Source organism: Engystomops pustulosus, chromosome 2, assembly GCF_040894005.1.
Source record: "Engystomops pustulosus chromosome 2, aEngPut4.maternal, whole genome shotgun sequence".
Lineage (NCBI taxonomy): Eukaryota > Metazoa > Chordata > Amphibia > Anura > Leptodactylidae > Engystomops > Engystomops pustulosus.
This window is the reverse complement of record NC_092412.1, coordinates 198139614-198274996: the sequence shown is the minus strand read 5'-3', so window position 1 is coordinate 198274996 and position 135383 is coordinate 198139614. Positions and strand designations below refer to the sequence as shown.

General features: G+C 42.9%; 1 long non-coding RNA gene across 1 annotated transcript; it reads right to left on the bottom strand.

Annotated features, from left to right (window-relative positions):
• Positions 1-17195: 17195 nt before the first annotated feature.
• On the bottom strand, positions 17196-92586 carry LOC140116706 (uncharacterized). The gene is made up of 4 exons (XR_011852924.1): positions 92501-92586; positions 77621-77790; positions 33468-33581; positions 17196-17275 (listed from the first exon to the last, which is right to left on the bottom strand). It is a non-coding gene; the product is annotated as an uncharacterized lncRNA (long non-coding RNA).
• Between the last annotated feature and the right edge of the window lie 42797 nt (positions 92587-135383).

Here is a 135383-nt window from a genome sequence, read left to right as displayed (position 1 = left end):
AAGCAACTTGATAGGACAATCATAAAGGGCGATAAGGAGGTAGCTAATCTGCTTTTTTCTTGCTAGAGACGTCATTGAATTGTTGGTACTGACATCTTGTCTTTTTGAATAGAAATCTCAGAAACTTGCATTTATTTTTGGAAAATAAATTTATATGACAGTCCTCAGAGGGAAAGGGAACAGACCTTGATTCCTAGTTGATAGGAGCATTATGAATAGCAAACCAGAATTCCTAGGATAACTGGAAACTTGGGAGAAGAAATTAAATGAAAAGTACCGTATATACTCAAGTATAAGCTGACTGGAGTATAAGCCAAGGTACCTATTTTTGCCACAAAAACTGTGAAAACTTATTGACTCGAGTATAAGCCTAGGCTTTAGCAGCCTCCCCTTATGAATAAAATGTCCTGTAGAGCCCTGCTTTAAAAAATGATTGTCCAGCAGTGCCACTTTAAAAAAAATTATTGTCCAGCAGTGCCCCCTTTTATGATAAAAGAATAAACTTAGTACTTACCTCCAGCACTTATCACCGGCGTCCTCTTCTCCCCTCATCTTCTGTCTTCCCAGCAGTGCGGACAGAGGCACCTCTATGCTCTCTGCCCACATGCAAGCACTACGAAACGGCGTGTCTGATGACATTACGCCACATATGCGTGCATGCAGGTAGAGAGCATGGATGTGCCATCACCCACTCTGCCGGGAGGCAGCAGCTGTGTAGAGGAGATGCGTCAGGTGAGAAAAGGACGCCGGAGGTGAGTACTAATTTTTTTTATATACCAGAGTATAAACCGAGTGGGCCTTTTACAGCACAAAAATTATGCTGAAAAACTCGACTTATACTCACGTATATTTGGTAATTGTTTCATGATGATCAGGTTCAATACATTTTCCAAGTTCAATTGTCTTTTGAGTTACAGGCCCAGATCCATCAACTGTTTCCATTTCAATTGGAATGGATTTAGTCCTACTTGCAATGTTATTGTCAAGTGCAAACTGTAAGTCCTTAAAATTACCTCCTGCACCAGAATCTAACATAGCAAAAAATTGTTATGCACGGCTTCCAATAGTGATTTTTATAGGAATGACAAAATAAGATGAATTAACTTTGTCTTGAGTTACAGATGAGGTGGTCAGTGAAACAGAATCTGGTAGTATAGAAAGTTCAACATTGTTTACTGACTTGACACTTATGCAGACGACAGTCCTTTGGATCTTATTAGGACAGTTGATGGCATAATGTCACGATTCCCCACAATAAAGACACAGATTTTCAGTACAGCGCCTTTCTTTCTCCACTGCAGTCAGAGATTTACGGATTACATCAATCTGCATAGGTTCAGGTGCTCCAGAAAGAAGAAATAAACGAAGTGGCACTCACCAGTCCAAGTGAACATGCTTCCTTTATTCATGTAAGGTATATATAGGGAGGCACGCAGAGCTGCAAAGCCTATGAACCATTTTGCAGCTTTCTCAAGGCAGTGACAATGCACCGGATATAAGGTGGAACGTCTGTCATGTTCAATGAGGCGGAGACAGCCGACCCCGTAGTGATGAACCTCCTGTGCTCCGTAAAACAGGTAAACATATTTCTTATGGTTTTACTGATGTAATGTCTTTGACAAGGATAAAACACCACATATACAATAAAACTAGACCTACAGGTTATAATAGTATTCACCGACTGGGTAACTTCACCAAAACTAATACACTTAGCCTTGCTATTAAAATTGCAATAGCGGCATGACCCGCATCTGTAATTGCCCTTAGGGACTCCACTCTGAAGCCAGGTACCACGGGGAGATGAATATCTACTAAGGACCAATTTGTCCCATAGGGTCGTATATCTTCTAACTGGTATTATAGGTCTATTGGCAGTAAGTTCTGTTAATTGGGGTCCTGCTTTAGGATGTGCCAGTGTTTATTAATAGCTGTCCTAATTGCCATTTCACAGGGACCATAATCAAAGGAGAAAACTAAATGTTTTTCTTTCCTTTCTCTATTCTGGCATCGCCCCTTCCTGGTTCCAAGGAGATCCTCTCGTGGGACTTTCATTGCTTCATCCAGAGCTTTATTACGAAAGGGTAAAGGGTAGCCTCAGTCCCTGAGTCTAGATTTTAATTCCTCTGCTTGTATCCCAAACTGAGTTTCCTCACTGTTAAATCTCCTGACTCGTAAAAACTGACTAAATGGTAAACCCTCCTTTGTATGGTGTGGGTGATACCTGGCATTATGCAGGAGGGAGTTGATAGCCGTGGGTTTTCTAAAGGCCAAGGTACTTAATCTGCCATTCATTTCTTCCACCTTAACATCCAAGAACTCAAGTTCCCTCCTTTCAAATACTGCAATAGACTGCATATTAATCTGGTTCAACTGGTTCAGATACACCAAAAATTCCAAGAAAGTTTGCTCAGAACCTTCCCAAACTCTAAATATGTTGTCCACATACCTGTGGAATGCCTTCACCTGTGCGGTATATGGGTTGTCCGGGGAAAATATATACCGGTCCTCAAAGCAGGCCAGGAAGATGTTAGCAAGGTTACCAGTCTTCTGGACAAACCATTTACCATCGAAGGTGACGGCATTGTTAGACAAGACTAGACGAGGTCCCTCACACACAAAATCAATATATGTATTTTCTTGACCAGCATTAGTTAAGACATTGCAAACAGAATTTGCCTTTGTATCTCGATTATTTCTTTAAGGTGATGCTTTACCATGGTTTGCAACTTAGAAAATTGTTCCTGATAAGTAGCACCAAAGTCTTGTAGCTCAGCCACCTGTTGCCTCAAAGTGGTCACAACAGACTTGCCATTATTGGTAAGATTATTCTGCAACAATCTGGGTCTGGTTTTGGGGTCTAAGTGTTGCAACTTACTTGGATAATTGCAGGCAGGTAGCGTAGTCAGGAGCAAGCTGGATGTCGTAGCACAGAACATCAGTGTCACTGTTGGGAGGCAGGTAGGTATCGTAGTCAGGAGGAAGCTGGTGGTTGTAGCACAGTAGAAGTCAATAGCAGTAGAATAGGAGACAAGCTAGATTACAGGCTGGAAGCACAATAATCTTTCAATTAAGGATAAGCAAGGCTGGGTTTAAAAAAATAAAATAAAATTCACTCAAGGAAGGGGTGGAGCAAAACCAGGGAAACAGGAACTGGAAGATCAAGAACTAGGATCCAGAGAGCTCCATAGCTCAGGTGGTAGAGCTACAGCCTGGAACAGCGGAATCCGCTCGTTTAAGTCCTGACGCCTTGAAACTGTTACGGATTGCAATCAAAGGGTTGCAATCACAGATGTTACCGCTGGGTGTCACAATACTGCCGACCTGTGACACAATGCTAAGCTGTGTAAAATAATAAATACTGAGGTTGATAGTTTAGAATTACAGAGGGATTTGTGGAAGCTTGAGGAGTGGGCAGAGAAATGGTTGATGAGGTTTAATGTAGATAAATGTAAATTTATGCACTTGGGCCGTGTAAGCAAAAAGTATAATTATGTTCTAAACAGTCATTTACTTGGTAAAACTGGAGCTGAGAAGGACTTGGGGGTATTGGTGGATGGTAAACTTAATTTTAGTGACCAGTGCCAGGCGGCTGCTGCTTAAGCAAATAAAATGATGGGATGTATCAAGAGAGGTAAAGATTCTCATGATAAAGACATAAGGGCAGATTTTTCAAGTGTCTGAAAGTCAGAATATTTCCAGTTGCCCATGGCAACCAATCACAGTTCAGCTTTCATTTAACCAGAGCTCATGAATATTTTAAAGGGGAGCTGTGATTGGTTGCCATGGGCAACTGGAAATATTCTGACTTGCAGACACTTGATAAATCTGCCCCATAGTTTTGCCCTTATACAAATCCCTGGTCAGACACACATGGAATATTGTGTATAGTCTTGTGTACCAGTGTACAAAAAGGATATAGTAGAGCTGGAACGGGTGCAAAGAAGAGCAACCAACAATATTAGGGGAATGGGGGGATTAGAATACACTGACAGATTACAAAATTTGGGATTATTCAGTTTAGAAAAAAGCGACTGAGGGGAGACCTCATTACAATGTACAAATACCTGAATGGGCAGTACAAGGATCTCTCCATAGATCTTTTTATACCTAGGCCTGTGACCAGGACTAGGGGGCATCCTCTACGCCTAGAGGAGAGGCGATTCTACCATCAACAAAGACAAAGGTTCTTTACTGTAAGAGCAGTGAGAATATGGAACTCTCTGCCGCAGGAGGTTGTTATGGCGGACTCTATGTAAATATTCAAGAGAGGCCTGGATACCTTTCTGGAGAGAAAAAATATCATGGGTTATGTTGATAAAACATTTATTTAATTCTTAAAGGTTGGACTTGATGGACTTGCGTCTTTTTCCGGCCTTATATACTATGATACTATGACATACAGATATGTCAGATGGCAGTATGGGGTAAAATAAGGTTTCAGGTACACATGGTTCCAGACAGACACAGGATTCCGGTCAGGTTCAGGGCTTACGCAGGGTGCAAGACCAGTTCAGGGTACACAGGCTTTGAAACTTGGTTTCAGGCTGCTTTTACTTTACTGCTTTACTGCTTTTTCATTAAAGCATTTTTGAAAACTCTTACAGTTGACCATTGCAGCCTGGGACTAAAGTTCAGTAAGTTACCAGCATCTAGAGAGCTTCACCATCAGTCTTAGTAGGTAGAGAGGTCAGTTTGTAACTAGGGGTGATTTGCAAGTCATATATTCTAAAGGCTGGGAATGTCTGTTCTGGTTTGGCTTTCATCCCACATCATGTCATTAGGTTTCCTGAAAGTCATGGTTGATGGTAAGGGGCTGCCTTATAAGGTAGCAAAAAAGATGTGGTTTTCCTTGTCCCACCCTAAGAAAACGGTTTGAATATTTTCCACCATCTACAAAAATCACAAAGTGGGGCACATTTACTTACCAGGTCCTGCGCATTTCCCGATCTGGAGTGTCCGAGGAGAATGAACTCTGCCGCGATTCACTTACATTGTGCGCCCAATATCCTGCATGTGTCGCTCCCTGCTCAGGTTCTGCAGGAGTTCACAATCTTTTTCCTGGTGCATGTAAGTGCATGGCTTGCGACTCTGTCCGACTCAATCGGATCGCTCCTTGATTTCTGTTGCATGAAAGCCAGCTCTAATGCACCAAAATCCGATCACGTGCAACACAATAATATTAATAATTTTAAATCTTTATTTATATAGCGCACACAGATTACACAGCGGTGCACAAAGCATGACAAATTGGTCCCTATCCCCATGGGGCTCACAATCTAATCAACCTACCAGTATGTGTTGGAGTGTGGGAGGAAACTGGAGTACCCGGAGGAAACCCACGCAAACACAAAGAGAACATACAAACTCTTTGCAGATGTTGACAACAATGTTAACAATCCCTTTCTAAATCCCTGTCCCAGCAGCGCGATACCCGAAAAGGTCGGAAAACCTGATAGAAATGCGGCCACGGGACCCTTAGTAAATAAGACCCAATTTGTTTGGTACTTCTATGGCTTGGAATTAAGCGATTTCCTAAAAACGTCCCTTGATAGATTTTCCAGCTATTTAAGGCAAGCCTATATAGTGAGGAATAGTATGTTTGTTAGACATTGAAAGGGATTTCCATCCCATTATAAATTAATTTGAACGTTAAGAAATGCAAAATCATTGATTGCCAGAACAGTGGACCATGTTCCCTTGTTTCCCCTCTAGAACACAGTTTGGTACAAATGAAGTTTATAGAGAATAAATGCTTCTGGCTTTAGATTAGCCATTCAAAAAAAGTTTTATGGCCACTCTAATTTTTATTTGTATGCTTACATGGCAATCAACAATCAGCAAGCAGGGTCCACTGAAATTTTGGATGATTTTGAAATATTCTCGAATCATTCAGCATGGGCAGTCGCAATAACATGATAATTACATCTGCATAATAAATTAAACTCAACATTGCAACAGAATGCTTGTGCAATGTAATTATACCAAGCTATCTGTCACCGGGAAAATACCAGCATAATGTATTGTTTTACCTCAGCTATTTGTATTTTTGTTTAATCTCAGGAACCTATGCTTTTGTTTTGCTCAAACTTGTAATGAGTGCAAAATATAACTGTCATAAGGAGTGATGATTTACTTACTTGTAATTTCTACCTTGCTCTTTAGTCATTTCTGTAAAAAAAAGAGGGAATCTCTTTTATGTTCTTCTTAAAGAGTAACTGTAATTTCAGATGTTATTTAATATTGTTTAGGGGGAGTGTTTTTTTAATGTACTTCATTAAGAAATTCTGCTTAGTTTGTAAATAAATAGGCTGCAAAGTGCCCCTTAGTTACAATGTTACATCTATGTTGCAATCTGTTTACCAGACTGAAGATGGGTCTCTCCCTCCTCTTCTGTTTGTTATACAGCTTTCTACCCTCTATGGCTGTAGTGTACTATGAACAGAATTTTCAAAGAACAACCTAAAAGTGAAGGGGTTAATCCTCCCTTCTCAGAGTTGTTTAACCAAACACAGAGAGATTTGGCTGGAATATGGAGCTCTATCTTGTAATCAGACACTGGAAATCTCAAATTCTCAAAATGGATATCTGTTTTTATTTGTAACTCTTAGTAACATACAAAAATAAATAAAACTAAAAATATATTGGGAACACTGGTATACCAAATAATAGATATTTTTACACAATAAAGACAGCATAAAATATGTTAAATATATAAATATGTTAAAAAATCTCAAAGCAATTGGCAACCACTGCCTTGCCTCAACACCATATGGCAGTGATGGCGAACCTTTTAGCGGCCGAGTGCCCAAACTGTAACCCAAAACCCCCCTTATTTATTGTGAGGTGTCAACCAAAAATGAAAGCAGTAACTTATTGCTCCCTGTTCAACAACATTTTATCATATTGGCCTCATGAGGTCAGCAACACAGTAGAAAGATGGAAAATTTTCATCATTTTAGCTTCTTTCCAGTGTCACTCTGTACAGAGAAAATCATGGGGCCAGCAGGAGGTCCTCCAAAGATAATTCGGCCCAGTCTACTCATTCTCCCTCTTCCTACAGTCCCAAGTAGCGAAGTAAGTATCAAAATATGACTGAAAGCAGCATCTTTTAAGTTGCTTGGAACTACAGGAAGATTCTTTGAGTTCTGTCTGCTGTGCTGGGGTGATGGCCTGGGTGCCCACAGAAAGGGCTCTGCACCCGTGCCATAGGTTCGACACCACTGCCATATGGGAAACATAGACATAACTAGATTCAGGAATAGATGTAAACCCAGACCGGTAGATTATATTGCCCCTTGCAATTGAAATATACAACTTTGGAGTATTAAAACCACAGATGTAAGGCCCAAAATTATTTACTACTGTAAAGTCGATAGTGGCCGAAAATGATACTTTTTGTGTATGGAAATTGTAGTACTACTTACAAAGTCCCATAGATACTTACAAAGTCCCGTGGCTGTCTTGTATAGAGAGCCACAAGCAGCCCATCTCACTGCTCGTTCTGCCTCGGCCGCACTGAATCTTAGGAGTCAGCTGTTTCCGGCGTCCCAGTCAGCTGTTCTCCTATAGGGAGGTAACATGCTATGGCATTGCAGAGTCTGCAGCAATTCTTCTCCGGTTAATGCGGAATAAAGATTTTATAATCCACCAGTGAAAAGATGCAATCGTGAAAAATGTGAATAGAATTTGCAGGGGGCAGAAAAGATAGCTATACGTGTTTTGGGGGTACTACTTCCTTCCTCTGTATAGGCTACTGAGGAAGGAGCTAATAGCTCTGAAACACATATAGCTATCTTTTATGCCCCCTGCAAATTCTATTCACATTTTTTTAAGGTTGGAAATGGTACAATTATGTACTGTATATCTTCTGTTAATATAAATGTTGATTTATCTGCAGGAATAAGTGAAATGTCATGAAAAAGCAGTGCTAAGGCAATTCTGCTGCAAATTCTGCATTGTGGGTATGGGATTGTCTTAAATCCCACACACTACAATGCTACTGTATTTTTGGCAGCAGATTTAAAGCACAGACATCCTGTCCTGCAAATATCTATATAATGGGACACTTTTACTAATGGCCATGCGCCAGTTTTCTGTCGGACTTTGCACATTTTTTCTAGAGCAAACAGCTTGCACAGGTATTTAAGAAGTGCCTGCACCACATTTGTGTTGCATGCAACCCTTTTGTGAGGCAGCTGCACTAGGCATCATGCAACATACATTAGGGGGTGTTCCGATGCTCAGTCGAACTTTGTGCCAAATTTAACATGCAAAGTCTGATAGAATTGTGTCGCAAGCCCTATGTTAGAGGTCCACCAAAAGGCAGTTGGTGCACTCTTTCGGGGCAGTGCAGGGTGCACCAGATTCATGAAAAACATGGACCAGAAATCCTGACTCTAGCGCACTACACAGGCAAACTGCATTTAGTGCAGTTTGCACTGTTCTTAGTAAAAGTGCCCCAATGTGCTCAGAAACCCTTCAGGGACTTAAATGTTTTGGAAGGCTGGATTTAGCTTTTAGAATGTAGAATTTTAAAATGGCAATAAATATTTTTTATACTGTTTTGTAAAAATTGTCTTAGAAATGTTGTGTAAATGCTTGAGTATAAGCTGAGGTTTTCAGCACAAAAAATGTTCTGAAAAACCCTTACTTGGCTTATACTTGAGTCTATAATAAAAAAAACTAAATGTGTACTCACCTTCCAACACAGGTCCTCTTCTATGCATCGATGCTCCTTGTCCCTGCGTAGTTCTTCGCTTGCTTCATGACATCAGCTGCTGGCTGCCATTCTAGTGTGTGCTCCGCCAATGGCACACACTACGATGTCACAGAGCGGCGGATGTCATTCATGGTAAGTGCAATGGACCGTTCGGGGACACAGAGCACATACCGGACATTGATGGAAAGAAGAGGACCTGCCACCTGCCGGTGGCACCTGCAACCGAAGGTGAGTGCACATACTGGGGAGGTGGGGGGGGCAGGAGCTATATACTGCGCGGCAGGGGCTACAGCCTTTATACTGCAGGACATGGGCTGTAGGCTATAATCTTGAAAGGGCAGGGGCTGCTGACTATATACTGGGGGCAGAGGCTGCCAGAAAATTAAATATTTTGGTGACGCAGACTTGACCATCTAATACAGTGATAGCGAACCTTTTAGGGACCGAGTGCCGAAACTACAAGCAAAAGCCACATATTTTTCACAAAGGGCCAAATGCCAATTTAAAGTAACAGGTTTCAAACGTATTGGCGCCCTGAGGACACCAATACAGGAGAAAGTAGGAGAAATTTATATTATTATTGTAGTTTCCCTCTAAAGTCCCCTTGACAGGATGAATCACAGGTCCAGAGAAGGGGCTACAATGATAATCAAGCTCTGTCCATACCTCCTTGATAAAGGTCTTGGGTCCTGAATGGAGACCTTTGTGCTGGGTGATGGCCTGGGTGCCCATTGAGAGGGCTCCGAGTGCCACCTCTGGCACCCCTGCCATAGGTTCGCCACCACTGATCTAATAGGAGGTGCAAAGTACGAATCTCCAGTCTTATACTGCACTAGATTACTGCTATAGCATCAGACATGATGATTAATCTGGAGCAGCAGAAAACTGTATGTAAAAATGTGCACATTAACACTTTTCCTCCCTTGTGTCAGGGGGAATCCTATGAGAAGTGGAATTACCATATCTAAACAGGTGATGTGATTTCCCCAATGATGATGGTTCCTGCTCTGCTATATCTGACATCTACATAAATTGATTCCCTTTATGAGTGCAGGAACCCATAATGTACAACAGCAACTGCATCAGAAATCCCTAAAACAGGATAATGATATAGTACAGAAAATGATAGGACCCTGGTACTGGACCAATGTAATCTTTCCACAGTATCAAAGTTCCAAGACAAGTCTACTTCTCCCAGGGGCCCATTCACAATGCTAATGAAAGGGTGCTCAGCACAATGCATTTTATTACAGTATTTAGTTAGTGCCCTATTCTCCCATATTAAATTATTTCTTCCAAAAGATATTCAACTATTAAAATTAATTAAGGGGTTACCTGTATGTAGTCTTAATGGTTGTTTTCAAGTATCCAAGAAAACACCATGTTCTGGGGCAGGTGTAAGCAGAAATAGTTCCTGGTCCCAGTGAATAATAATAATTGATTCCCTAACACTGCCTGAGTTTTTTTGTTAAATCTATTTAAATGCTTTTACATGTTTAAGAGGCTTCATTTGGGTCAACTTACCATAAAGCCAAGTTTGGTAGAGTGCTGACGTGGTGGTTGTCTTTCTGGGAATTTTTTACAGATACTCACATAATCTTTAGAGCTCAGCCAGAGTGACCTTTGGCTTCTTGGTCAATTTTCTTACTTAGGCCATTCTCCATGATATTCTTAGTTTGGTGGAATGGCTAGCTCTAGAAAGATTACAGGTTTTTCCAAACTTTTCATTTTAAGGGCTATGTAGGTCATGGTGGTCTTGGGAACTATCAGTGTAGCAGGAATATTTAGGTGCCCTTCTTCACAATCCAGTCAAAATTCTCAGCTGTGTAAGTCCTTCAAAATACGTTCCAATCAGCTTCATTTACCACAACCAGACTCAAATCAAGGTGTAAATACATCTCAGAGACAGTCAAGAACATTGGTAGTGCAACAAAGGTTTTAGTTTAAAAAAAAATACATTTGCAAACATTTCTAAACTTCTAATTTTATATTCTATTTATGTGGAATTGGAAAAAAAGGTTTTATTTTAGAACATGGTTGTATCATGTGAAAAATGAAAATAGTCTGCAGGATACATTGTATAAGCATTCTAAAATCCACTAGTTTTTGGAGATCAATGGTAGCAAATCTGAAAATGAATTAAAAAAAGGCTACCATTTGTAATTCAGCTTTAAGTGCTGTGCACCACTTATAGCTGAGAAATAAAGGAATCTGATAGGTGTCTAATGACTCTAATACTCTCTAATAGTTTCTGAAGTAAGGAGTCCATTAGCCCAAATCTTGCAATAGATAACACTGTCCATCCTCCCTTCAATACGGCAAGATCTTCCTGTACTCTTGCAGGAAGGCACCCCGAAAATATGACGTTTCCATCTTCCTCTATACAAGTTAAGTGGAGTTCATATCAAAAGGTTTTATTTTGATCTCATCTGACCAAATGACCTTCTCCTCCTGTGTATCATCAAGATCCTCATTGGTGAACTTCAAACAGGTCTAGACATGTGCTAGTGTGAGCAGGGGAACCCTTGATTTTTAATTCATGATGGCATACAGTAATTAAGTAAGTAACACCCATAATGGACATTTCAGGTACCTGGTGATGCCTTTCGGACTACGTAATGCACCAGTCTTTCAAGAATTCGTCAATTACATCTTTAGAGGTCTGCTGTATACGTGTGTGTCGTAGTTTACCTAGACAACATTTTGGTGTTTTCTCCGGACCTTGAGTCTCACCTGTCCCACGTACAGCAAGTTCTTGGTCACCTTCGGGCCCATCATCTCTACGCCAAGCTGGAGAAATGTCAGTTTTACCAATAGGGCCTTCCTTTCCTCGGCTATATAATCTCCGACAAATCTCTCAAGATGGATCCAGTCAAACTGTCTGCATTTCTGCAGTGTCCACATCCAGAAGGCCAGTATGCCATCCAGAGATTCCTGGGTTTTGCAAATTATTACCGGCAGTTTATCCCGCATTTCTTCCCATCGTGGTGCTCACCAAGAAGGGCGCCACTAGGCCTGACACGGAGAAGCCCTTTAATCTAGAGCTGGATGCATCTTCTGTAGGTGCTCGGGTGGTGCTCACCCACATAGGGCCTAAGGGCCGAACTCTCACATGCGGTTTCTTTTCCAAAACTTTTTCTCCCAAAGAGAAAAATTACTCTATAGGAGATAGGGCCATCAAACTTGCCCTGGAAGAGTGGCAGAATAAGTGCCAGTTATTTGTCCTCACTTTTTCTCTGGTAGCCTGGTCTATAGAGTATAAATAAGCCCCGGCCTGGCTCCTGCTATAACACAGGGCTAGATACCACTAAAAGCTCTTCTCTTTCTTTTGGGACAGGAGAAGGTCACATGACTTTCTATTGCCAGTTAACCCCTTAAGGACTAAGCCTATTTTGACCTTATGGACACAGCCAGATTTTTCTAATCTGACATGTAATTGTAATAACGTTGGAACACTTTAATATACCAAGTTGATGTTGAGACAAATTGAACTTTGTTATTTGAAATATGTGAGTGATATATTTTGAATTTATTTATGAAAAAAGTTGTATAAATTTGCACTTTTTTTTAAACCTTTGTACTCTTAAAATTTTTGAACAATAGTTATAACACAAAAATGACTTAATAAATAACACTCACCATATGCCTGCTTTGTGTTGGCAACATTTTTTAAACATTTTCTTTTGTATCTGTAGGCTGGTAGAATGCTTTTAAATTTAGTAGATATTTTTAAGAAAATTTCCAAATTCATTTTATTAAGGGCAATTTCATTTCTCAAGTGATTTTAATGGACCTAAACAAGAAGAATTTATGAATTTAAGAAACTACACCCCTTAAATTATTCAAAAGGAGCTTTATTAACCCTTTAGGTTTTCTTCAAAGTTAAAATATAGAGGAGAGCACAGAAGGGAGAGGTATACAGCTGGGCAGTGAAGAGGTTAATTGAATGTGATGTGCAGGTGATTTATGGTGTGGAGGGTCACTGTAGGCATCTGATCTCCTTCCTCTGTGAAGGAAAATGAGGAGATTGGATACTGATAAAGTGAGCTCAGCCAGGGAATGCCTGCTTTCTTCTGTGATTTGTCTGTCTGTACTAAATGACCAGTTACAGCAATTGCTTGAGGGGGGGGGGGACTTCTATTCCCGTGACATGTTGCTTAGAACCTTGGCTCTCAGAAGCTACAGGATCGATCCTGTTACCCTGCGTTTTTGGTAGAGTGACAGACAGAAGTCATGACGTCCCACAATGTCAAGGTTGCTTTATGCACTGCTGCCCATAACGTTGGGGAATGTCATAGTGGCTTGAGTGGTTAACTGGCTGCTAGCTAAAAGGATCCTAACTAAATAGTAAGACCTGTGCAGGGGGAGCAGAGAGCAGCCAGCAGGAACTTTTGCTGGGTGATAGATCAGGTCACATGCTGCCTCCTAAATCATCCAGGCTGCCATTCTGCCGCCTCTGATATCCGCCGCCTGAAACAAGATTTTCACCCTGCCTCATGGCAGATGCGGCCCTGAATACACTATACCTTTAACTTTTGCTATATGAAATTATACTGGAAGACATACAGTCAATTCTCCTTTCCCCCACAGAACTTTCAATTTCACAAAAAATGTTATTTAAAAGTCCAAAAGAAATTTTAACTATAAATCTACTTATTTACTTTCCAAATGTTCATTTCTGCACCATGATCTGTAGGTATAGGCTTGTTCTTGGCCAGAGGGTGTTCTGTTGGCTGTGGCAACATCGCAACATTATACACATCAGAAACCAGTGGATTGTTTTCCGAAGATTGTGGAATGCTGCTACCTTTGCAGGTACGCTAAACCTGCTTTTATCAGCCATTTTGCTTGTCTGCTTGTGTCTAACCTCATGCAAGCTGTAATGTAGTTGTGTACCCACAGTCTCTCTTTGTTCTCCCCACATTCATTCAGAAACATTTAGAAGCTCCACGGGTAGTAAGTACTAGTTTAGACTAATACTGCAAAATAAATTGATTATGGTTAACAGATATAGGGAGAAGTGAGATCTGTAAAGTTTTGAAGTTTTCATGTAATTTCATGACCATCCTAAGGGAAGATAAAACATGTGAAATAAAGATTGAATTTAATAGTTTATTTGATTTATAAATTTGGAACACAAAATGCAACATAGTCTTAAGAATTCTCAGAAATAGAGTTAGTGTAACACCATCAGCATCATCCGCAGTCCATGGTGTGCAACTAAGGAGGCGCTGATTTTTTTCTTTGCCTTCCTTGTATTCTGTAGTTTGAACATGGGTTTTACTTGCTGTGCTGTTTTTAACTGTTTTTAACACCTTACCTGTTTCTTTCCTGTAGCTTAGCTTTGGTCCAGTGGTAGGTAACCTATAGTGATTGACAAGCTTCACACTCTTGACCTGCTGTCTGCTTCTCCTAGATCTGGTCCAATCACTTTTTAGGCCAAAGCTTTGAGATCACATAGTAGTTTTGCCAAGCTCAGAAGGTAGGTGTTGTTACCTTCCTATTGCAGTGAGATCCCCAGTCCAGGACCCTTAAACTTATATTATTATATGGGGCCAGAATCGTTTTATACTGGGGGGGGGGGGGGGGCTGTATATATTATATTGGGCCACAATCATTTTATACTGGAGGAAGGGGGGCTGTATATATTATATGGGGGCAGAGTCGTTTTATACTGGGGTGGGGGGTGGGGGGTTGTATATATCATATGGTGGCAGATTCTTTTTTTCTTGGGGGGGGGCTCTGTAAATATTTATATGGGTCCAGATTCCAGCTGGGAGGCTGTATATGGGATACAGTATATCACTAAGCTGGGGGCTGTGTATTGGATACAGTTAGTTACTAAGCTGGGAGGCTGTATATGGGATACATTATATTACTAAGCTGGGGGCTGTGTTTGGGATACAGTATATTGCTAAGCTGGGGGGCTGTGTATGGGATACAGTATATTACTAAGCTGGGAGCGCTGTATATAGAATGCAGTATATTACTAAGCTGGGAGGGCTGTATATAGGATGCAGTATATTACTAAGCTGGGAGGGCTGTATATAGGATGCAGTATATTACTGAGCTGGGAGGGCTGTATATAGGATACAGTATATTACTAAGCTGGAGGGGCTGTATACGGGATACAGTATATTACTAAGCTGGAGGGGCTGTATATGGGATACAGTATATTACTAAGTTGGAAGGGATCTGTATATGGCAGCTGTATATAATTTAATGAGGGAGTGAATAATGAGGCATTTAAATATATGAGAGCAGGGATATATAAAAAATAAATCCATTTTTTGTAATGGTCCAGACAACTGGAAGGTACTTGGGAGTACCAGGGAGGAAAGTCTCTATGGGAAGAGTCCAGTGGAAGAAGTCTGTGGACCAGTGGACCCTCTGGACCACCGCGGAAGGTGGTATGAGGCCTGTGGTGGCAGCTCAGGTACAGTAAATGCAGGAAATAGTCCAAGCCTTGGTTGACAGCAGGAACACGGAGGTACACTGGTAATGCTGGCACGGACTGGAGGCACCGCTGGACTGGAAACCTGGAAGACACGGAGGTGTCTGGAAACGCTGGAAGACAGGACACACCAGGAGCGTATGGGAACGCTGGAGACACACAGGAACACAGAGGCATCTGGGAACGCTGGAGACAGGAACACAGGAAAGCATCTGGGAAGTCTAATGGCTTTCTCTTCCACAGAAATGGCTTAGGGAAGCCTGGTATGGAACCCATAGGAGATCCTAGGAGAAGATCCAGCGCGGAAGGAAAAAAGGCTGAGCCGGATAAGCCAGCACCAATCAGGAGGATGCGGGCCCTTTAAATCCTGAGAAGTCAGCGTGCACGCGCCCAAGCAGCGGGAGCTCGCGGCCTGGAAGGCAGGAGCCGTGTGGCCTTCACGCTGGGACCTGAAGCACAGCCAGGATCCAGAAGAGGTAAGTCTGGGCAGGGGGACGGGGACTGGCACACAGCGGAGCACGGGTGTACCCACGACCCATGACATTATTGTATATATTCATTAGGGGATGCTTTATATTTACATTGGTCAAAGGAGCACTGTATATAAAATCAGAAAAGGAAAAAGCAAAAGGTGGAACGGCACCGTGTAGAAAATAGGAGGGTGCAGGTCTTCGTCGGGGTCCGACAAACCCCGTTAGTCGTAGCAGTAAACGCACATACTTTATGCTTTGTATATCTTATATATTCTGTTCACTTGTATGTAGGTTTGCCAAAACAATATTGTAACTACGGTGCACTAAAATCTTTTGTACTTTTGTATATTTTGTATTTATACAACTGATGTCACAGATGCCGGTGATTACCTCACCTGACTATTTAAGTCAGCTGATCGCTGACTCACTATGCTTGATAATGTCTTCATAGAGCAAGACGAAACGTTGCATCCTTATCCATGGTGGAATAAAAAATTTCTTCACTTTATCCATACGGAGTGCTGCTTCACTTGTTGTTTACCGTATATAAAATCATATGTAACATAATAACAAGGTGGGATATATTAGTTATAGGATACAACTGATTACTTTGCATGATGTAAACCAAATATATTGATAGGTGTGATGTGCATGCTATAATTCCAGTAAAATATATATATATATATATATATATATATATATATATATATATATATATATGTTTTATATAAGTGGAGAGTGTGGTCAGTTGTGCTGTGAGGAGTATATATTATTTAGAAGCACAGTGTTGTTGTCCAAAAGACTTTATAATGTAAGTAACTGTGGGATTTTTAGGGACACTGGGTGGAGATGCTGCACAAAGCTGAAGACATCTGGCCGTAAATTCAGCATTGATACGTCATGGATTGGAGAACCCGGAACAAAGTCATCCTGATGGAAGAGATTGTCATCTTTAAGGTACTAGATGCCACTAATGACTCTCAGAACCTGTAGTCAGTCACAGAGTGTCAGTGAGCCTGTCTGCGGGGATGTTACTTGTTTGAAAAGTTTTCAGTATTGGAACAGGGGGGGGGGGCAGCAATTTAATATTCACCTCAGGCAGCAAATATGCTAGAATCGGCCCTGGTTAGGCCTCATCCACCCCTATCATGGGCCAGCAGTGTCCTTCTTGTAGAGGAGCTGGATGAGCTCTGCTGCACTGGTAGCTGATTTGGTGCAAGTTTCTGGGTATCAGGGATATTCCTCTGGACACAAAGAAGGACCTCTAACCTGTCTCCTGAGAGATGGTAAAAAAAGCTTGAGATCACACTCTCTTGGGATAGCTGAAAGATAAGAAAAATGAACCAGACTTAATTGGTCCTCTCTCCTAACAGGACAGCAGAGAAAGACCTGTCTTAAGTGAACAGAGAAAGACCCAAAATTATAGATAGGACTTAAATTTTGGGCCCTTTGTCAGTGGATACATTGTGGGGGAAACGGACCAACTGGCAACTGTGCAATTCTGCAGATATAAAAATATGTAAGTAAAATGAACTGTTACTAAATACCTTCATAATTTTACAATACTGAGCCTCCCTCTGCTTTAATCCGTTTGTAAAATTTAACCTTTCTGGCCTGATATTTGCTCCACTGAAACGAAACAAAACATGAATTATTTATTTATTGTAGGAAGCCAATTAATTATGTATTTATTGTAGCAAATAGTGTCTTCTCCCTTGTCTTATAAATGATGATTCACTGAAAGTTCTTAATTTTTTTTAATTACTAATACATTTTAGCTATAACCCTAATCAAAAAGGACCCCGGAGGTCATTATAATTATACTACAACATGTATTATTTATGTAAATTCTAGTTATCCTCTGGAGCTAGATTTGATGACCAGCATTTTTGACATTTGTCACTGTAAATGCTTATCTAAATCTTGTAAGAGCCAACAGTGCTGAGGCAGTAGCAAAATAGCCTTTGATCAGTAAGTAACCCCAAGATGTATATACGGTAGGAAGTGCCACCTTTGTACCCCTTACATATTCAAAATATATAAGTACTAATAAACCACTTATAACTTTCTTTTTTGAAGTGCACCATTATTATGCATTTCACAAGATAAATAACATTAACTACAAAAGACTGAAGAACATGCAAACTGATATATTCTACTAACTGTAGCTCCTGGCGTTGCCTATGTATTTATCTATATTTATTTATCTTTATTTCTATATGTCTCTCTCTCTGTCGCTCTTGCCCTCTGTTTCTGTCTCTCTGTGTGTGTCTTTCTATTCACATTACCTCACACATAAGCTGTCTTATACTCATTGTCTATGATAGCCAATCAAAGCTCATAGCTCATATTAACCCCTTAGTGACCACTCATACAGGTTTCTCAGTTGGTCACTAGGGTTCTCCGTTGGCCTAACCTAAGTTCTGCACAGGTCACCTATGCAGGGAAGAGCAGTGACCTAGCTCACTTATGACAGCCGGGAGCCTGCTCTAACAGTCCAGATCGGAATGACATCACTGATCTTTGTACCTGGTGAGGGAGGCACTCTCGCCCTCCTGGACCCCACAATGGCATTGCAGTTTGTTGTCTTCTTGCATGGACAGCCGGGGACCTAATGAAGGTCCCCGGGTCTGTCCTCAGCATGTGGCTGCTCGTACCAGCCCCTGCCTGGATCGATCAGTCTACCTGTCAGCCTATGCATACTGCCGCCATTGCCGTCGATGGGGGTGCTGCAAATTTGTGCCCGCATATACATCCCCCAGACAGCTGTGTGAATGCACCCTTACATGAAGTACAACATGTAATGAAAAAAACAATCTCAAAAACAGCTGGGTAAGTTCAAGTGTTCAAAAGATCGGATAAAGTGACATAGGTCAGTTTTGAAAAATAGGGCTTGGTGATAATGGTACGAATGAGCTTGGTCACTAAGGGGGTTAATGATCTGAAACTCAGTTGTGATTGGTTGCTAACTGCCACATCATGCAGCAGGCAATGGCTCCTGTATATGGTGGGTAATAAGTGTATTTTGTAAAGTGTGGGGTGAAAATTTTGACTCAAAACCTGGTTTATGACATTCCCTAAGTAACAGAGAGCGGCTGTGCAAAATGTGGTCGCCAGGCCCTGCTCTGCTTCTGTACGCACCTCAATAAAAAGATTTCTTCGCACCGAATTGGTGAGTGCCGCTGTATTCTATATTTGCAAAATGTGGTGACTGTAAACGCGACGGTGCAGATTCCTTTGGCTTACACTCAGCTTTATATATTGGATAGTAGAATGAATCCATTCCACAAACAGCGATTTACATGTTTATAGTATTTTGCTATAGTAACAGTAGGTAGAATACCTTTCATTGACTTTTACAGATTTAACATAACAGCAATTTATAATCAATAGAAAGGAAATTAGATGAAAGCTATACTTTTGGTATCCAATTCTGACTTAACTGCTTGAATAGCTAGGACAGATTTAGTTCACTCATGATCTAAGCTAACTTCACGCCCGCTTGTTAGTGTTGTGTTGCCTGCAGCTACAATGTGCAGTGTCCTGTAATTCTTTATTCGGCATGAGAGCTGCAAATAAATCCTCCTTAATTTACATGTTTCATGTGTCGAAAGAGAGATTGAATGAGCTTTAAGCTACCCCTGAATCAAATTGTGGTTTCCTGCTGAGCTTTATTAACAAGCATAGCAAGTGTTCAGTATTTCAAAATATTTTATTTTTATGTCAACTTATTTATTATTCCATTTAAATAAGTCATTGGTGTGCTAATTTCCATTGATCAGGAACTTGGCACCAAGTTGTGTATGTGTTTACTCACAATCCTTAAGATATCCCTTGTGGACTAAAATCCAACATTAAAGAGCTTTTGAAAGCTCATCAATGGCAATTTAAAACGTCTAGGTGCCTAAGGAAATGTTTGGCATACTCATGCCATATGCCTTATTTTGTATAATCACTAATAACACATGTAATATTTCCTTTAGATGACTTGTCATCTACTATAAATGAAAACACTAATGAATAGAACTATCCTTATCAACTACCCTGTTTCCCCTAAAATAAGACATCCCCCGAAAATAAGACCTAGTGCAATTTTGTTTAGGCTTAGAAATATAAGGCCTCCCCTGAAAATAAGACCTAGCGGCAGTCATTGCAGCAGCTCCCCCCACGCCATACATTTAGTATTAGGAAATGTTTTAGATGCTGTAGAAGGTTGTGACATGGGGAAGGATTCATGGAAGTAAATCACTGACTGTTGTACTGCAAATGTGATACCGGCAGCTACCAGGATAAGAAGGGTCATTTATGGAAAGTGGTTTTACTAAACATCAGAGATTGGGGCCAATGATCCTAATAGAAATGGAGTCACAAGAAATACAGCAGCAAACTCGGAATTCAACGATAAATGTAAACTTATGTTCATGGAAAAATAAGACGACCCCTGAAAATAAGACCTAGTGCCTCTTTAGGAGCAAAAATTAATATAAGACACTGTCTTATTTTCAGGGAAACAGGGTATTTACTTTCTTCATACGTGGAAATGTAGAATTGTAAGTTTGACACAATGATGATCATTTAACTGTATGATTTATCATCAAGTACAGCTTCCTATAGGTGATCTAAATCTCTCTAACTGACCATACCAACCAAACCTACTGTACATTTTGAAGATGTATGAATATTATAGCCCCTAGAGAACTCACTTCTTACAAGCTTCTTGGGTCCTGCTTTCACTCTGATGTTTCAGGACCCTTGGAAACATGTGTATTGAGAGCAGGAACAGATGTATGAGGATTTCATAGGTGAAGGTCCTTCTTAGTATAAAATTTGTGGGCGGTTTGGGTGGCGATGGGCTACCACCCAAACTGCCTATATTATAAAACAGTTGAAAAACATCAGGATTCTAGAAAAAATTTGCAAAATATCATATGATTACATACATTAGTGTTGCAGTGTATTAGTGTGAACAAATGAAAATATCACTTTTTCAAGGCCCATAGAAGGACTAAAGAAAGTGAAAAAATAAACATTCAAAATAAGTTATAAAATGAATTAAGAATTCACAAAAGCCTCCTAACGTATATAATTGCATATATCTTTTAAAAAATTGAAAATATGTTAAAAAAAACACTTTTAGGTGTTTCCACTTTAATAACAAACCACAGAAATGAATAATTGACTTAATTTGTGAACACCATAAAAATCTTGAAAGTTATCATTTTGGTCAATCTTGACACACAAAAAAATAAAAAGAGATGAAAAAGTTATAAACCGTATATACTGAAGTATAAGCTGCGGCCCCGAGTTTGCCCAGCACATAAAAATAATAAACTTACAACACTGCTGCATCATAGTGTGCGCCGGCCGGCAGAGCGCATGGATGCGCCTCTGCCCACCGTTACAGCAAAGAGGAGACAGAAGAAGAGCCATGGGGACGGGAGCATCGGGGAGCAGCGCCAAGCATCGGGGGCTACCGAAGGTAAGTATGCAAGTTTATATTTTTATTGACTCATGTATAAGGGGAGGAGAAATTTTTTCAGCACATTTTTCGGTAAAAAAATAATATTTTAAAACTCTCACATGTCAAAGCAAAAAACAAGTTATTTTTCTTGAATAATAGAAAAGGGAATAGTGATCTTGTCATGGGTTGAGGCACTGAGCAGTTTGGATTATTGTGGTTCATATATACACAGACTGGATGAAGAGCTCCTTCCAAAAGATTCTTTCAAGGCAAGTTTAATAGCGAGAAGATCACGATCTCCAATGGCAGCGGAAACCATTTAAAGACCACAAGTGAGCGTTCGGCCTTTGGGCCCTTTCTGGGTGAGAACAGCTCCACACCTACAGAGGAAATGTCCACTTCAAGTTGGGATGGTTTCTCAGTGTCAGGTCGTGTAAAGATATGGGCAGAAGCAAAGGCAGACTTAAGCTTTGAAAATGCTTTTTTAGCGGGAGGCCAAAGTTTAGGATCAGCGTTCTGTTAGTTGGCAGACATAGGAGACAGCAGAGGTGATCTTTGGAAAACAGGAGCTAGGTGGGAAAAACGTTGGACTATGGGTTGTAGTAGTTTAACCCGCTGCTCTCCCTTGCGTTCAGAGAAGCGGATGTCTATCCAAGTGGCCAAGGAGATTAGATGGCAGGTCCTGTGTAAATAGGGCCTCTTTGATCTGATTAGACAGTGCCTTTTTAAAGGTGGCGGCCAAGGCTGCTTCATTCCAGGAAAGTTCAGAAGCCATTGTACAGAATTGAACCACTTAGTCACCCTCAGAGGAGTCCCGTGGCACAAGTTCAGATGGGCAGTCTCAGCAGAAGACAACCGGGCTTGTTCCTCAAAGATGATCCGTAGTTCAGCGAGGAAAGTGGAGATGTCTGCTGTAACTGGATCTCCCCTGGCCCAGAGGGGAGTGGCTCGTGCCAGGGCTTTCCCAGAGAGAAGACTGATCATGAAAGCCACAGTCGACAGTTCAGTTAAGAATTGTGTAGGCATTAATTCAACATACAAGGAGCACTGGGTAATAAAGCCTCTGCACAACTTTGCATCCCCATTATATTTGGAAGGCATAGAGAGCCTGAGCCTAGGTTCTGTGGAAGGTAGACAAACAGGGCTAGCTGGTGGAACAGCAGGAACTTTACGTGGCTGCTGGGAGGTCAATAGCTACTGTAAAATGGCGGTGGCTTGTTCGAGCTGCTGACCTTGTATGGAAATCCGCTAGGACTGCCGGTCCATGATGGTGGTGAGCGGTTCAAGTAGCGGAACTTTGGCGGGATCCATGGCCGGATCTTACTGTCAGGATCTGAGGTAGTGGATCCTCTGTACTACCGCAAGCGATGGAGAAAGCCGACACCTGGGAGCGGAATCTATGTGGCACCTCAGCAAAGTGGGATGAACTTGCTGCGGCAGAGTACCACCAGGTCCCTCCAAGTGTGAGACTTTGCCCGTGGTGGTGGCCAAGGAGTGGTACAAAGTCGTGAGGCAGAATCATCATCGGGGACAAGAGATCAAGACAGGCAGCATGGGATCAATGCCAGGGACAGGACAGGCAGCACGGAGTCAAAGTCAGGAACGGAAGTGGGGTCACAACGGGAAATCAGCAGACAGGCACTAGGCAACAAAACAAGCTTTTTCTGAGGCACAAAGATCTGGCAGGGAATGCTGGGAGAGGCCAGCTTTTATTCAATTCCTGGAAATGGCCAGCACCAATCAGCAGTGCGCTGGCCCTTTAAATTTTTTTGCACCGGCGGGCTGTGAGTAGTGGAGCAGGAGCTTGGAGAGGTAAGACAGCAGAGCGGGGCGCTGGGGGTCGCAGAGAGGCATGGGTGAGTGGACTTTTATCAGGGCTTCCATGCTCCAAAACTGACATAAATACAGGCGCAAAACTGAAATAACAAGTGCTAGTGATGTGCAAGCAATTGCAATTATTTCCCCCATGACATCATCTTCATATCAAGGGAGCATGGAAGGGTGTGATAGAGAGCACAGCCAGCAGGGGCACAGGCAGGACGTTCCTGTCCCGCATTTATGCACGAGTGAAAGTTTGCCTGCTGTGCATGTTTTCATGCCAGGTAGGACCTGGCATAGAAATATATGCTTTGCAGCCTCCTAGCCAACTACATCAGGAGGCCTAAACCTTCTGATGTTTCCGGCGGTGTTTGATAAATCCCCCACATAGAGCCCAAATAAACACTGTTATCTGCTGCTCTAGTAAATCAAATACATCAATAGAACCTTTTATTGCCTCAAGAAATTCATTTTAGTATAGCCCCCTGATTACAAAAAAAGTACAATAGAATGCCTTTATGATTAGTACCTTACAGTTAAAAAACTGTAGGACATACAGTTATCCTATAAGAGGTAATATTGAGAAATCCTACAAAGAGGTCTATGAGAAGTGCAACATCCCCCACCGGGGCCTAGCCCTTGAGGTGAGGCCTGGTGACCGTCGGGGCCCGCGGTACCGGAGTGGCTGGCGGTTGCGGCCTAAGCACGCTATTGTCACGGTGCTTGGTACGGGGAACCGGAGGGCTGTCCTACAGCCTGGTAGGTCTCCAGCAGGGTGGTGTTGGCAAGAAAAGATGAGGGAGAGGCTGCTATAGCGGATCTCCCTGGGGCAACCCCTTAATGTCCCGAGTGTGAGTCTCTGGGTGATGGACAGGGTGCCGGTGATGAAGGCAGCCGTATTAGCAGGGACCAGACGGAGACAGAAGTTGAAGAAAACAACTTACAGTTCGTTTATTGCAACCGGCAGGAACTGCAGAAAACGTGCCTTTAACAGGTAGGTAGGGTGCCGAGATGTGAGTTGGAGGGAGCCGCAGGAGATAGTTCACCAGCCTGGATGTAGAGAGCAGGCTGGGAGGCAGCTGTGTCCTGGTAGGAAGCTTCAGCTTGTCCTGTAGGGCTTCAGGTATCACCTTCAAAGGTAAGATGATACCCCTTTTCCTCACTACACTAACTCTAGTCTGATGCTCCACTCTTCAGAGGCAGGGGCTAGGCTCTTCCTGCTCTGGTATGGGCTAGACAGAGATTACTCACTCACTCTAGGATTCTCCTACACTTGAATCTCTCTGCAAAGATCTCTGAAAGACCTCTGAGACTTCTCTCCAGAACATTCCTGGCCAGAGGTTTTATTACCTCCCTTTGGTCAGGTGGTGGCTGCTCCTCCAATCACATCTCAGCTCACAAAGCACAGGATGTAACACAGACATTGGTTGACATAATTACATCACAAATTAACATCTGCCTTGCCAGGCAGGATTAACCACTGTAATTTCCCCTTGATCCTATAAGGACCATGTAGTGTAATGTGGTGTTACCTACAGGTGGGACGTATTCGCAAGCACTACCTCGCCATTGCATCGGCGAGGGTGTTGCATACCCCGGGGGCAATTGAAAGAGCCGCCCTCGGCTCGACTACAGATGGTTTGGGGCACAGAGGGGGCTAAGGGCACTTCTAGGAAGTGCAGGCTATGTGAGGTGTAGGGACAAACCGCCCATGGTCCTGGAGACAGGCACCTGGGTGGGTGTCGGACTAAGACAAAAACATATAGCTGTATGACAGTTGGTCGCTGACGCCATTAAACCGAACTGTACAGTAGGAAAGGTGTGGTGTCATGTCCTGTAATCCACTCCTTGCACCAAGGCCTGTATATTTGTTTTATCAACATTTCTTCCCTGGCGGCAATTATATAAGGTGTCTATCTGCATTGCGTTAGCATATGCGACACAAGTACCTCCTGACTGGTATCCTTACCCATGTATGAGTGGCATCCAGGTGCTAGCTCTGTAACACCCCCGGTCCCCGTAGGACCCGCAGTTTACGGACTACCCCCATGTGCAAACCTCGGTTTGAGGGATCAGGTAGCGGTCAGTGTTTTACAATAAAGACGGTCCGACACAGCCACACTACAACCTGAAAAGCCTATGAAAGGGTTAATGCAGACTACTGGCATATCTTCTGACAGTGTGCAAACAGGTTAAAATCACATTGGCTTAGGAGCCCAATGGGTACACATCTTGAACGTTACAAACGTTACAGAAGTAGATAGGCTACTCAGAGTAGCGCAATAGCAAATGTCTCTTTCCTGCAAAGAAAAGGCATGGGAGTGCAAACATAATGTCCGTACCTAAAAAGGAAGGCATTAAGTGCAAAATACTAATAAATAAAGTGGCAACTTTTCCTGGTAGTATCTGGCAAAAGTCTCACAGAAGGTCTCTAATGACAAAGTCCATCTTCTGGGTACAGCCCTTGATGTGGGAAAAAGTGCACTGAGAAGCAAAGGGTCTCCTCTATTTGGAGAGGGACAGAGTCCTTTGTAGGAATCTCTGCTGTGGCAGAGGAAGGGTGCTATCATAGCACAGGCCAATAATCAGTTCAAGGTATGTCTCTTGACTGAGATAAATAAGGGTGAGAGTCTCAGGAAAGTCTCTGGCTCTTTGGGGTAAGGACAGAAATATACAATATGTATACAGTACAGTACCTGAAGTGGGCTACAGCCCTTCAGGGGTTACTCCGCATCTTCTTCGGTGGTAAGTACTTTGGTGTCAGAAAAACGTACCTGCCTCCTACTTCTGCGTGTCACCAGCTGGTACTCCTGCAGGTACGCAGGAGCTTTACCTTTTGTCTCCCTTTGAGACCTTCGAAGTTCCGGCCTGGAGAAGATAACAATCTCCTCATCGTCGTCCTCTGATTCAGGCGCTGGAGTCGGAGTCTCAGCTGGCTCTGATGTTTCAGGGGTTGCAGACACTGGAGCCGGATCATCCTCCACAGGCAGCAGTATTGGAGACTGCGGTGGGGATGATGGTCTCTCCGAGGTACCTCTTACTGGAGTGGAAACAAAACAGAATTGAGGCACAGTCACAAGTTCCAAGAAACTGGGGGTAGGCGAACACAAGGAGGTCTGTAAGTCGGGGGTCGAGGTGAGAGGTGTAGACATAGGGGCAAAAGGACGAAGACATCTCTTCAGCCGGTTCCTATGTACCCGGAGTGGTGGACGGTCTCCTCTTGAAATCTCGTAGACTTCAGGGGAGAGACTGTCCCTAACTAGGTATGGCTCACGCTCCCAACGCCCATCTAGCTTACTGGTAGGATGGTTGTTGCGCAGCCACACTCGATCTCCTGGGGAAAAAGGCTCAGCACAGGCATTACGATCGAAGTCCCTTTTTTGTTTCTCTCGGGCCTCTTCCAACCGCAGATCCACAACTTCTCTGGCATCCGCCAGGCGCCTCTGGTGTTCGTGAACCCAGTCAGTCTGGGGGAGTAAAGACTGGGAATCAGGGGACTCCATGTCCCAGGTCATATCCGCAGGGAGATGTCCGTGTCTCCCGAACATCAGATAGTACGGGGTGTACCCTGTGGAGCAATGATTGGTATTGTTGTACAGGTACACCAATTCGGGCAATAGTTTTGGCCAGTCAGCCCTTTTTGCAGGGGTCAGAGTCCTCAGCATATTGATTAGAGTCTGATTCATCTTTTCACACAGCCCGTTGCCTTGGGGATGATAAGCTGTGGTCCTCAGCTTCTTGCAGCCATATAGAGTACACAGCTCCTGGAAGACTTGGGACTCAAATGCTGTTCCTTGGTCTGTAAGGATCTGGTCCAGACAGCCATAGGGGAGGATGAAGCTCTTCCACAGGGCCGCTGCGGTAGTCCTTGCAGACAGATCTCTGACAGGTACTGCAACCACAAATTTGGTATAGTGGTCGATGATAGTAAGAGCATAACTGTGACCGGATCTGCTGGGCTCCAACTTCACGTGGTCCAATGCCAGGATCTCCAAGGGCCGTTGGCTCACAATGGGACGTAGAGGGGCCCTTTGATTGTGTCGCTCTCCTCGAGCGATGGCGCAGGCTGGACATTCTCGACACCAGGCTTCAATGTCGGACTTCATGTTGACCCAGAAGAACCGCCTTCGGAGGGTGGCTTCAGTCTTCTGAGCGCCAAAGTGTCCGGACTGGTCATGGTACATTTCCAGTACTATCTTGGCGTCCCTCCTGGGAATCACAATCTGGTATAGCCGGTCATAAGTGATAGGGTCCAGAGTTCTTCTCTTTAGCAGACCCTGGTGCATGCTCAGAGTCTTCCTCTGGCGCCACAATTGAGACAGTTCTCCATCAGCTCTTCTGCGCCGGATTCTTTCAGGCACTCGCCCACTAGAGAGATAGTCCATTACTTCTCCTATGGAACGGCTATCAGCCTGAAGACTCATCCAGAGGTCCTTTTCCGCAGGGGGCTCTGACTCTTCTTGAGGAGTAGCTGGCGCTGCCTCTGTCGGTAGGGAGTAAACTCTCTGGGCATCTTGACGCACAAACCGGGCATAGAACGCTGGCATCTCCACATCTTCCCACTGAGCATCCGTGGAGGGTCCCTCCCACTGGTCAGGGAGACGGGATAGAGCGTCGGCGTTGTCATTGGTCTTACCAGCCCGGTACTTGATGGTAAAGCTGAAATTGGCAAGTCTGGAGGCCCACCGTTGTTCCAGTGCTCCAAGACGTGCGGTGTTCAGATGCGCCAACGGATTATTGTCTGTGAAGACAGTGAAAGATGATGCAGCTAGGTAGTCCTTGAACTTTTCGGTCACAGCCCAGACTAACGCCAGAAACTCCAACTTGAAGGAACTATAGTTCTGGTCGTTTTGCTCCGGTTCTCGGAGGGAACGGCTGGCGTAGGCTATGACCCTTTCAGTTCCGTTTTGGAGCTGGGATAATACCGCCCCTAGACCTTGCTTGCTGGCATCAGTGTATAGGGTGAAAGGCAGACTATAGTCTGGATATCCCAACACCGGGGGCTCAGTCAACCGTTGCTTGAGCATCTGGAAGGCAGCTTCTCGTTCGGCCGTCCACTCAATGGCTACTCGGGAACGTTGGCTCTCTTTTGGCAGGCCCCTTAGAAGCTCTTGCAGGGGAGCCGCCAGCTGGGCAAACTTCGGGATGAAACGCCTGTAATAACTGGCAAATCCCAGGAAGCTTTTGATGTCCCGTACGGTTGATGGGGTAGGCCAGTCGTAGACAGCTGCAATCTTCTCTGGATCTGGCTCAATTCCATGAGCGCTCACCACATGTCCCAGGTACTTGACACTAGGTTGTAGCAGGTGGCACTTGGATGGCTTGACCTTCAACCCATGTTGGGTCAGGATTTGGAAGACTTCCGCCAGATGGTGGAGGTGGTCTTCATAAGTCTTGGAGTAGATGATGATGTCGTCCAAATATAGCAGGACGGTCTCGAAGTTGCGATGACCCAAACATCTCTCCATCAGCCGTTGAAATGTGCCTGGGGCGTTGCATAGCCCGAACGGCATGTTGTTGAACTCGAACAGGCCCATTGGGGTGGTGAAAGCCGTCTTCTCTCTGTCTTCCGGCGCCATGGCCACTTGCCAGTAGCCACTGGTCAGGTCCAGGGTAGAGAAGTAGGCAGCTGACCCTAGGGCTGCGAGGGATTCCTCGATTCGAGGCAGAGGATAGGCGTCCTTGTGGGTGATATTGTTGATCTTCCTATAGTCAACACAGAATCGAAGGGTTCCATCCTTCTTCTTCACAAGGACCAGCGGGGCAGCCCATGGGCTGCGACTCTCCCGGATAATGTTGGCTGTCTTCATCTCTTGTACCAGCTTCTTCACCTCTTGGTAGCGAGCTGGAGTTATGGGCCGGTATCGTTCCTTGATAGGAGGATGAGAGCCAGTAGGGATGGTGTGTTGGATCAGAGTAGTCTGCCCAAAATCCAGTGGGTGTTTGCTGAAGGCCTGGTGGTGCTTCATAACGACATCCAGGACACCTTGTACTTGGTCTGCAGGAGTAAAATCGTTGTCTCCAATATTGAGCTCAAGCCACCAGGATTGCTCGGCAGGCTCACCTTCAGCACTTTGTTTCACTTCCAACTGTTGGGAGGCAGACAGAGCGGTTTCCACCAAGTCTTCAGGATGGACACTGAAGAGAGTGGCTACGGCTTGGTACTTTCTCAGATCCACTGGGGAGTCTCCCACATTTAGTAATCGAATGGGTACTTGTCCTCGGGATACAGTGACTAGGCTCCTGGCGGCTAGAATGGGCAGGTCTTCATCAGCTGGTAGAGGTTCTACTATCGCCTGGTAGTCTTGACCTTGGACGCCCATGCAGGCTCGACACCATACTAAAGTCTCAGTCCCAGGTTGAAGGCGGACAGGTTGGGGATCCTTGATCCGGGCTCTGCAGATTTCACCATTAGGGCCAGCAAACTTCTGTTGCGCCGCTAGAACCTCCATAGTCTCCTGAATTACCTTCCGGGAACCGTTGGGCACGGTTGGCAGGGAGTCGTGGAGAGCCTTCAGCACTTCAGGGTAGCAGTTGCGGAGGACATTGGTACCCAGTACCAGGGAGAAGTTACCGTTTTCGGGCACACGTGTCACCACTACGCCCTGTCTGGTTAACTCAGTGTCTCCAATGGTTAGCGTGGGCTCCCAGTAGCCGCGGATGGGTACGGGTTTTCCGTTCGTAGCAATAATGTTCAAGTAAGCCTTGGGAGGCTGGATTAAGGATGCTTTTCCTCGGCATTTCTCGAAGGCAGCACTCCGGAGGGTGGTCACTTGAGAGCCGGTATCAATTAAGGCCGGTAGGGTAACTCCATTGATGGTTACATGAACCATGGGGCGAGTCCCCACGAACCTGGGCATCCAGTTAGCATCTCGGGGACTTACAAGTTCTTCCCTTGGAGGTCGTCCCTTAGCTCCAAGGGTTTGTCGTTTAACTGACGACAATCATTCTCTTCATGCCCATATTTATGGCAGTAGCTGCACCGCTGACGGGGTTTCTTCTGACTCCAGGTGCTTAACGACTTTGCTTCTTTTGGGCGCTGTTTAGTCGGAGATTCACGAGGAGTAGCTGACCGTACCGGGTTCTCTGGAGGTTTCCTCCTCATAGCGGAGACAGTCACTTCCAACTGGGTCAACCGATCAAGGATTTTATGCAGGGTGGCCGCCAGATTAGAGACCTGTCCTGCTAAGTCAGCAACTTCCGTAGCCGCAGGAGTAGGTGATGTCGACTGCGTTGGATAGCAAGCTAGAGCAGATTCCTCCATTTCCACGGATTCAGGCTCTTTCTGCGGTCCAGTAGGCGGTCGGTCCCCTAATATGTCAATGGCAATTTCCTTAAACTCAAGGAAGGAGGCCTGGGCATGTTGAGAAGAGATGATCTTTAGTTGACACCTTTGATTTCTATCAACAAGTCCATTAATAAATTGTTCCCTTAAGGTTTGATCAGAGGTTTCAGCGTCTTTGGGCTCAAGGCAAGTGATGGCCTTCCATGTTTCCTGTAGGGAGAGGGCAAAGTCTCGGAGGGACTCTTGGGGCTTCTGTCTTTTCCCGAAGAATTTCTGCTTCAACTCGGAGACAGTACACTTGTCAAAGGTGTTGCGTAGCCTATCAAGAATCCGGACCACGTTCTGACACTGTTCTCGGGGCCAAGACTTGACTTCCCGGAGAGCGGGTCCTTTCAACTGCCCGATGAGGATGCCCACTTTCTGTTCCTCTGTGAATGGGAGCAAGGCGAAGGTGGCTAACAACTTGTCCCTGAATTCAGGGAGAGTATGTGATTCTCCCTTGTAGTAGGGTAACCAGGGGGCCCCCAGATAGTAGGGCATAGTCAGAGACATCATGGTGGGAGTCCCAGGAACACTAGCTGTAGCAGGGCTGAAGGGACTCTCTGGAGGACTTAACATGCTCCGGTACCCTGAGGAGGGACCAGGGGACGGGACTTGCTCCAGTCCCGTATCTTCGTCCTGGGTGGACATGACTGGCCTAGCTGAGGGAAGCCTGTAGGGTTACACAATGTCCGTTGCTAGGGGCGATGGCTAGAATGGGACGTGGGCACCTTAAGACACAGTCACTATTCCCTGGGAGGTGAGCCAATAACCTAGCGTCGGAAACAATCTCTACCCCCCTTTAACTTCCCTAGCGGTACTCACTCAGGATCAGCCGCGGTGACAGGACAGCTCCGGTGCACGAAGGTCTCCGTTCCCGATGTCCGGCAGGCAGCAGGGCTCGGTGATGCTCAGCGGTGTTCTCCAGTCGCAGGACACGTGCGCCGGAACTCCGGATGAGGCGCACACTGCTGGCAGGCTTCAGGCGCGGCCTGCGCCGAAATCCAAGATGGCCGATTAACCCTCTTCGTTGCCGGCCGCACTCGCTCCAGCTCTTCCTCCACGGTAGTTCGCGCCACTCGCGCAGGGGGCGGAGCCTAGTGACGCCTCTGGAGTTCCCGCCAGTGAGGATTTGGCGGGCTGGAAATACTTGCTGCGCCACACGCCTCTGAGGTAAATGCTTCAGGCGCGGCAGCGCCGGATGTAGCAGAGCTGGTACAGTTCTTGCAGGAATTAACCTCTTGAGTGCTGGAGCGGCGCTCGACAGCACGTGGCAGCAGTATAACAGTTCAATGTGAAACACACAAATACTTGGGCCTAAACCCGGATGGCAGCAGGGTTAGGCAGCACAGTCTTTTTCTTAATAAAGTACAGTCTTTAGTGCCAGGATAAGGCACAGAAGTATATATCCTGTGATTCGTGACGCCACTTGCAACATCCCCCACCGGGGCCTAGCCCTTGAGGTGAGGCCTGGTGACCGTCGGGGCCCGCGGTACCGGAGTGGCTGGTGGTTGCGGCCTAAGCACGCTATTGTCACGGTGCTTGGTACGGGGAACCGGAGGGCTGTCCTACAGCCTGGTAGGTCTCCAGCAGGGTGGTGTTGGCAAGAAAAGATGAGGGAGAGGCTGCTATAGCGGATCTCCCTGGGGCAACCCCTTAATGTCCCGAGTGTGAGTCTCTGGGTGATGGACAGGGTGCCGGTGATGAAGGCAGCCGTATTAGCAGGGACCAGACGGAGACAGAATTTGAAGAAAACAACTTACAGTTCGTTTATTGCAACCGGCAGGAACTGCAGAAAACGTGCCTTTAACAGGTAGGTAGGGTGCCGAGATGTGAGTTGGAGGGAGCCGCAGGAGATAGTTCACCAGCCTGGATGTAGAGAGCAGGCTGGGAGGCAGCTGTGTCCTGGTAGGAAGCTTCAGCTTGTCCTGTAGGGCTTCAGGTATCACCTTCAAAGGTAAGATGATACCCCTTTTCCTCACTACACTAACTCTAGTCTGATGCTCCACTCTTCAGAGGCAGGGGCTAGGCTCTTCCTGCTCTGGTATGGGCTAGACAGAGATTACTCACTCACTCTAGGATTCTCCTACACTTGAATCTCTCTGCAAAGATCTCTGAAAGACCTCTGAGACTTCTCTCCAGAACATTCCTGGCCAGAGGTTTTATTACCTCCCTTTGGTCAGGTGGTGGCTGCTCCTCCAATCACATCTCAGCTCACAAAGCACAGGATGTAACACAGACATTGGTTGACATAATTACATCACAAATTAACATCTGCCTTGCCAGGCAGGATTAACCACTGTAATTTCCCCTTGATCCTATAAGGACCATGTAGTGTAATGTGGTGTTACCTACAGGTGGGACGTATTCGCAAGCACTACCTCGCCATTGCATCGGCGAGGGTGTTGCAGAAGCAACGGTATTGAGCACAGTAAACAGACAAATGCTGTAAGTAATGCAAACATTCACAAATCATATATATGATCATATAATCATATATTACACACAGATATACACTCTACAAGACAGAGGAGCAGACAGATTATAAATAAATCAAGAAAATTAGGTCAGAAGCTGACAAGCATGGGACTTTCAAAGCAATAGTTATTGCTGGTTCAGTCACAGCAGATCAAGCTCCTTACTCTCAATCACTGACCTCCTGGCATCACTCTCTCAGTAGTTATCCAGTAAAGAGATCACAGTCTTTTTGGCAAAAACACACTTTCCACTGTTCCAAAATAAACAACAAAACAAACAAAAACAAAGAACAGATCTGAAAGCTCAGGCCTCCCCTAGCTTTCCCCTCAGCCATGTGAAAAGCTTACTGTTTCAGTACATTCTTAAAAACATATTGGTAACAGTATGGTGCTTTCGATTTAAAATCTAACTACACTCCAAACTAGATATGTCCGTTTTGCAAACAGATGAAATTTACTTCCACCTACTATATACTTACAGCATTCTAGTAAAAAAAAATTTATATACACTTGTGAAAGGGCAGTTTAAATTTCTTAACCCCCCGCAATATGCAGCAATACTATATCATGCTTCTGGTGCCGGCTCCGGCTCCATAATATGCTATAGCCAACAACCGTCTCTAACACCCGCGATCGGAGATTTCTCCGATTGCGGGTGTTAACCCCTGACACGCCGTGGTCGCGCCTACCGCGGCGTGTCAGGGGCATTTAACTGGAAACGGACCCCTCCGCGGCGCTTACCGGGGGAGTTCATGGCTCCGATCGCAGCCCCAGGACTGCCAGATCCTCTTCCGGGGAGCCGGGTCCTGTCTTCTGGTAGGACCCGGCTGTCACATAATACAGTGTAATACATACCTGTAAAAGTAAAGAAAAAAAGTTAAAACACTAATTAAACACACTTTTTAATAAAAAGAATTAATTAAATAAAGTTAAAGTCCCCTAAACACAAACATTCCCTATACACATCTAATAAAGTAAAAAAAACCTGAAAATCACCAAAAGCCACCACATATTTGGTATCGCCGCATCCGTAACAATCTGTACAATAAGTCAGAAACATTATTGGACCCGTACGGTGAACGTTATAAACACAAAACCAGAAAAAAACGCCAAAAATGTAAATTTTTCATAAAATCCCTTCACAAAAATGTTCCAAAAAGTGATCAAAATTCCAAAGTGCACCAAAATGGTACCACTGAAAAGGACAACTCAACACGTAAAAAAAAAAAGCCCTAAACCAGCTCTGTCAACCAAAAAATATTAAAGTTATATCTCCGAAAAGATGGCGATGCAAAAACAAATGAGATTTTCTTTATATTCGTTTTTTTTGTAAAGATATATAAAAAACTATATAAATGAGATATTACCGTAATTGTAGTGATCTATAGAATGAAGATATTATAGTATTTTTAGTGTATGATGTACAAGATGCAAAAAAACACCCCAAAATTGACAATTTTCTTTTCCTCTATACATTAAAGAGTTAATAAAATCTCATCAAAAAGCTACAGACCCACTAAAATGAAGGATTTGTAAAGTGCATCTCATGTCGCAAAAAATAAGCCCTTATATGTCCAAATTGCCAAAAAAATAAAGATTGTATAGCCATTAAAAAGTGACAATGAATAATCTGCTCTGAATGGCGCAGCTCCCCCCTCGATGCCCTGGCGTGTGCCCATACAGCAGGTTACCACCACATATGGGGTATTGTTATAAGTGGGAGGGATTGGGTATCAAATTTTGTGGAGCGTTTTGGTATTTTATCCACTGAGAATTTCTACATTTTATGAAAAACACATTCATTTAGTAAAAAAAAATTTAATTTTGAAATTGCATCCAATTTTGTTTTAACCCCTGTAAAACAATTAAAGGGTTAACAAACTTCATAAAAGTTGTTTTACGTACGTTGAGGGGTGTACTTTCTATAATGGGGTAATTTATGGGGTTTTACTTTTATTTAGGCCTCTCAAAGTGACTTGAAACCTGAGCAGGTCCCTCAATAGCAGGATTTTGCTTTTTTTATGAAAATGTGAAAAATTGCACCTGACATTCAAAAATGCCCCATAACATCTTACAAAAATAATAGTATGTATAAAAAACCATGGAGGCATAAAGAAGACATTCGGTGAATGTTAGTTATTACGTTTTTTTGGTGTTATGACTCATGTGTGGAAAAAGTAGAACATTTTGAATTTTGAAAATTGAGAATTTTTCCAAATTTTCACCGAATATCTGATTTTCTCATAAATTTTTTAACTAACATGAAGTACAATGTGTCACAAGAAAACAATTTCAAAATCACTTGGATATGTTAAAGCGTTCCAATGTTATAACCACTTATAGTGACACAGGCAGATTTGAAAAAGTGGGCAGTGTCAGGAATGTGAAAAGTGGCTTCAGCGTTAAGGGGTTAAACTATAAAGTAAGCAATAAATTGTTTAAACAATAAATTGTTTTGCATGGCCCCTTCACCCAGCACAACAATAACCAACGATAACCTACAATTCTTCATGAATTGTAGAAAATAATGGCATAAAAAGACCTGTGGACTCTTGTGCGAACTTTGGGTTGGGGCCCATATAACAAACCTCTTGCTGTCACCCCTGTCCCGCACATACAAACAATTCTCAATAAATTAAAATAACAGCAAAAAGTTATTTTTTTTCAGTAATTCAGTTCAAAAAGTAAAACAAGTGAACTTTCTTAAGTGTTTATTGAATCCTTTCCCGATATTTGTCATCATAATAAGTCACGGTCGGCAGTGACTTGCCATATCATGATGTACTACTACTTCCCGCTTCTGGCACCTTCAACCAAATGGAGCCGGTGCCAGAAGCTGCGGGTGTGTGTTTGCGGGTGTTAACCCCTTACACGCCACAGTCACGTATGACTGCGACATATAAGAGGCTTCTACACTAGATCTAAACTCTCTTTCTCCTATGGGGCGTACTGGGGGAGAGGGGTCCATGGCTCCGATGGCAGCAGTTGTATTTTTAATAAAAAATTATGAAAAAGTGAAAGTCCCCTAAACACCAACATTCCTTATACACATTTAATAAGGTACAAAAAACACAAAATCACCCCCCACCCCAGATTTTTGGTATTGCTGCGCCTGCAACAACCTGTTGTGCTGTAAAAATGAAACCTGAAAAACTTTGAAAAATGTACATTTTTCATAAAATCCCTTGACAAAAATTTTCCAAAAAGTGATCAAAAAAAGTTATGTTCACCAAAGTGGTAGCATTGAAAAGGACAATGCATTAAAAAATAAGCCTTAAACAAGCTCTGTTAACCAAAAAGTTATGCCTCCAAAAAGATGGCGATACGAAAATAAATTAGATTTTCTTTACACTAGTTTTGTTTCAGTAAAATTTTAAAATATATTAAAAAACTATACAACTGAGGTATCACTGCCAAAAATTGCCAAAAAAACTCTATAGAATAAAGATAATATATTATCTTTATGATATGGCCTCCAAAAAATACAAAAAGAATGGATACCAAAATGGAAACATTTTTCTTTTCCTCCATACATTCAAGAGTTAATAAAATCTCATCAATAAGCTAATGACCCACTAAAATGAAGGATTTGTAAAGTACATCTCATGTCGCAAAAAATAAGCCCTTATATGTCCAAATTGCCAAAAAAATGAAAGATTGTATAGCCATTAAAAAGTGACGATGCATAATCTGTTCTGAATGGCGCAGCTCCCCCCTCAATGCCCTGGCGTGTGCCCACAGAGCAGGTTACCACCACATATGTGATATTGGAATACTTGGAAGAGGTTGGGTATCAAATTTTGTGGACCGTTTTGGTATTTTATCCACTGAGAATGTGTAAATGTTTTGAAAAATACCTACATTTAGCTGAAAAATATTTTTTACTATTATTTAGGCCTCACAAAGTGATTTGAAATCTAAGCAGGTCCCTCAAAAGCATGATTTTGCGTTTATGAAAATGTGAAAAATCACACCTAAAGTTCAAAGCTCCATAACATGAGAGAATGCATAAAAAACCATGTCCACATAAAGTAGACATTCAGTAAGTGTTATTTATCAAGTTTTTGCTGGAATTACTATGTAAAATATTTTGACTTTCGAAACTTTTTCCAAATTTTCACCAAATATTTTTTTTTCATAAATAAATGCGAAACATGTCAGATTTGAAAAAATGGGGTGTGTCAGGAAGGTGAAAAGTGGCTTTGGCGGTAAGGGGTTAAGTTAATTTTAATTATTATGGCTTTTAGCCAAGGAATATCCAAAAGTCATTGGGGGAGGTTCATCACAAATTTTTTTTTTGTAAAAAGGTAGTTAAGAAATTGCAAATAGGTTTGCGTTTTTGGAGTAATAAAAAATTGCAAGGGCCTTTTCCTGCCACTCAGAAATAGTGGATTAAACATACAACCACTCCTAGTGCAACACTGTGCAAAGCAGATTTATGATTTTTTAAAATAATTCCAAGTCGCAAGGTCAGTCCTCTCCTGGCGTATGCGCGGTTTGCGATTATTTTACTGTACTATTATTTAACCCCTTAATGACGTTTCCTGAAAAGGCTTTAAATGGAAACCTACCATTTGATTTGATGCAGTATGAAGCAAACATACCTTGAAAATGTTGATTTTGTTAATCCCTGAACTGAGGGTTTTTGATGAAAAAACTATTATAAAATTCAGGACCTTGGGAAAGCTGGGTCAGGCTGGCTGCCCACATAAACAAATTACACATGAGGCTTGTCATTAACCTGAGCTGGATCACTCATACACAGCAGCTGGGGGATGGTGCAGCAATTGTTTATTCTGCCTTCAGGCACACCCAGTGATTATAGCCAGGGCTGCCACTAGGAATTTTGGGTCCCCTGACTGGAAGATTTTTAGTGGACCGTTGTCCATTCCCACATTGATACATAACATTATACTCAATTTTTTTTTACCAAAACATTTTTGAGCCATGACAAGCTAGACCCTACTCTACTGCATGTGCCCACCCAGCATATAGATAGCCCCTGCATGTGCCACTCAGTATATAGATAGTCCCTGCACATGCCCACTTAGTATATAGATAACCCCTGCACGTGCCCACTCAGTTTATAGATAGCCCCTGGACGTGCCCACTCACTATATAGATAGCCCCTGCAAGTGCCCACTCAGTATATAGATAGCCCTTGCATGTGCCCACTTAGTATACAGATAGCCCCTGTACATGCCCACTCAGTATACGGATAGTCCCTGCATGTGTCCTCTCAGTATATACATAGTCCTTGCACTTGCCCTCTCTTTATGTACATAGTCCCTGCACGTGCCCACTCAGTATATACATAGCCCCTGCACATGCCCACTCAGTATATGCATAGCCCCTAGACGTGCCCACTCAGTATGTAGACAGCACCTGCTCGTGCCCACAATCAGCCCCCAAAGTTCACAGAAGATGCTCTCCTTTAATGAAATGTTCACAGAAGATGCCCCCTTTAATGAAATGTCAACCCTAGATGCCCCCCTTTAATGAAATGTCCTGCCAGATGCCCCCTTAAATGAAATGTCCTGCCAGATGCCCTCTTTATACTGACCTTTCGGCTTCTTCTTCCTGGCCCCGTGGTTCCATGTTCTCCTCGCAGCACCATCTTCTCCTCGCAGCTTTGACTTCTGCTCTTCCAGCCTGGGCGCATCACTAAGACGCGGCTGTGCCTGGGCCGGAAGAGCAGAAGATGGAGCCCTGGGGCCGGGAAAAAGAAGGTGAGTACAGATTTTTTATTTTTTTCTCTCATATAGGGCACAGGCATGGGGGGTTTAGTGGGTACTGTGAGCCTCTCGGCCCCACTTTTGATAGGAAAATGGGCGGGCCGTTGAACACAGTCCCACTAGACCTCCCATTATGGCGGCTCTGATTACATCATCCTCTCGTGCAGTGAATAAATAATGTGCTAGGAGAAGCACTGAATCAGCCATAGAAGCGAGACAGCTTCATTATCATAATTTTATAATTGTTTTATCAGCAAAATTCAAGATTAACCAAGATATGATTTTGCATCAGTGTAGACATGTAAGGGGGTTTCTGAACTGGATTGGACTACTTCCCCAGCGTCACTTATCAGGGGGTTCCGATCCTCTGCTGACAGCCCCAGGGTCTGGCCAGTGCCCCGGGGCTGCGCAATCTTCCCTGGGCACTGCCCTTGCCTCCTAGCAGGTCCTGGCTGTGATTTACTGAGCATGTGCAGAAGTATTACATAGCATAGTGCAATACTGCATTGCAATCTGTATTGCATTGCTATATATGAGCCAACCCATCAATTAAAAAAAAGGTTTAAAAACAATAAACAAAGTTTTTTAAAATAATATTAAATGATGAAATAAAGTGAAAGTCCCTAAAACATCTCTATTCCCTATGCAAATCTGATAAAGTGCAAAAAAAACACACACAAAAAAAACCAGACATTTTTTGTATCACAATGTCCGTAACAATCTGTATAATAAATCATAATCATAATTGAACCGCACTGAAAACTGATAGCTTGTTAAAAATGGACATGTTTTCATGTCAAAAATGTTCTCAAAAGTGATCAACAAAAGTTACGAGCACCAAAATGTTACCACAGTAAAGAACAACTTGTCACGGTAAAAATAATCCCACAATCAGCTCCGTCAACCAAAAAATACTAAAGTTATGTCCCTGCAATAATGGAGATACTAAAACAAATACAAATTTTTTTTATTCTAGTTTTTCTTCTGTAAAATTGGACAAATATAAATAAAAACTATATAAATGAGGTATCACCGTAATCGTAGTGATCCATAAAATAAAGATAATGAGCCACATTAACTTACCCAGTACTGTTGCGATCCCCACTGTGCGTTGCCTGACGATCATAGACTCCAGTGTGATTCACGTATATCGTGCGCCCGATATACTGCATGTGTCGCTTCCTTGCTTAGGTCCGCCGGAGTTCACCTTCTTCCTCCTGGTGCTTGTAAGTGCTCAGTCAGAATCCGTCGGATTGTCTGACGGCCCGCCCCCCGATCTCTGTCCCATGAAAGCCGGCACCGATGCGCCAAAATCCGATCGTGTGCGTCACAATCCCCTTTTAATCCCACTTTAAGGAGCTTTTTTTAAAAGTGCATCTGTTAAGGGATTAAAAAATGAATCCCTTCTATATGTGCACCGTAATTGAATGGTGCAGTGGGAAGTGAATTGCCAATATGGTTCAGACACAGTGATCGGGTCAAGATGGCGGCAGTTCTTAATGGCCATCGATCTTGCCCCGTGGACCAGAGGAGTTTTGTTGCTCCGTCACTCAGTTCATGATTGCTGATATTGGCTGATCAGTTAATAGCAGCAATTATACTTATACAGTAATACCCATTTGTAGACACGTTGACAGCCATCCATTTTGCCTCGCGGTCCAGGGGGATTTTGCTGCCCCCCACCCAGTCCATGTTCGCTGCTATTGGCTGGTCGGGGCAATAAACCCAGCAGCATGCTAACCAGGGAACTGTGGGATAGACATGCTACATCCTATATTCCCCCATTAAAACTTCCTCACAAGTCTATAAGACATGGGAGATTGCAGATGCTTTTACGGCTTTCTTTACAGACCTCCACACTCACACCTGAGAAGATAACTGATAGCCCGATAATCATCAAGTTCATCCTGTCGGGTAAGAGTCCGGGCTATTATGGTTTCACAGCACCTTTTCTTCAAAATTTTGGTAGAAAAACTTTCCACAAAATTTCTTCCCTTTTTTCTGCATAGATCCACAGTTCCATTCTAGTTACCACCCTGTATCATTGATCAATATTGCTGCATACATTTATGCTAAGCAAGTTGCCAATCGACTGACTTGCCTCTTGTGTTCCCTTGTCCACCGGACCAGATAGACTTCATTACATCTTGTGACCTTTTACCTTGATCCATCACACCTGCCAAGGGAAGCTCCCATTCCTTCTTTTCTCCCTCAATGTCTAAAAGGCATTAAACCTAGTGGTCTGGGGATTTCTCTAGGCGACCCTCAGACAATTGGGGATTGGTACCAACATACTGTCCCGCATCCTAGCACTATATAGCAGCCCAACTGCCCAAATACATGTAAATAGCTCCTTCCCCATAGGCACTGGCACATGCCAAGGATGCCCCCTCTCCCCACTCCTCTACACCCTAGGGATTTAATTAAATTTAAATACAAGACTTTTGCTGGAGTCCTGCTATACATCTCCAACCCACTTAGCTCTTTGCATGTGTTCATAGAGAATTTGCAGACATTCGGTTATTTCTACAATTAAGAGGTGAATGTTAGCAAAATTTTAACTATTTTGTAGCTACCCTGTCTCTTAAAAACTCAGAGGAAACCTACTCGCTAAATTTGACCCCCTTTCTTAGCTCTGAAAAATGACCTCAACATGTTGTCATGTAAATGTAAATTTCCCAATCCCAATTATCCTTCCAAAGACTCTTAAACCAGATATCTTCACTTATTAATTTATGTCTTTGTATGGTCAGCTGCACCCCCAAGAGTACTATTTAGAACTACTATGATTAGGAGAAAAGACCAGGGAGGTATGGGCCTAACAGACTTCAATAGCTATCAATAACTCTAACTTCACTCCAGTTTCATCCAGATAGTTTCTCCGTCCCCTAAGGATCTCTTTCCCATGCTGCAACTTCAAAATGGGAATACACCCAGCTTTCCCATTTGTACTTAACATGGCAAGGGCACAAGCTTTCTCTTAGGCATATAGCATGAAGATATGGTGGGGAATGCTGGGAGAAGCTGGCTTTTATCAAAATCAGGGAAATGGCTAGCACCAATCAGTGCACTGGTCCTTTAAATTTACGAGGGCTGGCGCAAGCTGGGAAGCCGGGAAAGGAGCAGGAGCGTGGAGAAGTGAGTGATGCTGGGTGGAGCGGGCGCAATGGAGTGGGGCACGGGTGCACCTGCGACCCGGGATGTTTGTCACAGGACCACATGTGACATTATCTGTGTATTTAAGCCCTTTTGTGGTGATTTTAATCTAATGCGTCATTCTACACTCACCGGCCACTTTATTAGGTACACCTGTCCAACTGCTCGTTAACACTTAATTTCTAATCAGCCAATCACATGGCGGCAACTCAGTGCATTTAGGCATGTAGACATGGTCAAGACAATCTCCTGCAGTTCAAACCGAGCATCAGTATGGGGAAGAAAGGTGATTTGAGTGCCTTTGAAAGTGGCATGGTTGTTGGTGCCAGAAGGGCTGGTCTGAGTATTTCAGAAACTGCTGATCTACTGGGATTTTCACGCACAACCATCTCTAGGGTTTACAGAGAATGGTCTGAAAAATAAAAAACATCCAGTAAGCGGCAGTTCTGTGGGCGGAAATGCCTTGTTGATGCCATAGGTCAGAGGAGAATAAGCAGACTGGTTCGAGCTGATAGAAAGGCAACAGTGACTCAAATCACCACCCGTTACAACCAAGGTAGGCTGAACGCACAGTACGTCGAACTTTGAGGCAGATGGGCTATAGCAGCAGAAGACCACACCGGGTGCCACTCCTTTCAGCTAAGAACAGGAAACTGAGGCTACAATTTGCACAAGCTCATCGAAATTGGACAGTAGAAGATTGGAAAAACATTGCCAGGTCTGATGAGTCTCGATTTCTGCTGCGATATTCGGATGGTAGGTTCAGAATTTGGCGTCAACAACATGAAAGCATGGATCCATCCTGCCTTGTATCAACGGTTTAGGCTGGTGGTGGTGTCATGGTGTGGGGAATATTTTCTTGGCACTCTTTGGGCCCCTTGGTACCAATTGAGCATCGTTGCAACGCCACAGCCTACCTGAGTATTGTTGCTGACCATGTCCATCCCTTTATGACCTCAATGTACCCAACATCTGATGGCTACTTTCAGCAGGATAATGCGCCATGTCATAAAGCTGGAATCATCTCAGACTGGTTTCTTGAACATGACAATGAGTTCACTGTACTAAAATGGCCTCCACAGCCACCAGATCTCAATCCAATAGAGCATCTTTGGGATGTGGTGGAACGGGAGATTCGCATCATGGATGTGCAGCCGACAAATCTGCGGCAACTGTGTGATGCCATCATGTCAATATGGACCAAAACGTCTGAGGAATGCTTCCAGCACCTTGTTGAATCTATGCCACGAAGAATTGAGGCAGTTCTGAAGGCAAAAGGGGGTCCAACCCGTTACTAGCATGGTGTACCTAATAAAGTGTCCGGTGAGTGTATATTATTATACAAATACTAAATGCAATCAGCAGTAAAGCCTTTGTTTTGGCATTTTGAACTGCATAACACTTTTCTTTAGTTTTTCTTTCTTGAATAAAACATTAAATAAAGGTTTTACAATTCAAACCATATCAAACATAATCCAGCCCCAAAGCCAAGTCTATATCCCGTACCTGCAAGACAATGATAGGATGAACCACATAATTACAGGCTATGGCAGAGAATTACAAATAGTATTATTCAGTATACATAGCCAGAAATATGTCCATAATGCATTACTGCATTACTTCAGGCACAATTTTACATTCAACTCATTTTTCCTATTAGCATTATTATATATTATTGATTATGCAATTATAAGGCCTGTTCTAGCTGCTAACTGTTCACAATTATCTATCCTTTGATGTGGTGTATAATCAGGTAGAATATAAATAATGTAAAATGATATATGAACCACAACAAATGCAGAACTATCTGAAATTATTTATCCCAATGAATGCCTTTTTTCAGTTTTTAAAGTAATGAATACCCTTACAGTTTGCCGGAAAACGTTGTACATTGGGGGTACTGCCTTTGTTAAATTGAGCCTGAACATTGATATCTGTTATTGGCAGCCTAGGCTACAGTATGGTCTCATGTTTTAGGTCAAAGTTCTGCTCACACAAGATAGTCAAAAGTTGGGAAACCCCACTGATCTATCTTCTGGCGGTTTATCCTACTGTGTTATTCAACATACTGTAGGGGATAAGGTCACAATTCACCAACACACTAGTACATTCACTGTCCACACTGTGGGCGATTTGGGTACAACTGACCTCAGACAGTTTTATTTATCAGTAAAACAAAATAAACAAAATAGCAAAAATAAAGCCTATGAGTCTCCACCACTAACTATACATAGAGGTACCATACCTCACCAGGTGCTGGCCTACTGCCAGGAACCCCAAAACTCACAGTATCAGTTCACTGCCGCAGCTCCACAGGCCTTTGGCATGGCCTGTCTCTTCAACAGGGTGGAGCCATTGTGGGAAGTCTGCACCAGATACTTATGATATATACAATATCTCTTATTGCAGCCTAGACTACAGTATGTTCTCATCATGTTTTAGGTTGAAGTTCTGCTCACACAAGATATGGCCAAAGTATGTAAAGCCACTGATCTCTCTTCTGTTCTCTTTGTTTATCCTCCATGAGAAACAGGGATCTCATGAATGCTGAAGCCGATAACTCACCATAGCGGCCATATAGTCAAGAATAGTGACTTCAATGTACCTGTACATCATGGGCTGCGACGGATGTATGAAGAGGGCTCACAGGACATTTTGCAGCAAATGTTAACCATTTGAATACCACCGGCAAAGACATCCTGGAGAGGATCTTCGCTCCCCATGTAGTCATCGTGTGGTGACTTCACGCATTGTCATTTATGAAGATCTGTTGCAATCCACCATATATACAGATTGCAGTTCGTGGTAGGAATGATCAGACCCCCTAGGGAACTGATCATAAATACACAAAACAGGTGCAAATACAGAAAACAAAGATAAAAAAAGTACAAAAAAATATGATAAACCCTAAGAATCAGAATCACCCCCCTTTCCCTAGAACTGATATGAAAATAAACAAATGAAATCATATAAAGTTAGGTATCATTTCATCCATAAAATCCCAGTCTATCAAAATATAAAAAAGGGTTATTTTCAATGGTGAAACCAGTAATGCAAATACTGGATATTAGCACCCAAATGTCCAAAACGCCATTTTTTGCCACTTTGCAACACATAAAACTTGGCATTAAAATTGATCTTAGGGAACACAGTTCCCAAATGGTATTTTTCATCATTTTACTGCATTAAGAATTTTCTTCCAGCTTCCTAGTACACAGCATGAAATATTTAATACTGTCACTGAGAAGTATAATTTGTTACGCAAACAAAAAGCCCTCCTAAAGCTTTGTATATGGAAAAGTAAAAAGCTTAAGAGGTGAATGGACTTTTGTCTGATTGGGGCAAAATGTGTAAACCTCGCCATGCAAACAGTTCTGTTTAAAATGCTTGTTACTTTAGCTATAATAACCTCATTAATAATATGATTCACTTTTAGTATATTATGTGAAATAAACATAGGATAACACAATCGGTTAAAATGATTTCGAAGATTTATATGTAAGACTTTCATAAACAACATTTTTACAGCTAATGTGAGCAACATGCATTGTGGCTGGGACAATTATGTATTACTTCAGTCATGTTCACTGACTCTCATTGCTCGTAAATTACTGTAAGCATGTTGAAAAAATAACTGTATTAAGTACATGACACAGTTTCTTGTGTGAAACAGGCCCTTTGATAATGGCTTTCAATGATATACAGCTTTAAGAACACATGATGATATGCTTTTTACAATAAATAACTTTTAGATTTGCTGATAAAGTTAACTTATTGTTATACTCACAGCATAACTGTGTTTTGCCAGTCAACATTTTACTTTTAATGTCCATGGCTCCAGGCTCCATCACATCATATTTGTATAAAACAGATACATGGAGTCTATTGCTAATTACAAAGAGTTGAGGCTTTTGATCCTAGTAAATGTAAGACTATCATATATCTCCTGAGTGTGTAATGATACCACATTAGGATTACTTCTACATATACTGTATATTGTATGTATATATGTACATATTTTAGTGCATAATTGGGTAGGTCATAAATATTAGCATCTTCATCGATATATTGTGAAGAAGTGAAGAATTTGGTTCTGGACTTGAATTTGACGCCAAACACAAGCCCTGTTGAAGTCAAAGGGAACCCAAATTTTAACGTGAAAATTGCTGTAAAATGAGGGTAATAAGGGGTATAGGGCTGAAAATGGTGGTAATAACAGGGCAGCTGCCCTGACAAAAATGGTCCTTAAATGCTACTAAAAAAGTACCTGTCAGGTGATTTGGGACACTAAACTATCCACAGGTGTACGGGTGATTTAGTGTCCCAAATCACCCTTTAGCTTGTCCCTTTATAAAAAAAATTAAACTTACCCAGAAATGGGTCTGATGAGGCACTGATCTCTAGTCCTCCCCGCATCCGTGCAGTACTTCAATGACGCCAGAGCAGTATACCCCAGCTTATTAATTTTAATAGTTTAATCATTTCAATTTTGAACCAAGCAAATCTGGAATTTATAATACTTTACATTTTGGAATCCAACAAATGAGGAATTTTCGATCATTTTAATTTTGAATGCAGCAAATGTGGAATTTTTAAATTTTTAATACTTAAAAATTTGGATCCAGCAAATGCAAATGCATTATTTGTCTTAATTGGACTCTCTAACCACTCAAGCAAAGCCAAGTCATGAGGGATCCATTCCTGGTTCATCTAAATGTAACTGTAGATTTCCATGTTGGGTTTGGATAGGAGATTTGTTGGTGATGACACCACCGGCAGTGCTGAACATTCCTCTTCAGTGCAGGTAGGCAATCAGCAGCATGGTTTGAATGCCAAAAACTTGAACACATACCACTCACTTTATTCAGCAGCTCCGGCATGTCTGTGTAATTTGTGATGAACTTTCGCACCACCAAGTTGAGCACATGGACAAGGCAAGGGATGTGTGTCCACCTGGCTAGGTCAAACACTGCTACAAGGTTTCAGCCATTGTTGCACACCACCTTGCTGGGCTGCAGCTACAGTGGTAGCAACCACTCAACTGTCTGCTTCTGGATCTCAGTCCACAGCTCATGGCTGATATGTAGTCTTTCACACACACAAATGGGTTTCAGCATGACCTGCTGTCATTTTCCCATTGCTGAATGATGTCCAAACAATCGTAGTAGATTGAGATCCAAAGCACTTCTTCCCTCCATTTCAGCTGCCACCACATTAACCCTGTGGGCAGTTAAGAAGATGTAATGTCCCAGCCCAGTTTTTTTCTTCATGTGTCAGTTGTGAGGTGCATCTTGGGACTAATGGTAATGTGCAACGCACACCTGATATTGTCCTCAACTTGTATGTGCACGGAGGGGATGACCTACTGAGAAAGGTGGTGATGGCTGGAAATAACACACTGTGGAACAGTCACCGCCATACGATCTTTAAAGGAAACCTACCATTTAGAATGGAAGGGGTAAGCTGTAAGTACCGAGCACCAGCTCAGGGTGAGCTGGTGCCGGTACTTACTTTCGTTAGTGTTATAAACCGTGGTATCGCGGTTTTAACACTTGTTAAACTTTAGAGCAGAAGAGGCTTCGGCGCTGCGTGCGCACGATCGTGCGCGCGCCTGCATAGGAAATAGCGGAGATGTTGCGCGCGCACAAGCCCCTTCTGCTCTAAAGTTTCAAAAGTGTTAAAACCTTGATACCGCGGTTTATAACACTATCGAAAGTAAGTACCGGCACCAGCTCACCCTGAACTGGTGCTCGGTACTTACAGCTTACCCCTGCCATTCTAAATGGTAGGTTTCCTTTAAAGCTGTCCATCTGCACCAACCTGAATGGGAGAAATTCAACAGTCAGCAGTTTGGTAATGCTTTTTTTCAGGACCAAAGTTTGTGTGTGACATGGCCCAAACTTCTTCCTTCTGTCCATTATTTGGGGAAAAGCAAGCTTTACAGATGGTGTGGAAAGGCTTGGTGATGGTAACACATCCTCCCTTTCTGGGGAAACAGGTTGCCTTATCACATGGGAGCCGTGGCACAGACTGAGCCAACTGAAGCAGCCAATAGAGCCTCAGATGTTTGCAGGCTTTTTTTTTGTGTCTCAGCCACTGTAGCTGAGGTTTGCTCTGCAAGTGCCTAGTCATACACAAGTTGTGCTTAGATTATTTAGACCTGGCCCTGCTTGATAGGTGGCAAAACATGCAAATCACAGGTGTTTTGTCTTCTGCAGTGTAGAAAAAATGTCTCACCATGGAGACCTTGTGGGCTAGTTTTGTGGGTGGGCTGGGCAGTAGCAGGCAAAGTCATGAGTAAAGGCTGACTTCTGAACCTTGCCATCCTCTTATATTTTATGCTGGCTGACCAGGACTTCGCCCAAAGTATCACTGCCTTCCACCCATATCATGATATAGGATCTCATCATCAGCCCCAGCATCTTCTACCACTCGTTGCTGCCCTCTTTCTCTGTCTGCACATTGCAGAAAGCAACAACAGTTGCCAGTTGGGTTTTATCATCATAGATCTCTTCTGATGGTCCAACATGCACACCCTTATCCACCAACATAAGTTCTTGGGAATCTTTCAACTCAATGCCTGGGGTAGGGGCAGGTGGATGGGTCACAGAATCGCAGTTGGGCAAAGATAATGTGTGGCAAAGATATTTCCATGGAAGTTGTCATGTCATGTAATTGACCATTGCCTTAACTTTGTGTAGCCTATTGGGGTGGGGCCTACCAGTATATGGCACACACCCTGGTGCCTGTTAGTGTAATTGTAATTGGGGGAAGCTTTTACTACTTACAGGCTCTGGTCTAACATATGGAGGCTGGAATTCCAACGGGTGGAAACATTGCACATCAGCCTATGTTGGGGGAGGCCATTCTGATGCTGCAACTTGAGGAGGGTGTGCTTGGCTTTGAATGGCTGAAGTGCATGCACAGTTTCCTGGCCATTTTAAGAATCTTGCAGATGGGTGGAAGACTTCGGGAACCTGTTGACAACCAGATTGAACACGTGCGCCATGCAGGGCGCATGGACTATTCCTCCTCGTTGCAGCACGGACACTATGTTCCTCCCATTGTCTGTCCCCATGGTTCCGATTTGCAGTTATTGTGGAGAAAGCCACAGATTGATTTCTTCTTTCATGACACGGTGCAGTTCCTCCCCCGTGTGACTTTGTTTACCCAGGCAAACCAGGTGTAGAACTGCATGAAATAGGCGCAGGAGCAGCAGTTTGACAACGAGGAGGAGAAAGCAGCATCTCCTGTTAAGTTGTTGGTGTGGCTGGGCAGGAAGCACATTCACCCAGTGGGCCATAAAGGACATGTACTGGCCCTGACCGTAGTTACAGCTTCACACGTCTGCGCTGCCATCACCTTGGAAGAAACCGATACGCTCAAGTACTGGCCCACCTTCTCGTCTACATAATTGTAAAGGGCTGGTACTGTCTTTTTGGAAAAGATATTTTGGCTTGGAACTCTCCACCTCGGTTCAGCATAAGCCATTAGTTCTCTGAAGGGTGCAGAGTCCACGACTTGGAAAGGGAGGGACTGCAGTACCAACAACTTGGACCGGCAGATAATGTCAAAGACAAACAGCTCCTTTCAGCAGAGGTACTGGAGCCTTGATTGGCTGGAATGGCATGTGCGCCACTAGGCGCTGCTGCTGGCAGCAGGATGGACCCCAAAACCTGAGCCATGTTTTTCCCAGGCCATTGGATGGTGACACAGAATGTGTTGACGAAGGGCCGAGGTGACAACGTTAGATGCCTGCCCCACCTCTTCAACTACATAGATTTGACACGTTTTTCTTGCTATCAACTTTAACAACATAAATTATTGAAATTTGCGGTATACAGATACCCCAAAACAGACACTCTGGAATGGGAGCAAAAATCACTCTATAAACTATGTGGATTTGATATGTATTTCTTGCTATCAACTTTAGCAACAAAAAACTATTGAAATTTTTGGTATACACATGCCCCAAAATGGACACCCTGGAATTGGAGCAAAAATCACTCCGGAAACTATGTGGATTTTACAAAGAGTTCTTGCTAGTAACTTCAGCAACAAAAAATAACTACTATTTAGGGTATACAGATACCCCAAAACGGACACCCTGGAATTAGAGCAAAACTCACTCCAGCCACTAAGTGGATTTGACATGTATTTCTTGCTATCAACTTTAGCAACAAAAAACTATTGACATTTGCGGTATACAGATCCCCCAAAACAGACACCCTGGGATTGGAGGAAAAATCACTCCAGAAACTGTGGATTTTACACAGAGTTCTTGCTAGTAACTTCAGCAACAAAAAACAACTGCAATTTGGGGTATACAGATCCCCCAAGGGTGTTCCTTTTTTTCTTCCCAGAGTTCTCTGCCTCGTGTAACACGTTGTGCTTGCGCCCATTTTGCTAATAAAGGGGAAAAAAAAAATCCCTTTGTTCCCACTAATCACCGTAAACTTCAGATTCATGACAATTCAAAGTTTTCCTGAAATTCGGAACGAATTCCACTTCGTTCGAATCAATTGGCCCATCTCTAAGTACATTATAAAATATCTTTAATTTGACAGAAAAATCATGTTTTTAGGTACTATAAAAGAAAATATAAGGGCTTCTGCAGTGACAATACCCCTGCAACCACTCTAATTTAAAAAGTAGACAGAAAGAGGCAAATTTGGCTGACATTTGGGGTTTTTTAAAAGTAAACAGGTGTGATTTTTACATAAAAAAGGGAATTCTAGAAAAGGAATTTTATACCCTACCTGAGGGGGCTAGTAGTTTAGTGGGGTAAAATCCTTTTAAATACCATGGAACAGGTTTTTTGTAATTTTCTACACATATTTATGTAATTGCGGTATCAAAATGTCCAAACAGTATCTGCCAATCTATAAAACTCTCAACTGACCAGTGTAAGCATTTAATGCATGCACTAAACATAAGTAATAATCTATCTATGAATATTTGTCATTGTCAATGGAAGAACTATCAGAATTCTCAACTAAAACAAAGATTTTAGATGTCAAACTCTTCTGTTTAGTGAAAAAAAAATGAATGTATAGCCAGCATGTCTTTTCCCAAATCTGTAAATTGTAAATTGCTATTAGTTTTAAGTATATTCTTAGTGCATCAGCAACATCTCCAGCTGTTACTGTTAAATTAGATACATTCATTTTGTATATTGTACTTATCAGCTCATTCAATATATATGATGTTCAATTTATGTTATACTAATAAATGGATTGGGGTTTCGGTTCCTTTTTACTCAGTTCTTAGAGGCTCACTTAAATCTATCCAGCCCCATAGTCTGTACTATTTATTATAACCACCCACTCCAGTCCTTCATACATCACAGGAGTAACATACAACCCTCGCAGATACTTATAAAAAAACTTTACTAATAACATACATGTAACTCCATAAAATACAAAATACATATTGAGCAACTACACAGAGAGGCCCATTTTCCAGCCCCCCCCCCAAACCCCCAGTAATGTATATGTATATACAATATATTCTAACACTACAGAAGCTCCTGTATATATCCTGAAGCAGGAGTCACACCCAGTACCTGACCACAGGGCCGGTTCTTGACAAAGTGGGGCCCTGGGCAAAACTAAATGTGGGGCCCCAAAATAAAACTATTTTATGACCAGTCACAGCCAGTAAGAGGCTCCCTTTAGTATGATAAAACAAACTGTAATATGGGAGAATTTTATATGAGATAGATAATAGGGATATTGATGGGGAGCACGGTGGTTCAGTGCTTAGCACTACAGCCTTGCAGTGCTGGTCAACATCTGCAAAGAGTTTGTATGTTCTCTCCGCGTTTGTGTGGGTTTCCTCCAGGTCCTCAGGTTTCCTCCCACACTCCAAAACATGCTGGTAGGTTGAATAGATTGTGAGCACCATGGGGACAGGGACTGATTTGGCGGAATCTGTGTGCGCTATACAAATTATTAATTAGAATTGTTATGATAGAAGATTAATATGAAAGATGATAGAGATTTCTAGAATATAAAGTAGATTATATATACAGCACATCGATATGCAAGATAAATTGACTAATAAATAGAAAAAAACAAAATATATAAATGGTCAGAATATAGGAGATATATAACTAGAAGGATAGACAGGAGATAGATAATAAGCATCTTGGTATTGATCCTTTCACTGCCAGCATTTCTGGATATTTTGTCACCTTATTAGCCAGAGCAATTTCTACAATTTTGACGTTAAAAAATAAAATCGAAATTACAGCAAAAAGAATTAAAGTAAACCGCAACAAACCACATATTTTCTGAAAGCAGACACTTGCCCCATTTTCAAAATTGCATTAAAGAGTTTATAGACATAGGCGCCTTCATGCAATCATGATTCAAACTGAAACATTTTGATGGCAAAAAATGTGATGAACAGAAAATATTTACCTTCACTTCTCCTAAATGTAATAGATGGACATGTGTAGAGTTCACAAATGTCCCATATTGATATGTTCACATAAATAAATCCACATCATATCTCTAAAACTGTAATAACTAGATATCTGCTTTTCAGCTACAAATTTTAAGACAGTCACAACGTGCAAAATATAGCAATAAAACAGAATAAACAGTAAAGGCGCCATAAAACCTATATAATTTTTAAAGCAGACAACTAGGCGGTGCATTTGGCAATTAACATTCAAAATTTCCTCTAAAATATGTACAAATCCAGATACTTATATAAAGAAAATATACTTTCCTTAAACAGTAAGATGTGAGGAGATCATACAGACCCCATATGCTCTCTTACACAATGGTAACCCAAATAAAAAACTATATATCCATAAACCAAGCTAATGAGATAGTTAAAGTCACTTTTAGATGTGCGTCAATGTATTAGCCGCACAATAACAGAACCCTCCGTGCTTCATAAGAATCTGAGTGAAAACGTCATAACATAGGTGTAAATAATGGAGGATGGTGTGAAATAAAAACATTATTCCAGAGCATGTGTGTGTTTTTGGTGTTACATATAGCTTTATGGACATGTTATGGGTTGCAGTGTTAATATATAAAAGCAACATTAGGCAAAGCGGATCGAATGTTCATTGTATCAGTCAATTTTCGCAAAAAAAAAAAAACTATCACGAAATAAAAGGCAATAAGAAAGTGTATGCTTAGATAATTCTGCATAGTGAAGGGTTAAAAAACATGAACATTAGTTGATATTATTTATGCCTTCTCAAAATGTAGTAACATATAAAGTGAATATTTCCATTATCTATGAGGTGCAGCAGCTCCTGTGTGCAGCAAATTCTCCCTGTAGCCTGATGGTTAAGAATCTGGAGGAGGGACTCAATTCAGGGGGCTGTATCTCTGGCTCTGTGACGCATAGAACCTCACTTCTTTTTTCCTATGAAAGAAGAGAATCTCCTCTTATATATGAATCTAAATGTGTGTTTTTTTTTCTCTTGCTTTACGTAGAATAATGTCCCGATCTCTATAATGCAATATGCGGATAAGGACTGGACGTGGGGAGTTCCCCAGTGGCAGTGGTCTTGATGGGACTCTGTGAGCCCTCTCCACCGCAAACAGTGGTGTTAAGGTTTCGCGCCCAAATGTGGACAGCAGCCATTGCTCTAAATACTCATTGGGGTTGCGGCCTTCCACCTTCTCAGGGACCCTTATTAGCCGAACATTGTTCCTCCTCAGCCTGTTCTCCATGTCGTCCTGCTTTGCTAGGACCGCCGCTAAGGTGGATTGCATGCGGGATGCGTCACGTCTTACAGACGGTAGCTGATCCTCTACTTCTCCCACTCTGCCTTCTAAGGCCCCCACTCTTTCTGACACTTGTTGCACATCATGTCTGATAATGGTGAGGTCTTCTTTCACTCCTCCTACCAGCATTGTGAGGGAGGCTATAGCATTATTGCAGCTATGCACTGCATTGAGCACTTCCTGTAGTGTGGGTTCTGTCTCTTTAGTAGCCTGTGTAATGGCTGCAGCGACTGGGATATCATTTACACGTGGTCCTCTATGTGGTTTAGGTGTATCTGGGGCCTTGGACCTAGTAGCGGGCGCCATGTTTGCTGCTGGGGATGGCAGTGTTGGCCAGTCATTGCTTTCAGCCTCACCTCCGTCTTCTGTAGGCATCCGTGCCGTCGGCCCGTTAGATCCCATCTGCCCATGGGCGAACCGCTGCAGGCGGTGAAGTTGCTCTTGGAGGACATTCTGGTACCATTCTTTATTCATGGATGTGTTTTTAGGCAAGAATGTGAGAGAGCTGATTCCCTTGGCTGAGAAGCAACCCCACACATGAATGGTTGCAGGATGCTTTATAGTTGGCATGAGACAAGACTGGTGGTATCGCTCACCTTGTCTTCTCCAAATAAGCTGTTTTCCAGATGTTCCAAACAATTGGAAAGGGGATTCATCAGAGAAAATGAATTTACCCCAGTCCTCAGCAGTCCACTCCCTGTACCTTTTGTAGAATATCAGTCTGTCCCTGATGTTTTTTTCTGGAGAGAAGTGGCTGTCCTCCTTGACACCAGGCCTTGCTCCGCCTCACAGTGCGTGCAGATGCACTCACACCTGCCTGCTGTCATTCCTGAGCAAGCTCTGCACTGCTGGTAGCCCGATCCAAAAGCTGAAACACTTTTAAGAGACGGTCCTGGCGCTTGCTGGTCCTTCTTGGGCACCATGGAGCCTTTTTGGCAACAATGGAACCTCTCTGCTTGAATTCCTTGATGATGCGATAGATTGTTGACTGAGGTGCAATCTTTCTAGCTGCGATACTCTTCCCTGTTAGGCCAGTTTTGTGCAGTGCAATTATGATTGCACGAGTTTCTTTAGAGATAACCATGGATAACAGAAGAGAAACAATGATGCCAAGCACAAGCCTCCTTTTAAAGTGTCCAGTGGTGTGATTCTTACTTAATCATGACAGATTGATCTCCAGCCCTGTCCTCATCAACACCCAAACCTGTGTTACTGGAGCAATTACTGAAACAATGTTAGTTGCTCCTTTTAAGGCAGGCCTGCAATGAAGTTGAAATGTGTTTTTGGGGAAAAAGTTCATTTTCTAGGCAAATATTGACTTTGCAATTAATTGCTGTTAAGCTGATCGCTCTTTATAACATCTGGAGTATATAAAACCTGATGCAGTAGACTTTGTAAAAATTAACATTTGTATCATTCTCAAAACTTTTGGCCATGACTGTATATATCTACACCTGCACATACAGGGCACAGATCCACATGTGAATGGGATATGGCTACAGGCTGTACATGTAGTTACAATAATATATGCACACTCACTGCAGACACTTAGTTATGCATATTTGGTAAAACACATAACACATGGAATATCTATAGGTACAAGTATAAAGTCTATATTATAATCAAACTTATAAAGTCATATCCATACACAGAAAGCACACACAATACAACCTAGTTCCTTGGGGCAAATGTTTCCCCAGGAGGGTCAGGAAGAAGAGAGAAAGGTTTCTGGTTTCACCAGCCTAAATATCCCCGTGGGCAGCCCTTGTCCACCACCATTTCTCCCCCCTAAGACCACTCAGTACAAACCCCATTGTGTGCAGTGAGAGAATCTCACCTGGTTCATGATGGCTTCTTTCTGCTGAAGGCCTTTGTTAAACTAATGACCAAATGGTCTCTGTACACACTGACATCTCACTACAGAATATCAGTGATTCCTGTTAGTGTATACTATATCCATTTATCCTGTTTGTAATATATTATCATAGAGCAGAGTGTCCAGTTAGGTACAATGGCCCACATTTACTAAGGACCTTGCAACAGTTTTCAGTCAGACTTTGTCAGATCTTTCTGGCTTTAGAGGCAGCTGTTTGACATTGCATGCAGTTCTTTAATCTATAATTTACTAGTGGTCCAAAAAAAACTTAAAGGGGTATTCCCATCTGGGCATACACATTTAATTTATTTCATTTGCCATATGTAAACATTCAATTGGATGTTATTAAAAAAATGTTTCTGTGTGAAGATAATTTCTCATAATTGTTGCCATGTTGACCCTTAGAAACTAGATGGCTTCCTCATATACGAACACCTCACATTTTGGCAGCAGTGGCCACACATGCGCTATTGAGTCCTGCCTGACCATAAGGATTCAGCGTTTATTACTATAGGACAACTGTGTGACATGCAGTAACTCCTCAGACATTTACAAGGTTATTTTGGTTGAATAACTGCCACTGCTAAGCGGAGTGTGGTTTGAAAAATTTGACTCAAAACCGGGTCTATGGGGGCATTATTTTTGTCGCTAGTCATTCTTTTTTGGCGCCTGATTTTAGTAGTTTTGCACTGTGATGTTATATTGTGGCGCACGGGCCTATTTGGTGCATCTTAAAAAGAACAAATGAGCATCAGGAATATCAAAGCGCATCCTTAAAGGGGTTTAAAAGTTGATAAACCTGTTTTTTGCTAGTCTATTTATGCACCACAAACTGTGCCAGTAAAAGCTCCTGGAAACTAGAAATGCCGGAAAAGGGTTGGGATTGAAGAGCAAACTAAGCAAATGAAAAAAATCAAAGGTGTTAGTGTCGACAAATCATAAATAAGGTGCACATGTTGCTGCACAAAAAAACCCTACGGACTTAAAGAAAAAGATGTGAAGACAACAATACCCCCATATGACTTTCCCCAGGTCACAGGTCTACACAAAATGTTGTGATTGTAAATGCAGTGATGTGGATTCCTTTAGCCAATATATATACATATATACACACATAGGGAACATTCATACACCCCTGTCCCATTGGCTAAATCAAGGAGCTTAAGCCTCTTGATGTATCTGTCAGGTAGCTGCTCCAGTAGGCAGGCCCAACTTGGCATAGTTTTGTGGAAAAACCTGCAGAAATGCCACATGCCTGTCCATTCTGCCTATGGTTATACCCCTCCACTGTAGGAGATAGATGGCCCATACTTTAAGATTTTCCTTGTTTTGATATAGTCTGTGATTATAAAATATCTCTCAGGCAAAGAACAATGGACAGTAGTGGGGACTTTCTTATTTTAGAGGTGTAGGCTAACCACTCTCACAGCTGGGTGGCTCTGGAATACCTACTACCGTGGGCCAGACCCAGGACCTTGGATCCGTTTTCATTTTGTCAATGGGATTATGATTCTGGTCCCTACTGATAAGACTGGCCTTCCAGTGTCTTTTGATACCAAACATGTCCCACTTACTTTGCTCGCATTGAGAGTTCTTTGTATCTCCTCTTCTAAGGCCGCCAGGACCCACTGCCCTCATCCCAGATATTTGGGTTTATGTAAAAAAGTGGGGAATTCTGACATGTTTGAGGCATTAATGAACAAAATGCCTCCTCCCCCTTGCTGTATTTTCTATATTTTCATCACAGTGACCACCTTCTGAAGAATTTACTGCAAGGTAAGAAGACAGCTCCCCTTGTTTTTTCAATGTGTATTTTTTATTCTGTTTATGAATGATTCACTATACTTGTGCCACATCTGTGTCAGCATCCTCCTCTTTCCATGCTAGTAGGTTTAGGAGTCATTGAGGGACATGTATCATAGTTTTGTCTCTCTGTGGTGAATTTTTGAGACATATGGCAGCTCTTTTTTGCGCCTTATGTATGATCATGTCTTTTTACTTGTGATACATGTTCAGTTTTGCCTATCCTGGCAGGCGCATATTTTGGCTTCTTTTTGAGACTTTTTATTGCAAATTTCTCAAATCCAAGTGGACACAAGTCATGTAAGGAGGTTCTGTGCTGGCGTGGACACTGCTGTTAATTTGGGATTTGAGGCTGTGTCCTGCATTTTTAAGCGCTCTAGTCACACCCCAGGGAAATGATGACATATGAGGTTGCGGTTTTGATCGCGTTTTGAAACACATTACAACAGCTAAGGAGAGGTGATTTGCCTAATTACATTACTGTTAACATTTTCATTTACAAAACGTATAGCAAACGCAATGTTAACAGTAATTTAATTAGGAATATCACCTCTCCTCTGCTGTTGTATTGTGTTCCAAAATTTGTTCCAAGATTTGCGCCTGAAAAGTCGCAAAAATAAGCAAAAAAAGTGATACAAGTGAAAAGTTGCATGAAACATCTGGAAAACAAAGACACCTAAGGCACACTGCACAAGGTGCAGACAAAAACGTACTTGAAAAACAGAGCAAAAAGTCGCAAAAAAATTTCTTAAACGACAAATGTCGCAAAAATGAGATAATTTGACTAGCAGAAATAATGATACATGTGCCCCATTGAGTTTTACTCCTATTGTCTCATTCAGCAGTCTGAACTGGGCTCTACTGGCTCACTGACCTGGTATCTGCCATACCCTTCACTCAACCTTCCTATAAGGTTGATGCCACACATTGGGGCACATTTACTTACCCAGTCCATTCGCGATCCAGCGGCGGGTTCTCCGACGCTGATTCGTCTCTTCCGGCGATTCGCTAAGGTAGTGCAGGTAAGTGCGTGTCTAGCGACACATTTATTTTTTAAAAATACGGCGGTTTTTCCAAATCCGTCGGGTTTTCCGACGGCCACACCCCCGGTTTCCGCCGTGTGCATGCCGGCTCTGATGCGCCACAATCCGATCGCGCGCACCAAAAATACGGGGCAATTCAGGGAAAAACGGTAATATTCGGGAAACACGTTGGAAAAAACGCGATTCGGGTCCATAGTAAAAGACCCCCCATTGTGTTTTTGGACCATTTTAAGGCATGCCTTTTCAGTCCATTTAAATGTGTTTTTGAATGTTTACCATGTGTTTGGCGGGTTTTAAACTGTTTCACAGCTGCCTACACACCTAGAAATGAAGATAAACAAGTTCAAAGCAGCCAAACGCATGGTAAATATTCTAAAACTATGTTTTTAAAACTCATGCTTTTTTTAAATAGACTGAGAATGCATGCTTTAAAAAGGTCCAAAAATGTGATGTGGGGCATCACCCTAAGCATTCAGCATAGGCTTAACTCTTTGCTGATCAAAATTTTGTCAAGCTTTGTTCACATATGCTCTCTGCATCTATTTGCTAACCTTCTGGTATCTGATACGTGGCCTGCGATTTTGTCGACCTGGTTTATCCACAACGCTGTCACTCGCGGTTTACAAGGAAGCTCGAAACCGTGTAGCGAGAGCAGCAAAAGCTAGGAAAAAAGAAAAGGGAAAACTGTCCCTTACTCTAAGCATTAGCTAGTCCCTGTCTGCGGATTACGGTCAGCTTCCATGGACTAGCACCGGACCTGACAACTTCTCTCTCTCTGAACACGAAGACCTATCGCGAAAGTAGGGAAAATGACTAAAGACTAAAAGATACTAGGTTTGGGCAACCTAGCAAAAAGATTGCTGCAAGTAAAACTTGTAGAACTAGCAATCTCAGCATGCACACAAACACACAACCGAGACTGAACACAAGAAGCAGGGCAATAGGGAGGACAGGAATAAAGGGTAACAACAAGAGCAGGTCCACAATGCACTTACAATTCCATAAACACAGCCAAGGGAAACGGATAAGAAAGTGGTGAGTGCATGCAAGAAAACAGACAAACTTCAGAATCTCTCACCACAGACAAAGTAACAAGCTACTTAGGAAGTATAGATGTTTCAACAGAATAGAGCCAGGGATAATCTGCAAATACAACAATACCTAGCAAAGACTGACTGACAAAATCAGCCTTAAATGGAGCCATTCCAAATAGGATAATACAAATTAACAAAGCAGGGACCTAAAAACCCCAGTAGGTAATGCAGAAACATTTTTCTTTGACCATGATTAAGATCGTTTTAATGAATGTCAAATGTCTCAACACTGCTTTTAAAAGATGATTCTTGCAGAGAGAGACCTGTGCCAGGCTGAAGTGGATGCAGTACTCCCTCAGCAAACACACTTTAATGCTATGGGGTCTTTTCACTTCCCTAAACACAGCTACCCAAAATCATGTGGCAGGTGAAAAAGGCAGGCGTTGCTATTTTCATCTCCTGTCACTCCCCCTTTCAAGTTACTCATTCTGAAGCTGAACCTCATGGTTGCTTTGTTTAGGCGGCCTTTTTTGGGTTTGCAAGTAGATTTTTGTTCAGTCTATGCCCCTAACTCTCGTTAGATCCCTTTCCTCTCTTCTGTCCTATCTAATTAGTCCACAAATCATGATGAACTGCTCTTTATAGGAGGGGATTGCATATCCTCTCATTTCTCCATTCTCTAGTGAGACTCTGAAGACTGTCCTCATAGACTACTTTAAAGAGAACTCATCTTCTGTGCCTTCAGACACTATACTGTGGGAGGCACATAAGGCACCTGCTCCAGGGCCCCTGGTGTCCTGCACTGCGTTCCATCAGATTTCGTGGTATACAGGGGCAAGGAAGGTCTGATCTGACAGCTTCCGGCAGCCTGGCATGTCCACCCATTACCATGTCTCAGTGCCTGATACAGCTTTATACTCTTAGACTACTAACCTAGGCCGTATAGTTCCCTCGTCCTTTCTATTCACATTAGGCTCTTCCTTTATTCCCAGTCTTACAGACTTTGAGCGCATAAGTCTAATGCACTTGTCCTCCAGGGGCCTTATATCCAATATCTATAACCTTCTTATCACAAAGGCTAACCCAGAAAATGAAAACATACACATATGGTGAATTGGAAAAGCTGGATATGGAGGACTACCCCCCAATGGAACATTATATGGGATAAAGCCCTCAAAGGCTCACACTCAGCTCTCTATAAGATTTTGATGAATTGGTATCACACTCTCTATAAGGGACGTCAATATAAGATATTGATAAATTGGTATAAATTAAATCCATCCATTCCTGATATGTGTTGGAGGTGTGATGCTCCAAGGGGTTTCCTTTACCATAGTTTCTGGGAATGTGGTAGCACCCAGCCTTTTTGGTATAATGTGTGCTCCCTGCTGGAACTAGTGCTAGACACATCTATAGAGAAAAATTCAGAGGTTGCTTTTCTGGGTCTACCATTGATAAGATTAGAAAAAGTACGGTCTAGATTATTTCTCCACTGTGTGCAGCCAAGACTCTGATTTCCTTGTCTTGGAAGCACACAGCCCCTCCATCCCTCTTAGATCTTTACTCCGGCATTCCCCATATGGGGACCATAGAATATATAATGACTTTTTTGCATGAATGAAGCAACCAGTTCTTAAAGTGTGGTCCCCCTAGGATGCTATTGGTGATGGCCTACCTTACGCTTGACTTACTGCACCTCTCTTCCCCCTGATCCATGGGTTGGTTTGACCAAGTCCTCGCTCTAAAATCATCTGGATCAAAATTGTGAACATTTCTGTATTACTGTTGTCATCAACGTGTTTTAATGGTACTTTTGATTATACTACGTTACTATGACATGCTTTTGTTTGCTACTAATGGTGTTTACAGTCATCTTAGGTCCTGTGTGACCTGTTTATACTGAAATGTACTTTGTACTTTATGTGGTCTTTTTGCTACTGTTTTTATTATAGAAAATGTTTTCAATAAAAAACAAGTTGAAAAAAAACTAGCAGAAATGCATACACATTTTTACAAATAAAAACAATATATAATGTATCCACTTTCTACTATTGCGCTGCCTATTCATATCCTTATTATTTAGACCAGTTTCAATTATGAAATTATTGGGTAATGCATCTAGCACGCTCCCATACTGCTAGTAATATGCAGGGATCCTGATAGGGGAGCACTCTCGCAGCATGATCATAGGGTTGTTAAAAGCAATAAAATGGTCCACACTGCAATCCTTCTGTGAAACTGTAAATCCTTCGTTTCTTTGTCACAGTGAAAGCCATAAAAGCAGCATGAATCAGGAGCAGTCCACAAACACATCTGACACGTTTCTTATCCTTCCGGATCGTTAGTCATAGATCATAGATTATCATAGTTTGTCCTATTTACTGGATATTAAAATGTCAAAACTAACCAACCAAAAACAAAACCGTATATGGCTATGAAAAAGACAAAGAGACAAAAGGTGTTAGGACATCTTGGCCCAAAACAGATTGATTGCTAAGTTGATAAAATGGTAAAACAGTTGATCAGCTCAGTCTGACCCATAGCCTTAATGGGAGAATAAAATGTTAACTAGCCTTTTTGGGAAAAAATTTTCACACCGTGTAATGGGAGAACACAGACAAGGACAGTGAGCCCAAAGACAGAGTCACAAAACCTGTCTGCTTATTGAGCCCACCCTAACTCGTAGCCAATAATTAGACGCCGTTCCCTTCCTAGGTGCACACACGAAACAGAACAAACAAACAGAAAACACAAAAAAAGAGTGAAAACACAAAAGCAAACTCATCAAATTAAATAGTCAGCAAAAACAAAGCCGATGTCAAAAACCAGTAGTAGCAAGAATAGCAGAATTGAGTGACAGAGAGCTGGGCAGACTAATTGTTTGACAGCAAGGAAAGATGGTGCATAGAGGGCTTGAATCAAAGTTCTCCAGGTGAGAGTGAAGCTTGGGTCCCATCCATGTGTGTTTCCTGGGAAAAGCATAAGTTAGGTAATCAGCCCCCTGTGTCCTGTATTTTTTTTAATGCAAATCACCAGGAGCTGGTTAACGTCACATGCGTTTTACTGGAAACGCACATGTAATGTGGCCAATTCCCACCATCCCCCCCCCCCCGTGCTCTAGCACTGGCCTGAAGACAGCCTTACACATCCAGAGTGAAGGTTGCAGATATCCAGAAATCTAGTAATAAAGCGCAGTTCAGACTGAAAGGCACCGAATAGAGTTAAGTGCGTTCTCGGCCAAACGGCAGAAGACTGCGGCAAAGATGCAACATTCCCACTCCATTATGGAATGCCATATGACTAGAGATGAGCGAACACTAAAATGCTCGGGTACTCGTTATTCGAGACGAACTTTTCCCGATGCTCGAGTGCTCGTCTCGAATAACGAACCCCATTGAAGTCAATGGGAGACTCGAGCATTTTTCAAGGGGACCAAGGCTCTGCACAGGGAAGCTTGGCCAAACACCTGGGAACCTCAGAAAAGGATGGAAACACCACGGAAATGGACAGGAAACAGCAGGGGCAGCATGCATGGATGCCTCTGAGGCTGCTTAATCGCACCATTATGCCGAAATTATGGGCAACAGCATGGCCATGACAGAGTGACAGAATGAAGCTAGATAGCATGTAAAACATCCAATAATTGACCCTGACACTATAGGGGACGGCATGCAGAGGCAGAGGCAGCGGCAGCAGGCTAGAGAGTGGCATGGCGACATACCCTAATTGGACTCAGGCTTCAAACCAATGGGTGTCAGAGAGGAACCAAAGGAGGTGAGCAAGAAGCGCTCAAATAATATCGGTACATGATAAAAGTTTGCCAGTATATTTTGTGGATTACACAGCAGGGTGGCGACAAAGTTAACATGGAAGCCATGAAAACAACCCAAAATTCTGCCTGACACAGCTCGTTTGATAAGGGGACCATGTATGCTTACAGTTCATGCCAGTCGCTGCACTGGCTGCCAGTCTCCTTTCGAATACAGTTTAAAATAATAATAACCCTCATCCATAAAGCTCTGTATAATGCTGCACCCCCCTACCTCTCCTCTCTTATCTCAGTCTATCGCCCAACCCGTGCTCTTAGATCCGCCAGTGATCTTAGATTAACCTCTACCCTAGTGCGGACCTCCCACTCGCGTCTCCAAGACTTCTCTAGAGCTGCACCAATTCTATGGAATGCTCTGCCCTGGACTATCAGACTAATACCTAACCTCCAAAGTTTCAAACGTGCTCTTAAAACCCATTTCTTTAGGCAAGCCTATAACACTCATTAACTGCATGAAGTTTTAACTCTTCTACTAACCCGTCCTGTGTCGTCCTCCCATCTGTTATCCAGCAACCAACAGGCACCAGACTTCTCTGCAGTCCCATTCACCCTGGACCTGGTATATAAGATGACGGCTGAGTGGTTCAAGCGACAGCAATTCCATTTATTATATTTTTTTCTATTCCCTAAGAAGAATGGCTTGACCATTAAATATTCTTTTACCTCGTGTTACCCCATCATCTTCATAAACCGTAAGCTCTGGCGAGCAGGGACCTCACTCCTGTTGTTCCATACAAATGTTGTGCTCTGTTACATTACATTTGTATTTGTTTCCTATGATTTGTAAAGCGCTACAGAATATGATGACGCTATATAAATAAAGATTATTATTATTATTATTATGGAGGCAGTGAACTAGTAGTAGATTAAAGGTGCTGCAACTATGTTAGTTGGATCTTGGGATGGAGCTGGCGCTCTGCAGCCAGGCGAGCTTTTGCCAATCCAAGCCCCTGTCTCTAGGCTACTCCCCAAACAGCACTTCTAAGAACCTTTTGTATAAGATCAAGTGTAGTAGCGTTCTTATAAGTTTAGGATATGGCGGGTGAGGGGAATGTAAACAGATGCGCAAGAAGCGCTGAAATAATATCCCTAAATGGTAAAAGTTTGCAAGTATATTTTGTGGATTACACAGCAGGGTGGCGACAAAGTTAACAACTTTGATGTGGAATGCCCTGTAATAGCTCTTGGGCGGTGTGCCTTTTATCGCCTAGGCTCAGCAGTTTCAGCACCGCCTGCTGTCGCTTAGCGACGGCACTGCTGCTGTGCCTAGAGCTACCGACTGATGGCGCCATGCCCACGGATGGTAATTCGGAGGAGGAGGAGGTGGAGGAGGGGTGGGAGGAGGTATAGTAGGCCTTTGAGACCTGGACCGAGGTAGGCCCCGCAATTCTCTGCGTCGGCAGTATATGACCAGCCCCAGGGTCAGACTCGGTCCCAGCCTGCACCAAGTTAAGTGTAGTAGCGTTCTTATAAGTTTGGGATATGGCGGGTGAGGGGAATGTAAACAGATGCGCAAGAAGCGCATGATGCGCATGGAGCTGGCGCTCCGCTGCCAGGCGAGCTTTCGCCAATTCAAGCCCCTGTCTCTAGGCTACTCCCCAAACAGCACTTCTAAGAACCTTTTGTATAAGATCAAGTGTAGTAGCGTTCTTATAAGTTTAGGATATGCCGGGTGAGGGGAATGTAAACAGATGCGCAAGAAGCGCATGATGCGCATGGAGCTGGCGCTCCGCTGCCAGGCGAGCTTTCGCCAATTCAAGCCCCTGTCTCTAGGCTACTCCCCAAACAGCACTTCTAAGAACCTTTTGTATAAGATCAAGTGTAGTAGCGTTCTTATAAGTTTAGGATATGCCGGGTGAGGGGAATGTAAACAGATGCGCAAGAAGCGCATGATGCGCATGGAGCTGGCGCTCCGCTGCCAGGCGAGCTTTCGCCAATTCAAGCCCCTGTCTCTAGGCTACTCCCCAAACAGCACTTCTAAGAACCTTTTGTATAAGATCAAGTGTAGTAGCGTTCTTATAAGTTTAGGATATGCCGGGTGAGGGGAATGTAAACAGATGCGCAAGAAGCGCTGAAATAATATCCCTAAATGGTAAAAGTTTGCCAGTATATTTTGTGGATAACACAGCAGGGTGGCGACAAAGTTAACAACTTTGATGTGGAATCCATGAAAACAACCCAAATTTCTGCCTGACACACCTCGTTTGATAAAGGGACGATGTATGGAGGCAGCTATATGGACGACTTTTGGAGGTAGCAATGGAGACAACGTGTGGAGGCTGCTATGGAGACAATTTAATTTGGATAGTGCCTGTATGTGGCAGTCCCAAACATTTTTCAAACCAGAGGAGCAGGTAGGTGGCCCTCCAGTAAAATGGAATAGATTGAGTGCCTGTATGTGGCAGTCCCAAAAATGTTTCAAACCAGAGGAGCAGGTAGGTGGCCCTGCAGTAAAATGGAATAGATTGAGTGCCTGTATGTGGCAGTCCCAAAAATTTTTCAAACCAGAGGAGCAGGTAGGTGGCCCTCCAGTAAAATGGAATAGATTGAGTGCCTGTATGTGGCAGTCACAAAAATGTTTCAAACCAGAGGAGCAGGTAGGTGGCCCTGCAGTAAAATGGAATAGATTGAGTGCCTGTATGTGGCACTCACAAAAATTGTTTCAAACAGAGGACCGGGTAGGTGGCCCTCCAGAAAAATTAAATGCATGAAGTACTATAGCAAGAGCCAGTGGGCCCTGTCAAAAAATAGCCATTTTCCTCTGCTTTACTGTACAAAGAGGAGGAGAAGGAGGAAAATGAGGAGGAGGAGGAGTGGATCAATTATTCAGGTTGAGCTTCCTTCACCTGGTGGAGATTGGAAATTCTGAGAAATCCAGCCTTTATTCATTTTAATAAGCGTCAGCCTGTCAGCGCTGTCAGTCGACAGGCGTGTACGCTTATCGGTGATGATGCCACCAGCTGCACTGAAAACCTGCTCGGACAAGACGCTAGCGGCAGGGCAGGCAAGAACCTCCAAGGCGTACAGCGCCAGTTCGTGCCACATGTCCAGCTTTGAAACCCAGTAGTTGTAGGGAGCTGTGTGATCATTTAGGACGATGGTATGGTCAGCTACGTACTCCCTCACCATCTTTCTGTAAAGATCAGCCCTACTCTGCCGAGACTGGGGACAGGTGACAGTGTCTTGCTGGGGTGACATAAAGCTGGCAAAAGCCTTGTAAAGCGTACCCTTGCCAGTGCTGGACAAGCTGCCTGCTCGCCTACTCTCCCTCGCTACTTGTCCCGCAGAACTACGCACTCTGCCGCTAGCGCTGTCAGAAGGGAAATACTGTTTCAGCTTGTGCACCAGGGCCTGCTGGTATTCATGCATTCTCACACTCCTTTCCTCTGCAGGGATGAGAGTGGAAAGATTTTGCTTGTACCGTGGGTCCAGGAGAGTGAACACCCAGTAATCGGTGCTGGAATAAATTATTTGAACGCGAGGGTCACGGGATAGGCAGCCTAGCATGAAATCTGCCATATGCGCCAGAGTACCAACGCGTAAGAATTCACTCCCCTCACTGGCCTGACTGTCCATTTCCTCCTCCTCCAACTCCTCCAACTCCTCTTCTTCTGCCCATACACGCTGAACAGTAAAGGACTCAACAATGGTCCCCTCTTGTGTCTCACCAACATTCTCCTCCTCTTCCTCCTCATCCTCCTCCACCTCCACCTCCTCCGATATGCGCTGAGAAACAGACCTGAGGGTGCTTTGGCTATCAACAAGGGAATATTCTTCCCCTGTCTCTTGTGACGAGCGCAAAGCTTCCGACTTCATGCTGACCAGAGAGTTTTTCAACAGGCCAAGCAGCGGGATGGTGAGGCTGATGATGGCGGCATCGCCACTGACCATCTGTGTTGACTCCTCAAAGTTACTCAGCACCTGACAGATATCAGACATCCACGTCCACTCCTCATTGTAGACTTGAGGAAGCTGACTGACCTGACTACCAGTTCTGGTGGAAGTTGACATCTGGCAGTCTACAATCGCTCTGCGCTGCTGGTAAACTCTGGATAACATGGTCAGTGTTGAATTCCACCTCGTGGGCACGTCGCACAACAGTCGGTGAGCGGGCAGTTGGAGGCGGCGCTGCGCTGCCCTGAGAGTGGCAGCATCTGGGCTGGACTTCCTGAAATGCGCACAGATGCGGCGCACCTTCGTGAGCAAATCAGACAGATTGGGGTATGTCTTGAGGAAACGCTGAACTATCAGATTTAACACATGGGCCAGGCATGGCACATGTGTCAGTCTGCCGAGTTGCAGAGCCGCCACCAGGTTACGGCCGTTGTCACACACAACCATTCCCGGCTTGAGGTTCAGCGGTGCCAGCCACAGATCAGTCTGCGCCGTGATGCCCTGTAATAGCTCTTGGGCGGTGTGCCTTTTGTCGCCTAGGCTCAGCAGTTTGAGCACCGCCTGCTGTCGCTTAGCGACGGCACTGCTGCTGTGCCTAGAGCTACCGACTGATGGCGCCGTGCCCACGGATGGTAGTTCGGAGGAGGAGGTGGAGGAGGGGTGGGAGGAGGAGGAGGCATAGTAGGCCTGAAACACCTGGACCGAGGTAGGCCCCGCAATCCTCGGCGTCGGCAGTATATGAGCAGCCCCAGTGTCAGACTCGGTCCCAGCCTCCACCAAGTTAACCCAATGTGCCGTCAGCGATATATAGTGGCCCTGCCCGGCAGCACTCGTCCACGTGTCCGTGGTCAGGTGGACCTTGTCAGAAACGGCGTTGGTCAGGGCACGGATGATGTTGTCTGACACGTGCTGGTGCAGGGCTGGGACGGCACATCGGGAAAAGTAGTGGCGGCTGGGGACCGAATACCGAGGGGCGGCCGCCGCCATGAGGTTCCGAAAGGCCTCGGTCTCTACTAGCCTATAGGGCAGCATCTCCAGGCTAAGCAATCTGGAGATGTGCACATTAAGGGCTTGGGCGTGCGGGTGGGTTGCACTATATTTGCGTTTCCGCTCCAGCGTCTGGGGTATGGAGAGCTGAACGCTGGTGGATGCTGTGGAGGATCGTGGAGGCGACGATGGGGTTTTTGTGGCAGGGTCCTGGGCAGGGGGCTGACTAGCAGCTGACACAGGGGAAGGAGCAGTGGTGTGCACGGCCGGAGGTGAACGGGCTTGTTGCCACTGAGTGGGGTGTTTAGCATTCATATGCCTGCGCATACTGGTGGTAGTTAAGCTAGTAGTGGTGGAACCCCTGCTGAGCCTGGTTTGGCAAATGTTGCACACCACAGTCCGTCGGTCATCCGGTGTTTCCTTAAAGAACCTCCAGACTTCTGAAGATCTAGCCCTCGCCGCAGGAGCCCTCGCCACGGGAGCTTCACTAGTTGACACATTTGGCGCTGATGCACCAGCTCTGGCCCTGCCTCTCCGTCTGGCCCCACCACTGCCTCTTCCAACCTGTTCTGGTCGAGGACTCTCCTCCGTCTCAGAAGCACTGTGTTCACCCGGCCTCTCAACCCAGCTTGGGTCTGTCACCTCATCATCCTCCGATCCCTCAGTCTGCTCCCCCCTCGGACTTCCTGCCCTGACAACAACTTCCCCACTGTCTGACAACCGTGTCTCCTCATCGTCGGACACCTCTTTACACACTTCCACTACGTCAAGAAGGTCATCATCACCCACAGACTGTGACTGTTGGAAAACCTGGGCATCGGAAAATTGCTCAGCAGCAACCGGACAAGTGGTTTGTGACTGTGGGAAGGGTCCAGAAAACAGTTCCTCAGAGTATGCCGGTTCAAATGCCAAATTTTCCTGGGAGGGGGCAGACTGGGGGGGAGGAGGCTGAGGTGCAGGAGCTGGAGGAGTGGCGATTTCGGTGACATGGGTGGACTGCGTGGAAGACTGACTGGTGGTGGACAAATTGCTCGAAGCATTGTCAGCAATCCACGACATCACCTGTTCGCACTGTTCTGGCCTCAACAGTGCTCTACCACGAGTCCCAGTAACTTCAGACATGAACCTAGGGAGTGTAGCTCTGCGGCGTTCCCCTGCTCCCTCATCAGCAGGTGGTGTCTCACCCCGCCCAGGACCACGGCCTCTGACCCCTGCAGTAGTTGGACGCCCACGTCCCCGCCCTCGTCCTCTACCCCTAGCCCTCGGGTTAAACATTTTTAAAATGAGAGTTATAACTTTATTTTTTTTTTTACTTTTTTTTGTTTTTTTTTGTGTTTTTTTTTTTGTGTGTGTTTTTTGTTTTTTTTTGAGTTTTTAAAACCAAACAATGCTATCCTATTGCTATGGCTATTTTCTAGCCAAGTATCAAAGCACACTACTATGCCAGATGAGATGACACTGAGTTAGTGCCTAATTGAAATCCAACCCCTACTAAATTTTCCCACTTCGGTCTTTGCTATGGATATGTGCGTCACTAAGCGCAGAACACAGCGGTCGCAAGTCTCACTACAAATTGCTCAGAATTGGCTAGTACATGCACTGCAGAAAGTACAGCCACCAGCAGATCAACCAGAAATCAAATATATAGAACGCTACTGTATGCGTAAGTAAGCTCTTTGTATTCTCCTATGGCTATTTTCTAGCCAAGTATCAAAGCACACTACTATGCCAGATGAGATGACACTGAGTTAGTGCCTAATTGAAATCCAACCCCTACTAAATTTTCCCACTTCGGTCTTTGCTATGGATATGTGCGTCACTAAGCGCAGAACACAGCGGTCGCAAGTCTCACTACAAATTGCTCAGAATTGGCTAGTACATGCACTGCAGAAAGTACAGCCACCAGCAGATCAACCAGAAATCAAATATATAGAACGCTACTGTATGCGTAAGTAAGCTCTTTGTATTCTCCTATGGCTATTTTCCAGCCAAGTATCAAAGCACACTACTATGCCAGATGAGATGACACTGAGTTAGTGCCTAATTGAAATCCAACCCCTACTAAATTTTCCCACTTCGGTCTTTGCTATGGATATGTGCGTCACTAAGCGCAGAACACAGCGGTCGCAAGTCTCACTACAAATTGCTCAGAATTGGCTAGTACATGCACTGCAGAAAGTACAGCCACCAGCAGATCAACCAGAAATCAAATATATAGAACGCTACTGTATGCGTAAGTAAGCTCTTTGTATTCTCCTATGGCTATTTTCTAGCCAAGTATCAAAGCACACTACTATGCCAGATGAGATGACACTGAGTTAGTGCCTAATTGAAATCCAACCCCTACTAAATTTTCCCACTTCGGTCTTTGCTATGGATATGTGCGTCACTAAGCGCAGAACACAGCGGTCGCAAGTCTCACTACAAATTGCTCAGAATTGGCTAGTACATGCACTGCAGAAAGTACAGCCACCAGCAGATCAACCAGAAATCAAATATATAGAACGCTACTGTATGCGTAAGTAAGCTCTTTGTATTCTCCTATGGCTATTTTCTAGCCAAGTATCAAAGCACACTACTATGCCAGATGAGATGACACTGAGTTAGTGCCTAATTGAAATCCAACCCCTACTAAATTTTCCCACTTCGGTCTTTGCTATGGATATGTGCGTCACTAAGCGCAGAACACAGCGGTCGCAAGTCTCACTACAAATTGCTCAGAATTGGCTAGTACATGCACTGCAGAAAGTACAGCCACCAGCAGATCAACCAGAAATCAAATATATAGAACGCTACTGTATGCGTAAGTAAGCTCTTTGTATTCTCCTATGGCTATTTTCTAGCCAAGTATCAAAGCACACTACTATGCCAGATGAGATGACACTGAGTTAGTGCCTAATTGAAATCCAACCCCTACTAAATTTTCCCACTTCGGTCTTTGCTATGGATATGTGCGTCACTAAGCGCAGAACACAGCGGTCGCAAGTCTCACTACAAATTGCTCAGAATTGGCTAGTACATGCACTGCAGAAAGTACAGCCACCAGCAGATCAACCAGAAATCAAATATATAGAACGCTACTGTATGCGTAAGTAAGCTCTTTGTATTCTCCTATGGCTATTTTCTAGCCAAGTATCAAAGCACACTACTATGCCAGATGAGGTGACACTGAGTTAGTGCCTAATTGAAATCCAACCCCTACTAAATTTTCCCACTTCGGTCTTTGCTATGGATATGTGTGCCACTAAGAGCTAAACACAACGGTAGCAAGTCCCCCTGCTAATTCCTCACAAAATGGTACTAGATGCAAATTAAAATAAAAAAAGTAGAACGTTATTGTAGCCCTAAGAAGGGCTGTTGGGTTCTTTGAGAATCACTCCTGCCTAACAGTAAGCTAATAGAACACCCTAACGCTTTCCCTGACCAGCAGCAGCTCTCTCCCTAGCGGCATCCAGACACAGAATGATCCGAGCAGCGCGGGCAGCGGCTAGTCTATCCCAGGGTCACCTGATCTGGCCAGCCAACCACTGCTATCGACGTGTAAGGGTACCACGTCATGCTGGGTGGAGTGCAGAGTCTCCTGGCTTGTGATTGGCTCTGTTTCTGGCCGCCAAAAAGCAAAACGGCGGGAGCTGCCATTTTCTCGAGCGGGCGAAGTATTCGTCCGAGCAACGAGCAGTTTCGAGTACCCTAATGCTCGACCGAGCATCAAGCTCGGACGAGCATGTTCGCTCATCTCTACATATGACAGCATTTTACCTATTATGTGTTCCTCTTTTGCACTCTATTACTTAGTATCACACTTTTGCGGCATTGAAACAGTGTGAATCAGGCGGTGATAGAAATAGTTTTTCACTTTAATCACTGGCGGACTCTATGTACATGTTCAAGAGAGGCCTGGATGACTTTCTGGAGAGAAAAAATATCATGGGTTATGGGGATAAAACATTTATTTAATTCTTAAAGGTTGGACTTGATGGACTTGCGTCTCCTTCCAGCCTTATATACTATAATACTATGATACTATGATACTGAGGAAGTTTACATTTATTTAAACAATTATAAAGGAAAAAGTCATATTTTAGCTTCTGCAACTACTTTCTAGTGTTTACTTAGCCTACTCAGGAAAATGTAGATACCCATTTAATGATTTCCTGAGGCATCACTGCATTTGTAGAATAGTGAGGAAATCGGGGGCTGGGCTGTTGACCCTCACATTCACAGTGTTGAAGTAGCCATAAAGGGACGGTAAATTGTTATTAGCTGTGTAATGGTTGTCTCCTCCAACAGGGTTGGACTGGCCCATCGGGGGGCTGGTGAATCCCTCGGTTGGCCCCAACACCTGGTGGAATACGGCCACACGAGTACTATGACTTCAGCAGACTTTTGGAGTGCGATGTGGCTGGGAGTCAGCGCAAGCCTCACTCTGGCCCTAGGTGCATGGTCACGTCATGAAGCCAGCACGCCTTCAAACTTAATATCTGGTGGTACCAGCGGCAGCAGTGACAAGACCTTTAGGGTGCGGTCACATGTTGCAATCATCTTGTGACACAATTTTTTCCGAATCCGTTAGGTTGTCCGACGGCCACACCCCCCGATTTCTGTCGCGTGAAAGCCAGCACCGATGCGCCACACTCCGATCTTGTGCGGCAAAATCCCGGGCCAATTCAGGGCAAATCGGAAATCGTCGGGAAACCCGACGAAAGTGCGCAATTCGGACCATTGGTAAATGAGGCCCATGCATTAAAAAACTGATGTTTGCAGCTTGAATAGTAATTTACCACATTAACAATGTGTAGAGTGTAGTTATGATTCATTTAATGTTCGGTTAATTGAAAGAAAATGTGCTTTTGTTTCAAAATAAGGAAATTTCTAAGGGACCCCAAACTTTTGAGAGGTAGTGTAGGTGTGGAGTGCTAACACTTCCATCTCTAACCCATGACTGATCACCAGCAGAAAGCCCAGAAAACCAGGGTAATTTTTATACTAGCCCTCACATTTATGACCTGATATAAAGTCACCCCAGTAGCTCCTGTACACAAACCAAAAGCCCTGCACTACCAGAGAGTGAATGAGAAAGGAATTAGTTCCCTTATTCCTTAATATGTCCCTTAATAGTAGAAGGTGGGCCCCCAAAGTTAATTTCACTGGTGGGCCCCAGGTACCCCAGTCCAACCCTGCTTTCCAACAACACCAGTATGTGTTTAGCCATTGAAAATGATTCAAAATTGATGCTGTTTCTGAAGCAACGGCTTCATCCTTGCCAGGATACAGAATGAGTAAAAAGAGTAAGGGTGCTGTCTGCTATGCATATCATGAAGATTAATGTCATAGATTTAGAAAAACAACAGTACATAGAGACTATTTCCCATTGGGATGTTCTGATGAATTTCTGTTTTTCTACAATGAACACTTAGCCCTGTTAGAAGTTCTGCTTTTTCACAATAATATATAGTCCTCCTTTACATTGTTATATCTGGGTCACACTAAGACTATGAAGCCAAAATGACTGAATGAGAACAATGTGCATCAAGAAGCTGTCATAGCTCTAGGAATATTAGAAATTAGGTATTCAGCAGGGTTGCATATTACGGAGGGATTTAGGACTTGGCTTTTTAAATGATAAAATTGTCAATCTTCTTTGCTTCATGAGCTGGGACTTAAGAACAAGTGACTTGAAAGAACCCCTCCCCCATCTTAATACAGCAAACACAATCCACTCAATAAAGTAAGTCCCTGTCTAGAATAGCATACTCAGTGCAAAATCATCAACTATGTTATTACTGCTTAACTGTGACAGGCGTGTTTGCTTTCAATAATGCTTAATGGTCAGAATAATTCTATGTACGTGTGTGTACATGTGATGCATCAGTCATGTTTGTGACAAGGAACAGTATAATTCGCAATAAAGCCTCGTGAAAAGTGATTTACGTTATAACATGTTTTTCTACACATTCTACACTTGTAAAGGGAAACATTACTGCATGGTATTTTAGAACGGATAGCTCTGCGTAAGGCCGTTGTGTTCCACAGTTACATACATTACAGTTATTAAACCTTGGAGAATAATATTGGTTTTCTAGCGCATTGTAACTGAAGATAGCACATTGTAATGAATAGGTTAACCCGCAGCAGCCTCAGTACTTCGGAAGACCGGAGGCTGTCATGGCGACAGATCGACGCTCCCTGATTATGTCACGAGAAGTGACGATCCTTGCTGCTGGCACTGATTGCGGGTGTTACCGGTAAGCCTTTGCTGCAAAATGCAGCAAAGATTTACTGGCTATGGAGAGGGCTCAGCCCGTGAGCCCTCTCCATGCACCCGCACTCGGCATGTGACGTAGGATTACGTCACATGTCGTTAAGGGGTTAAAGCAGAAAAGCTGAATGTGAAGATGATCTGAGCAACCTGGCCTTGCTGGAGACCTACAAGCTGGAACCAGCTCTATGTCTCAGTTATTGTCAGTTGCATTAAGGATGGTAATGAAGAGCACCATCAACTCATTTGGAGTGAAGACAATAACCTAATTTTTAATACTGAAAAATCTAAGGAAATGATAATTGACATACAAAGGTACCTTTATCTTTGGTAAATAATATATAACCCGTATTTTTGGAGTGTTGAAGCTGGAATGGATCCATCAATTTAACATCTAAATATACACATCCAAAAATACCGGTTACATATTATTTACCGAAGATCCGCAAAGATGCCACAAATCCCCCAGGTCGACCTATAGTTTCAGGGATTAAGGGCACAAGAGATTGGCTTCCTCATGGAATGTTTGATATGCACATTTTAAACATTTTGTGAGTATAAGACAATAAAAAGTATTTGACTGGATACAACAGACTACGTTATGTGTATCTGAATTTCCTCTATAGCAGTAGAGTAAATCCGTGAGGAGTGTGAGTGTAAGGAGGATAAAGAGTTAGCATTTCCAGTCTGAATGGTGGCTTTATCTTAATGGAAATTGTGTGGAGACTGTGTAGAATTCTGAAAATATCAGATCTGGATTGGAATGATGGAGACATTAGACTGGCTCCTTATGACAGTTCTACTGTTTGTCTGGTAGAACTGTCTGGGGTATTGGTTCACTTGAAAGACATTAGTTATCAAACTTTGCAAATCATTTTATCCATTGTAAATGCATAATTTTGGACTACACTAATGTTTTACAAAGTCTACTGCATCAGGTTTTATAATGGCAATTTGCATATACTCCAGAATGTTATAAAGAGTGATCAGCTTAACAGCAATTAATTGCAAAGTCAATATTTGCCTAGAAAAGGAACTTTTCCCCCAAAAAACATTTCAACTTCATTGCAGGCCTGCCTTAAAAGGAGCAGCTAACATCGTTTCAGTAATTGCTCCAGTAACACAGGTGTAGGTGTTGATGAGGACAGGGCTTGAGATCAGTCTGTCATGATTAAGTAAGAATCACACCACTGGACACTATAAAATGAGGCTGGTGCTTGGCATCATTGTTTCTCTTTTGTTAACCATGGTTATCTCAAAAGAAACATGTGCAGTCATCATTGCACTGCACAAAACTGGCCTAACAGGGAAGAGTATCGCAGCTAGAAAGATTGCACCTCAGTCAACAATCTGTCGCATCATAAAGAAATTCAAGGAGAGAGGTTCCATTGTTGCCAAAAAGGCTCCCGGGCGCCCAAAAAGGACCAGCAAGTGCCAGGACTGTCTCTTAAAAGTGTTTCAGCTTCCGGATCGGGCTACATTAGTGCAGAGCATGAATAAAGAATGGTACCAGAATGTCCTCCAAGAGCAACTTCTCCCAACCGTCCAAGAGCAGTTTGGTGATTAGCAATGCCTTTTCTAGCAAGATGGAGCATCTTGTCATAAAGCAAAGGTGATAAATAAATTGCTCAGGGAACAAAACATAGAGATTTTGGGTCCATGGCCTGGAAACTCCCCTGATCTTAATCCTATTGAGAACTTGTGGTAAATCATCAAGAGACGGGTGAACAAACAAAAATCAACAAATTATGACAAAATGCAGCATTGATTGTGCAAGAATGGACAGCTATCAGGCAGGATTTAGTCCAGAAGTTGATTGAGAGCTGCCAGGGAGAATTGCAGAAGTCCTGAAGAAGAAGGGTCAACACAGCAAATATTGACTTGCTGCATTAACTCATTCTAACTGTGAATAAAAGCTTTTGTTACTCATAATATGATTGTACTTGTATTTCTGTATGTGATAAACAGATCATGTGAAAATATAATATTTGTGTCATTCTCAAAACTTATGGCCATGACTGTGCATTGAAAGTTGCAGTTTCTATAGTGTCCCTTGAAAGCTACACTGTCCCTCAAAACTATTTTTATGTAAATGAGAAAAATCCCAACAAAAGTTCTCATATCATCATAGGAAAATGAATAGACGCATAAAAAAAATGGAAACATAAAGCTGACATTCCGGAAATGTTAGTTATCAAGCTATTTGGGTGGTTTAACTATCTGTCTGGAAAGCAGAACATTTCAAACTTTTAAAACTGAGAAATTTTCCTCATTTTTGCCAAATTTCCACTTTCCACAAATTTTTTAACTAACATGAAGAACATTTACTAAGAACAGTGCACATTGCGCTAAATGCAGTTTGCCTGTGTAGTGTGCAGAGGGCGCCAGATTTAGGATCTTTGGCGCACGTTCTTCATGAATCTGGCGCTCCATGCACTGCCCCGACAGAGTGCACCAACGTTTTTTTTGGGTGCACCTTTTACATGTGGCATTTAACACAATTCTATCAGACTTTGCATATTAAATCTGGCGCATGGTCCAACTGAGCATCGGGACGCCCCCTAATTTGTGTCACATGATGACTAGTGCAGCTGCACCACAAAAGGATTGCGTGCGACACAATTGTGGTACAGACACTTCTTAAATACCTGTGCAAGCAGTTTGCACCTAAAAGAACGTGCAAAGTCCAACAGAAAACTGGCTAAAGGGACCCCAATGTGTCACAAAAAAATAATTTCAAAATTACCCGGATGTGTTAAAGCGTTCCAAAGTTATAACCAATTATTGTGACACGTGTCAGATTCTAAAAATAGGTTCCTGTCACAAAAGTGAAGACTGGCTTTGCTGGGAAGGGGTTAACTAACCTCTTTCCACTGAAATTAATTGTAAACTGTTTGTTATTGATAGAGAATTTAACAGAATTATAGTAAGTTGCTTTTTTTATATATGGCAATAATTTGCTTTTGGTATAAGAATTGTACTTGGCAGTAGCTATAGTCTTTATTTCAGTGACTCTTATGAGTGTAATACCGTAAGAGTATCCCCAAACCAAGTGCATTTATGCCACTCATACATAGTTGTAAACTCAATATAAATTGTAAACATTTAGACATTCTAGGCTCCCCATCCAGTACATTCAAACTATTTAGTTTTATGCATGGTCCCAGTGTTGTAATACCATAAATTTAAACTCTGCGGTTCTTTAATAGAATAATAAGAATCAATTTAGAAACCTTCTGCTCATACCATTTTCACGACATTACATTTTTTGTGTGTCCCTTAGTGGCTCTTGAGTAGCATTTAATGCTCGTACAATAACTGTGCCTGGGCTTATTTATTCCCATTTAAGGACGCTTGTACCCAACGCCAATGCTTCATACCTCTTCTGATACTCATTTCAGAAATGGCATTGAATCTATTTACATTGAACATCCTTAGTATAAATAGATGGTGAGCCAGAAAGATGTGCCACATCTGTATCCACAATATGTTCCTACTAGACACATGGGATTTAACACAAACCTTTTGTACTTTCTTTCTTTTTTTGCAGGCGGACAGCTGTGTACTTGAATCCAACCACATCCCTTTGTCTGTTTGTTATTTCCTTTGTGATTAATGATCTTCCACATTTTCTTCGTATTTATTAAAGCCAACTTTTAGCTTGTAAATTGTTTCAAAATTCATGATGTTGTCTGTAAAGGAATTAATTACTCTTTCATCTATTTCATATTTTAATTGTGTAATGTAAAGAAGATTAAATATGTTGCAGCAGAATAAAATCTGAAAGCAAAATTATTTTTATATGATCTATAAAGTTCTCACAAAATTATAATACACATTTCCAAACGTTTCCAAACACATGATTCTTAGACAGCAGAAAAAACACCATTAGATGAATCGGGTAGTTTAACATAATCACGTCCAAGGAAAACAAAGCATGATAACCCAGGGGCACTTTCTCATAGATCCAGGCACTGTTGTGATAAACTTCTTATATTTGTTATTCATGGCCTCCATCCTTCACATCAACTTTTAAAATTATTCTAATGGGCCTGAAGGACTCCTAGGTTTGTTACTATAGGCGCTCCAAGTTACAGATTTACTGGCAATTCCAGTGTGCAAGGAGCACTTCCCCCTCCCACTGTGTTCTGAAATCTCCTGTGCTGCAGTGAGAGTATACTAGGAATAGCAAGGGGAAAGTGCTGAGAGAGCCAAAGTGAAGGGGGAAACAGTGAAACAGCCTCTGAAGCTGCAGCACTGTGTGGTGAAGCTAACTCCACACAGAGCCCTTCAGACTCATTAACATAAGTTTAAATGTTGTTTATAGAAGGAAGGAAACCATGTATAACACATATAAGAATATGACCACAGTCACAGCTCCTGGATCTATGAGTAAGTGCCTAGCCTTTTTCATGGCTTGGGGTAGGCCGGAGCCCTGGGTACCAGAGTGGCTGGCTGAGCACAGCCTAGCGCTCATCTTCAGTCACGATGCTGGGTACCAGGGAGCAGAGGCATCGTCCACAACCTGGCATGTGGAAGGTACAAGAAAAGGAGGGAGAGGCTGAAAATGGAGGTTTCTCCCTGGGGCAATCCCGATGTAGATCACTGAATGGCGGTGAATGGGGCTCTCGTGGTGGTAACAGCCTTGCACAGGGATCACTCAGAGGCAGAATTTGTTAAGCTTACAGTTCGTTAAGTGGAACTGAGCAACGGACACAACAGCAGTAACTTCAACTGGGTTGACATGGCTGGTTAGATATTTTCTCACAGGAGTCACTTACAGCCTGGTGAAGGTAGCTCAGGCTGGAGAGGATAGTTGGCTACTTCAGCAGCAGGATGAGGCCAACTCCTGGAGGTGAATATCTGCTTAGGCCTAGGGACAGACCTAGGGTGTCAGAGCAGTGTGCCACAGACACGTGTGCTTTCAGGAAGCTCACTAGAAAAAGACCTTCTCTTTCTCTGCCTTAGGAAGAATTCTCTGGAACTTTCCAGCCACAAGGGGTTTTATAAATTCCTCTTGTGATGTGGCAATCCTGTTATCCGACCAGCACATTTCTTCTCAGGCAGAGAATGTATTAGCTGTATTACTATTTCCAGACACTTGAGGACTCCCTAGGTTCATCAGGCCATATAGAAAACCCTATTGAATGTAGAGGGAGTTGATTTAATGGGGGCAACAGGAGACAATTTATGCAGGGGCATTGGAAGGGTAGTTGCAGATTTCCTTTAAGTGGGTTAACACTTGTACAGTAGATGGCACTAATACACTTTAGGTGAGGGGCTGTGGCTGGAAAAGGAGAAAGCCAGACAAATAGAGAAAGAGGAGGGAAGAATTATGGTGGGAATTGCAGCTAATTCACTGAGCTGGATAATTTGCTCATCTCCCTAAATAGCTCTTTCAGCACTAAAATGGCTTCCTATTTTCAGATGGTTAGCCACTAGAGATGAGCGAGCACTAAAATGCTAGGGTACTCGTTATTCGAGACGAACTTTTCCCGATGCTCGAGTGCTTGTCTCGAATAACGAGCCCCATTGAAGTCAATGGGAGACTCGAGCATTTTTCAAGGGGACCAAGGCTCTGCACAGGGAAGCTTGGCCAAACACCTGGGAACCTCAGAAAAGGATGGAAACACCACAGAAATGGACAGGAAACAGCAGGGGCAGCATGCATGGATGCCTCTGAGGCTGCTTAATCGCACCATTATGCCAAAATTATGGGCAACAGCATGGCCATGACAGAGTGACAGAATGAAGCTAGATAGCATCTAAAACATCCAATAATTGACCCTGACACTATCGGGGACGGCATGCAGAGGCAGCGGCAGCAGCGGCAGGCTAGAGAGTGGCATGGCGACATACCCTAAATGGACTCAGGCTTCAAACCAATGGGTGGCAGAGAGGAACCAAAGGAGGTGAGCAAGAAGCGCTCAAATAATATCGGTACATGATAAAAGTTTGCCAGTATATTTTGTGGATTACACAGCAGGGTGGCGACAAAGTTAACATGGAAGCCATGAAAACAACCCAAAATTCTGCCTGACACAGCTCGTTTGATAAGGGGACCATGTATGGAGGCAGTGAACTAGTAGTAGATTAAAGGTGCTGCAGTTAAAACTATGTTAGTTGGATCTTGGCATGGAGCTGGCGCTCCGCTGCCAGGCGAGCTTTCGCCAATCCAAGCCCCTGTCTCTAGGCTACTCCCCAAACAGCACTTCTAAGAACCTTTTGTATAAGATCAAGTGTAGTAGCGTTCTTATAAGTTTAGGATATGGCGGGTGAGGGGAATGTAAACAGATGCGCAAGAAGCGCTGAAATAATATTGGTAAATGATAAAAGTTTGAAAGTATATTTTGTGGATTACACAGCAGTGTGGCGACAAAGTTAACAAGTTTGTTGTGGAAGCCATGAAAACAACCCAAAATTCTGCCTGACACAGCTCGTTTGATAAGGGGACCATGTATGCCTACAGTTCATGCCAGTCGCTGCACTGGCTGCCAGTCTCCTTTCGAATACAGTTTAAAATAATAACCCTCATCCATAAAGCTCTGTATAATGCTGCACCCCCCTACCTCTCCTCTCTTATCTCAGTCTATCGCCCAACCCGTGCTCTTAGATCCGCCAGTGATCTTAGATTAACCTCTACCCTAGTGCGGACCTCCCACTCGCGTCTCCAAGACTTCTCTAGAGCTGCACCAATTCTATGGAATGCTCTGCCCCGGACTATCAGACTAATACCTAACCTCCAAAGTTTCAAACGTGCTCTTAAAACCCATTTCTTTAGGCAAGCCTATAACACTCATTAACTGCATGAAGTTTTAACTCTTCTACTAACCCGTCCTGTGTCGTCCTCCCATCTGTTATCCAGCAACCAACAGGCACCAGACTTCTCTGCAGTCCCATTCACCCTGGACCTGGTATATAAGATGACGGCTGAGTGGTTCAAGCGACAGCAATTCCATTTATTATATTTTGTTCTATTCCCTAAGAAGAATGGCTTGACCATTAAATATTCTTTTACCTCGTGTTACCCCATCATCTTCATAAAACGTACGCTCTGGCGAGCAGGGACCTCACTCCTGTTGTTCCATACAAATGTTGTGCTCTGTTACATTACATTTGTATTTGTTTCCTATGATTTGTAAAGCGCTACGGAATATGATGGCGCTATATAAATAAAGATTATTATTATTATTATTATGGAGGCAGTGAACTAGTAGTAGATTAAAGGTGCTGCAGTTAAAACTATGTTAGTTGGATCTTGGGATGGAGCTGGCGCTCCGCTTCCAGGCGAGCTTTCGCCAATCCAAGCCCCTGTCTCTAGGCTACTCCCCAAACAGCACTTCTAAGAACCTTTTGTATAAGATCAAGTGTAGTAGCGTTCTTATAAGTTTGGGATATGGCGGGTGAGGGGAATGTAAACAGATGCGCAAGAAGCGCTGAAATAATATCGGTAAATGATAAAAGTTTGCCAGTATATTTTGTGGATTACACAGCAGGGTGGCGACAAAGTTAACAAGTTTGATGTGGAATGCCCTGTAATAGCTCTTGGGCGGTGTGCCTTTTATCTCCTAGGCTCAGCAGTTTGAGCACCGCCTGCTGTCGCTTAGCGACGGCACTGCTGCTGTGCCTAGAGCTACCGACTGATGGCGCCATGGCCACGGATGGTAATTCGGAGGAGGAGGAGGTGGAGGAGGGGTGGGAGGAGGAGGTATAGTAGGCCTTTGAGACCTGGACCGAGGTAGGCCCCGCAATCCTCTGCGTCGGCAGTATATGACCAGCCCCAGGGTCAGACTCGGTCCCAGCCTGCACCAAGTTAAGTGTAGTAGCGTTCTTATAAGTTTGGGATATGGCGGGTGAGGGGAATGTAAACAGATGCGCAAGAAGCGCTGAAATAATATCCCTAAATGGTAAAAGTTTGCCAGTATATTTTGTGGATAACACAGCAGGGTGGCTACAAAGTTAACAACTTTGATGTGGAATCCATGAAAACAACCCAAATTTCTGCCTGACACACCTCGTTTGATAAGGGGACGATGTATGGAGGCAGCTATATGGACAACTTTTGGAGGTAGCAATGGAGACAACGTGTGGAGGCTGCTATGGAGACAATTTAATTTGGATAGTGCCTGTATGTGGCAGTCCAAAAAAGTTTTCAAACCAGAGGAGCAGGTAGGTGGCCCTCCAGAAAAATGAAATAGATTGAGTGCCTGTATGTGGCAGTCCAAAAATGTTTTCAAACCAGAGGAGCAGGTAGGTGGCCCTCCAGAAAAATGGAATAGATTGAGTGCCTGTATGTGGCAGTCCAAAAAAGTTTTCAAACCAGAGGAGCAGGTAGGTGGCCCTCCAGAAAAATGAAATAGATTGAGTGCCTGTATGTGGCAGTCCAAAAAAGTTTTCAAACCAGAGGAGCAGGTAGGTGGCCCTCCAGAAAAATGGAATAGATTGAGTGCCTGTATGTGGCAGTCCAAAAAAGTTTTCAAACCAGAGGAGCAGGTAGGTGGCCCTCCAGAAAAATGAAATAGATTGAGTGCCTGTATGTGGCAGTCCCAAAAATTGTTTAAAACAGAGGACCGGGTAGGTGGCCCTCCAGAAAAATTAAATGCATAAAGTACTATAGCTAGAGCCAGTGGGCCCTGTCAAAAAATAGCCAGTTTCCTCTGCTTTAGTGTACAAAGAGGAGGAGAAGGAGGAAAATGAGGAGAAGGAGGAGTGCATAAATTATTCAGGTTGAGCTTCCTTCACCTGGTGGAGATTGGAAATTATGAGAAATCCAGGCTTTATTCATCTTAATAAGCGTCAGCCTGTCAGCGCTGTCAGTCGACAGGCGTGTACGCTTATCGGTGATGATGCCACCAGCTGCACTGAAAACCCGCTCGGACAAGACGCTAGCGGCAGGGCAGGCAAGAACCTCCAAGGCGTACAGCGCCAGTTCGTGCCACATGTCCAGCTTTGAAACCCAGTAGTTGTAGGGAGCTGTGTGATCATTTAGGACGATGGTATGGTCAGCTACGTACTCCCTCACCATCTTTCTGTAAAGATCAGCCCTACTCTGCCGAGACTGGGGACAGGTGACAGTGTCTTGCTGGGGTGACATAAAGCTGGCAAAAGCCTTGTAAAGCGTACCCTTGCCAGTGCTGGACAAGCTGCCTGCTCGCCTACTCTCCCTCGCTACTTGTCCCGCAGAACTACGCACTCTGCCGCTAGCGCTGTCAGAAGGGAAATAGTGTTTCAGCTTGTGCACCAGGGCCTGCTGGTATTCATGCATTCTCACACTCCTTTCCTCTCCAGGGATGAGAGTGGAAAGATTTTGCTTGTACCGTGGGTCCAGGAGAGTGAATACCCAGTAATCGGTGCTGGAATAAATTCTTTGAACGCGAGGGTCACGGGATAGGCAGCGTAGCATGAAATCTGCCATATGCGCCAGAGTACCAACGCGTAAGAATTCACTCCCCTCACTGGCCTGACTGTCCATTTCCTCCTCCTCCAACTCCTCCAACTCCTCTTCTTCTGCCCATACACGCTGAACAGTAAAGGACTCAACAATGGTCCCCTCTTGTGTCTCGCCAACATTCTCCTCCTCTTCCTCCTCATCCTCCTCCACCTCCACCTCCTCCGATATGCGCTGAGAAACAGACCTAAGGGTGGTTTGGCTATCAACAAGGGAATCTTCTTCCCCCGTCTCTTGTGACGAGCGCAAAGCTTCCGACTTCTTGCTGATCAGAGAGTTTTTCAACAGGCCAAGCAGCGGGATGGTGAGGCTGATGATGGCGGCATCGCCACTGACCATCTGTGTTGACTCCTCGAAGTTACTCAGCACCTGACAGATATCAGACATCCATGTCCACTCCTCATTGTAGACTTGAGGAAGCTGACTGACCTGACTACCAGTTCTGGTGGAAGTTGACATCTGGCAGTCTACAATCGCTCTGCGCTGCTGGTAAACTCTGGATAACATGGTTAATGTTGAATTCCACCTCGTGGGCATGTCGCACAACAGTCGGTGAGCGGGCAGTTGGAGGCGGCGCTGCGCTGCCCTGAGAGTGGCAGCATCTGTGCTGGACTTCCTGAAATGCGCACAGATGCGGCGCACCTTCGTGAGCAAATCAGACAGATTGGGGTATGTCTTGAGGAAACGCTGAACTATCAGATTTAACACATGGGCCAGGCATGGCACATGTGTCAGTCTGCCGAGTTGCAGAGCCGCCACCAGGTTACAGCCGTTGTCACACACAACCATGCCTGGCTTCAGGTTCAGCGGTGCCAGCCACAGATCAGTCTGCGCCGTGATGCCCTGTAATAGTTCTTGGGCGGTGTGCCTTTTATCGCCTAGGCTCAGCAGTTTGAGCACCGCCTGCTGTCGCTTAGCGACGGCACTGCTGCTGTGCCTAGAGCTAGCGACTGATGGCGCCATGCCCACGTATGGTAGTTCGGAGGAGGAGGTGGAGGAGGGGTGGGAGGAGGAGGAGGCATAGTAGGCCTGAAAGACCTGGACCGAGGTAGGCCCCGCAATCCTCGGCGTCGGCAGTATATGACCAGCCGCAGGGTCAGACTCGGTCCCAGCCTCCACCAAGTTAACCCAATGTGCCGTCAGTGATATATAGTGGCCCTGCCCGGCAGCACTCGTCCACGTGTCCGTGGTCAGGTGGACCTTGTCAGAAACGGCGTTGGTCAGGGCACGGATGATGTTGTCTGACACGTGCTGGTGCAGGGCTGGGACGGCACATCGGGAAAAGTAGTGGCGGCTGGGGACCGAATACCAAGGGGCGGCCGCCGCCATGAGGTTGCGAAAGGTCTCTACTAGCCTATAGGGCAGCATCTCCAGGCTAAGCAATCTGGAGATGTGGACATTAAGGGCTTGGGCGTGCGGGTGGGTTGCACTATATTTGCGTTTCCGCTCCAGCGTCTGGGGTATGGAGAGCTGAACGCTGGTGGATGCTGTGGAGGATCGTGGAGGCGACGATGGGGTTTTTGTGCCAGGGTCCTGGGCAGGGGGCTGACTATCAGCTGACACAGGGGAAGGAGCAGTGGTGTGCACGGCCGGAGGTGAACGGGCTTGGTGCCACTGAGTGGGGTGTTTAGCATTCATATGCCTGCGCATACTGGTGGTAGTTAAGCTAGTAGTGGTGGAACCCCTGCTGATCCTGGTTTGGCAAAGGTTGCACACCACAGTCCGTCGGTCATCCGGTGTTTCCTTAAAGAACCTCCAGACTTCTGAAAATCTAGCCCTCGCCGCGGGAGCCCTTGCCACGGGAGCTTCACTACGTGACACATTTGGCGCTGATGCACCTGCTCTGGCCCTGCCTCTCCGTCTGGCCCCACCACTGCCTCTTCCAACCTGTTCTGGTCGAGGACTCTCCTCCGTCTCAGAAGCACTGTGTTCACCCGGCCTCTCAAACCAGCTTGGGTCTGTCACCTCATCATCCTCCGATCCCTCAGTCTGCTCCCCCCTCGGACTTCCTGCCCTGACAACAACTTCACCACTGTCTGACAACCGTGTCTCCTCATCGTCGGACACCTCTTTACACACTTCTTCCACTACGTCAAGAAGGTCATCATCACCCACAGACTGCGACTGGTGGAAAACCTGGGCATCGGAAAATTGCTCAGCAGCAACCGGACAAGTGGTTTGTGACTGTGGGAAGGGTCCAGAAAACAGTTCCTCAGAGTATGCCGGTTCAAATGCCAAATTTTCCTGGGAGGGGGCAGACTGGGGGGGAGGAGGCTGAGTTGCAGGAGCTGGAGGAGTGCCGATTTCGGTGACATGGGTGGACTGCGTGGAAGACTGACTGGTGGACAAATTGCTCGAAGCATTGTCGGCAATCCACGACATCACCTGTTCGCACTGTTCTGGCATCAACAGTGCTCTACCACGAGTCCCAGTAACTTCAGACATGAACCTAGGGAGTGTAGCTCTGCGGCGTTCCCCTGCTCCCTCATCAGCAGGTGGTGTCTCACCCCGCCCAGGACCACGGCCTCTGACCCCTGCAGTAGTTGGACGCCCACGTCCCCGTCCTCTACCCCTAGCCCTCGGGTTAAACATTTTGAAAATGAAAGTTATAACTTTAATTTTTTTTAAACTTTTTTTTGTGTTTTTTTTTTTGTGTTTTTTAGTTTTTAAAACCAAACGATGCTATCCTATTGCTATGGCTATTTTCTAGCCAAGTATGAAAGCACACTGCTATGCCAGATGAGATGAAGCTGAGTTATGAAAAAATAAACGTAAAATAAAAAGGAAATGGCAGACTGTGCCTAATTGAAATCCAACCCCTAATAAATTTTCCCACTTCGGTCTTTGCGATGGATATGTGCGTCACTAAGCGCTAAACACAGCGGTCGCAAGTCTCACTACAAATTCCTCACAATTTGGTAGTAGATGCACTGCAGCAAGGACAGCCACCAGCAGATCAACCAGAAATAAAATATATATAACGCTATTGTAGGCGTAAGTAAGCCGTTTGGATTCTCCTTTGGCTATTTTCTAGCCAAGTATGAAAGCACACTGATGAGATGACGCTGAGTTATGAAAAAATAAACGTAAAATAAAGAGAAACTGGCAGACTGTGCCTAATTGAAATCCAACCCCTAATAAATTTTCCCACTTCGGTCTTTGCGATGGATATGTGCGTCACTAAGCGCTAAACACAAAGGTCGCAAGTCTCATTACAAATTCCTCACAATTTGCTAGTAGATGCACTGCAGCAAGGACAGCCACCAGCAGATCAACCAGAAATAAAATATATATAACGCTATTGTAGGCGTAAGTAAGCCGTTTGGATTCTCCTTTGGCTATTTTCTAGCCAAGTATGAAAGCACACTGATGAGATGACGCTGAGTTATGAAAAAATAAACGTAAAAAAAAAAGAAACTGGCAGACTGTGCCTAATTGAAATCCAACCCCTAATAAATTTTCCCACTTCCGTCTTTGCGATGGATATGTGCGTCACTAAGCGCTAAACACAAAGGTCGCAAGTCTCACTACAAATTCCTCACAATTTGCTAGTAGATGCACTGCAGCAAGGACAGCCACCAGCAGATCAACCAGAAATAAAATATATATAACGCTATTGTAGGCGTAAGTTAGCCGTTTGGATTCTCCTTTGGCTATTTTCTAGCCAAGTATGAAAGCACACTGATGAGATGACGCTGAGTTATGAAAAAATAAACGTAAAATAAAAAGAAACTGGCAGACTGTGCCTAATTGAAATCCAACCCCTAATAAATTTTCCCACTTCGGTCTTTGCGATGGATATGTGCGTCACTAAGCGCTAAACACAAAGGTCGCAAGTCTCACTACAAATTCCTCACAATTTGCTAGTAGATGCACTGCAGCAAGGACAGCCACCAGCAGATCAACCAGAAATAAAATATATATAACGCTATTGTAGGCATAAGTAAGCCGTTTGGATTCTCCTTTGGCTATTTTCTAGCCAAGTATGAAAGCACACTGATGAGATGACGCTGAGTTATGAAAAAATAAACGTAAAATAAAAAGAAACTGGCAGACTGTGCCTAATTGAAATCCAACCCCTAATAAATTTTCCCACTTCGGTCTTTGCGATGGATATGTGCGTCACTAAGCGCTAAACACAAAGGTCGCAAGTCTCACTACAAATTCCTCACAATTTGCTAGTAGATGCACTGCAGCAAGGACAGCCACCAGCAGATCAACCAGAAATAAAATATATATAACGCTATTGTAGGCGTAAGTAAGCCGTTTGGATTCTCCTATGGCTATTTTCTAGCCAAGTATGAAAGCACACTGATGAGATGACGCTGAGTTATGAAAAAATAAACGTAAAATAAAGAGAAACTGGCAGACTGTGCCTAATTGAAATCCAACCCCTAATAAATTTTCCCACTTCGGTCTTTGCGATGGATATGTGCCAGTCCCACAATTTGCTAGTAGATGCACTGCAGCAAGGACAGCCACCAGCAGATCAACCAGAAATAAAATATATATAACGCTATTGTAGGCGTAAGTAAGCCGTTTGGATTCTCCTTTGGCTATTTTCTAGCCAAGTATGAAAGCACACTGATGAGATGACGCTGAGTTATGAAAAAATAAACGTAAAATAAAAAGAAACTGGCAGACTGTGCCTAATTGAAATCCAACCCCTAATAAATTGTCCCACTTCGGTCTTTGCGATGGATATGTGCGTCACTAAGCGCTAAACACAAAGGTCGCAAGTCTCACTACAAATTCCTCACAATTTGCTAGTAGATGCACTGCAGCAAGGACAGCCACCAGCAGATCAACCAGAAATAAAATATATATAACGCTATTGTAGGCGTAAGTAAGCCGTTTGGATTCTCCTATGGCTATTTTCTAGCCAAGTATGAAAGCACACTGCTATGCCAGATGAGATGACGCTGAGTTATGAAAAAATAAACGTAAAATAAAAAGTAAATGGCAGACTGTGCCTAATTGAAATCAAACCCCTAATAAATTTTCCCACTTTGAGGTGGATATGTGTGTCACTAAGAGCTAAACACAACGGTAGCAAGTCCCCCTGCAAATTCCTCACAATATGGTACTAGCTGCAAATAAAAAAAAAAAAAAGTATAACGTTATTGTAGCCCTAAGAAGGGCTGTTGGGTTCTTGTAGAATCACTCCTGCCTAACAGTAAGCTAATAGAACACCCTAACGCTTTCCCTGACCAGCAGCAGCTCTCTCCCTAGCGGCATCCAGACACAGAATGATCCGAGCAGCGCGGGCAGCGGCTAGTCTATCCCAGGGTCACCTGATCTGGCCAGCCAACCACTGCTATCGACGTGTAAGGGTACCACGTCATGCTGGGTGGAGTGCAGAGTCTCCTGGCTTGTGATTGGCTCTGTTTCTGGCCGCCAAAAAGCAAAACGGCGGGAGCTGCCATTTTCTCGAGCGGGCGAAGTATTCGTCCGAGCAACGAGCAGTTTCGAGTACGCTAATGCTCGAACGAGCATCAAGCTCGGACGAGTATGTTCGCTCATCTCTATTAGCCACCCATGTTAACGCTACTTTAAACCAAATGTATTTTGTTAAAACGTGTATGGTTGCCTTTAATCATGTCCTATACCAACCATATGCAAGCACCAACCACAAATGTTAAATAGCAGGGTTTCGGGTTTGTCCAAACTTGGCCACACAGAACAACATTGAACTCATTTCTACTGTTCTATAAATTAAATATTTGTATTCTATATTTGTTGTGACCCAAGACCGCACATTATTCTTTTGTGTTATTTGTCGTTTGTCTTATTTAATTTCCCCACTATGGCATAGAGACAGAACAACACCCAGTCCTGGCCACTGGCTAAAATGAACCCAGTAAGTAGGCAGGGGCTGTTTGGAGTGGGAGAAAAGGAAGCTTACACAATGTATATTAATAAAGAAACATTAGCTCATTTTAAAAACTCATGCCCTTGGGGAACCTAGAATTTCAAACAAAAATCCAATAAGCTTGCCAGGATCAGTGGTAGTGGATCCTCTGGACCACCGCGGACGATGACACCTGGGACCGGAGTCTAAGTGGCACCTGGTTTTTACCAGAGCCCACCGCAAAGCAGCTTGGACTTGCTGCGGCGTGGTACCACCAGGTCGTTCCACAGGTGCAACTTTGTACACGGTGGTGGCCAAGCGAAGTTCAGAGTCATAAGGCAAGATTGTAGTCGGGGACAGGCAGGAGGTCGAGACCGGCAGCACAGGATCAGAGTCGGGGACGTAGCGGAAGGACGGGCAGCACAGGAGCGAGGTAAGGAATGGAATCAAGGTCACAACGGGATATCAGGATAATCGCACAGGGCATCAGTAAAGCTTTCTCTATACTTATGAGGCACAAAGATCCGGCAGGGTGTATGGGGAGAGGCTGGGTTCAATTGAATTCTGGGTAAGGCCAGCGCCAATTAACTGTGGGCTGGCCCTTTAAATATTGTAAAGCCGGTGCGCGTGTCCCGTGTCCTAGGACCCGGAAGCAGGTGCGAGGATGGGTAAGTTGACATTGCTTAACCCGTGACATAGCTTAACCATCCAGCAACAATTTTATTCTGTCTCACCCTTTTTTTGGGTGAATATACTTACTCTATAACAAGAGTTTCTACAGAAAGACCCTCCCATTGTGGCATTCTATGAAATTTCGTGAAGCCCCAGATTGGGATGTTCTTTTATTCCCGTTTTATCAACATCATTAAGCTTGGACCAATTCTGTATGTTCCTGATATGTTCTAAAAACAAGTGTTTAAACCTTTTGATGCAAAACCCACATATATTTTGGAGCAGACAGAACATTTGATTATGTAAACAACAAAATCACTGTTGCAATTCACATAATCCTTAATATTGAAAGTGCAAGTACCATCTAAATCAGAGAAATTTTTGGTTTGTTTCATAAATGTGCATGTTTTGCATGGATGGGAGTCGCATTTATAGGAACCTGTATGGTGTAACCAACTTCGTATATTTCTTTTATTTGATCCAAAATAACTAGGGGATGCCCAATTGCCTATAGTGGTAGATTTTCTAGGTATCACTTTACAACTATTGCTCAGGATTTGTGCCACGTTTTCATCCTCTTGTAAAATTGGTAAATCTCGATAAAAGATTTCTCTAATTTTATTAAATTGATTGGAAAACTGCAGGGTCATACAGGGAGTATTATTTAATTTTCTTGGGGGTCTATTCACATTTTTCATTTTTCAATGTTTATGTAAAACTGTATGTTCTGCCCGTTTAGACATTCAGTTCGGTTATTTCCTCTAAGATAATCTGGCTTTGATATCATTGGCCTTTTGTATATGATCTCAATAAAAGGTACAATTATGTCTGTCTTCCGATTGCTCTGCAATTTGTGGAATGCTCAGTGATCACTATTTAGTTTTTGTACTTTAGCTCTTGCCGCCGTACAGTGGTCTACGGCGCATGCGCAAAGGATATCCTGTGGTTTTGTGCATGGAGGTGGATGTTTGTGCTGTGATCCAGTTGAATGTCTGGGCTCTTGATTATCTTGATTTGAATGTGCCTTTGCTGTGACGCTTGACGAGCGTAAGAACTTGTTCACATTTGGTCCATATATTTGTCTGTCCACATAGGTATTTTTTCTTTTGGGTATATGTTTTTATATTTAAATGTTTTTATTCATTGTTGTCTGATTTGATTTAGACCCTGCCCCTTCCTGTTTCATGGAGGTGTGACATGGGGCAGGTATAGGGTATATATTACTTTTTAAGCATACACAGGTTAGCCATGACTCAGGGCTAATGGGTAGGTTATTATGTTTTCCTGGTCTATGGTCAAATTTTTGCTGCAACCGTTTACTATGGATCACCAATAAAGAAATGGACTTTAAACCTCCCATCTGTGTGGATAGCCGAAATTTCTTTTAATGGACTGTTTGGAGTGCTCAGTTTTAGAGCTCACTGTCCTTTCTATTGTCCCTGAGTCCAGTATCCCCCATTAAAGTTTCATAGGACAATTACTAAAATACCTACACAAATATGGATGCCATCGAAGCTGTGGTTAACTAGGTGCAAAGTCTAGCTCACATAATTCAGAATATGGCTGATTGAGTGCAGCAGCAGGAACAGCGCCCCCATACATTTCAGGTCAGTCGGCGCTAGAGCCTGATTTTTTCAGTTGAGTTAGAAGGCTTTTCTTTTCCTTCAGAAAAAGCTGCAAATTATATTTCCGTTTAAGACCTCAGTCATCTGGTAATGATGCCCTTAGGTCTGTTGTATGAGGAACCTGACAAGGCTGCATATGCAGAAAGCCATTTGGTTTCATTGCATCAGGGAAAATGTCCAGTTGATGACTGCTGCACTGAATTTAGGAAGTGGTATGTTACCTGTGGTTGAAATGATTTTGCTCTTTGGAATCAGCCTAGGTTAGTTCTGTCCTATACTTTGAGGGATCACCATGTGAACTGTCCTAATATGCTAGAAAAGGAGCTTGGGCAATGCAAGAGAGAATGCTCTCTTTCCACTCCTTATCAGTCTCCTCTGTTTTATTCCTCTGTACCATTTACTCCTCTTATGGCATAAGAAAAGTCAAATGAACTTATGTACATCGAAGTGGATAAGTCCATGTAATCTCAGCAATGCAGAGATATCCGTATGTGGAACGCCCTGTGCTTCTACTTTAAGAATTCCAACATTTCATCCAGTTCTGTACAGGACTTCTTTGAAGAAGCATCAGCACTTAAAGGGTTGTTCCGGGAATTTGAACATCTGATACAAAAACCCATGATGCTATAGATTAATGACAGTGAGTTTTGTTATATTCATTTGTCACAAAATGTAGCTTAAATAGTTTTATTTTATGATTCACAAAATTGTATGGCCTCTCTAAAGTAGGTGGAGTTATCACCAAGAAGGCCGCCACTGGAAACTACAAGTTCCAAGATCCTTTAGTTCTCAGTAACTCCTCCTACCTCTTATGCTCTGCTCCGTGTGATAATCTAACAGGTTTTCTTGCTCTGTTACCATAGTAATGATGTGTAACTGCCATCACCATAACACTGGCCATACTGGATGCACTGCAACCAACCCACTACAGCCAAACACAGTGGTGATCACATGACCCTGCCCAGGCAGGTGCAGAACATGTGATGTGGACATGTAACCAGCGGCCATCTTCTGTCCTGTGTCTTCTCTGTGCAGAGGAAATTAACGGACTGATTAAAGGGCCAGTAGCATTTTAATTCTTCATTACAGTGTATGTCACCAGCAATTTTCTGCTAAAGGGAGCAACATTTTAAATAACAACTTATTACACAGCTTATGTTTTAAATACCAACTTATATCTTAATTGTGCTGATCCTGGAATACCCCTTTAAGTAAAAGTTGAGGACGTTATTGAGGTGCCTAGGTATTTTCGAAATCTCAAATTAGGTCACCTGTTTTCCCCCCTGCTAAAAATAAGGTGTATGACATTTTATAATTGTTGATTCGCAGGCCACAGACATCAATTCCTTCAATATTGGTTTATTGCAAAATCCTGAATCTGTGCCTATATTTCCTCCCAAAGATTTACTAAGTTTTCTGGTAGACTTTGCACGTTCTTTCTGCTTGCACAGGTATTTAAGAAGGGGTTGCATCACAAATGTGTTGTTTTGTGGCAAGCTACAGTAGGCATTATGTGACACAAATTAGGGGGCGTTCTGGTGCTCACTCAGACCGTGCGCCAGATTTAACATGAAAGTCTGACCGAAGTATGCTGCACACCCCATGCTAAAGATAGACCAGAAAAAAAGTGGTGCCCTCTTTCGGGCCAGTTCAGGGAGCACCAGATTCATGAAGAATGAGTGACAGAAATCATGAATATGGCACACCCCTGCTTTATACAACGACAAGCCACAGTGCAGTAAGCTTAGTAAATGTGCCCCAATGTGTCTGCTAGTGAGCCTGATTTGTTTTCTGAGATCTGTAATAACCTGATCACATCCCTGTAGATAAATTGTTTGTACCTAATCAGTACCGTCAGGCCCGGCGCCAGCACCCGGCCAACCCGGGCAAGTGCCGGGGCCCCGGGGTACTGGAGGGGCCCACTCGGGCCCCCGGATCAATTGTACCAGTGTCGCTATAAGACACTGGTACAATTGATCACCATCCGGAACGATCGCTTTTCTGCCTCTATGCTGCGCTGGTCGGGAGCGCAGCATAGAGGCAGAATCTAAAACTTGAGGAAGAATCTAAAACTCACCTGTCCCGGTTCTCACGATGCAGCGCTCCGCAGGGTATGCGACGGCTTTGAAGCCGGCGCACATGATGACGTCATCGGATCACGTGTGCCGGCTTCAGAGCCGGCGCGTACGGGAGGCCCAGGCAGAGACAGCTGCAGGTGCTGCTCCGTGGGAACCAGGAAAGGTGAATTTTTTCTTTTTTCTTTTCCGGAGGGGAGTGAGGGTGTCCATGGGGGGCGGGGGGGTCAGTGTGTATACAGGGGGAGAGGGGGGGGGTGTTAGTGTGTCAGTAGGGGGGGTCATTGTGTCCACAGGGGGAGGGGGGGGGGGTTCAATGTGTCTGGAGGGGGTCATTGTGTCAGCAGGGGGGTTTCAGTGTGTCCGGGCTCAGTGTGTCCGCAGGGGAGGGGGGGGGGGTTCAGTGTTTCCGCAGGGGAGAGGGGGGGGTTCAGTGTGCTGCTGGGGGGGGTGGGGGCGGGGATCAGTGTGTCCCCAGGTTCAGTGTGTCCGCAGGGGGAGGGGGCGCAGTGTGCCAATGGAGGGCGGTCCACGGAGGGGCCCACTAAGGCTCTGTCGCCCAGGGGCCCACTAAAACCTGGAGCCGGCCCTGAGTACCGTGTTCAGATTATGGAGGAATATCTTGTTACTGCACTTGCTGTACAATCTGGAGTCAATGTATCAGACAGTTGATATCAGAATCTTACTGGTGGCCCTAGTGGTTTTAAGCAATATGTTGTAACATGTGATATCTGTACTAATGCTTAACCTCCCAGGTATTGTACTGAGAAGTCATCTGATCACCCAAATAGTACATGAGACCACATGTTGGCCCTGATAGAATAAGCTACTATGCAAAACAGAATACCACATGTGATATTGGGTTGCTGTAACTTGGAACTTTTCACATTATCTTCTGATGTCAGTCCTTATGGAATATTGGAAAAGCTTATTCAAGGATCTGGGATCAAACTTCTGGTATCTGATACTTATTACCTGGGGTTTTATAAATTTAGCGGGTATGGACCGGCAGGTCATACATTTAGTGGATCAAATTTGGGATCTGATAAAGTTAGAAGAGCTGAGCTGGACCCTGGCTAGATTAGGAATTAATTAATAAATAAGCTCTAATTAATAAGGGTTTCTGGTGTGGTTTTGACTGAAAATTTGTGTTGCTTTAGGAGTACAGAAATTAAAGACCTCTGATGTCCGAACAGCTTACTTTTGATCTTTGTAAAGTGATAGTATTCATCCATGGAGCCACTTCTCTAATGAATGTCTTGGTATTAGAGTTACTCTAGATAGTGTTCTATAAGTGATTGGATGTGCAGGTTCTGTGAAACATCCTTATTTTACATCAACAATGTTAGGGCTCATTCAGGCGAACATAATGGGGACCAATAGCTGCACCATTTGTGGCTGGATAACGGTCACGTGGTCACGGTGTGGTGAGCTCACATGTTCTATTTTTCGCCATGTTATGGAACCGGCCACTCGCTTCCCTTTGGAGAGGGACGGTGAGCTTTGCTCACTCCTCCTCTCTCCTTCATGCGGCTGTATACTCGCCCGGGCCGTATATGTAGTGTGAATGCACCCTTAGAGTGTATGTGCACACATTCTTCAACACAACTAGTGCTAGGGTCTTGCCTTGGCTAGGCAGTGCTTACAGCAGGAAGCACCTCATTTTTCCTGGCTGTATAAGTAGATGTTTCTGCATAATAATATGCAAAAAAGAACTTGAATGGCGCTGCTCTATGTCCTTTACATCTTAAAGTCCTTAAATCTAGAAATAAAAAAGAGAATGCTTGTAGTGATTCTTGCTGGGTTGGGCTCTATTCAGACAATGCAGCATTCATAGATAATCCCACATAGAATGAAAAAAAAAATGAGGAAAAGGGGGCTGTAAATAATATAATAATGAGGCTGTGTATAATATAATAAAGGGGCTACATATTATGTAAGGGAGTTGTATATTATAGAATACAGGAGCCTTATGATAAGGGGGGCTGTATATAATATAACAGGGGCTGCATATTATATAATAAGGGGGTTGTATATTATATAATATGGGAGGTGAGCTGGACATTATATAACCTTGGGGTGGCTTTTAACCATAAGGTGGGCTGTATATAATATAACTTGAAGGTAAAGCATTATATCAATATGGGAGGGGGCTGTTTATAATATAAATATAGGGGGACCTGTATTTGAAAGGGAGGGGGATTACATGGTATACTGTATGTTATTTAAGTAAGTGGCACATTTAAAAACAATTTTGGGGCGATAATTATGTATATAGTTAAAAGTGGGAGAATCTGGATATAGGATTTAGACTTTAATTAATCTATATGAGCTGTATATAATTTAATTGGGGGAGAGGAACTTTTATTATAATATAGGCAGCAAATGCCTTAGAATCAACCCTGCTAAACGGGTACTGCTCATCATCTGCCAAATACAATCCATACAGTGAAACATGGTGGTGGCAGCATCATGCTATGGGGGTGTTTTTCAGCTGCAGGGACAGGACTACTGGCTGCAATTGAAGTAAAGATGAATGCTGCCAACTACAGAGATATTCTGGATGAAAACCTCTTCCAGAGTGCTCTGGACCTCAGACTGAGCAGAAGGTTCTCTGTCCAACAAGCCAATGACAGCTAAAATAACAAAGCAGTGGCTTCAGAACAACTATGTGACCATTTTTGACTGGCCCAGCCAGAGCCCTGACCTAAACCCAATAAAGCACCTTGAAAATGGCTTCCACTAACATTCACCATCCAACCTGAGGGAACTGGAGAAGATCTGCAAGGAAGAATGTCAGAGAATCGCCAAATGCAGGTGTGAAAAACTTATAGGTGCTTCTACTAAGAAATTGATCTGAATATTTATATGATTGTTATATTTCATTTGTTTAATAAATTCTTGTTTAATAAATTAAAATATTTTTACAGTTCTGTTTTTTTCTGTCAAGATGGGGTACAAAGTGTACGTTAATGATCAAAAGAAAATAACTCTTACCAATTGGCTGCAATTAAACAAAAAGTAAAAAGAAAAAAGGGGTTTGAATACTTCCCATACCCACTGTATAAAGAAGCTCATTCTCATAAAAATACATATTCTGGGAAACAGAAAATGTACAGCATGTTGGTGAGGAGGAGCTTGTAGACTCCTTTTAATTATTTCAAGGTTTTAGCTAAAATGAGTTAATTGAAAAATGAGAATACAAGGACTGATCTATTGTTTTGCTATTATAATATTTCCATTGAACTGATATTTTCTCTTAAGAAGCTATTCATTCTTTAAGTAGTTGATTGTTTTAAAAGAAATATCTATTATATATTTTTATAGAAATAAAGCATATAATTGTCTCATCAATGTAAAAGTGTTTTATGATGCTAATGCGTCTTGATCAGTAGAAAACATCTACAGATATGTAGAACTTAAAGACCCGAATAGTTACAAGGTGTCAGATTTTGAAGTGTGTACTTGAAGAAGTTGTACCAGAGTTGAGAGACATTTAATCTGAGCTTTTTTATTTATGTTATCCAAACTACACTAAAAGTCTTCTTTTTGCAAATGATTGATTGGCTCCCCTGTTTCAGAAACCTGGACAGCTCTGCTCAACCCTACATGCATACATATCAGTGGTATAACTAGAGTCCATTAAGCTCTGGGGCAAAAGTCCTAATGCGGCCCCCCTCCCAACTAACCCTGACCACCGCCATTACTGCTACAGCTTTGTCCTTTGTAGGTGCTAATAAAATAAAGATGGCATTTTTATTGTGGAGGGACAGGGATGAAAGGGTGGGTAATATTATTACCCTTTTTTCTTCCTCCACACAATAAAAATGCTCTTCTTAGAGCTCATGTAGGTAAAGCATTTTAGGCATAGGCTAAAACGCCTCTTCTACTGCCAACCCCTACTTTAGATGCATCTAGTATATACACAACTTATATACACATACTGCATAAACATATAGGGGCAGATTTACTTACCCGGTCCATTCGCGATCCAGCGGCGCGTTCCCTGCGGGGATTCACTAAGGCAGTTCCTCCAACGTCCACCAGGTGTCGCTGCTGCGCTGAAGTCCGCCGAGGTCCACCGGAGTTCACGATCCTATTCCTGGTGAAGGTAAGCGCATGTCGAGCATCACTTTTTTTTTTTTAAATGCGGCGGTTTCTCCGAATCCGTCGGGTTTTCATTTGTCCGTGCCCACCAATTTCCGTTGCGTGCACCCCGGCGCCAATACGCCACAATCCAATCGCGTGCGCCAAAACCCCGGGGCAATTCAGGAAATATCGGCGCAAATCGGAAATATTCAGGTAACACGCTGGGAAAACGCGAATCGGGCCCTTAGTAAATGACGCCCACAGTATATAGACATCATGCACATATACACACATACATACAGCATATACTGTGTTTACTGCTTACACATTATAATGTATAAAGTGCAGCATATTATGTATATAATGGTGCATGTCTTCCATTCCTTAGTGTGTTAGGTTGGGCAAACGGGCCCCCTGACAATGCGGTTCCATAGCAGCTTCTATGGCTGCTACCCCTGTAGTTATTCGCCTGTGTAGATGTGTTCAACATACTATTTCATTTCTCATTATTAAGTATAACTGAATTTATGGATATCTTTAGCTTGATTTAGATATTCATATGATATTCCTGTCAATTGCACTGTACTTACTTACTAATTGGTGACAATATTTGTTTAATACTAATGAATTCTGCTGCACATAGTACTATAAATGGTACTAACAAAGTGTGAAAGGTCTCCTTCAGAGGCAGGATGAGATACTGAGTGATATCTAAAGGTTGAATCGTATCTTTTAATAAACACTAAAAGGGGTCAATTTCAATGTATCCCACTGGGTCTGTGAATTGTCAACTTATGAGCTATTCTGTTCACAACACCAGGTGCCAGTCCAAATCCAAATGGCTGTCTGTCTGTGTCTCTGTGACTTCCTGCTTAGGTTTCAGTGTTTCATTATTTGTGCCAACCTATCACTCAGGGATCCATATTATCATTGTGTGCATGCCAGCTTCTGACATTGGCACTGAATTGTATTCTGGCATAAAGACACAGGCTGGCACAGAGTGTGTTTCTCTCTATCTGTCTGTGAACTACTAGCCATTCACTGTTTACTTGCCAGCTTGTTAATGTGACTATATCACTCATGTCTTCATCTCACACTTAACCTGCAATGAAAACATAATTTTTATGCAACATAAAAATAAATAAAATCAGAGAAGTATCTACATCCAGCCTATAGAATGGAAAGATTTGGAAGAAAAAATTTCACTTAAGACCTCACATATTCATTATTCACTAAAAGCTTCTCTTTAGGGCCAAACCAAAGAGATAACAGGTGTAATACATTTATTATTGGCTATCTGTTGATGAATAAATACAAATACTCTGAAATTACACCCTGGCAAAAGGGCTTGACAATAACTATAGTCTAAGTTTTAATACAATAAACCACATAAATATTTTCAGGAGCATTAGTTATACCTAGGCGTTTACACGTGTTGTGCCAACCCTACCACTACAAGTAATAGCATAGTAATATCCTCTGTGTAGCCTATGAGAGACTGGGGCACATTTACTAGGGGTTCCGTGGACCACATTTCCGTCGGGTTTCCCGACTATTTCCTTTCATGCGACACAAATCGGGGGGCCTGGCCGTCGGACAACCCGACCGATTCGGACTAAGCGTGGGATTTAAAATTCTAATTGTGTCGCAAGCCATGCACTCACATACACCGGGAAGAAGAAGGTGAACTCCATCGGACATGAGCAGGGAAGTAGTGACATATGCAGGATCTCGGGCGCACGATCTTAGTGAATCGCGCCGGACTTCATCCTCGTCGGACATCGCACCTCGGGTATGGACCGGGTAAGTAAATGTGCCCCACTGTCTTATCTCATAGAAACTGTAGTTACAAAGTTCCTGTGTGGTTTCTATCCCATCTGTATTAGGCACACATGCCAATGCACTTGTCTTACATAAAGACTTCTATTGTGCGCATTTTACACTGTTAGGCTGTGCATTCAGTTAAAGTGTGCAATATCCATAGCCACCATTCTGCCAGTTTACCCCTCTCCATGTAACAAGTTAGCAAAATAGCAAGTTTATCTGAGGCAGTGAGGTTAAAACATAAAAAGCCTCTGGAGGAAGACTTTCTCAATCGGAAACGCATGTCACCCCGGCTTGCTTTTTAAGTATTGACTACAACATGGGTATGAATACTTACCATGAACTGAATGTTTGGTAATCTCTGGGTCCACCACTTATCTTGACCCACATTATAACTGTTTCTATAACATTATTACTTGTAGTTGTAATTGTTTTCCTGCAGGCACTAGATTATTGCATGTACCCTTGCCTCTTCTGTTGGATGATGTATTCTTGTTCTCCCTTGTCATGTTTTTATCTTGTATATTTTAAAGTTAATAAAGATTGTTTATGATATTTTTGTTAAAATTGTGCAGTAAGATTTCCATTTGTTATGATTGTTTTTAAAGTTGATGTTTTGTAACTAGTGACTAGCAAGTTTATAGTATAATATATATGTATATAGTATTATAGTTGCATGTTTTTTGTTTACATTTGTTTACCAACTCTAAGCACTGGCACTTTATGACAGCGACTAGGTGGCAAATTCCGTATATACTCGTGTATAAGCCAAGTTTTTCAGCACAAAAAATGTGCTGAAAAACGTCCCCTTGGCTTATACACAAGTCAATATCCAGTAAAAAAATACTTAAATAATCTTTCCCCCGGGCGGCGCGTCATACTAGGCGATGGCTGGGAGACGGCAATGGCGGCGCCCAGCACAAGAAAGAAGAGGGGCGCGGAAGCCTGAAGACAAGCGGCACGGACATCGGGGGAGCAGCGCTGCACATCAGGGCCACCGGAGGGTGAGTATATAAGTTTAGTTTTTTTTCATGCTGGGGGCAAGCTGTATACCACGGGGGGCAGGCTGTATACTACTGGGGCAGGCTGTATACTACTGGGGCAAACTGTATACTACTGGGGAAAACTGTATACTACTGGGGGCAAGCTGTATACTACTGGGGGCAAGCTGTATACTACTGGGGACAAGCTGTATACTACTGGGGACAAGCTGTATACTACTGGGGTCAGGCTGTATACTACTGGGGGCAGGCTGTATACTACTGGGGGCAAGCTGTATACTACTGGGGGCAGGCTGGGCTGGCTGTATACTATAGGGGGCTGGTTGGCTATATACTGGGGGGGGGAGTCTGTGACCAATGCATTTCCCACCCTCGGCTTATACTCGAGTCAATAGGTTTTCCCAGTTTTGGTGGTAAAATTAGGGGTCTCGGCTTATACTCGGGTCGGCTTATACTCACGTATATACGGTAATATACATTTGCAATTGCATTACCACTTTGTTGTAAAATTATGATAAATTTGCACACACTAAATGCCTCATATAAATATGTGATTATCGAATGTTTTGTGATACATGGATGAGTCAGATGGACCTTCGGGAATTTATTTTGTACTTTGATGCTGTAATGATTTTATGCTTGACATGCTATGGTCACGGCATTTGGTATTGGGACAGAAGGATAGGCCTACAGCTTAGCAGGTCCCCTGCAAGTGGCGTGTACAAGAAAAGTAGAGGGAGAGGCTGATGAAGGAGGTTTCTCCCTGAGGCAAACCCTAAGGTGTATATGGGAATCCCTGGGTGATGGAGGATGGGAAGCCCATGATGGTGAAGCAGCCTGATGCAGGGATCACATGGAGGCATGCTGTGTAGATCAATTCACGTTTCTTTATTCCAAATACAACAGCAGGCAATGGCCTAACATCAGCAGCAGGAAAGCTGGTAGGAGATAGCTAATCCACAGGAAGGGTTGCTCACAGCCTGGTATTAACTTCAGGCTGGGCTGGTAGATGAAGCCGAGTCCAGAGAGTGGAGGTCATCTTGCATAAACAAAAAATCACTGCTCACCAATCCGAAGCTTGTGTAGCTTGACGTTGATTGCCTCTCAGTATGAATGGTGCCCAAAACAGTAGTCCTGTGCCCATACAGGTAGAATCCAATGCAAAAAGAGACGATGGTCCGGGACTCATGTAGAGTAAAAAACATATAGTAATTTTATTTAATTCCATTTAAAATACTCTGGATCGGTACAAAAAGACAAAAAATCAGCGTTTCAGATGCTATATATCTCCGTCCTTAGTCATGGTCTACCTGCTGCTGTTGTTGCACACATTTAAAGGGATATTGTGGTGTACAGGCAGTCCCCGTGTTACGTACAAGATAGGGTCTGGAGGTTTGTATTTAAGTTGAATTTGTATGCAAGTCGAAACTGTATATTTTATAATTGAAGTTCTAGACAAATTTTTTTTTTTTGCCCCAGTGACAATTGGAGTTTCAAAATTTTTTGCTGTAATGGGACCAAGGATTATCAATAAAGCGTAAAGGCAACCTACCAGTTAGAATGGTACGGGTAAGCTGTAAATACCGAGCACCAGCTCAGGGTGAGCTGGTGCCGGTACTTACTTTCGTTAGTGTTATTAACCGCTGTATCGCGGTTTTAACACTTTTTAAAGTTTATAGCAGAAGCTGCTTCGGCGCTGCGTGCGAGCGCCTACATAAGAAATGCCGGACACGTTCCGCGCGCACGGTAGCGCGCAGCGCCGAAGCAGCTTCTGCAATAAACTTTAAAAAGTGTTAAAACCGCGATACAGCAGTTAATAACACTAACGAAAGTAAGTACTGACACCAGCTCACGCTGAGCTGGTGCTCGGTATTTACAGCTTACCAATACCATTCTAACTGGTAGGTTTCCTTTAAGTAGGGGGCCGCCTATATATGATATAGTGTATTAGATATACTTGTTAATAGAAATACATAGGGGCTTATTTACTAAGGGTCCCGCAGCCCCATTTCCATTGGATTTCCCGATTTTTCGGAGATCGTGCCGGGTATTGTGTCACAATCGTGGCGGCTTTCATGCGACAGTAAGCACGGGATTTAACATTCAAATTTGTGTTGCAAGCCAAGCACTTACATGCATCGGGAAGAAGAAGGTGAACTCTGGCGGACCTGAGCGGGAAACGACACATGCATGATATCAGGTGCAGGATCTACGTGGCACAGTGCATCATCGTCGGGGATGCAAAGTTTGTGCGTTCTGTCTCCTCCTCTTTTGGGGGCAGTAACCTCTCCAATTGCTGTGATTTTTAAACCTGTAACATCTCCTTGGATGTTATGAAATATCATGAAAATGTTATAATGGATAGTGTTGATATGTTTTTAGTTCTTATAGGCTCCGTTTTGCAGGCGTCCCTAATATGTTCCGATAGTCGTGTTTTTAACATTAGTACTACCAATATATTGAATATGTGTGCATGATACCATATACACAAAATATGTGCTATTGCATTTGATAATGTTGGAGTTAGGAAAGGTTTCATTGTTATTTGCGGAGGAAAAACATTTAGTAGATACCATATATTTGCAAATATTTGCATCTGCCTTCTCCACAAGGTTATGATCCCTTACATGATAACCAAGATTAAGTTTGAGGGTTTTTTTGTATTTTAAAATAAAGATGGAGAAATCATACTCCCTATTGTTAGGGATTTTCTTGCCACAAAATGACAACCATTTTTTAGGATATTAAATAGCTTGTCATCTCCTGGTAATATTGGCAGGTATTTTTTTTTGTGTAGAAAACACTATTTGTTTTGTGCATTGTTTTTTTGTTTTGTTATATTGTTGTAATAGTGTTTTATTTGGGTATTCAAGATATGTTCTGCTACATCCAAAATATGTGTTTTGTAGCCTCTGTCCATGAGCCTTTTTCTCATGGTGAGGCATTCCTTCCTGTACGTTTCTTCCGTGCTGCAACTACATTTTTCACAATTGAATTCACCTAATGGTAGGTTCTGTATGATACAACCACGGTGATTGCTAGTGTTATGTAACAGTGAATTTCCACTAGTGGCTTTTCTGTATAATGTTGTAACAATTGAATTTGTAGTGGGCGAGTGGTCGACCCTTGTAGTAATATATCCAGAAATGGTATGGTGTGGATAAAGTGCAAATTAAATGAATTGTGATTAATGTAGTTGACAAAAGGTTCCATGTACAGTGTGGGTCCCTTCCAGATAATCCCCTTCCAGATAATTAGGTAAGGAAATACCCAACCAACACATATGATGAGGAAAAATGGTACAATATATTACTAATAAAAGGTACAATATTTTAGCACAATGTTCTCTAGAATTAATGAGATTAATAACAGACTGTGCACAAAAATGTGCTTCAACAAGCTTGAGGAAAGTACCAAGCAGATTCGTGAATCTTTAAAAACCTATACTGACACAAGGGACTTTAAACGACTAGGTGACAATTTGAAAACAAACATAAACAAATTAGAAAAATACATTATGGAAGTAAAACAAAGCAAATTTAATCAGGATCTAATTGATTATCGCAAAAGAGAAATTTATAAATGGCCATGCAAAAGAAACTTATATAAAACGCATTCCTTGAAAAATAAAATTAAAGTGTCTTCGGGCAAGATTCCACAGATATCAATACGGATCTCTTAGATGGAGAAAATCCAAGTACCAATCAACAAAATAAAACACATCATGGTGAGAACTACATGAACAGAGACCGATACAATAAAAAACAACAACATCAAAAAACCAAGTGGGAACTGTAAACAACAAACCACCTCCAGAAAACCAACAAGAAGGTTCGGGAAAAAGCATAGAAAACTCAACATACTACCATAACATGAGAACATACAAAACCAGGAGAAAACACAAGAGTTATCAGTAGTGAATTTATCAGCCAACACACTCATGGACGTCCAGGTTTTCTACAAGACTGCTCCAACCCATCTACCAAAGAACTCCAGGTTTTCTACAAGATTCCTAGTCAGTTTTACAAATTCTCTCCAATTTAGCTTGGACAGATCAACAAACAAGGCTAGCCTGTGATATAACAGCATTATATACATGCATCCCACATGATAAGGCATTGCATGCTCTGGTATTTGCAATGGACAAATACACAAAGTACTACAGATAATATAAATAATTACATCATAACTGTAGCAGAATTCTCGCTCAAATACAATTATTTTCCTTTTAATAAACAGTTATATTACCAATTTCAGGGATGCCCAATGGGCTCATGCTTTTCCCCATCCCTAGCCAATATATATGTTTCCATGTGGAAGGAATGCCCCCCCCCATCCAGAACCACATTTTGTGGTATGGAAGATATATAGACGAAATACTGATTATTTGGAAGGGGCCCACACTGTACATAGAACCTTTTGTCAACTACATTAATCACAATTCATTTAATTTGCACTTTACCCACACAAGTGAAAAAACTACTATACCATTTCTGAATATATTACTACAAGGGTCCCACATTAATAAATTCAATATCAATAGTGTCACAACACTATATAGAAAACCCATTAGTGGAAATTCACTGTTACATAACACTATCAATCACCCTGGCCGTATCATACAGAACCTACCATTAGGTGAATTCATTCAAGAAAAACGTAGTTGCAGCATGGAAGAAACCTACAGGAAGGAATGCCTAACCAAGAGAAAAAAGCTCACGGACAGAGGCTACAAAAAAACATATTTTGGATGTAGCAGAACATAAAGTGAATACCCCAGATAGAAAAACGCTATTACAACAATATAACAAAACGGAAAAACAACACACAAAACAAATAGTGTTTTCTACACAATATAATAAAGACAACTATGAAATCAGAAAAATCATAAACAATTCCTGCCAATATTACCAGGAGATGACAAGCTATTTAATATCTTAAATAATGATTGTCATTTTGTGGCAAGAAAATCCCTTACAATAGGGGGTATGATTTCTCAATCTGGATATGAAAATACAAACAAACCTCAAATTCAATCTTGGTTATCATGTAAGGGATCATATCCTTGCGGAGCAGGAAAGTGCAATATTTGTAAATATATGGGGGGTCATTTACTAAGGGCCCGATTCGCGTTTTCCCGACGTGTTACCCGAATATTTCCGATTTGCGCCGCTTGTACATGAATTGCCCCGGGTTTTTGGCGCACGCGATCGGATTGTGGCGCATCGGGGCCGGCATGCGCGCGACAGAAATCGGGGGGGCGTGGCCGAACGAAAACCCGACGTATTCGGAAAAACCGCCGCATTTAAAAACCGAAACTGTGTCGCTTGGGGAGCGCTCACGTTCACCTTCTATGGGATGGTGCATTCCGGGGCGTTAAGATTATTTTCGGCGCTGCAGCGCCACCTGGTGGACGGCGGAGGAACTACCATCTTAAATCCCAGCCGGACCCGAATCCTGTGCAGAGAACGCGCCGCTGGATCGCGAATGGGCCGGGTAAGTAAATGTGCCCCATGGTATCTACTAAAAGTTTTTCCTCCGCAAATAACAATGAAACCTTTCCTAACTCCAACATTATCAATTGCAATAGCACCTATGTCGTGTATATGTTAACATGCACACAATGTCATATTCAATATGTTGGTAGTACTATCAGAATGTTAAAAACACAACTATCGGAACATATTAGAGACGCCTGCAAAATGGAGCCTCTAATAACTAAACATATCAACATTATCCAAACATTTTCACGATATCAATAAATGAGATATAATAGGTTTAAAAATCACAGCAATTGAAAAGGTTACTGCCCCCAAAAGAGGAGGAGATCTCCTTTGCAGTAGAGAGATCTATTGGATCTTAAAATTAGACACACGTTCACCAAAAGGCTTAAACAAAAGATCTGATACTATGTATTTCTATTAACAAGTATATCTAATACACTATATCATATGTTATATAACAATTGACATTTACCAAACTCTCTCTGTATACACCCAGACAATATGATGATACCACAATATCCCTTTAAATGTGTGTAACAACAGCAGCAGGTAGACCATGACTAAGGACGGAGATATATAGCGTCCGAAACATGTAGGTCTGCTGCTGTTTGCATGCTCTATGATTTTTTTTGTCATTTTGTACCTATCCGAAGTATTTTAAATAAAATGACAATATGTTTTTTACTCTACACGTGTGCCGGACCATCGTCTCTTTTTGCATCTAGAGAGTGGACCTCTGCTCTGGGGCTTAGTCTCCTGACTTGCCCAAGGTGTTAGGCAGCTGGCCTGAGATACCTCTGCTTCCTGGTAGTGTGTCTGGATGGCAGCTCTGCAGGAACTCCACACTGGACTTGCTTATCAAATGCTGACTGAGCCCTCAGACCCAGGGTCCTGCCCACAAAGCGTTTTTATACTCCCCTGGTCAGGTGGCAACACTCTCCAATAAGCTTCCAGCTTGCTTTCAACTAGTGCAAAGGATATATCATTGGTTAATAACATTTCACATGTTAACTCTTGCCTTACCAGGCAGTGACTTACAGCTGCAATTAGTAGATTCTGAGTGAGTTACGCAGGCTAACCAGATCGCTAATGGCAAGAAGAAGGTGCTATTCGTGACAACTACCTAGCCTATGCATTGGCGAGGGACCCAACATAAGTCCTTCTATTCCTGCAAAACTCAATACTTTTACATCCGGCTGGTGGGCAATGCGGATATGCTCAATTAAGCGTGGTGAGTCATTACCTGATGTTACAGATGCTAAATGTTCTCTAATCCTGACATATAGATTTGTAATAGTATTCCCTTTATAAAATCTCTGAATTGGACAGAATATAGCATACACAACATATTCTGACTCGCAATTAATAAACTCAGAATACGTCAAACACCTCCCATTGTGTATGTCTTCTGTTCCAAATTGTAGCAGCAATAGTTACAATGGCCACATCTGAAGTTACCATTAGGACTACAATGATCTAGACATGTACCTACATAGGCAGTGATAAATTTGCTGTTTACAGTTTCTTCTCTCAAAGTTTTACAATGTCTGAAAGCTATAGTACAGATTTAACTAAACCCTGATTACATCAGGCAGCGTGGTTAAAACCATATATTAATGCACAAAATATGGGGCAGTTTCATATAAAAATATAGTGATACTGCACATAGTGATGTTATAGGGGAGATAGTACATGCAATAAAAAAAATAATTATTTGCTGTTTGCTGACAATTTTGGAGGTAAAGAACAATAAAAATGTTTCTAATGACATCCTTTGTGATCAAGGCCGATGGAGTGGTTAATGAAAACACCCCACTCAATGAATTGTCTAATTTGAATATATATATATATATATATATATATATATATATATATATATATTAGAGATGAGCGAGCACTAAAATGCTCGGGTACTCGTTATTCGAGACGAACTTTTCCCGATGCTCAAGTGCTCGTTTCGAGTAACGAGCCCCATTGAATTTAATGGGAGAATCGAGCATTTTTCAAGGGGACCAAGGCTCTGCACAGGGAAGCTTGGCCAAACACCTGGGAACCTCAGAAAAAGATGGAAACACCACGGAAATGGACAGGAAACAGCAGGGGCAGCATGCATGGATGCCTCTGAGGCTGCTTAATCGCACCATTATGCCAAAATTATGGGCAACAGCATGGCCATGACAGAGTGACCGAATGAGGCTAGATAGCATCTAAAACATCCAATAATTGACCCTGACACTATAGGGGACGGCATGCAGAGGCAGCGGCAGCAGCGGCAGGCTAGAGAGTGGCATGGCAACATACCCTAAATGGACTCAGGCTTCAAACCAATGGGTGGCAGAGAGGAACCAAAGGAGGTGAGCAAGAAGCGCTCAAATAATATCGGTACATGATAAAAGTTTGCCAGTATATTTTGTGGATTACACAGCAGGGTGGCGACAAAGTTAACATGGAAGCCATGAAAACAATCCAAAATTCTGCCTGACACAGCTCGTTTGATAAGGGGACCATGTATGGAGGCAGTGAACTAGTAGTAGATTAAAGGTGCTGCAGTTAAAACTATGTTAGTTGGATCTTGGCATGGAGCTGGCGCTCCGCTGCCAGGCGAGCTTTTGCCAATCCAAGCCCCTGTCTCTAGGCTACTCCCCAAACAGCACTTCTAAGAACCTTTTGTATAAGATCAAGTGTAGTAGCGTTCTTATAAGTTTGGGATATGGCGGGTGAGGGGAATGTAAACATCTGCGCAAGAAGCGCTGAAATAATATCCGTAAATGAAAAAAGTTTTCCAGTATATTTTGTGGCTTACACAGCACGGTGGCGACAAAGTTAACAAGTTTGATGCGGAATGCCCTGTAATAGCTCTTGGGCGGTGTGCCTTTTATCACCTAGGCTCAGCAGTTTGAGCACCGCCTGCTGTCGCTTAGCGACGGCACTGCTGCTGTGCCTAGAGCTACCGACTGATGGCGCCATGCCCACGGATGGTAATTCGGAGGAGGAGGAGGAGGTGGAGGAGGGGTGGGAGGAGGAGGAGGCATAGTAGGCCTGAAACATCTGGACCGAGGTAGGCCCCGCAATCCTCTGCGTCGGCAGTATATGACCAGCCCCAGGGTCAGACTCGGTCCCAGCCTGCACCAAGTTAAGTGTAGTAGCGTTCTTATAAGTTTGGAATATGGCGGGTGAGGGGAATGTAAACAGATGCACAAGAAGCGCTGAAATAATATCCGTAAATGGTAAAAGTTTGCCAGTATATTTTGAGGATTACACAGCAGGGTGGCGACAAAGTTAACAAGTTTGTTGTGGAAGCCATGAAAACAACCCAAAATTCTGCCTGACAAAGCACGTTTGATAAGGCGGTCATGTATGGAGGCAGTGAACTAGTAGTAGATTAAAGGTGCTGCAGTTAAAACTATGTTAGTTGGTTCTTGGCATGGAGCTGGCGCTCCGCTGCCAGACGAGCTTTCGCCAATCCAAGCCCCTGTCTCTAGGCTACTCCCCAAACAGCACTTCTAAGAACCTTTTGTATAAGATCAAGTGTAGTAGCGTTCTTATAAGTTTAGGATATGGCGGGTGAGGGGAATGTAAACAGATGCGCAAGAAGCGCTGAAATAATATCCGTAAATGGTAAAAGTTTGCCAGTATATTTTGAGGATTACACAGCAGGGTGGCGACAAAGTTAACAAGTTTGTTGTGGAAGCCATGAAAACAACCCAAAATTCTGCCTGACACAGCACGTTTGATAAGGCGGCCATGTATGGAGGCAGTGAACTAGTAGTAGATTAAAGGTGCTGCAGTTAAAACTATGTTAGTTGGTTCTTGGCATGGAGCTGGCGCTCCGCTGCCAGGCGAGCTTTCGCCAATCCAAGCCCCTGTCTCTAGGCTACTCCCCAAACAGCACTTCTAAGAACCTTTTGTATAAGATCAAGTGTAGTAGCGTTCTTATAAGTTTAGGATATGGCGGGTGAGGGGAATGTAAACAGATGCGCAAGAAGCGCTGAAATAATATCCGTAAATGGTAAAAGTTTGCCAGTGTATTTTGTGGATAACACAGCAGGGTGGCGACAAAGTTAACAACTTTGATGTGGAATCCATGAAAACAACCCAAATTTCGGCCTGACACACCTCGTTTGATAAAGGGACGATGTATGGAGGCAGCTATATGGACGACTTTTGGAGGTAGCAATGGAGACAACGTGTGGAGGCTGCTATGGAGACAATTCAATTTGGATAGTGCCTGTATGTGGCAGTCCAAAAAAGTTTTCAAACCAGAGGAGAAGGTAGGTGGACCTCCAGAAAAATGGAATAGATTGAGTGCCTGTATGTGGCAGTCCAAAAAAGTTTTCAAACCAGAGGAGCAGGTAGGTGGCCCTCCAGAAAAATGGAATAGATTGAGTGCCTGTATGTGGCAGTCCAAAAAAGTTTTCAAACCAGAGGAGCAGGTAGGTGGCCCTCCATAAAAATGGAATAGATTGAGTGCCTGTATGTGGCAGTCCAAAAAAGTTTTCAAACCAGAGGAGCAGGTAGGTGGCCCTCCATAAAAATGGAATAGATTGAGTGCCTGTATGTGGCAGTCCAAAAAAGTTTTCAAACCAGAGGAGCAGGTAGGTGGCCCTCCATAAAAATGGAATAGATTGAGTGCCTGTATGTGGCAGTCCAAAAAAGTTTTCAAACCAGAGGAGCAGGTAGGTGGCCCTCCATAAAAATGGAATAGATTGAGTGCCTGTATGTGGCACTCCCAAAAATTGTTTAAAACAGAGGACCGGGTCGGTGGCCCTCCATAAAAATTAAATGCATAACGTACTATAGCTAGAGCCAGTGGGCCCTGTAAAAAAATAGCCAGTTTCCTCTGCTTTACTGTACAAAGAGGAGGAGAAGGAGGAAAATGAGGAGGAGGAGGAGTGGATAAATTATTCAGGTTGAGCTTCCTTCACCTGGTGGAGATTGGAAATTAGGAGAAATCCAGGCTTTATTCATCTTGATAAGCGTCAGCCTGTCAGCGCTGTCAGTCGACAGGCGTGTACGCTTATCGGTGATGATGCCACCAGCTGCACTGAAAACCCGCTCGGACAAGACGCTAGCGGCAGGGCAGGCAAGAACCTCCAAGGCGTACAGCGCCAGTTCGTGCCACATGTCCAGCTTTGAAACCCAGTAGTTGTAGGGAGCTGTGTGATCATTTAGGACGATGGTATGGTCAGCTACGTACTCCCTCACCATCTTTCTGTAAAGATCAGCCCTACTCTGCCGAGACTGGGGACAGGTGACAGTGTCTTGCTGGGGTGACATAAAGCTGGCAAAAGCCTTGTAAAGCGTACCCTTGCCAGTGCTGGACAAGCTGCCTGCTCGCCTACTCTCCCTCGCTACTTGTCCCGCAGAACTACGCACTCTGCCGCTAGCGCTGTCAGAAGGGAAATACTGTTTCAGCTTGTGCACCAGGGCCTGCTGGTATTCATGCATTCTCACACTCCTTTCCTCTCCAGGGATGAGAGTGGAAAGATTTTGCTTGTACCGTGGGTCCAGGAGAGTGAACACCCAGCAATCGGTGCTGGAATAAATTCTTTGAACGCGAGGGTCACGGGATAGGCAGCCTAGCATGAAATCTGCCATATGCGCCAGAGTACCAACGCATAAGAATTCACTCCCCTCACTGGCCTGACTGTCCATTTCCTCCTCCTCCAACTCCTCCAACTCCTCTTCTTCTGCCCATACACGCTCAACAGTGAAGGACTCAACAATGGTCCCCTCTTGTGTCTCGCCAACATTCTCCTCCTCTTCCTCCTCATCCTCCTCCACCTCCTCCGATATGCGCTGAGAAACAGACCTAAGGGTGCTTTGGCTATCAACAAGGGAATCTTCTTCCCCCGTCTCTTGTGAGGAGCGCAAAGCTTCCGACTTCATGCTGACCAGAGAGTTTTTCAACAGGCCAAGCAGCGGGATGGTGAGGCTGATGATGGCGGCATCGCCACTGACCATCTGTGTTGACTCCTCAAAGTTACTCAGCACCTGACAGATATCAGACATCCACGTCCACTCCTCATTGTAGACTTGAGGAAGCTGACTGACCTGACTACCAGTTCTGGTGGAAGTTGACATCTGGCAGTCTACAATTGCTCGGCGCTGCTGGTAAACTCTGGATAACATGGTCAGTGTTGAATTCCACCTCGTGGGCACGTCGCACAACAGTCGGTGAGCGGGCAGTTGGAGGCGGCGCTGCGCTGCCCTGAGAGTGGCAGCATCTGTGCTGGACTTCCTGAAATGCGCACAGATGCGGCGCACCTTCGTGAGCAAATCAGACAGATTGGGGTATGTCTTGAGGAAACGCTGAACTATCAGATTTAACACATGGGCCAGGCATGGCACATGTGTCAGTCTGCCGAGTTGCAGAGCCGCCACCAGGTTACGGTCGTTGTCACACACAACCATGCCTGGCTTCAGGTTCAGCGGTGCCAGCCACAGATCAGTCTGCGCCGTGATGCCCTGTAATAGTTCTTGGGCGGTGTGCCTTTTATCGCCTAGGCTCAGCAGTTTGAGCACCGCCTGCTGTCGCTTAGCGACGGCACTGCTGCTGTGCCTAGAGCTACCGACTGATGGCGCCATGCCCACGGATGGTCGTTCGGAGGAGGAGGTGAAGGAGGGGTGGGAGGAGGAGGAGGCATAGTAGGCCTGAAACACCTGGACCGAGGTAGGCCCCGCAATCCTCGGCGTCGGCAGTATATGACCAGCCGCAGGGTCAGACTCGGTCCCAGCCTCCACCAAGTTAACCCAATGTGCCGTCAGTGATATATAGTGGCCCTGCCCGGCAGCACTCGTCCACGTGTCCGTGGTCAGGTGGACCTTGTCAGAAACGGCGTTGGTCAGGGCACGGATTATGTTGTCTGACACGTGCTGGTGCAGGGCTGGGACGGCACATCGGGAAAAGTAGTGGCGGCTGGGGACCGAATACCGAGGGGCGGCCGCCGCCATGAGGCTGCGAAAGGCCTCGATCTCTACTAGCCTATAGGGCAGCATCTCCAGGCTTAGCAATCTGGAGATGTGCACATTAAGGGCTTGGGCGTGCGGGTGGGTTGTACTATATTTGCGTTTCCGCTCCAGCGTCTGGGGTATGGAGAGCTGAACGCTGGTGGATGCTGTGGAGGATCGTGGAGGCGACGATGGGGTTTTTGTGGCAGGGTCCTGGGCAGGGGGCTGACTATCAGCTGACACAGGGGAAGGAGCAGTGGTGTGCACGGCCGGAGGTGAACGCACTTGTTGCCACTGAGTGGGGTGTTTAGCATTCATATGCCTGCGCATACTGGTGGTAGTTAAGCTAGTAGTGGTGGAACCCCTGCTGATCCTGGTTTGGCAAATGTGGCACACCACAGTCCGTCGGTCATCCGGTGTTTCCTTAAAGAACCTCCAGACTTCTGAAAATCTAGCCCTCGCCGCAGGAGCCCTCGCCACGGGAGCTTCACTAGTTGACACATTTGGCGCTGATGCACCAGCTCTGGCCCTGCCTCTCCGTCTGGCCCCACCACTGCCTCTTCCAACCTGTTCTGGTCGAGGACTCTCCTCCGTCTCAGAAGCACTGTGTTCACCCGGCCTCTCAACCCAGCTTGGGTCTGTCACCTCATCATCCTCCGATCCCTCAGTCTGCTCCCCCCTCGGACTTCCTGCCCTGACAACAACTTCCCCACTGTCTGACAACCGTGTCTCCTCATCGTCGGACACCTCTTTACAAACTTCTTCCAGTACGTCAACAAGGTCATCATCACCCACAGACTGCGACTGGTGGAAAACCTGGGCATCGGAAAATTGCTCATCAGCAACCGGACAAGTGGTTTGTGACTGTGGGAAGGGTCCAGAAAACAGTTCCTCAGAGTATGCCGGTTCAAATGGCAAATTTTGCTGGGAGGGGGCAGACTGGGGGGGAGGAGGCTGAGGTGCAGGAGCTGGAGGAGTGCCGATTTCGGTGACATGGGTGGACTGCGTGGAAGACTGACTGGTGGACAAATTGCTCGAAGCATTGTCGGCAATCCACGACATCACCTGTTCGCACTGTTCTGGCCTCAACAGTGCTCTACCACGAGTCCCAGTAACTTCAGACATGAACCTAGGGAGTGTAGCTCTGCGGCGTTCCCCTGCTCCCTCATCAGCAGGTGGTGTCTCACCCTGCCCAGGACCACGGCCTCTGACCCCTGCAGTAGTTGGACGCCCACGTCCCCGCCCTCGTCCTCTACCCCTAGCCCTCGGGTTAAACATTTTGAAAATGAGAGTTATAACTTTAATTTTTTTTTTACCTTTTTTTTGTGTTTTTTTTTTTTTTGTGTGTTTTTTAGTTTTTAAAACCAAACGATGCTATCCTATTGCTATGGCTATTTTCTAGCCAAGTATGAAAGCACACTGCTATGCCAGATGAGATGACGCTGAGTTATGAAAAAAATAAACGTAAAATAAAAAAGGAAATGGCAGACTGTGCCTAATTGAAATCCAACCCCGGGCCCTAATAAATTTTCCCACTTCGGTCTTTGCGATGGATATGTGCGTCACTAAGCGCAAAACACAGTGGTCGCAAGTCTCACTCCAAATTGCTCACAATTTGCTAGTAGATGCACTGCAACAACTACAGCCACCAGCAGATCAACCAGAAATCAAATATATATAACGCTACTGTAGGCGTAAGTAAGCCGTTTGGATTCTCCTATGGCTATTTTCTAGCCAAGTATTAAAGCACACTACTATGCCAGATGAGATGACGCTGAGTTATGAAAAAAATAAACGTAAAATAAAAAAAGGAAATGGCAGACTGTGCCTAATTGAAATCCAACCCCGGGCCCTAATAAATTTTCCCACTTCGGTCTTTGCGATGGATATGTGCGTCACTAAGCGCAAAACACAGTGGTCGCAAGTCTCACTCCAAATTGCTCACAATTTGCTAGTAGATGCACTGCAACAACTACAGCCACCAGCAGATCAACCAGAAATCAAATATATATAACGCTACTGTAGGCGTAAGTAAGCCGTTTGGATTCTCCTATGGCTATTTTCTAGCCAAGTATTAAAGCACACTACTATGCAAGATGAGATGACACTGAGTTATTAAAAAAATAAACGTAAAATAAAAAGAAACTGGCAGACTGTGCCTAATTGAAATCAAACCCCTAATAAATTTTCCCACTTTGGTGTTTGAGGTGGATATGTGTGTCACTAAGAGCTAAACACAACGGTAGCAAGTCCCCCTGCTAATTCCTCACAATATGGTACTAGCTGCACTACTAGTGCCAGCAAGCCCAGCCACAAGCAAATAAAAAAAAAAAGGATAACGTTATTGTAGCCCTAAGAAGGGCTGTTGTAGAATCACTCCTGCCTAACAGTAAGCTAATAGAACACCCTAACGCTTTCCCTGACCAGCAGCAGCTCTCTCCCTAGCGGCATCCAGACAGAGAATGATCCGAGCAGCGCGGGCAGCGGCTAGTCTATCCCAGGGTCACCTGATCTGGCCAGCCAACCACTGCTATCGACGTGTAAGGGTACCACGTCATGCTGGGTGGAGTGCAGAGTCTCCTGGCTTGTGATTGGCTCTGTTTCTGGCCGCCAAAAAGCAAAACGGCGGGAGCTGCCATTTTCTCGAGCGGGCGAAATACTCGAAGTATGTTCGCTCATCTCTAATATATATATATATATATAAATATATATATATATATATATATATATATATATATATATATATATATTTATATATATTGGATCCTTCTGACTGCAAATAAAGGTTGTTCTTGCACCTCATAGGATTTCCCATTGGCTACATGTGGTTGCCCTGCACTGTGATTAACTTACAATATATATATATATATATATATATATATATATATATATATATATTGTATATAAACCATTTAAACTTTTAGAATAAAAGTTATTTGAGATGACCTGACTGTTATAGCTCAGAAATGTTAATTTTAAATCCAGAAATATTTCTTCTTTATTTCACAGAAAATCAAAAGAAGGATTTGGCTAAAACCCATAAAAGATTTTCTTGCCCACATAGTATTTCCTTAAGCAATACTTGGGAGTTATCCAACACTGTGCAGTATGAAATATGTTACATACAGAAGAATAAAATGCTACAAGCAATACAATATATGAACGTTCTTCTTGTGATATGACCTCATTAACTGCTCCAATTGAGATACACTGAAATAAATGACAAGTAGGGATAGAGACAAATGGGTCAGTTTGAAAAGAAAATCTACACTATGTAATCTCAAGAAAAAGAAATTGACTCTACCAGAGACATTCATTATAAATGAATGCAGATAAGCATCTCGAAGACAGAAAAAACCCAATATTTTAAGAGGCACTTTAATAAAATGATAAATCCTGTAGAGAAAAAAAGGATTTTCAGAGAACCTTAATTTTTTTTTCTTTTTATACCAGGACTTTAAGGACTGATAGATGCAAATTATTTTCTTTCTGTATCCAGGATCTCATAATCTAATCAAATATTTCAAATAAAAATTTAGGTGTCTGACAATTGAAATATTTTTTTGACCGCTTTCATAGTTCAACATAAACATTTGGTAAAGTCTTCTCAGAAAATTTTCTTTGTCCTAATTCATAAAAACAGTTTCCTCTTTTTGGAAATGGAGCTACTTTTGCCTATAGAATATATCAGGTATTGCTTCACTATTCAGACACAAAAATATGTAGGGAAAGTCTTCAGACCATTTTCACTTTTTGATACACGTAAGATACATGCAGCATCTCCAAATATGATACAGTGATGGCTAACCTATGGCAGAGGTGGCACTCAGAGCCCTTTCTGTGGGCACTCAGGCCATCACCAGAGATGACTCCAGGCATCTTCCTGCAGTCCCAGGCAGCCCCGGACTTGCTGTGCACAGAGCTATTTTAAAGTGACAGCTGTACCTGGGACTATTTTCTGCTTTATTGGTGTCCTCAGGGTGCTGGTATCAATGAAAACTGTGACAGAAAGGGAGTATAAATCACAAATTAAATTTCTGTGTTGGCACTTTGCGATAAATAAGCGGGTCCTTGTTGTAGTTTGGGCACTCGGCCTCTAAAAGGTTTGCCATCACTGCCTTATAACAAGTGCAATGCAGTGTCGGTGTCCCCATAATAAAATAAAACTCCTCTTCTCCATGGCTGCTTGGTCAGCCACCAGCCTCTGGTGAGGCGGTGGAGGAATGATATCAAGCTACCTGCATCATACAGAGGGCGCTGCACAAAGAGGAATCTCTGCTGTAATGCTCTTTTGATCAATTGCATCTGTATCTTTTAACCCCTTAACGCCTCAGCCCTTTTTAGTTTTTGCGCTTTCATTTTTCACTCCCCACCTTCAAAAATCTATAAAACTTTTTTATTTTTCTATGTACAGAGCTGGCTTATTTTCTGAGTAACAAATTACACTTCAAAATGGTGGTGTTTAATATTCCATTCCTTGTACTGGGTAGCAGGAAAAAAAATCCAAATGCAGTGAAATTGGTAAAAAAAAGTATTTGTACCGTATTCTTGTGGGCTTGGATTTTACGGTTTCACTGTATGCCCCAAATGACATGTCTACTTTATTCTTTGGGTCGGTACGATTACAGGGATACCAAATTTGTATAGGTTTTATAATGTTTTCATACATTTACAAAAATTAAAACCTCCTGTACAAAATTTTTTGGGGGGGATTTTGCTGACTTCTCGCGCTAATAACCTTTTTATACTTTGGGAGATGTTTTTATTGCGGCTTTTTTTGACGTTTACAATGTTATAATTTTTAGGACTGTGCGACCTTTTGATCACTTTTTATAGAATTATTATTTTGTTTAAATGGCAAAAAAGTGCCATTTTCGACTTTGGGCGCGATTTTAAGTCACGGGGTTAAACGCAGTGAAAAAACGTTATTGTATTTTGATAGATCTGGCATTTTCGGACGCGGCGATACCTAATGTGTTTATGGTTTTTACTGTTTATATTTATATCAGTTCTAGGGAAAGGGGTGTGATTTCAGTTTTTAGGTTTTTTTTACTATAATTTTTTTAAACTTTGTTTTATTTTTATTTTTACTATCTTTTTCAGACTCCCTGGGGTACTTTAACCCTAGGTTGTCTGTACGATCCTATCATATACTGCCATACTACAGTATGGCAGCATGCAATGATTTTTACTCCTCCTTCATTACAATGTGCTCATAGCACATTGTAATGAATGAGTTAACCTGAAGCTGCCATGGTGAGGAATCGACGCTCCCTAATGATGTCGCGAGGAACGACGATCCTCAGACATCCCATTTTTTTGAATCAGCGGGAAAAATGCAGCAAATACTTACCGGCTATGGAGAGGGCTCAGCCCATGAGCCCTCTCCATGCACCCGCACCCGACGTGTGATGTAGTATTACCTCACATGTCGGTAAGGGGTTAAAGACTTTGTACTGGGCTGCCTAATGTACCCAGGCTACACCTGGCTTGGGGACATTTCTGTGAATGTTATTCAGTTTACCAGTGAGAACCTGACTTGTATATCTCTGTAAAGACCTGAATAGGCCTGTCAACTGATGGTCTCCTTCCAACCTGACAAAGGTTTAGAGCATTTGCCAAGACCAGAGTTGCACAATCTTTTTCGGTCCGAGGGCCGCATTGTCATACTACTACCCTCCAGAGGGCAGCACTATAAACCAAAACCCTAGATATGCCAGAAAGGCTGCGTGTGCTCGCTATGGTTTTGGGTGTTAAGTTTCCGTGTGGTGCAGCCGATGTATTGAAGGGAGCACTTAGAGCAGTTTATCAGGTACACAACATTTGATGATTCACGGTTGATGTGGGTTTTGATAGTAAAAGTGATCTTGGTGCTGATAGACGTGAACGAAGTACTTTTACACAGGTTGCATCTGCTGCCACCACAGCAATAGCTGCCTTTAGTTTGCAGCCAATGCTTTCTGAGTGGTTTGTCAGTAAATGTGTTGGGGGCAAGGATGTTTCCTAGTGTAGTGGCACGAGTGGAGACAAAAGAAATGCCATTTTTAAGAATATCTTTAAGGGTAGGTTCGTGTTGGAGAATGGGTAGGTGTTTCTTAATGATGTTTACAATGTCATGGAAGTGGATACTGTATTGTGTGCTGAATCTTACTCTAGCAGCGTTTCTGACAGAATTGCTGTCCTTAGGAAGAAGATATGTGGAGCGAGTTCTCCCTTCCACAATGTGCCTAGCCCTTTTACAACTCTTATGATTGTACCGCCTCTGGTGTAATCTGTTTTCTATAAGGTTGCATTCTGCTGAGTAGTCCTGTTCCAACGTGCAAGCTCGTTTGGCTCTTACAAATTCTCCGACTGGAAGGTTTTTAATCGTATTTTCAGGATGGCAACTCATCGCGTGTAGTAATGTGTTGCCCGAAGTGGGCTTACAGTATAGTTTGCAACAGACTTTACCGATGTCACTATTGGCTGTTAACAGGACATCTAAAAAGGTGATCTGACATGATTCAAAAGCAAAAGTAAATTTCAAATTGAAAGGGTTATCATTGAGGTACTGGATGAACTGATTGACTGTCTCAAGGTCTGAATCCCAAACCAAGAGACAGTCATCAATGTACCTCCCGTACCATATGATGGACTTGAGAAAAGGGTTATCCGATGTATAAAGAAAGTGCTCTTCCCAATAAGCCATGTAAATGTTGGCCAGCGATGGTGAGAAGCTGGCCCCATGGGGCAGCCTAGTTTTGTAAAACGTCACCTGCGGGTTTTTTTTGTTTCCTGTGTCTTGTGTCTCCTGAACTTTTAACAGATTGAATACTTCATTTACCTGAGCTGGACTCCACTTGCCTTCTTTTATGTGAAACGCCAATTTAAGCTGTACAGTTGTCTAGGATTCGGCCTAGACTTCGGAGTCCGTGCACACAGCCGTCTACCATGCCTGGGGTCTTCAAGCGGTGAGCTGTCCTTCTACATTTTTTCTTTTTGTCTTATAACTACCATAATGCTGCCCCCTATGTACCAGAGTATAACTACTATAACACTGCCCCCTATGTACAAGAATATAACTACTATAATACTGCCCCCTAGGTACAAGAATACAACTACTATAATACTACCCCCTATGTACAAGAATATAACTACTATAACACTGCCCCCATGTACAAGAATATAACTACTATAATACTATCCCCTATGTACAAGAATATAGCTATTATAATACTGCACCCTAAGTACAAGTATATAACTGCCATATTAATGCACCCTATGTACAAGAGTATAAATACTATAATACTGCCTGCACCAGGTCTTGTCTCTCTTCTCACTCAGGTAGTCCCCCTCAATGTCTGCTACCCCCTTTTAGTTTTTAGCATAGAAAATGAGAAGCAGTAGGAGAGTTATTGCTGACTAAAGAAAATTTGTACAAATATGTTAAAAAAGGTTTTCATATAAATAGTATATTAAGCTGTTATGTATATGTTAAGGCGTGGAGGATCAGTAATTGATGTATTATTCTAATTTAGGTATTTTTAGAATTACTTTTAAGCACTTTATACTATATTATGAATCTTTAACTATGCTGACATACGAAAAAAAAAATTTTTTAATATTCATATATTTCACGATTTTGAGAATATAATTTATTTGATGGTTATTTGTCAATTTCTAAAATGCAAAGAATTTTTACAGAAAGTATATTGAAAAATTGTATACATTTTCATTACACAAACAATATCAATTATTTGTTGGAATGTGCTTAAAGTGGACAAGCCCTTTAAGCATGGAATGGGTTATTAACCCCTTCACGCTCTGCGACATATATCCGGGCTGAGCCCTCTTCATACAGAGATGGGCTTTGCTGCATATTGCGGCAAAGACCCATCGCTATCACCCGCGGTCTTTGTCAGACCCGAGGCTGAATGGTTTCTGCATATTTGCTACAATGAGCCAGTGGCTCATTGTAAGGAATCACATGCAAAAACTCCATATACCGCAATACAGTTGTATTGAAATATATGGTAGGAATGATCTGACCATCTAGGGTTAATGTACCCTAGCGGGTCTAAGAAATAGTAAAAAAAAAAAAAGAAAAAAAAGTAAAATGTTCAAAATTTATAAAATATTAAAAATTCAAATCACCCCCCCTTTCCCTACAACTGATATAAAATATAATAAACAGTAAAAATCACAAACACATTAGGTATCTCCCCGTCCCAAAATGCCCGATCTATCAAAATATTGAAACGGTTATAACCGGCGGAGACCTCCGAGATGGGAAATGGCGCCCAAATGTCCGAAATGTTACTTTTACACCTTTTTACATGACATAAAAAATGTAATGAAAAGTGATCAAAATGTCGCACAGACCTCAATGGTAGCAATGTAAATGTCGGTCCATTTCGCAAAAAATGACAAATCACACAGCTCCGTACACCAAAGTATGAAAAAAGTCATTAGCGTCAGAAGATGGCAAAAAATTGTTTTCTTTCTCGTACACATTCGTTTAAATTTTGAAAATATATTAAAACACAATAAAACCTATATAAATTGAATCTCAGGTTCACACTGCTTGCTTTTAACAAATGAAATTAAAAAACCCTCTTTTCAGATTCTTAATATTTTCCTTTCTTAATGTCCACAGGCAGATGTGTTCAATTTCATTTATTATCATTTTAAATGCAATTCCCTTGGAATAAGCCAGAAGGTAAATCCTAATTTTTTTTTAGTCTTATAACAAATAAACTTAGTGCATATTTTACAGTCAGCACATTTCTTTCATGGACCCTTCAAGCATCTTTTTCTAGTACATTTCTTAATTAGGCTTTTAAAACAATACAGATGAACATCGCTGGCCTGCTATATTTACATAGTTGTCATCAAGTGCAATGTATATGTTTAAAATGAAATGACAGATCTGAAGTCACATTGGAGGGAATATATTACCTGCTTTCTTCACTGTCATAGATTAATGTGGTGCACAGAGGTATTATTTTCAGGGCACAGCAGTACTATACATGATTATTATTTTTGGCACATAGCAATAATTATGGATTCTCATTGTGTATGTCAGAATTATGTTTAAATTTGATTCAAATCCAAACAAAATACAAATGTATCAATGTATTCTAGATGCTCAGATAGACAGGAACACATCTTTGTTCCGTGCTATTTCTCATTTGCTGTGAATGTCGCTCTTTCATAATAATACAATAAGCCAGTTTGTATGATCCCTTTAGTAAAATCTATTTTCACATTTGTCACTTTTGTATTTGGAAGATATGACAATATTCTAACTGTTGAACTGTTAAAATAAGGATTACTAGGTATGTTTGTTAAAAATTATTTCAAGAATTAAATAAAGGGAAAGTATCACCTGAAAATTTGCTTAAAAAAAGGTTTTCTGTCAAACACATGGCTACTGTAGGCATTATTGTTGCTATTGAGGGCATCACTGTGACTCCTGGCTACTTGGAGCATTGTTGTTGTTACAGGGGCATCACTGTGACTACTGGCAGCTTGGGGCCTTTTTGTGGCTAGAGGGGGCATCACTGTGATTACTGGCTACTGGGCACAATATATTGGCTACTGAGGACAACACTGTGACTACTAGATACTGGGTGCATTATTTTGGCTACAGGAGGCATTGCTATGACTAGGGGCTCATTGGGGCATCAATGTGACTACTGGCTACTGGGGCGCATTATTGTGGCTACATGGGGCATCACTGTGGCTAATGGGCTTCTTGGGACATCTCTGTGACCACTGTCTGATAGGGGCAAGCACTGGGAAACTGGGGACAAGCACATTGACTGTCGCCATATATAGAAGATAGAATTTAAAAGCCCTACAATCAGGAAGTTAAAAACAGAGTAGGAAAAAGCGAAATGTTTAACATTCTGGTTTTAATAAATAAAAATAACAATAAAGTATATTAAACTGCATAATAAATTGAGTACCCTTGTCACCACTATCTCTTTTAGACTAGAATCATAAATATACCCACTTGTAGTAAGACTGGCATACCTTACATCAGACTAATAAAGAAAATAAAGTGATCTTCTCTTTAAAAAGTTTTAAAGCAGAGCTAAACTTTTCACTAAATATCATAAATCAACAGGGCAGGAGATAGCTGTAAACTGTGTAATATACTTTATTAAAAAAATATGTTACTTCTTTTATCCCTTAATTTCTTCTATATTTAAGCAATTTGTCTAAATCTGCAGTATAACAGCATGGTCACATATCCAGACACTATTACACACAGGAGAAAGTGAGGGAGAGAGAGAGAGAGATTGATGCTCGTCACAGAGTAAGTCAGATAGGCAGGGACTTCTGAAAAAACAGAAGTTGCCCTTGTAAGGTGAATCTGAAATACTTGCCCTTATAAGGGCAGACAGGATTATTAGCATTTATTGTATCATCCAGCAAGATCTTGAAGTTCCTCTCTCTGTATAGCATGGAGCTCCAGAAAAATTATAAATCATTAATCATATCTTGATTGAAAAGTTGCTCCTCTCAGTGAATAGCATTCATTAATAAGTGGATCATAAAAGTGCTCATTATAGTGAAGACTGTGCAGTAATGATTGAATCAGAAAAGTTTTGTTGTCAGTGAATAGTGCACAGGGATGCATAGATAATAAAAGTTTTGTTGTCAGTGAAAAGTGTACAATAATACATGAATCATAACATTTTTGTCAATGAAAAGCATGCAGTAATATGTGAATCAGAAAAGTTTTGATGCCAGTGAAAAACACACAGTAATACCTTAATCAGTTAGGTTTCTTGTCAGTGAAAATGGTACTTGAATGATAAAGATTTTATTTTTAATCAATGCTGCATTAATTCAAATAAACCTGAGGGGCAGCGGACTACATAGCTGTTAATTGAGCTCAGAATCCCTCAGACTCACTTGCACATTTTTAAAACCCTTTTTTTCATAAAAACAAGGGCATAAGAAGCTAAAAGAAGAGCAGATCCTGCCATAGGGGACACACACTAGCATGTAAGTGTTCTTGGTTTACAGTCATTGATCCTGGTGGTAGATTTTCTTTAAGGACTTGACCGGTTGGGAACTTAAAGGGGTTGTGCCAAGTTTTCATGTTATCCTTTATCGATCAGTCTCCAATCAATTTGATATGACTAAATATTGACATTGCTGATGTTAATATGGATACATAAAAAACGTGGTAATTGAAGGAAGTATCCAGCTTATATGGTGGGTGTATAGCCGCAAGAGAGGACAATCATTAGCATATCCTCAAACAACAGAAGGGAAGATGGGTGGCACTCCAATAAAAAGGCTCTTCAATAAAATGTTGGCTTCATGTTTTATTTTGTAGATAACAATTTAGATGCAGCTATAGAAATATATAAGTGCAGAGAAAATCTTTAGCCCTTTAGTCATAGTACACCAATAATATAAAGTATCAATAACAAAAAGTGTTCTATTTTCCCTTAAGGTATTTAATAAAGAACTTGAAGTAACATACAAACTATTGGCCTGCTTTTGTTACCAGGGGTTACTAACAAATTTTAACATCTTAAAAACACCTGACGGATCTTTATGTCATGGTGTTGTTAACCCCTTAATGTTTTAGTTTTAACTTTTCACTGCCCACCTTTAAAGATCTATATCTTTTTTATTTTCCATGTAAAGAGCTGAGCGAGGGCTTGTTTTTTGCATAGCAATTCATAACTATGGTATTTAATATTCCATGGACTGGGAAGCGGGAAAAAATTTCAGTGAAATTAATGTATTTGTGCCATTTTCTTGTGGGCTTGGTTTTTAAAGTTTTCACTGTGCACCCCAAATGACACTTCTTTATTTTTTGGGTTGGTACATCACAGGGATATCAAATTTATATAGGTTTTATAATTTTTTCATACATTTACAAAAATAAAAACCTCCTGTACAAAGGCAAAGAATTCTTCATTTTACCATCTTCTGGTGCTAATAACTTTTTCATACTTCAGTATACGGAGCTGTGGGTGGTGGCGTTTTTAATGCTACTGTCACTTTTTATTGAATTTTTTCATATTTTGCAAAATGGTAAAAAAGTGGCATTTTAATTTTTTTTACAATTTTTCACCCCCCCCCCCCAGGTTGTCTGATTGATCCCATGATATATACGGCCATACTACAGTATAACAGTATATTGGGATTTTGCACATTAACTATTACCTAAAAATTAGACAGTCTTTGTATGTCCCGAGGCTGTTATGGCAACAGATTGCTGCTCCCCGATGACGTCACAGGGAGTGACGATCTAAGCTGATATGGCGGGACCCGGCTGTAAGTAACTGAGCATGTGCGGCATGCTCAGTTACTTACACTATACACTGCAATACAAGTGTATTGCAGTGTAGAGGCTTGAATAAGTGATCGGATGATCGCTTGTTCAAGCCAAAAGGTGGAAAATGTGTGAAAGTCAAAAAAAAAAAAGATTAAATCATTTTATAATAATAATTAATTAAATAAATAAATAAAATAAAGTCCCATAATCTCCCCAGTTACACATATAATGCAAATACAGTATATAAAACACAAAAACACACGTAAAATGTACATATTTAGTATCACCGCGTCCGTATTAATCTGTACAATAAATCTAAATCAATATTGAACCCGCTCGGTAAACTACGTAAAAAAAAAAAAATTCCAAAAACTTCCCATAATATACAATTTTTCATCAAACACCATCACAAAAAATGTTCTAAAAAGTGATCAAAAAAAGCTACGTTCCCTAATATGATACGACTGAAAAGAACAACTCTTTTTGCAAAAAATAAGCCCTCAATCAGGTCTGAAAACAGAAAAATACAGAAGTTATGGCCCTAAAAAGTTGTCAATAGTAAAAACAATGCGATTTTCTCCAATATTGGTTTTGCTCAGGAAAATTGAGCAAAGATAAGAAAAACTATATAAATGAGGTATCACCGCAATTGTAGTGAACCAGAGAATAAAGATAAAATATTATTTTTACATTACGGTGAGCGGGGGAAAAAAAATGCTAAAATCCAAAATAAAAATTGATGATTTTGTTTGTGTCCCCCTTGAAATAGTTAATAAAATCTCATGAATAAGCTATAGACCCCCTAAATGAATTATCTATACATTGTATCTCATCCCATAAAAAATAAGCCCTCAAATGTATGCATTACCAAAAAAAATAAAAATGTTTAGGTAGTACAATGTGACAATACAAATCTGCTGTGAATGGCGCCTCCATTCATTCTATACCCGGCCGTGCGCCCGTACAGAAGTTTACCGCCACATATGGGGTATCAGTACACTCGGGAGGAATTGGGCATCAAACATTGCAGTGCGTTTCATCATTTAATTTATTCTGAAACTGTCAGTTTGGCCTAAATTAATGTATTTTCCAAAAAAATTCCATAGTTTCTAAATCGCAGGTCCATATTGTTTTAACCCATGTGAAACACTTAAAGGGTTAATGGGCTTAATAGAAGTTGTTTTACATACGTTGAGGGGTGAAGTTTCTATAGTGGGGTAATTTATGGGGATTTACTATTATTTAGGCCTTACAAAGTCACTTGAAAGCTGAGTTTTCCCTCAAAATGTGAGTTTTGGCAATTTTCATGAAAATGAGAAAAATCGCACCTAAAGTTCTGCACCTCATAACATACTAGAAAAATGAGAGGACGCATAAAATATCATCTCAACATAAAGCAGACATTCCGTAAATGTAATTTATCAAGCTTTTTGGGTAGTTTTACTTCCTGTCTGGAAAGCAGAACATTTCAAACTTGGAAAATAAAGAATTTTTACAAACTTTTGCCAAATTTTCACTTTTTTTCAGAACGAATCACAAAACGTATCACTTAAATTTTATAACTAACATGAAGTACAATGTGTCACGAGAAAACATTCTCAAAATCACCGGGATATGTTAAAGCGTTCCGAAGTTATAACCAATTATCGTGAGACATGTCAGATTTGAAAAATCGAGTCTGGTCATTGAGCTGAAAACTAGTGTCGGTGATAAGGGGTTAAAGGTGTATTCCCATTTTAGCAAATAAATGTTATTGTTTGTATAATGAAAAGTTGTATAATTATCCAATATACTTTCTGTATCAATTCTTGCTTGCTCTCATTCTATGGATAGCTTCTAAATTTTCTTCCAGTGGACAGAAATCTAACCCTGATCACGCAGGTTACAGCTCGTTATAACCCACAGCTCTGCTTACTGTCTGATACTAATGAGCCGTGCACCTGTGTGACCATAGTCCGATTTCTGTCCACTGGAAGTAAACATAGAAGCGTTCTATTGAGTGACAGCTAGCAGAGATCTAGAAAACCGTGAAAAATTTATACAAGGAGTATATTGGAAAAATATATAATTTTTTACAGTAATTTGCAGAAATGAGAATACCCCTTTAAATATCACATGGTCAGAAGTATTCAGCCTCTTTGCTTAGTATTGAGTAGAAGCTCCTTTTGATCTCATACTGCAATGAGTCTTCTTGAGAATGATGAAACAAGTTTTTCACACCTGTATTTAGGGATCCTCTCTAGTTCCATGAGGTTGGATGGTGAATGTTGCTTGACAGCCATTTTCAAGTCCCTCCAAAGATGCTCAATGAAAAATGGTCACTGAGTTGTTCTGAAGCCACTGCTGGGTTATTTTAGCTGTGTCATCATCTTGTTGTAAGGTGAACCATTGGCCAAGTCTGAGGTCCAGAGAACACTGGAAGAGGTTTTCATCCAGGATATCTCTGTGATTGGCAGTATTTATCTTTCCTTCAATTGAAAACCCCCCCCATAGCCTAATACTTCCACCACTATGTTTCACTGATGGGAATGTATTTGGCAGGGTTGAGCATTGCCTGGCTTTCTCTACTCTGCTAAGAATTAACACCAAAAAGTTTTTCTTCATCTTATCAAACCACAGAATCTTATTTCTCTGTATGCAGGCTTTTTATATGTCTTGCTCTGAAGAGAGGCTACCATCTGCATAAAACCCCAATTGGTGGAGGGCTTCAGAGATTTCTGATTTTGTGGAACTTTCTCTCATCTCCCTACTACATCTTTGGAGCTAAGACACAGTAAACCTGGGATTCTTCTTTACCTTTCTCACCTTATTCCACGATTGCTTAGTTTAGCTGAACGGCCAGGTCGTGGAAGAGTTGTGGTCATTCCAAACATCTTCCATTTAAGGATTATGGAGGTCACTGTGCTCTTAGGAACATTGAGAGGTACAAAATCTCTTTTGTAACCATGGCCAGATCTGTGCCCTGCCATAATTCTGTCTCCTTGGGCAGTTTCTTAGACCTAATGATTCTCATGTGCTCTGACATGCACTGTTAGATGTGATGTCTTATATAGACCGGTGTGGACCTTTCCTAATCAAGTCCACTCAGTTTAATTAAACACAGCTGGATTCCAATAAAGGAGTAGCACCATCTCAATGAGGATCAGAACGAAATGCACAGCATGTGCGTTCAATATGAGTGTCATAGCAAAGATGTGATATTTCAGTTTTCTTGTTTAATAAATTAGCAAAAATATCAACATTTCAGCTTTTTTTGTTAAGATGGGATGCAAAGTGTACATTAAAGGGGTATTCCAGGAATAAGCAGATTTCATATACAAATGGGTACTCAAAATATAAGCTAATATGTAATTAGTTGTTATTTAACATTTTGCTCCTCTTAGTAGAAAATGCTGTTGACATACAATGTAATGAAGAATTAAAATGTTACTGGCTCTTTGATCAGTCCGTTAATTTCCTCTGCGCGGTCCGTTGCAGAGCAGACACAGGAGAGAAGATGGCCGCTGGTCACATGTCCACATCACATGTCCTGCTCCTGCCTGGGCAGGTCATGTGATCGACAGTATGTTTGGCTGTAGTCAGTTGGTTGCAGTGCATCCAGTATGGCCAGTGTTGTGGTGATGGCAGTTACACATCATTACTATGGTAAAGCAGCACAGCCTGTTACATCATCACCGGGAGCAGAGCATGAGAGGGAGGAGGAGTTACTGAGAACTAAAGGATCATGTAACTTGTAGTTTCCATTCTCGGCCATCTTAGTGATAACTCCACCTACTTTAGAGAGGCCATAAATTTTGTAAATCATAAAATTAAACTATTTAAGCTCCGTTTTGTGACTAATGACATTGAGTAGTGTTGTATTCATTTATTTATATCATCATGGGTTTTTGTGTCAGACATTCATATTCCCGGAATACCCCTTTAATGATTAAAAACATCTTACCAATTGTCTGCAATGAAACAAACAAAAAAATTCTGCACCTAAAGGGGTGTTTCTGTGCATTGCATTGAGTAATGGGGATTTTTTGAGATATTCACAATTAGTGCACACAATTAAAGCAACATGCACTCGAATAAGTCCAAAAGTAGACACGTATCCATGTATAGAATTTTAAAAGCACGTTAAAACAGAAGGGTTTAGAGGCAGAGATATACAAATTATTGATTACAGGACATTATTTTGGAATTAAATCTCAGGAGCGATGGGAAAGTTAGGTGAGTTTTATTTTGAGGGAAGAGTGTGTGTGTGTGGGGGGATTTATAGAAATGCTGAAATTCTAGATGCTGTAAATGAAAAAGTAAGGATGCAGACAATGTCAATGTTATCTGGCTTTGCCCTAGAGATAACAAATTTTGGGAAGACATTTTTCACGAGATAAATAGAGTTTTGGACCTGTCCCTGGTACCCTCAATAAATCTAGCAATTGTTGGAAAGCAAAATGGATATGGTAAATCGGTCTCTAATAATTAGGCTGCTGACCATAGCTAAGGTTCTCATTGCTAGGCATTGGGGCAGTAGTAGGACTCCAAATGTAAAAACCCTTCTTTAAGGGTTAGGCAATATGAAAAAACGCAAGGAGATAAGAAGTTCACGTTGGGCAAAAATTTGGGAAAAGTGGAAATAGCAATCTTTTTTTCTCCCTCTTGTCAGTAAAATGGGGTGGGGACAAGGTGGTGGGATTGATGAAACTGTTGATTAAAAGATTTATGTATTTATTATGCTAGATTGTTATTTATGTGTTCTGTGCTTATATGAATATTTTGTAATGACGAATAACTTAAAAAAAAAAAAAGGAAAATAGAAAGAGGGAAAAAAAGAAAAGAAAATCTGGGGCACTCTGCATATTAGTGAGGCAAACTGCACCACTTTTGATAAATCTGGGCCAATGATCTCTACAATGCATTTTGCCCAGGTAACAGATTATAAGGGAAAGTGCATCATAGGACTGGAGAAGCAGACTGACCAGACAGGACATAAGTAGACTGCATCATTTAAACACTGACAAGCTTGAGCAGTGCTCAGTTTCCTTGTCCACTGTCTTTATGTGGATCAAACGCAGGCCAGTGATATCCACCTACCATTCTTAGTGGAATATTATGGACTAAACCCATATAGTTGTTATTGTACAAATTGAGTTTCTGATAAAAGGGGTCTTTTTCCGACCCTGTCTCTCCCTGCACTGTCCGGACCCGATGGTAACTATCATCATTTTCACAGCAGAGTATTCATTGCCAGGAGCTATTGTCTCCATCTGCTTGGGTGCTTATGCAGAGTTTCATCTCTTATGCATGTTAGGGGTGCAGATTATTCCTGGACATTCATTAACAGGCTCTTATCTTGTGCCGATTTATTGCACGCTTCACCCAGTCTGACAGGTTGCTTGTTATTTGAGTGCCCAGCATAGCCCTTACTTACCAGCTGCTTTTTGTGTAGTATTCACATTATCCATTGCACTTGCATGGGTTCCTGGCAGTGCCTTGAGCAGGGTCGCCTTGGGGTGACAGTTTGTTGGTATTATCAGGTGCCACAGTCCCCCTCTCTGTCCATACTTGTGTGAGGGGTACAGCTGGGCGGTATCCCCCTCCCCTTTTAGATGTTTTTAATGTATTGTTTCATTTGTTAATAAAGATTATTCCTTTTGGCTATTACACACATGTTTTTGTGTATTTTCTAATTGGTTGCTTTTCCATGTGTGTAGCTCCTTATATTTAGTTACTTGGTGCCACATTCCCACCACCCCCTAAATGAAGCAAATATTGCATAGAACCCTGGAACCTATCCACTGAAACTTTTCTTCTAAAATCACATGTGTGGCTCCTACCTTTTATGCCCTGTAGTTTTTACATACACATACAGTAGAATTCTGTCTTGTTTCCAATATAGCAGTGATGGCGAAGCTTTTATAGATTGAGTGCCCAAAATGAGACCTAAAACACACAAACTTTTCCCAAAGTGCCCACACGAAATGTAGGCAGTAACAAACTTATTGCTACCAGAATCTTTGAGCTCCAGTCCGACCCTGTCCACACCTCCTCACTCTTCAGATAGGACCAAGCAGCACAGGATGGGTCACTACTTGGACTGCCTGAGACTGCAGGAAGGTGTCATGTCAAGCAAACTCTGTGCCTGGGAGACAGCCTGTGTGCCCATAGAGAGGTCTCCGGGTGCCATCTCTGGCACCAGTGCCATAGGTTCGCCACCACTGCAATATAGGATAACTTACTTTGGGTTTCCATTTTTCTGCTACATCTGAAAAGTCTCATTAAGGAAAAGACTTACTTCTGAATTTGAATGGATTAAGGAAATCCCCAAACTATTCTCAGCTGTGTAAAAAAAAAATTCAATTAACATGCAGTTCAATATTCACAAATAAAAGTCCACAATACATACTTTGTAACTTAAAGGGTTTGGCCCAAATTTTATTGTTACTCTATCCACTAAAAAACAATGTCCCAGTTTCCTGCATCATATAGTTAGTGTGGCTGAAAAAATAGTTCAACCAAGGAAGGGATGAAATGTAAGAGAACACAACTCTATATTGTAAAAAACCATCAATGTTATTTTAACGTATCTAGACCCTGTTTTGAAGCTCTCTGCTGTCTCTGCTGTGACCAACTCCTGAGGAAGTATTAGGAGGAGTAACCATATTAGTCATGGCAAGAGAAGATGGCTGTTCAAAGTCTATGTTCACAAACTCATTCATGGCTCACAAGAAGAAAAAGATTTCAAGGTGGAGGAAGTGTCAATGTTTTCTTCTGCAGTAGTTGGACCCTCCATACTGCTACATGACAGAGTGAATGCAAGTGCATATCAGAACCGTCTTCAACAACACATAGCTCCTGTGAGGGAATAGAATCCCAGTTTGAATCTGTTCTTCTAGCATGTATCTAACAAAGACTAAGACTAGTACCCATCCCCCCTCGTACACAGATCATCTTTCAGAGGCTATTGGAATGTGGGTATGGTCAGAAGGTTCCTTTGTCTCAAGAACCTATAAAAACTGTCTGCTACCTAAATAAATTGGAATTCTCTCAAACATGTGAGTGATTCACCGAGCAGCTCGTACTATACAATGATTTGGAACCACATATCACATCGAGAGATATGGGGATATTTCCCTGACAAAACTTGGCGCCTGAACAGGGACATGGGTTTGCATGACGCCTACCGGAGAATTTAGGGATCATCCTTTCAGGACAGACAGACCATGCAGCTGCACAAAAAGGTAAGAAGCTTTTTCTTACAAATTGCTCTGTCTCTCCTTGTTTGGATTATTCCACGTCCGGTGAGTTGCATGCCTATATTGCCCAGTCCAAAGAATCTTGTTACTTTATTTGAAAACTCCATGTGATGTGTGGTAGTGTATATGGCTATTGTGTGAGTTTGAACATGTGTGTTTGATAGCGCTATTGTGATACTGTACTGTACTGGTTTTAAGAAAGATTACATTCTAGAATTGCCCCTACCTAAAGAGTCACCTAGAAAAACAGTTTTTGGATCGTAATTCGCTTGAGACAAAGTAGACTGAGTTTGGACAGTCGGACTTTATAAATTTATTTTGTGTGGTAGGATCCAGAGCTGCTTCAAGGAAGGCGACTGCAGTCATTTCTTGATGGGCAAACGGGTTAGGAAAAAATTACTAAATTAAATAAAAGTGGTTAAAACTGCCCTATGGAAGAGTGACTGCTAGTGTGTGCCAGCACTAGAGATATATAGAGAATTATGGGGAAAATTTGCTAGGTAGGATGAGAGGCAATTCAGAAGGAAACCAGTAGTACGGATCTTGAATGAGAAAGAGGCTGTAAAAGGATGTCAGAGAATGTTGGAAAAGGACAAGTATATCAAAAGATGGTCTTTGTATGTTGGTAAATGGAAAGGTTCTTAAAAGAACAAAGGCTGGTTGCATAATAATGATATGATGGAAATTGCAAGTGGATAGAAGAAAGTTACAGAGGAAGTGACCAGAGGAGGTTATAAAGAAACAGCCATAGGAAATTGTGTGTAGTATGAGTGTTATGACAATGACGGACAAAAACGTTGGACAGACAAAAGACAAAGACAACATTCAAGAAAGGTTCTGCCTCCACCCTAAAATGGTGGATGAATTGATGTATGGAAACAAAGAAACAGACTGGCGGGAGACATGTGCATGCAATGTGGCACCTAGACCCAACCCCCACACTGGAATCTATCCGGTCAAGACTAGATTAGAAAAAGTGCGGGCTCTGCACAGAACAAAGACATAGTCTTCAGATGTTTCTCCTGTAGGGGGATCTTTAAGATCTTTGGATTTGCACCCACACTCCGCTCACCTGTATTGTTGTAATTTTAGAAGACAACTAAGATATAGTACCCAGGAAATACATGTAGGAGACTGTGCCTGCTTATCTAAGAGTCACCTCTCAGAACTTCAAAGTCCAAAAACCCTGGTAGTAACTAGAGATGAGCGAACATACTCGTCCGAGCTTGATGCTCGTTCGAGCATTAGCGTACTCGAAACTGCTCGTTGCTCGGACGAATACTTCGCCCGCTCGAGAAAATGGCAGCTCCCGCCGTTTTGCTTTTTGGCGGCCAGAAACAGAGCCAATCACAAGCCAGGAGACTCTGCACTCCACCCAGCATGACGTGGTACCCTTACACGTCGATAGCAGTGGTTGGCTGGCCAGATCAGGTGACCCTGGGATAGACTAGCCGCTGCCCGCGCTGCTCGGATCATTCTGTGTCTGGATGCCGCTAGGGAGAGAGCTGCTGCTGGTCAGGGAAAGCGTTAGGGTGTTCTATTAGAATAGTGTTAGGCAGGAGTGATTCAACAAGAACCCAACAGCCCTTCTTAGGGCTACAATAACGTTATACTTTTTTTTTTTTGTTTGCTTGTGGCTGGGCTTGCTGGCACTAGTAGTGCAGCTAGTACCATATTGTGAGGAATTTGCAGGGGGACGTGCTACCGTTGTGTTTAGCTCTTAGTGACACACATATCAACCTCAAACATCAAAGTGGGAAAATTTATTAGGGGTTTGATTTCAATTAGGCACAGTCTGCCATTTACTTTTTATTTTACGTTTATTTTTTTAATAACTCAGTGTCATCTCATCTGGCATAGCAGTGTGCTTTCATACTTGGCTAGAAAATAGCCATAGGAGAATCAAAACGGCTTACTTACGCCTACAGTAGTGTTATATATATTTGATTTCTGGTTGATCTGCTGGTGGCTGTCCTTGCTGCAGTGCATCTACTAGCAAATTGTGAGCAATTTGTAGTGAGAGTTGCGACCGCTGTGTTTTGCGCTTAGTGACGCACATATCCATCGCAAAGACCGAAGTGGGAAAATTTATTAGGGGTTGGATTTCAATTAGGCACAGTCTGGCAGTTTCTTTTTATTTTACGTTTATTTTTTCATAACTCAGCGTCATCTCATCAGTGTGCTTTCATACTTGGCTAGAAAATAGCCATAGGAGAATCCAAACGGCTTACTTACGCCTACAGTAGCGTTATATATATTTGATTTCTGGTTGATCTGCTGGTGGCTGTCCTTGCTGCAGTGCATCTACTAGCAAATTGTGAGCAATTTGTAGTGAGAGTTGCGACCGCTGTGTTTTGCGCTTAGTGACGCACATATCCATCGCAAAGACCGAAGTGGGAAAATTTATTAGGGGTTGGATTTCAATTAGGCACAGTCTGGCAGTTTCTTTTTATTTTACGTTTATTTTTTCATAACTCAGCGTCATCTCATCAGTGTGCTTTCATACTTGGCTAGAAAATAGCCATAGGAGAATCCAAACGGCTTACTTACGCCTACAGTAGCGTTATATATATTTGATTTCTGGTTGATCTGCTGGTGGCTGTCCTTGCTGCAGTGCATCTACTAGCAAATTGTGAGCAATTTGTAGTGAGAGTTGCGACCGCTGTGTTTTGCGCTTAGTGACGCACATATCCATCGCAAAGACCGAAGTGGGAA